Source organism: Pollicipes pollicipes, unplaced genomic scaffold (assembly GCF_011947565.3).
Source record: "Pollicipes pollicipes isolate AB1234 unplaced genomic scaffold, Ppol_2.1 Scaffold_4881;HRSCAF=5763_pilon_pilon_pilon, whole genome shotgun sequence".
NCBI lineage: Eukaryota > Metazoa > Arthropoda > Thecostraca > Pollicipedomorpha > Pollicipedidae > Pollicipes > Pollicipes pollicipes.
In genome coordinates, this window is record NW_023596576.1 from 36,712,005 (window position 1) to 36,854,128 (window position 142,124).

The 142,124-nt window shown below is 52.4% G+C and overlaps 7 protein-coding genes and 1 pseudogene across 7 annotated transcripts; 5 read left to right on the forward strand and 3 right to left on the reverse strand.

The window, feature by feature from the left end:
• Positions 1-12,471: 12,471 nt before the first annotated feature.
• Positions 12,472-20,553, reverse strand: LOC119100317 (protein argonaute-2-like; annotated as a pseudogene).
• Positions 20,554-35,716: 15,163 nt separating this feature from the next.
• On the forward strand, positions 35,717-68,248 carry Sobp (Sine oculis-binding protein). Its single transcript, XM_037223423.1, has 6 exons — positions 35,717-35,770; positions 62,467-62,674; positions 65,829-65,943; positions 66,353-66,457; positions 67,268-67,538; positions 67,848-68,248. Exons 1-6 carry the CDS (start codon positions 35,720-35,722, stop codon positions 68,136-68,138), a joined length of 1,041 nt encoding a protein of 346 aa, XP_037079318.1. The 5' UTR covers positions 35,717-35,719; the 3' UTR covers positions 68,139-68,248.
• A 1,052-nt stretch (positions 68,249-69,300) lies between these two features.
• On the reverse strand, positions 69,301-74,485 carry LOC119100320 (nucleolar and coiled-body phosphoprotein 1). Its single transcript, XM_037223424.1, has 7 exons — positions 74,159-74,485; positions 73,272-73,419; positions 73,003-73,148; positions 71,882-72,011; positions 70,575-71,809; positions 69,658-70,418; positions 69,301-69,368 (listed from the first exon to the last, which is right to left on the reverse strand). The coding sequence occupies exons 1-7, from the start codon at positions 74,332-74,334 to the stop codon at positions 69,301-69,303; spliced, it is 2,664 nt and encodes an 887-aa protein (XP_037079319.1). The 5' UTR covers positions 74,335-74,485.
• A 2,266-nt stretch (positions 74,486-76,751) lies between these two features.
• Positions 76,752-88,049, forward strand: LOC119100321 (valine--tRNA ligase). Its single transcript, XM_037223425.1, has 16 exons — positions 76,752-76,886; positions 77,698-77,890; positions 78,170-78,301; positions 78,689-78,803; positions 79,488-79,665; positions 80,201-80,392; positions 81,041-81,165; positions 81,922-82,067; positions 82,315-82,431; positions 82,824-82,948; positions 83,383-83,489; positions 84,408-84,530; positions 84,875-84,997; positions 86,281-86,425; positions 86,711-86,840; positions 87,848-88,049. Exons 1-16 carry the CDS (start codon positions 76,760-76,762, stop codon positions 88,047-88,049), a joined length of 2,280 nt encoding a protein of 759 aa, XP_037079320.1. The 5' UTR covers positions 76,752-76,759.
• Positions 88,050-88,234: 185 nt separating this feature from the next.
• On the forward strand, positions 88,235-91,803 carry LOC119100322 (valine--tRNA ligase). The gene is made up of 4 exons (XM_037223427.1): positions 88,235-88,249; positions 88,613-88,816; positions 88,938-89,052; positions 91,491-91,803. The coding sequence occupies exons 1-4, from the start codon at positions 88,235-88,237 to the stop codon at positions 91,703-91,705; spliced, it is 549 nt and encodes a 182-aa protein (XP_037079322.1). The 3' UTR covers positions 91,706-91,803.
• Positions 91,804-93,369: 1,566 nt separating this feature from the next.
• LOC119100323 (protein FAM166B-like) lies at positions 93,370-94,666 on the forward strand. The gene is made up of 3 exons (XM_037223428.1): positions 93,370-93,595; positions 93,937-94,078; positions 94,388-94,666. Exons 1-3 carry the CDS (start codon positions 93,528-93,530, stop codon positions 94,664-94,666), a joined length of 489 nt encoding a protein of 162 aa, XP_037079323.1. The 5' UTR covers positions 93,370-93,527.
• Positions 94,667-95,959: 1,293 nt separating this feature from the next.
• Positions 95,960-105,687, reverse strand: LOC119099979 (kynurenine--oxoglutarate transaminase 3). The gene is made up of 8 exons (XM_037223099.1): positions 105,640-105,687; positions 103,105-103,268; positions 102,109-102,259; positions 101,358-101,507; positions 97,983-98,480; positions 97,306-97,492; positions 96,871-97,040; positions 95,960-96,242 (listed from the first exon to the last, which is right to left on the reverse strand). The coding sequence occupies exons 2-8, from the start codon at positions 103,263-103,265 to the stop codon at positions 96,177-96,179; spliced, it is 1,383 nt and encodes a 460-aa protein (XP_037078994.1). The 5' UTR covers positions 103,266-103,268; positions 105,640-105,687; the 3' UTR covers positions 95,960-96,176.
• A 13,819-nt stretch (positions 105,688-119,506) lies between these two features.
• On the forward strand, positions 119,507-129,918 carry LOC119100324 (monocarboxylate transporter 14-like). The gene is made up of 3 exons (XM_037223429.1): positions 119,507-119,612; positions 126,605-126,871; positions 129,746-129,918. The coding sequence occupies exons 1-3, from the start codon at positions 119,507-119,509 to the stop codon at positions 129,916-129,918; spliced, it is 546 nt and encodes a 181-aa protein (XP_037079324.1).
• Positions 129,919-142,124: the final 12,206 nt, after the last annotated feature.

A 142,124-nucleotide genomic window follows, 5' to 3' on the forward strand; every position in this document is an offset into this window, starting at 1 on the left:
TACATTAGAGTCAAACAGATGCCCGGCACTAGGAAGACTGTTTCGAAAATCACCGGATGTAACGAATTAGCCGAATTAGCCGATAAAATAGACCGATAATCGTGGGAAACGCAAGAGTAACGATTTGACATACTATTTGTTTTAATAACAATCGCTTCTACATTCACTTTGAAGGCATGTTGTACATGTTCGCAACCGGACCAACATGCATGTACAAGTTAAAACTAGAATACGTTTCAAAGAGACATATACACGCTTACAGTATCTTGGCTGTTGAAACCCTAATGGACAATTATAAGCGCTCAACCAGCACGTAGAAAATTTAGACACTTCGACACATCTTTAACAATTTATATAACGAGGTAAACAATGGATTTTGAGGTTGTGCTTGGGAAAAGAGTGTTGAAATGCCAGCGATAGCTTAAGGCTGACGTGGACGTTATAACTAAGCCGTACTGGACGAAGAACGGTCCGCGTGCTACTGTTCCGATAGGTTCTTATGTTACAAGTCGCTACGTTGGCAAGCCAATCTGTTCCGACAGGTTCTGAGGTTACAGATCGCTTCTTTGGCAAGCCGTTCTGTTCCGATAGGCTCTGAGATTACAGATCGCTACTTTGGCAAGCCAATCTGTTCCGATAGGCTCTGGGGTTACAGATCGCTACTTTGGCAAGCCAATCTGTTCCGATAGGCCCTGGGGTTACAGATCGCTACTTTGGCGAGCCAATCTGTTCCGATAGGCCCTGGGGTTACAGATCGCTACTTTGGCAAGCCAGTCTGTTCCGATAGGGTCTGAGGTTTGCAGAGATCGCATCTTTGACAAGCTGTTCTGTTCCGATCGGCTCTGAGGTTTCAGAAATCGCTACTTTGGCAAGCCGTTCTGTTCTGATACTCTGGGGTTTAACAGCTAGCTACTTTGGCAAACCGTTTTGTTCCGATGGGCTTTGGGTTTTAACAGATCGCGTGTTTGGCAAGCCGTTCTGTTCCGATAGACTTTGGGGCCTAACAGATCGCTACTTTGGGAAGCCATTTTACCACCCAGTCGGACGTTATGTTGATTGCCATCACATGTGCATGGTGGATGTTTCGCTTTCCGCCAGCTTATCTGCCATTAGATCATATTTTTTCCCTGGCGACCACGCGAGCAGTAAACGTATCACTTAATCAAGTTACAATAACTGTGTTTATGTAGCATTTCCGCACACCTGGAAGGCATGCAGTACCATTAAAAGCAAGAACATGGGAATTTTCACGAACGAGTAGCTGTGTTGGTGATATATCTTTCAGGTGCATGATGTCCATGGTAATTCCGACACACTTTGCTACTGGCACTGCCATTTGACCACATTGTTGCTGTCGCTCTCCCGCCTCTCTCGCTCTACCGCCATGCTCGCATCCCTGGATGAAACCGGGGTTTGGAGCCTGAGTGTGGCAGCCGCCCTTGACCTGCTCTGCTTGTTTACCTCTTATAGCTCGTCACAAGCGCGCTTTACCGTCTACCAAGTGCACCTGCACCTGTACAAGATTTCCAGCTTTCAGGTGACAGTGACAGTTATGTGCTGTAAGACAGGTTTTGTGTGGAGCTGCCGTGACTTTGTTCCCCTTGTCTGTGACACGTTCGGTGCATGGGGTGTTCCAAGAGGCAGGTCAAGCCCCGCCATCCCACGTTCTACCTATCTGAGAAGAGGTATAGCAGTCATGAATGTACTGCCCATAACATCGGTCAACTCCACCTGCATCGGTGTACTATATTAGAGCCTGGGGGGGGGGGGGGGGGGCTGCGACCGCCGCGGTCCAGCCAGCTGGATGGCGGCAGGGACGGCTGCTAACCACCACGGGGAAGAAGGAACGGTGTCGGCGCTGGCCGTCGCGTCCAGATGCGCCGCTGCCGCTCCGCCTGCCCTGCTGGCCGTTAGCGTAGCCACAGTACCAGCGAGCTCTGCTGGTACCCGCCCGGTTGTCTCTACGTGCGCCTGGCTGCTGCCAGCAGAGCTGCAGTGCGGCGACCGGCCAAGGCAGCTGACACCCGGATAATGATCGGATATCTCGAAATGTCCGGTCGCTGGTGCCGTCTTTAGGTAAAGTTAACGTGTTTTTACATGGTCACGACGTCGATATGCTGTGCCTGAGTGAGGCCTGGCCGACTGCAGCCGTTGGCGACATCTGTCTGTCTTTCCCGGGCTGCTGTGCCGTCAAACGAGACCGTGGAGCTCACGGCGGTGGCGCGCGTGCCATCTAGAGAGACGCGCTACTAGCGGTAACACTTGATGCCCCGTCCTCAGGCTCCAGTCTGGAGTGTTGATGGCTCCGTTTTTCTCCGCGCAGACAGCTGACCGCCGGCGTGGTCTACAGGCCTCCAAATGGACCGATGTCATCTGCCCTGGATGACTTGCGCTATCACCTGCCTGTTACGGGGATTTCACCATCGGGCGCCAAAAGAGATTAACGGAGTGACAAGAAATTAAACAAACTGGATTTTTGATCCCCGTACGGTAATATTGGCACCGGCAAATTGCGCTTTTTTCGAAATGAAGGCAGCATTTTCTTACAAGCGATATGTATTGCTTTGGTGAGGCGCATATACAGAATTACCGTCATGCCAATTTATTTGAAATCGAAGCAGCATTATGGTCTGCAAGCTGCTTCGAAGAGAAAGATGGACATCTGCCGAAACTGGAAATTCCTCATACGGCGCAACGGCGCTGAAAAGTTAATTTAAAAGGTCATGAAAGTCTTGGCACCAAGCTTCGGTGCTGTGTGTGGCAACGTAATCCAACGTGTTTTGACAAAGGACAGATAATTCCTCTTGTAATGGGATTTGTTCCAATGCAATCGTTTTCAGATGTTCTCACGGCCCTTCGGTATCGTTTCTCAGATGTTTAACAGATAGGCAAAATAGCAAAGAGAATACATCGAGTTTTCCATGATCGGAGCGGGCGCACAGCCTGCTGGAAGTTTTCCAGGAGGCCCAACGTCTTCAACGATCCCGTCTCATGAGACTGAGCTCCCTGCAACCATCCTTATTTTACCATGTCTATTTCTGAATAGTTCCTGTAATCACCCGTATTCCACTGCTACCCATGCTCGTATTGATTCCGGAGGGCCCTCAAGTGATGTTCGTGCTCTAAACTTGAAGAGGTGGAAGAGGCGTACCCAATGAGGGGTGGGGGGAGGGGGAGGCGGAACCATGCCTCTCCTCTTCCCCCTCCTGGAGGTCGGAGGGCCCCTCCGCTAAATGTTGGCAATTTTAGACATCCACAGGGCTTCTAAAATATAAAACGGCCATGCGCCATCAAAACAGGATCGTGAGGCAAAAAGGCTCTCCCGAATGGACAAATTATGACCATATTTCTATAAGAGAGTGATTCCACTGGAGGTCGTCTAAGACTTCTGCACCTTAGGAGATAGTTGTTTGCATGTCAGGACTCTTGGAGAAAGACGCTTGCCAAAAAAAGAAAACAACAAAAAACAGAGCAACGAGGCGCTAAGGAGTTTCTTGACTGGAGGACCCCTCGTGACCCAATTCGGCCGCCTCCTGGGGCAAATCCTGGCTACGCCACTGAAGAGGCGTGAATGCCTCCGGGCGCGAGGGGGCCCTCATTCGAGGTCAAGACTATGCGAGGGACCCTGCTTTTAGGCCCAAAATTTCGCAAACAGGCCCTATTTGGACGTAAGAAGGGGTCATTTTGAAGATAAGAATTACAGGACAACCCCAGACCCCCCCCACTTTCTGCATAAAGCTGGAGGCGGGGGGGGGGGGGCTGAAGCTCCCTTGAAAAGTAAACTACACTCCCGCTCTTAAGCTAACATCACAGTAGCGAATGTGATGCATGAGCGGTTGAAACGGTGATTCACCCATACTTTTATGAAACTCTTGTTACAACAATCTAGAATCAACAAGCTACTAAAGCGATTAAAAAGTCCAAAACGAATCAATCTGAGAGAAAATCGGAGTGTGGAACACTCAAAGAGAACATATTTGAAAGGACATATGAGCCTGGAATGTCAAAAAAGATATGGAAGCAGCATTCGCAGTTTTTCCACATGTAATGCCAACCTTAGGTTTTCTGAATGCGCTGAAAGAGTACAAGGAACAGGATGGCGCCTAGAACAACATAATGACATCGTGACACGCATGGAATTAATCGCCGCAATAATGCTCATGTTGGAGTCACACGTTTCTGCAAATGAAAAAAACACCCATTTCTAACACACTTTTACAATCGAGAGATATCTGCATCGTATTAACATGCTCTTAGTACCCTTTTTTAATACTGAAGTTCCATGGATGTCTGTGCGCTGTTTAAGGTGCACCTATTTGCTCTAACAACATTCCTTCGGATGTTTCTCAAATACGGCGCCAAATGCAGCTCTCTGAAGGCGCTGCCAGTGGACAATCAGCAGAACTAAGCATGATGGCCCCTTAGCCTATCTCAATGGCGCCGTACGAGGAAGAGAAGAACGCGCAGTAATGGCTCCCAGACTGTACGAATGTCTTTCATACAATGGAAAATATCAACTGCTGGCCTTTTCTCATCACAAAGTGAACGTAACTGCCCCGGACTGATATGCTGTCAAGCTTCTCTCTCATTTATTGAAAGATTCGTCGTTGAACGTGCGCTCTTTGCTACCGAAACCTAAAACTTGGCGAACTTTGTAAGAACGAGTGAAAGTTGTATGATCTTCATGGATCTCCACGCAAAACTTGGAATTCCAAAATGGAAAATGTTGTGCTAAGGGAATGTGAGAGCATATGGATGCGTCGTAATAGCTTGGAATATCTAGAATAAGGGCGGCATAATTGTATATGTTTTATGCACGCTAATGCAAATTTAGTCTTTACCCGAAGCAAAAAACAAACTTTATTTTGAATGCTAGCACAAAGGTGTTCTGAACGCTTACGGCAACAAAGTCCAAGGCGAGCGCCAACCGATGTCTTTGTTATCTCATAAGTCAAACGAATGTCACAAAAACAAGAGGTAACACACCCCTTGTTTTTGTGTTGAACGTGTTGAACAAATACAAGTGGTGCTGTTGAGTATGACACTTGAACGACGGTTGCTGTCATTCAAAGGAGTGGTTTGTTGGGACACAACGCATATTTGTACGGTTCGATCCTCGCACGGCGCAAAAACCGGCGCCAAACCAGGGTGGACTTTCTCCCGAGCGCATTTTTCCTCACACAGAGCCAATCAGTCCAGCTGAGCGCCAAAAGTGTCCTACCGGCGCTGATGCCACTCCCTCACACAGTCGTCGGCAAGGGTCACCCGATGCATCTTCTGGGAGACCTCAGTCGGGATGTGTTACCGGCGCTGATGCCACTCCCTCACGCAGTCGTCGGCAAGGGTCACCCGGTGCATCTTCTGGGAGACCTCAGTCGGGATGTGTTGATGTTAAGCAGACGCGGCGCCCAGCAATGTCGCGACCTACTGAACGATCTGTCTCTGAGTCAGCTGGTCATGAGACCTTCCCGCAGTCAGAGAACTCGACCTCATCGTTTCTGGACCAATGGATCACAAGCCACCCTGATCTCTGCGACCTGACCCGCGTCACCGCACCCGACGCCGGCGACCACGACGTCGTCATCGCTCGAGTAGCAGGCGTCCGCGTTCGGGGCTCATCTCGCCAGATCATCGTGTGATTAACGAAAGATCTGAATACACAACATGTTTGTCTCGACCTACCGACAGCCGCCTGGTCGTCTGTCTCTGAAGCGCTCTTGTCTGCCGAGAGGTATAATAACCCCTGACGCTCTGTGTGGTACGGCTTGATCGACCAGCACACGCCATTCACCCAGATAAAGGTCCGAACTCGCCGTGTGCCTTGATAAGTCAAGATGAGGACTTCAGCCAGCTGCTAAAGGACAGAAACTATGCCGGAGCCGAAAAGGACTCAAATCCTGCAGAACCAGCTGGCAGGCATACCGTGGGCTTCGAAACGCTGTCAAGGGTCGCTTGGCCATCTCCAAGTCTTCTCACTTTCTGCAAACCTTCATCAACTGTAAGAACGCTCACTGTAACACCATACGCAAGAACATTGCATCTGCCAAAAATCCGGAGCCCGAAGCGGTTGTCATCAGTACCACCGATTCCGCATGGCGGAGCCCTGAACCGGTATTCTACATCCATGGGACCTAGTGCAGCTCAGGCGTCGAGTACAGTCACCGGAGAGGGGGAGATGGTGCCGCCTCGTCCCCCATGCGTGTGTGCAGTTTCTTTCCGCGGGACACTTCACACTCTCACTGAGCTGTGTGACGCTTTAAAGAAGCTAGGATATCGAAAGCTCCTGGTGTAGGCGGAATTACCGCACATTTAATCAGATCGACCTTCCCTGTAATTACGCCTCATGTTTTGCACGGTGTTAAAAGCTCGCTAGAGTCTTGGAAAGGGAGGAAATGTACCGTCTGTGTGGAAATTGACCCTGTCAGTGATCGGGAAACCTTGCTAGCGAAAAGTCGACAACCAGCTTGTATCACACCTTTCAAAACAACACGTTATACGTCTCGAGTAAATGTTTTTCGCCCAAGTCACTCCACAGAGTTGGCGATGCTCAGCACTGTCAACTTGCTAGGCAGTAACATGGACCGCGGCTCAATCACGACGCTGACGACAACCGACACGTCGAGAGCTTTTGACAGCGTTAAGCATTCCCGGCTCCTGGAGGAGCTTGAGTGACACGAGGTTGACGACCACTGGTTCCATGGTTGGCTTGAGGACCGTTCGCGGCATGTTTTAGGTGGTGACACGTCACTTCCCGCGCTCATGGCGTAGTTCAGCGAAGCATTTCACGGCCGATTTTGTTTGCACTGCCTACTAATGGTCTGCCTTCTTTTATTCACTATGGACAACTCACTATGTATGCTGAGGACGCTCAGTTCACTATGTATGCTGAGGACGCTCAGTTCACTACGCATGCTGAGGGCGCTCAGACGCTGTATACCCGCATCTAGGGGACTAATGCAAATGTTCCGGCCAATATTGGCGACCTCCGTGGGAGGGTGGATGCAACCCTTAGCATGGCACTCAATTAGTTGAAGTAAAATCGCCTCAAAATTAATCTTGTAAAACTGTTATTCCGACGACGACGATTATAGACGATTATATAGATGTTATAGACGATTGCATGCTTGTAAAATCATTTTCCTGCTGTCATTTCGCATTGTACGCTGACAATGATAATAGCCAGGCGAATGTCGCTGTCTTTACACCTGATGGTTACCTTAACACCTGATCCGAGGTCGGTAATGAGTCGCGTCCTAAATTCCATTGTCCTATTGTCTAAGGGACCATTTCAAAGCTGTATGATTTCAACCAACACCCCGTTGTTGTGACAGATTGAAGGATTCCCTAGGTATTGCCTTCGCTGACAGTCACAGTCTGACGTTGACCTGCCATAGATCAGGAACCTCACAATTTGTATCTAATCTTATACCTGAAAAAATCCGCATGTAATGGCGTACAGGTTCACAATGATTACCGCGGATATACTGCAACATTTGGAAGTTATTCTGTAAAAACTTTCTGGCGGTCAAACTGACCCACCCCCAGCCAAGCACGTATCAACCAACTGCGTCACCGGTGTGGTCGGAACGAATACAAATATCCACTTGTGGCTAGCATAAAGATGTACTTCTTTTAGCTCTATGACATGTGTTCCGGCATTTTGGAATTCTTAACAATGTCTGTAAATAGTGCTACGTACGTACTACGCGCCCTCCTAACAATGAAAACTCCAGATTACACTGTTCGTACAGTACAGCACACCTTTTCTTCATCCGTCGTAGGTTCTGGATGGGAAAATTGACTTGTTTATAAAGGAACCTATTGCGCTATTTCTGTCTCCAATCATGAAACAGACAGACTCGTAACACCACGTGCAATCTTCGTCGTCCGAGTCGCTGCAAACACCGAGACGAAGAAGCTATGGGTGCGACGTAATGAATAACGTCGATTGCATGGCTTCTTTGCTGTTCGGGCCCCTGCGAGCACAACCCTACAAGTGCACTACAAAGGGGCATTCGTAGTACACCAAGAATGTTCTTTTCTACGTGACATCACGTATAAGTTTTGCCGGACATGTTCGCAGCGCGACGCGTTTTGTTGACATCTTCGTTACCTACGTGACAATAATTGTTCATGCAAGACGCTGGTAAATTTTCTGGTTTTACGCATGCTCCTAACAATGGGAGTCACAAATCATGACGTTTGAAACGTATAATATACCTTTCACCATCCGAGGCAGGTCTTGGCCACGCAAATTGACCTGTTGATAACCTGATTTGTTGCTCAATTTGCCTCACTTCAGTCAAGTTCTTCGTGCCGTCACGTACGATCTTTGCCGACTGGGTCGCTGTGAAAGCCAAAAGGAGAAGCATCTATCAAGTATACAGGCATGAATCCTTTGCTGCAATGGGGCCGGCGCGCCTCCACACGCACAACATACGCAACGCTGGTGAAAATCGTTGACCCAGGACGGTATTTCGTTCCCCTCCATTGCTGTGATGGTGCTGATAAATTCAGCTTTCCATTTTCTTCCCAAGCGGTTGTTACTCTGCACGTCTGGTCTGTCGTATGCTGACACGTTCTTGCAATAAATGTGAGCCTGTGTCGTCTTCTTCGTTGTGCCGTTCTCCAACCTTTTGTGTTTTCACCGCACACTATCAGTAGGTTAACGTAACCTTTGCCGGACCAAATTGGTCAGATTTGACTTTCCCCTACGGAGTGCATGGCTCCAGGCCGAGCCAGGTATGGAAAGTAATTTGCATGCATTGGCCTGAAAGTGACGAATGCACCTTTATGCGACCAGACAATGCAGCTGTCGGATGGGGCTTGCCGCAATGCATTCTCCTGTGAGTCCTAAAATGACAAGGCCCTGACAAGGCGCAGGAGGACGGAACAATGCACAACCGCACTCCGGGGAGTATCCAGGGGGCAACCGGTTATGCCCCCCCCCCCCCCCACGCACACACTCAGGATAGATAACCTGAGACACATTTCCGCACCTCGAAAATCTAAGCAGTTTCGAATGAGGGGAGATTTCTGGACTTTGACGAAAATCTAAGCCATAAACCACAATCAAAGAGAATTTCTTTTGGAACACTCATTGGGGTAAAATAAACCAGAATCGTTTTATTTTTGCATCTCTTTGAGCTTCGACCTCCCAGGCTGATAATGCCCGCTGGCGGCGATCTGGGTCCGTGTTTTAACGCCCTTACTACGCTGTACCCGCTACGCTACGAGCGCGACACGTTTTTTCTGCCCCAATCACAGACCGGTCCGACGTCTGCTAATGAGGATGTACAGTTAAACGATGGCACAAAGAGACTCCCCTCGCTGCCCTCTGTCTTAATCTGCTATCAGGGACATTGGAAGCGCGCTGAGGGGTCCGCGTGGTGACCATCTAACCCAACAAGCGTATTCACTGCCGGAATACCAGGGGAAGAGCGGATCCAGCCATGCGTGCTTGAAATATTTTAGTCTGTTTTTTTTAGCGACGGGGGGGGGGGGGTTGAGAGGATGAGTCAAGACATTCTAACTTGCACGATTACGAGATCATGCCAAAAAGGCACCTGATAATCCACCCCAGAAATAAGGATGACCTGCCTTCCAATATTCCATAATGCTACCGCCCTGATTCTTTCTCGTCCCGTTGCCTCCGCCGCACAACAAAAGTTGCCGTATGAAACTCTGCGGCACCATCCGTTTTCGGAGGACCGTCATGCGCACTCGAGATCAGAGTTCTCAGTAGCCTGGCGACTCATCCCGGCTCGTCGGCACACCACGTGTTTCCGGGTTTCCCGGTCCAGGCGAGTCATCCTGGGTGCGGGCGCATGAATCATTAACTGGGAATGTTCCCGCGCTCCACCGGTAACAAAATACACAACGAGGGCCTCAAGGTTACAACATTAATGGCTTCCGGAAGAGCTCATGTATCCATTTATCTCGCAGTCTTAAGTAAGTGCACCTTTTAATCTACCTCACAGAGAAATCTACTTAAGCGCATATATTAGAGATATCGGTAGGCATCAGCAGATAATAGCCGCGCTCTCGCGGGACATCTAACTACAGCTCAGCTGCCGTTTATAGCCGCTTTTCGAAGCGGGAAGTCCAAGCTTGTCCCCAGGGCGCGCCCTACCGTTACGGCGGCAGGTTGGTCGGTCGGGGCCCGCCGCAAGCCCCCGCAGGCGGGGCGCCGGACCGGCGCTGGGCGGCAGGCCGCATTGTAGGCGAAAACTGCCACCCCTCCCGCTCCGCTCTCCCGCACCACCTGCTGTCCACTCTCTCCCCCTCTCTCTGGAGCAGTGAACAGAGCCACTCAACACATCCACCCGTTGGACTGCGGTGAACGTGCCCGGCGACCGCCTGCGTCGCCTTGCACCGTGTGTAGACCGCCGTCGACCTGTGCTGCGCGTCCAGGCCCGCAGTGAGCAGCTGTGGCCGCGTGAGTAACGCCCTCGTGCGTGCGACTCCACACCTCACCTCGTCGTCGGTGATGCTCAGCAGCGAACACGCGGGGCGACTCTCGTCCGTTTATTGAGCTCCTACAATGCCGTTATTGTAATCTATAGTGCGGCTCGCCCCGGCAGCGAGCGGCTACGGACGTGGGGGGGGGGGGGGGGGGACGGTGAGGACAGCGCGCGCGGGGACGGCCAGAATATGCGGGCTCTGGCCTGGTATGTTTGGGCGGCGGCGGAGGGCGAGATCGGAACATGGCGGGGACGGCAACCCCCGTCGGCGTATTGCTGTCCCCTTGTGCGACTCCGTCGGATATGTGAGAGCGGTGCAGGGCGGCTGATATGACCGCCGGACGGGAGGCGGCTGACGGGTCAGGCGGGACCGGGGCACGGCACGGCCGCCGCTGCCGGGGCGCACGGACAACACGCGCGCCTCACCACAACCACAGCTAGTCGGAATAACACGCACACGACACGCATACGGACGCTATCGTTCAGGCGGCGAGCTACCAAGTTAACAACTGCCAGCTGGTTACAAAACGTAATCAAGTGAGACTAGCCTCCTAGCGGCGGCGGCGGAGCGGGTAGCGGCGTGACGAGGTCGGACAGCAGCAGAGCAGTGCGGGAGCACCAGCGCGGGCAGGCCGCGGCCGCAGCCGCGATTTCGTATCACTACAACTGAACATGATTGGACGGGGCGGCAGCGGCCGCCACCCGGCCTCCCGCACGCGCGGTGCCCGTGGCCGGCGCTGCTGACGACGAAATGACACCTCGCGGCGGATGATGCGGCGCCACCGCGCCAACACCACGTGGCACCGGGCGGGCACGCACACAAACACAACAAAACACCCATCTGGCAGTTTGCGCGTCACACCACGCGCGCGTTCGTCTCCAGCGGCGGGTAAGCGGAGCAGGCCGGAGCCGGCCGGAGCCGGCCGGAGCCGGAGCCGGAGCCGGAGCCGGAGCAGGACCCAGCCCCGGCCCCACGGACGCTACCCTCCGCGACGGGCACGGCCCGGAGCTCCGGTTCCGGCGAGCGGAGGCCACCCCATCCCGCACGAGGTGGCTCTACGTGGATCATTTGCACCAGCTATTTGCATCGCACCCAAGACGACACATCTCAAATTCGGCTACGTAATTCGCCCCTAAACGCATAGCGCACACTCCGTATTAAAACACGTCATCGATCATATAGAATGTTGCGATGGCGCGATTGCCTGGCCACATCTTTCTAACGCGATTCCACCAAAACTACCGTATCAAAACGTTTCGAATATCCCGTCTTTGGTTTGCCATGGGACTCGGCAGGGAGGAAGATAGGCGGCGGTGCGATCACAAGCAATTGCATCACGCTTGCAGCACCTCTGTCGGGGTGGGACAAAACAGGACAGATAATTGTAAGAAAACAAAACACTCCGCGCAGGGCAGAACAGCGGGCAGTCGCTGGGCAGCCGGACGGGGCGGCGCAGCGGGCAGTCGCTGGGCGGCCGGGCGGGGCAGTACAACGGGCAGTCGCCGGGCACCCGGCGCGGCGGCGGCACCGCTCAGGCCCAGGATGAGATATCTGTCACGCATGGCAGGACGACACGCACTCGAGCAGCACTGTGCGGGTGGCCAGCCGGGCGGGCGGCTGGCCAGGCGGGGCGGCGAGGCCAGGCCGCCCGATCGGGACGGCCGCCGGACGCGGCCGGGAAGAGGGGAGTGACCTTAGAGCAGGACGACCACGCTGGATACCCGCGGCACGTGCCCGGACAGCGCTGCCGGCGGCGGGGCGGCCACGCGCGGACGGCCGCGTGCGGGACAGCCCCATGCAGGACGGCGCGGAATGGAAGATGGGCCGGCATCAACGCCGGCGCCAGCAAGCCGGCGCCGGCCGCACCGCCGCCGCGGCAGCGGCACGACCCGCGCCGGGTCGCATCGCCCATGTGCCTCAGGTGACTAGAACCGCCCGGCGCGCGCTGGCGGCAGCCGACCGTTGCCGCCACGCCGGTGAGTGGCGCGTCGAGGTCGGTCGCTGCCGGCGGACAGGCGGCGCCACCGTCGGCCCACGACGGCGCGGCGGTGCCGCTCCACTATGTACAAATTGTCCCCTAGTCGCGCTGGCAGGCGGCGCCGGCTCGGCGAGTCGCCAGCAGACGGCGGCGGCGGCGGCGGAGGCGGTGGCAGCGCTCAGGCGAAGTACATGACCTGGTTGGTGTCCTGGTGGACGGTGACGGCGCGTGCCATGGCCGAAGGCGTGCGGTCGTCCGAGTTGCCAGACAGGTGCGAACCCTCGCCCGAGCACGACGAATGGTAGGTCGGGTCGCTGGAATGGCATGCCATGGGTGAGTCATGCATCAGACGCCGGCAGTCCCGCTTCTCCACGTGTAATGCACTTGAATATTGCAAACAAGCCCGCGTCATGTCGTAAGGAGACTGAAGCATGCATAATTCCAAACGGTAAGTCGCGCTTAAGCCCACCCAACATTAGTTTTCGGAACTTCTACCTCCGCAGCCCAACTATTCCTTCCCAAGAAATGCCCTCTGCCTTACTGTGTCCATCCTCGCAACGACTTGCACTTCCAGCGTCGATCCCACCCCACCACACTACTCACCAAGTCTCACTACGAACTAGGACAAATGTTGGTATGCTTCAATCCTAGCACAGACGACACGCGGCGTCCTGCCCGCTGTCAGAGCCGGCCCGGCGTCCGGAAGAGCGGCGCTCACCTGTCGTGCTCCTTCTCCACCAGGTGATAGCGGGCGCGGAAGGCCACCAGGTGGGCGTAGTAGGCCGGCGCCGGGATGCTGACGGAGCGGGTGCAGCGCACGTACGTGTGGCACAGCTGGTAGGTCAGCTGCTGAAGCTCATCCGAGTCGAACCGGTTGTCGTCCCAGAGCACGTGGTAGTGGCTGGGACGGGACGTGCCCTGCCGACGACGGGCCGGGTCAGCTCGGCTCAGCTCAGCTCAGCTCAGGTCAGGTCAGGTCAGGTCAGGTCAGGTCAGGTCAGGTCAGGTCAGCTCAGATCAGGTTAGCTCAGCTCAAATCAGGTCAGGCAAGGTCAGGTCAGTCAGGTCAGCACAACTCACCAGTCTCCACTGCCGGGCCGCAGAGCCGCAGCCGACTCACAAGTTGCGCCCCGCCGCACCCCACTACACGGGAAGGCAGCGCTACGTCCTGGAACGCGACTGGCCGGCCGTTCCGACTGGGTGGGAGGGCTGCGACAGACACAACGCAAACCCGCGGTCCCCAGCCCAGACGACGCCGCGGACGCCCGAGGACAGCCACGCGGCGGCGGCACCGGGACGAGTGGCGGGGAGCCCACCTGGATGCCCTGGTGAGAGCAGAGGTAGAAGTCGAACTCGGTCGGGTGCGTGATCTGCGAGTCGACGGTGGTGCCGGCCGGAATGTTGCCGCTCTTGCCGCTCTGCTCCTTCTTGTCGGAGCAGAAGAGGCGCGTGTGGTGGCGCTTCTGCACCACGATGAACGTGATGCCCGGCATGTAGTCCACCTCCAGCTTGACGCAAGCCTCGCGGATGGCGGCCAGCTCGTGCTGCAGCACCGGCTGGAACTGGCCCTCGGACACGCCGTCCCGGTACATGATAATCCGGTTGGGCTTGAAGTGGGTCGACTTGTAGAACTGGATGAGCAGCTCGCGAACCATGTAGCTCAGCTCCTGGATGATCTCCTGCGGGCGGCGACGGACATCAGACACTGCGGTGGACTGCGGACTGCACCGCCGTCAGCGCGCGCCACAATACTACCCAAGGCCGCGTGGTCTGCACACAGGACACGCACGGTCTGACCAGCACACTATCGAGGACTGCCGGCACCAAAGTAACGCCTTCAATGGGGTATTGTTCCGTCAAAAGACTCGCTCCGATAAGAGCCAGCAAATAGCAACGCCTCCAGGCGACTGACTGGCACCTGAGTCTGGACCCTCTCCGCCTGCGGGATGAGCAGCAGGGCGTGACACCCCTCACCTGCCCGCCGTCCGCCGGGGCGGCGGGGCGCCGGACTGACCTGGCGGTGCTGCTGGACGCGCACGGTGGCCGCGTACCGGGACGGGTGGCCGTCCATCGAGCCGACCACGGCCGCGATCGACGGCTTCTTGTTGTCGCCGGCCGGCGGGTGCGTCACGTCCGCGCCCAGGAAGATCACCGGCTCGTTGAACACCTGCCGACGCGAATGCGGGACGTCACACGCGCCGGCGCGCCGCGCTAGCGCCACCGAGCTTACCAAAGCATACAGCCGATGAGCATACACTGCCGGCCGTGGGAGGAGACCAGCGCCGGGCCAAAACGGCCAGCCACGCCACCCAACGCATCCGCTCACGCAAAGGTATGCCAGACGGACATCAGCCGGCCCGGTAGCTGACCTTGGGCCGGATGCTGGGCACCAGGATGCTGTTGACGCCGCCCAGCTTGACGTTGATCTTGAGGCAGAGGTTGGAGAGCGTTTGCGGCGACGTCTTGTTCACGTTTTTGGCCTGCACGCACTGAGTGGCGATGCCAAGCACCGTGTCGCCGACGCGCTTCACTTCGGCTGCAACGGAGCGCGCTGTGAGCCGACGCCGATGCTCCGCAGGCACGACACACGCAGCCTAGCGACCCCAGCGGCACCGCGCCGCCAGGCCAACACAGACGACACCACCACACACCACACCACGACAGCTGGCGGCAGACGATGGCATACGTCCAACGGCAGACGATGAAAGATGTCTAACGGCAGGCAATGACATACATCTGACGGCAGACGATGACAGACGTCTAACGGCAGGCAATGACATACGTCCGACGGCAGACGATGACAGACGTCCGACGGCAGACGATGACAGACGTCCGACGGCAGACGATGACAGACGTCCGACGGCAGACGATGACAGACGTCCGACGGCAGACGATGCCAAACGTCATCCATGACGTCCGGCCAGCCGCTGGACGGGAAGGCACGACCGCCGAGCGGCGCAGCAGTGCGGCCACCACAATCGTCAGGCGGCCCGGACGCCCGGGCGTCGGCGCGTCGTCGCCTCGTCCGTCGCACCCCGCGGCGCCGCCTGAACGCCCAGCGGGCGCCAGCCACCGCGAGGCACGACACACGCCGCCAACTCAGGGGAGGTGGGGCCACCGCACTCACCATAGACGGGCGTCTTGCCGGGCAGCACCACCACCACCAGCTGCAGGCCCTGGAAGTTGCCCTTGAGGTAGCTAAACATGGGCTGCACCTGGTCGGGCCCGGTGGCGTACTTGCAGAAGCACGGCTGCAGACGAAACAGGCCGCCCAATGTCACCCACGAGCAGGACAGTCACATGGTCGAAAGAGGCGCGGATGCAGGGTGACAGCGAAGCGGATCACAAGTGCACATACTGCACCTTCACGAAAACAACACCAGCACCGACAGATCTAAGCGGTGCACGAGCCGAAGCGAAACGCCCGGTCACCGGATGATATCGCTCACCGCGTCCGCAGAGACTGCACAGACCGTCCCGCATCTTTCCTCAAGCCGCGCCTCACCAAGACGGGCCGGGCCCGAGTCCGGCCGTCTCCCGCTCCGACTCCACCCCCAGCCGCTGCCGAAGACCTCGGAGGTCGGATCTCACCTGTCCGATGATGGGCATGCCGGCGTCGGTGGAGATCTTCTGCAGCTGCTGCGTGAAGTTGCGCAGCGCGTCCTCGCGCACGGTGCGCTGAGGCGCGAAGCAGGCGATGGCCCAGACGCGGATCTCGACGCCGCTGTAGAACTGCTTGCCGCGCATGTCCCAGACGCCGGCGTTCGGCACCGCCTGCTGTTTCGTCTGCGGCCCGGGGAGAGCATGGTCAGAGGACACATCCGGGCACGGGCAGACACACGGGTCCGGAGGCATCCGCGGGTCCAGTGACACCACCGGAGTTGGCAAATACCGCTCTACCAAACGCCGCAGGCCACGGTCGTGAATCTTCACCCGTTCATCATGCAGGGCTCATGCTGCCGTCCAAAGGCAACATCCCATATGTTCCTTTCTAGCCCTTTTGCGTTCTTTATGTCATCTGACTCGCCTTCTCATGCTGCATTCAGATATTAAAACCAATAGTTGAAATTTTCAGACTTTTAGCTAAAAGAATGGGCTAGAAGTTCATGAAAACTTCAGCTGATTGCTTACATAAACGAAATCAGCACGAGTAGATGAATCAGGTGACATAAAAAGTGCAAAATGACCGAAAATTAACATATGGAGTTTTACCTGTGGACGGCAGCACAGCCCTCCCATCTGCCAACAGGTCTGAACAATGCAGTCGCAATACCATAACACAGCGTGCAACAGAGCTGGCCGCTCAGCTTCACGCGCCTCAAACTGCCGACCTCCGCTTCAGGCCAGCAGGACCAGGCCGGGCGGTGCGCAGCCGCCGGTCCAGCTGACAAAGCCAGACAGCGACACCCCGCCTCCGGCCACTCACCCGTCCGCCGTACTGGACGCAGTCACCGGTCCAGTTGACAAAGCCAGACAGCGACACCCGCCTCCCAGCCACTCACCCGTCCGCCGTACTGGAGCCGGGGGCGGCGGCAGCACGCGGCCGCGCACGTCCATCATCTTCTGCTCGATGTTGAGGCCGAACTCCTGCACGTACGGGTCCGTGTTGAAGTCGGCCCACACCTTGCGGATGAGCGTGTTGATCTCGCGCTCGCGATCCGGCGCCGAGCGCGCCGTCGCCTTGATCATGGTGGACGTTTGCATGTCGGTCAGCTTCTTGATGCAGCGCTGGCCGGCCACAATGGTGCACACCTACCGGAAAAAGAGAAAATGGAGGAAAACGTGAGGGAGGTGCGGGTCACACGGCGGTGGACGGCGCCGGCCTCAGCTCACGTGAAAAGACGAGTCTCGACAACCGCAGTGCAGTGAGGCATTCAAGGGCCCATCGTGGGATCGGGCAGCCACACATCACCCTGTAACCCAACAGAGGTCCGTCACAGCCGACCTCAGCTATGTGAACACGAATCACATTGTACCTGCACAGGGTCATGCCCAGAAGTGAGCCTGTTACAGACCGTTCCGACAGGGATGAGCTGGGGGCAGGGAGGTCGACCAGGGATCGGCTGGGGGCAGGGAGGTCGATAGGGATCAGCCAGGGGCGGGGAGGTCGACCAGAGATCGGCTGGGGGCGGGGAGGTCGACAGGATCAGCTGGGGGGCAGGGAGGTCGACAGGGATCGGCCAGGGGCGGGGAGGTCGACCAGAGATCAGCTGGGGGCGGGGAGGTCGACAGGGATCAGCTGGGGGCGGGGAGGTCGACCAGAGATCAGCTGGGGGGGCGGGGAGGTCGACAGGAATCAGCTGGGGGCGGGGAGATCGACAGTGATCAGCTGGGGATGGGGAGGTCGACAGGGAGCCTGACCTGCCATCCTTGTGTGACTGACCTCGAGTGGCAGGTAAGTGTGCTTGTGCTCCTGGCCGACTTGAAGACAGGGCAGGTGCGGGAAGCGCAGCTTCATCCTATATTTGTCCAGGAAGTACTTGGCCACTGTGCACCTCCACCGTCTGGCCGTTGTCCAGCTGCAGCGGGAAACTGAAGACGCGCAAACATTCGCCGTCACCAACGCCTTGTGTGGGCAACACCAATGCCATTCACCGCAAAAGAAACGGAAGTCAGGAGAGTAGAGTCGCACAAAACACGCCCGTTGCCCGGTTGAAATAGCCACACACATATGGCCGGTGTTTCAAAACAGCTGCACCATCATGGCTAAGCAGTCACTTATTGTCGGCTGCTTAAGACCCACGCCTGCGGCTAACAGTAGGCTCTCCGCGATCGGGCTGGACACCTTCACCTTCATGCCCGCACGCCTTCACAGCGTGGGGGCATCCACGGAGAAGGCCGTGATCAGCTCGACTCACGACTGCATCTGCGCCGGCCGGCGCGTGACGTTGCAGACGCGATACTTGCGCCGCATGGTGCCGCAGTGCGTGATCTCGATCTTCAGCCCCTTGATCTCCTTGGTGAACTTGACACGCTGCGAGTCGGTGAGCGGCTTGCGCTGTTCGCTGACCTCGCGGATGTCCAGCACCTCGCACATGAACTCGATCACCGCCTGAGACTTGTAGAAGGCCGTGGCCGACACTGCGGCCGGAGAGGGGACGGTCAGCGCCCGCGCGCCAGGCTTACGCAGACAGGGGCCGACTGGAGCGACGCAGACGGCTCACCATGGCCTGGCCATCACGGAACTTATAACCCAGCACACACAGATGCTTGGCTAGCTCCCGGCAATGTTGCACGCGCTTGGGGCGACTTCACACTTACACATTGTGCGCCGAAATTGTGGTGATGGATGCGAGTCACATGATCAAATGCAGTCGGCGTACCCCAAAACCAAAATCATCATCATTACTTTTGGTGATGAGACGAAGCGACAAGATTCATCATTACAGGGAACCTAGGATACGCAAATGCCTGGTGTAAAATATCTTTCTCTTGGAAATCACCGCCTGATAAATGCAGCACATAACTGCGTTCACTTCCGACCCCAACCAAACCAAAAATGCCCCCCTCCCCCGACACAGCAAGTATTGGTACTGTGCCCTAGTAAATCTTAGGCACACTTGTAACCAAAAGCAAGTCCAATTACATGCTCTGGCTGCGGTCCCGTCGACAGACTGGCTAATAATCCCAGACATTCGAGCGACTTTTTAAGGCATCACGCACCAAGATGCCTGGTCACCGTGGACGAGAGGAGTGTGTGTGTGTGTGTGTGGAGGGGGACGGGGGGGGGGGGGGCATGCACAACGGGAGGCCGCACAGCAATGGCCAGCCACCCACCATCAATGTTGAGCATCATCTTCCACTGGCTGGGCCGGACCGACTGGTGGAAGCCGAACCAGACCTCGCGGCCGCCGCCCAGCGGGTGGTAGTAGCCCTCGGGCGCCGAGAAGAACGAGCGGCCCACCGGCGTGTACTTCATGGACGGCAGGTGGCGCATGACCACGTCCAGCGCCTGCACGGCGTCGTAGGGGATGGCGCGCTGGCGGCCCTCCAGCGCCTCCTCCAGCTGATACAGCGACACCTGCGCTTTCCAGCGGATCGACACGTGGAAGACGCGGTCCTTGCCCTCGCCGGGCAGCGTCACCTCCAGGTCCACCTTCTCCTTGCCGATAGGCAGGGGGTCGCGCGTGTACATGTTGCTCCGGCCGTCGAACACCGGCTTCATCGTGCTGAAGATCTTGGCGTACGCCTTCACCATCGTCTCGATGATCTCTCTGCGCGCGGAAGCGACAGTACCAAGCGTTAGGACATGCTGGTACCTTTCTTCAGAAGTTGAGAGCAGTGCACAAATCACCAGAACGCATGACATTCTGGCAGACACAACTAGGACCAGAACACAGCTACAAAACGTGTCGCTAGAAATCTCGCCAATACCCAGTGAGACGAACGCGAGCAACTTTCCAGAAATGCGCATGTTGTCCTCAATGGGCCATTTCACCCACCTGTTGACCTTGCGGGGGCATTTGTCCGGCTGGATGCTGACGTCGTAGTGGTGCACGAAGCCGCGCGGCATGGTGATCTGGAAGTGGTTCGCTCGCAGCTGGATGCCGCGGCCCTCGCGGCCCAGGTTTGGCCGTCGCGGCGCCGTGAAAGCTGCCACAAACACCGGGCCGGTGTCAGGGTGACGGCACGCGGTCCGTCCAACCCGCCCGACCGTCCATGGGCATCGTCAGGTGTCACAAAAAAGGTGACGCTCCCAGGCATAACAGCAGCCAAAATCTGCTCTTTCTTGTATCCACATTCGAGATTGACAGGAATTGTTTAGCCTTCTTCTCAACGCAGTAGTATCAAAAGAAGTAATAGTAGCTTTGTCCCTTGAAACCTTCTTCCCGCGGTCCCAACATTCCATCCCTTACGTAAGGGTTTCCACGTAAATAACAATCTATCCAAACAATCAGCAGCGCATGGCCTTCCAATGCATACAACATTCCAATACACCGGCTCGCTCAGCGGACACTGGGCCGTGAAGCGTGCACCGATCGTCGCAAACATCGCCCGCCTGCGTCCTGGGCACGCGAGCGGGACGTCGGCGGGGGCGCCGCGCGGCGTGCCCACTCACTGGGCACATCGGAGGCGAGCGCCGGAACGGGGGCGGCGACGGCGGCCGGCGGACCGGCCGGCTGCAAGCAGCGCGACGGTGGGTGAGGCCGGCCGGCGGCGCCACCGCGCCCGGCACGGCCGGCGGCGCCGCGCCCGGCTGCCCGGCTGCAACGCCAGCAGACGACGTCAGGCACTGCGTGCGGCCGGAGACAGGAGCACCGCGCCACCGGCACACAACGCATGTGACGGTCAGAAATGATGACAGCTAGCGGGACGAACACGGCTGCTAGGTACTAAATATGGGGGCCAGATAATGTACACTGCGACTGGGTGTCCTCAAGAAACATCAACGTGTGCCTGCGCGCAGCATGCAGTTGACAGGACCAGCTGTTACATGTGCAGCTGTTGGGTGCTCTACACAGCTGTCGGACACCATTACAGCTGTCAAGCACCAGCCGAGCTGTCAGGCATGATTGACAGCCGTCAGATGTCACATAAACTGCCAACATGACTGTCAATGTCAGCATGGGATGGTATAATTAAAGGGACTATGCTTTCTACAGAAGTGCTCCATGCAGCTTTCCAAAGCGACATAGGGACTGCGACCCTTTGTTTTCCGTTTGGGCGCGTCAACGAGGTAATTTGCCACAAAAATGTGGTCCCTAGGTAAAAACCTGTGATCCCTAGGCGTATTTGGGTGCCTAATGGGTGCAAGACAACAGCAATATTGCTACTTTCCCATCACTGACCACATTATTACTGCCATGGCAAAAACCAATGTGACATTTTATAGGACACCCAGAGTGCTCATCTCCCATGAAGGGCAAACTCTTTGAAGCATTATTTCACTGCATTGAGTAAGCTCCTGTAAAAAGGACATCATGCCAATCAGGACCCTGGAGATGCTGCAACTTCAACACAAATGATCATTAAAGGGCGTGCTCCACATTTAAAGATATTGTGGCGAGTATCAGATATGACAGGGAAAGCCCGTTTGCAACTCTTACTATACTTTTAAGTGCAAAGACTGCTCTAGCTAACAAAAATTACTATTACGTAAACGTTACTACACGTCATCGTTGGACTACGTCACGGCACGCCCGCACAGCGCCAGAGTAGCTGCTTGACTGGCTGTGTCAGAACTGCCACTGTGGTGAACGGGCACCTGTAGTATTTCAACTTGCCGCAAGATGGTTTGTTAACTTTTACGCGCGTCATAAACACGACGATCGTTATGTACGCGTGTTTATAACCCTTTCTGGGATTGCTTTTGAATATTTGCCCGCGGTTTTTACAGTTTTTAACTTGCATTTGGGTTCTAATTACGGTGCTAGCCTTAAGCCTCGCCCTGATGGGGGGGCAATCGACCCCAAGGATTTTCTGAGGATATCTCTGTGGCATATTGCGCAATCATGCCCAAATTTTCAGCAGGCTATTTGATATCCATTGCGCGCATTTTGACACCAAAAAGTGTCCCTACCCCCTCACCCCCCCCCCCCCCCCCCCCCCCCAGCATTTACGGTTTCGGAGCAGCAGCGGGTTTTTAAGGAGCACTGCTCGGCCATCTACGGCCGGCGCGGACGGCGGACGGCAAACCGACGATTCCACGGATCGCGAGCTTTCTTTGAGATCAATCCACTGGCGTTTATCGCTTGGCTCTATCTTTGTTAGTTTTGTCAATGGCAGGGGAGTCGCATCACAGGTCGCAGAGAGTCGCATCGCAGGTCGCATCGCAAAACGAGGGTTGTTACGTCCTTGCCAGTCTCTCGCCCGCCAAAACTAACAGGACTGTCCAATTGCCTGCATTACGTATCACAAAATGCGGCTCGTGATTGAAACCTGCTGTCAACACACTATGCTGGTTGAAAGTCAACTCCTGTCTGCTGATGCAGTAACTCATGCTGAAGTACTCCATCCAGGAATCAGTCAATTGGTATATTTTGTCTTGAATGCCGAATGTCCAATGAGAACATGGAGTTTGTATGCCCTCTCTGACACATATGTCTTGGGGGGACTTCAAAACAGGCAACACCATAAGTCCACACAAGTTTGCGGTGTGTAGCTCAGGATAGAGGATTTAAAAAAGACAATTGAGAATTGAGAACTACAGGGAATTGCCTTGAAAATGACCATCTCAGATGAAAACTCCATACAAATGTGGAGCAATCTATTTACAGACAAACCAACCATTTTCAACTCTTCCAGCTATGGTGGGCCAGAATTATCTGGTCACTTTGCAGAACAGCAATATTATGTGCGGAAGGTGTGCCTCCACCCACTGGGTCTAGAATCCTGATCTCTGAAATACTGGTCTGAGGAGCATGCCAGCCAATGTCAGTCCCCTGTTGTACAAAACTAATGTATTTTTGTGAATAACATCAACTGAAATTATTCCTGTGGGGCTGTGCACAATAAAACATCTTATTCTAGCAAACAAAGCAGTCCATCATGCATGATTTAACCAATATAGATGACATTGACCACCATATGTACAATCACCTTACTGATGCAGGGGCTAACTAATCTTGTAAAACAGCTTTCAAGTAAATCTATTTTATTAAAGAGCATAGAACATAGAGCACCATCCAACTACTTCATTATGCTGTTTTACTGTGCATATTCAAGCCTACAAATAAAAGCATGCTGGTACATGACATACCAAGTGTTCAGCGGGATGACAATTGACTCTTGCAAAACAGATCAGACTCAACAATGCCTGCATGCTTCTAACATCAATGATGAAGTTGACATATACCACACACACAAAGCAGTCCATAATGTCTTATTTTTAAATCTTCCATTTGCAGTGACATTTCTGGCCATGTCCCCCTTCATGGTCACACACTTACCACAAAGAGAAACACTTTTTGACAATGTGTCCCCAAAAGAATGCAGCCAAATCAACCTGCTCAGAGCTAAGTAATCATCCTCCTGAGAATGTAAATGTTAACTGATTTTATAAGGACTGTTCAAACCATTTCAAAGCATGCAATATGTTATACCCTCCTAGTGGTGATAAGGTTAGAATTTCAGCTTCAGTACACTGTGTGAGATAATGTGAGTTTAGCACTCATCACCCAAAACAGATCTGATCCCTATCTAGCAAAACAAAATCCTATCTGGCAATGAATACCTCCTTAAGTTACATTTCCTCAACAATCAAATGAACTTTACAAATGAACAAATCATTTGTGACTGATGAACAATCACTTTACAATGAACAAATGAACAAATCAACAATCAAATGAACTTGAAGATACATTTCCCCAACAATCAAATTGAACTCAACAAACAAATGAAACCATGCATAACACCATGGCCATGTGCCTAGCAAGCACCTAAAGATCCTGGGTAACATCTGGATGAAAAGCTTATATCATAACCTGATCTATATGCAGACAGTTAGTTTCTGCCCTATACATCTCAAAGTTCCTGCAATTATTTTTGGACAAGACTTCTCAGCAAAGCCATTAAAAATCAATTGGGTCTTTTACTTCCACAGCATTGGCCTGAGCTTTCATGCACAAAGTGTGCAAAAACAATTGTCTTGCCCTTACCCCTAATGTTTGCAGGATTGCATGACAAAACACAATGCAAATGTCCTTTTTCAGACCAGTACCTCAACAAAACTCCTTTAGAATTAGGAATAATAAGTTGGTCAAGATGGCCCATACTTCTTAGATCAACTAAGCCTTAACAAACCATGAAAAAGCATTTGCTACAGCATATACTATGTCATCTAGGAATGCAATCATTCATTATTACAATGCTGCCAGTAAAAGGTGGCTGGCCAGTCAACCTGATATTTGGGGCAGGGCTGATCATTTTATCACAAGTGCAAATTATTTGGTAACTGGGGTGATGGACAGGTTAGGGTGGGCTGGGGATGGGTGGGGAGGAAGGGTGATCTCAATAATATTTGTTTTCTGCTGATCTCATTTGAACCTACTAACTGTTGTCCTCACTGCTAGGTTCAGGGTAGATATGGGTCACAATCACCCTACATTTTTCATTCAACACTTTGCATAAAATCTCACATTACCAATATCATACTATCAAATTAACACCAGCTAAAAATGCATCAACAACTTTTGAAAAGTAAATTATAAAATATTCTGGTCTTAAAACTACCCCACTGACACTAGGAGATGTGGCATGCAGTTGTTTATAGCTAATTAACACATGTAGCTCAAGGAGAGGAAGCTGGCATGAGCAAAATATTACTTGCTTGCCAAAATGCCTTTTATTTTGAGCATCAATTTAAGTGGTGAACCTCTGGCCATAACAGATTACATGAGCAGTGGCATAGAAGACCAAACAGAATAATGTGACAGTAGTAAAGACATCTGTGATACATTTTGGCCAAAGGTGCCATTTGGTCTTTAGGCTGTCCCTGACTTCAAAACTTGCTACTGCTTTGTTTTATTACACACCATTGTGTTTTCCAGATCTACCCCTGCCTAATAACCATCCCATAGAGTCACAATATTCCCACCCCAAATTGAGCTGTCCCAACTGAGGTGTGCCTGCCCCAATCTGATATTGTTGTCTACCATGTTTTGCAGAACAGATTAAAATGGTTTAACATGTGCTTCAACTTAATTACATTGAGAGCTACTGACACCATTGTTTCTTACTGTCATATTGATGGTCAATGAGAGTGCAAATATTGTTAGAAAGATACATGCAGTATTTTACATACATGCATATACAGAATATACAGCATGCGTCATAGGGAAAATATACAGTACAGATAGATAGATATCAGCACCTATACTCTGTGCTTCATGTGAACAAGTTACAAACATCCCATGACAATTTGTACACTTGGGACTGCATTTCACATGAGAAGCTTATTCTTACCAAGGCAACCAACAGTGGTACATTTATTACAAAAACTGGCATGCCTTGTGGCTGTGACCTACTTTGATCCAAGACTTGACATCTCAAAAACAAAAATATTGCATATTAATCAGACACCCTCATATTGTGCATGCAATTAGGTTGCTTTCCTGAAATCTTGAGCCAGAAAATGATTCGAAGCTAGGCGTGTACGTGCACTCGTTTAGCGATGTCCTACTTTTTTCGACGTAACGCAACGATTTTAAACAAAGAATTTCAAGGCTACTCACGTTGCCCAACGGGATACATGGCGACAATGCTGTTTGCTACACTCAGAAAAACATCTATACAAAATTGCAATGCCTAGATTGTAACGAATATACAACAAATTAAGCTGATATGGGGAGTGGTGCACCCATGTAACCCACTGCGGAAACCCAAGCACAGCCAGCAAAGCTGCCACAATTGGTCGTGCCCCATTAGTCTCTAAAACCTTGAAGTAATACCTCTACATAGATTTAAAAGCCCCTGAATCACTTAATAATTTTAATTTTTTGTAATCTAACGGAAATATTACCAACAAATGTGAGCTTTTTCAAGAAAATTTCATATTTTATATTTCGTTGCATTCATTGTAAGCTCGTATAGCCGGAAACGTCCATTTTTCTTTTATGATTACGGGATTCCTCCCCAACAGCTTGTGAGATTCACAGAAGTCTTCAGATTTGGATGCATCAAGATCTCCTCAATAAAACGCATATCTGCGCCATAAGCGAGTCAAGTTCATTCAACGGGTAAGCAAGGTTAGTGATGAAGGGAAGTGTATCAGTCTGTTTCGGTAGCATCGAGCGGATAACGGACGGCGACGTCATAGAATCTATTGCATCATGTGGAACGACCGCCGAAAGCTATGCGCAGATTCCATTCAGCGTACATTAGGGCGTCCCATTTCCCAGAATAACACTTTTTGAAAAAGTGTGGGTACTCTGCACCAGTCTGATTCTCCAGTTCAGGGCGAGTTTAGTGGTGTTTTGCCTAAATTCATGAATGTTAATGGGGTGCCCAGACATGATGTAAGACACACAATGTAATGTTCTACGTTTGAAGATATTGGAGCGAGCGCCGTAAATGATGGAATATGTTCACTGTTTACTACTGGTATGCATCCAACAGGAAAAGACCGTTCTAGATGACACAATTTGTCCATTTAGTTAAGATGCTCCCAATACGTCATTGCGTAGGCGTAGGAACGTTTCAAAAAGTGTGTGTGGGGGGGAGGGGCAAGCTCAGGGCTTGCTTCAGGAACCTTTTCTGTGAAAGCAAGCTCGATGACCGGGGGGGAGGGGGGGAGGGGCCGGGATTAGAGACGGAGGTTGTTATCGTTCTTTATTCAAATGCCATGGCTGTCCTGCTAGACACGCATATAAAGCTGTTTCCCACTGGGGCATAATCTTGCCTGTTCGACTCGTCAATGTCATTCGGCAAATAAGGCTGTCCAGCTTCCCAGAATTATTCGTTCATTTCAACATTGTCTCTACTGGGGAGGCGAAATTCCACGCACGGATAGGCATTTCGGGTTATTGAGGAGACATCCGCCTCCACAGGATAAATGCCAAAATACGGCCCAGACATAGGTGTTGGTGAGGATTTTGAAAGCGAATCGATGCCTCGCAGTGCGACAAATTTTGTATGCACCTTCATTTTTCAAATTTCAAAAATCAAATGTTGTATGCACCTGACTTTCAAGAGATGAGACTTGTCGCAGCATTTTACACGGAAGCAAATTCGAAAGCTTGGAACTGTCAAAAGCAGTGTGACAAAAGCCACACAACTGGAAATTCTTCTTTAAAAATCAAGCCACAGAGTGAAGACCACTCTGCCATATATTCCTTGCCTGGTCTCTGCTACCGTCTGCCGTCGGCGGCCACTGCCCTGGGCCGGCTGTCTCTCGCGAACTGATGATATGGGTGCTTTGTTGCATATTTCTGGATCAGCATTACTACTAATTGGTCTGTAAAACATACGTAAAACACCTGCAACATTATCTCTTTCCGAATTATCTCCCCTTACACCACTCCATCGCTAATCATACTTTACATCATACATTATGCAATCATACATTATACAATCATACATTACATCATGCAATCATGCATTACATCACCCCTCTAAAAAATCCCAGGATATGGCTACTTGTTAACAAGGGACACAATTTTCTTTGTTTCATTGGTATTTTTACTTTGAAACAAGAACAGAAAACAGAAGCTACCGTGAGATCAGTTCTGTTTGTATTTCGAAGCCAGTCAACTTCAAAAATCAGGTGTTAAACAACCGCGTGAAATAAATCCTTGGCACCTTTAATTTACAGTGGATTAGTGGACTCTTTCTAAAACGATAGAACTCAGAAGCTTTGCTTGAATTTTTATCTGGGTTCTATAGACATTAAGGACACCGCGAAGGTGCATTGTAGAGCGATATGTCCGATCGAAATTTGAATATGAAAATTTGATTGTAGATCAAGTGGTCAACATTGTGCATTAAGATGATCAAGCCATGTTAAGCTGGAAATCTTCGACATCCAGTCAGAATCGATTAGTGATCCAATCTATGTAACGCGGTTTTTTAACATGCGCGCTCGCAAATCTCAGCAACAAAAACCCCCACTCCAGGGGTTGCAGTCTCCGTAGTCCGCGGAGCATTACCCTAGTGGCTAACTTTAAGCTGTGGCCCATCGATGGACGGAAATGATAACACTTCTGAAATAATTACCTTTAGACACTTGCATCGATTAGTGATATTAGTTATGTGACATAATTTTGAGCACGCGCACGCGCAAATCTTAGCAACAAAAGCCTTGACGTCAGGCGTTGCAGCCTCCCAGGGCCGCTCAGCGTCGGCCCAACGGCAAAAACTAAGTTGTGGCCAACGGGTGTTCGAAAATGATGATGTTTTTGAAAGAAGTACCTAAGAACGCTTCAGGACATCGAATCCTACGTTTAGAAGGCAGTCTGGGCGCATATGTCACGTGCGCAATTTTTAGATTGATGATGGAATGGATTGACACTTAAAGCACCACGAAGCGGTGCTGGAATCTGGCGCTAAAAACCTGGCGTCAGTTTTCCTGCGCGCAGCAGAACTTCTTCTCGTTGATCGTGATGCCATGTTGGCGGCATTGTGTGAGAACAGCTCGTAGACGGTCTGCGTGGTCTTCGAATGTCTCATCCTAGACAAGTATGTTGTCGACTGCCTTGACGACGTAGTCCAGATCCATGAGAGTCTGATTTCCACGTCGGCGGTACTCGTCCCCTGTTGAGACCAGACCCATGGGCGCTCGGAGGAACTTGAAGCGCCCCCAGGGGGTGTTTCAAGCGTTAACCCCAGAGTGTCAGGCGTCAAGCGTTCAATCAAGCGTCAAGCGTTCAAAATTGCATGCCATTTTTCCACTGACATCCCATGGCATAGCAAACCCGGTCGCGAGTGCGTTTTTTTTTTCTTCAAAACGGCGGGCCAAGATCCTCTCCAGTATCGATGTTTTTTTTTTCCGCGGCGCCGATGTCGCCAGGCCTGAGCATATCTTGGGGCATTGAATATCTCAAGTCTTGCTTTGCTACCGGTGGCGGCGTGGACTCGGCAGTGATAAAACCGGAAAGCCTACGATGCTTGTGGCAGGAACGAAAGGCTATTCGAGAGATTAACAATGGTGGCACGTCTTGTAAATGCTGTTCCAAAATCTTGTGCAGTTGACAGCTGAGGTCCATCGTCCGCTTTGAGCACTAGGGTTTCATTGTCAACGCTGCATCAGTAAAACTGTGTGATTCTCCGCCCAAATGACGCTGTTCTCTGCCTGTGGAAGAGGGTAAGAGCTCTTCGAAGGGTATTATCTTAGTGCAGCTGTACAAGCTAATCATACACGCCTGATGCAAAGTCCAAATTTACTTAATCTGCCTTGATCTTTCCAGTTTTGACACTTTTGTGGTGGCCATGTATGTGAAGGTATGCAGCTGGCTGTGGGTGAGTTGTACACGACCTTTTCCATGGAGGAGGTGGTCGCATTAGCTGGGGTTTCGAAGCCCCAGACAGTGACCGACATTGCTGGAACAGCGTATCAAATACACGGCGTACCTAATGCAACCAGTGTGCACGTGTGCACAATGCATGTGTCTTCACGCTGACAGTCCATAATGCCTATATCTAGCACTGGCATTCCATAGTTTGACATGACATAAACATGAACTTAACCCTCGTCCTGACTCGTTCTTCATAACGCTAACTGTGGGGGAGGGGTCGATACGACCCCCTGGCGTTTCCAAACTAATAAGTATCTTATCGGGAAATAGCAGTGGATTGGTGTCAACTTGATCTCGAGATGAGTGCTAGTTTTTATTTATACCATGATGCCAGTAAGTTAACCCATTATGACAGGGCAAATGTCAAATTTTCGCGCTTTTTCAGCTTTACGCCTAACATACGAGTCGATATCCAGTGGCGACACAAAACTTAAAGAGGTGTATTTTTTGTTTAACTCTGAGTGCATTGATGTATACATTCATATGTTTTTAGCACATGTTCGTGACATTGGGCTCCGCTCGTTTAACAATGTCGGCTCGCCGCGCGTGTTCCGCGGCATCGTCGGTTGCTGCCTGCCGCCCGCGCGGGCCGTAAATCGCCGTGCAGTGTTCCTCAAAAACCGCCGTTGCTCCGAAACCAGAAAAGCTAGGACCACGTTTTTAGTGTCAAAACACGTGCAATGGATGCGCCATGGTCTACTGAAAAAATGGGACCCGATGACACAGTATGCCGAAGAGGTATCATCGAAAAACCTTCAGGGGGAGGGGGCCGTATAGACCTCCTCCATATCAGGGCGAGGGTCGACATGCTGTGCAGTATATAAAAACAAAGCATTATTGAAATATGTCGGGCATGATGCAGCAATTTGACAACAGAGAAACGTCTTGGTGAGAAGTGGCCAAGCAGTCGGAAGTCCAGTACCACATGGTCTGATACTTATACACTTTAAAGGGAGCGATTTACATTTGTATGTGGTTTTGAAATGGAATAAGGACTTTGGAGATCACTCGGTGCAGTTCACAGCATTACCCTTCTTAAGACCCAAAGTTGTCTAGTGTCTGAATTACGCGCCTGCGAAAATATGCAGGCTATTTGTGCAGACTATTTCCAGGCCATTCAAGCATGCATGACGCCAGGCAATGCTGACGCAATGATATGCAAGGTTGAATAAGCTGATTATGCGACAAAATTCAGTCCAGTCTGATTTTGGATGACGTCACAAGCCGGATATTTCAGCAAATCTTATTTATCCAGAGTTTCGCATGATTTTGACACCATTCTGAATCCGAGCATCAAGAAGCACAAACCCAGCTTGAGGATAACTGAATCGTGCGCAGATCTTCATCGGTGCAAGCCTTCGCATTGATATATCTTCGTCCATGCAATCATTCTTATTGCATTTCTTTGTTTGCGTATTTGATTGCCTGCTGTCTTGTACCCGCGATCCAGAATCCATATTTCTTCATGCCTGCATTTGTTTGCACCCATTCCCTCTGGACACCCATTCTCCGTATGCGCGATTGTTCGCATTGCTTTCATCGCTATCTAAATTCATCGTAAGTGCATTTTTCTTAGCATGTTGTTTCTCATACACAATTTCGTATCGGATTTTGTGTATACCTATTCATACTTCCGCGCAAGCATCTCTTATTTACGCATTCCCCCTCCCCCAGTTATACGCAATCCCTTTATCGCATCTCTCGATATGCCAATTTTTCGCTTCTTTTTCTTATCATGCTAGCAGACATATGTCTGGTTCCCTAAATTTCTTCCCGGGAACTGATCCTTAGCTTCTGGTTCCGGAACCAGGAGGAACCCAGGAACCAGTCTGGTAGTAGGCAGAGGGATCCAGCGGAAAGCAGGATCCAGCCTCATCTGAAGTCGAAAGATCCAGGAAGACCTAAGATCCAGCCTGACAATAAGCCGGAAGACCCCGCAAGAACCAAGATCCAGTCTAATATCAGATTGGAAGTGCCAGACTGGACTGGAGGAGCCAATATCCAGCCTGACATTATGTCAAAAGATCCAGCATAACGTTATGTCAGAGTTTCAGCTATACCCAAATCCAACCTGGAACATATAGAAATCCAGCAACAACCAAGACACAGCTCAGCATTAAATCAAGATCCAGCAAGAACCAATCTCCAGTCTAGAGTGATGTCAATGTAAGCAACAAGAACCAGAGTCTCACCTGAGACTCCTGACAACCTTGATTTTTGTTGTTCAGCGGGGTGTTACGTAGGAGCGTAATCGTTCAACATCGTTTGAGAGGCTGAGCAGGAAAAATGGCTAAACCTATTTCCGCTTTTTTGTCTCAGAGTTGGGAGGGCTGAGGTGACCCAACGGCATAAGACTTCACCCCTGGTGATACTTTAAGGGAGTGTTTCATATTTTTATGGGGTTGTGAACTGAACTAGTCGTTTGAAAATCGCTCGGTGCAGTCCACAGCCCTACCCGTCTTAAGGCCTAAATCCATCTAGCTTTTGAACAACACACTCTTGCAGATGTGCAGACTATTTCGCGACACTAGTTCAAGATTATCCAGGCATCCATGACGGACATAATAACGTCATTCCAATGCTGACAATCCGCTGGTCATGCGGCGTTCAGTCACATAAAAATTGTCGAAATTGTCGATATGTGACATTTGTGAGCACGACTACCAGATATAACGGCCGCCCGTTGACTGTCAAGCAGTGCTGTGCAAGCTTTGCAAGCCTCTTACACGAATGGCGTCTTGTGCAGCATTATACAAGAAGGTAAACATTCTTTCTAGTAAATACGGAAATAAGACGTAATCGAATAACTTGAGAATTGCGCCATAACCGAGTACGTGAATGCAAGCAAGCACCTTAAACGCACGGGTAAATATGCAAAAAACCGCTAGAAAGGGTCAAAACACGAGCACCTAACGGCGTTTGGTTCAGCATACATCCGACAGCCCGCTGGCCGTCTCTCGGGAGGCTATAAGGGCTGAAGGGCCATTCTGTCCCATCGCGGTATGCCTTCCGGCCGCCATTCTGGTGGCACGTGGCGGGATCCCCCGGCCGATCCGGAGACAATTAGAGGAATACATAATATCGCGTTAGTCCGCTTTCTGACGCAGGAGGCCCTGTAATCTGCGCAGTTGAACCTGAATCGACGCAGGAACCCCCCTTCACGCAACAATATCCTTAATCGCCGCAGGTGGTCAAACAATTGGCACATAGCCTCCAGTTGGGCTTCACGGGCCCATGCTGAAATTGAGCTGGAGGGTATTTTGCCACAGCTATTGCTCGGCACTGGGGGCCCTGACTAGCACAGGAGCCCTCCATTGCCTCAATGTGAGCACTTATCATAAGCCCTCATGTTGTCTTTCATTGTCAGAGGGCCTGGACCAACGCAAGAGGTCCGCTGTCATTTGGAGTCCTGTCCCCGTCCCTGTTGAGCAAATATTCCCCTAACTGACTGGAGGCCCTTGCTGACACAGAACACCGTGCTAGGCACTGGGCCCTTGACCGATACAGGAGCCCCGCATTGTTTCAGGGACCCCGACGATTGCAAATCGCGGGCCTGGCTTTGTCCCTGTTTGGGAAATAGGCCCCCAACAGATCAGGCCGACAGGGAGCCGACTGTTCTTTGTTGGCGATCTCTGGCCGAAATGAAGGAACGCTCTGCCTCAGGGGTCCCAGTTGGTGCAAAAGGTCCTCTAAGTGAGATTTGGGATCACGGCCCTTTGGGCGGGGGTCCTTCATCTACATCTACAGCCATACAGCCATACATACAGGATCTACAGCCAACCCATCCGACCTTTCAGCCTTCCAATCGGACCCTCGATCTTTGGCCTTGAGAGACCATTCGGTCCTTCTTCGGGCTCCCTCAAACGGCGTTCCGACTCGAGGCCACTTATCACCACAGGACCTCTGTTAGACACTGTGGCCTATAACCGAAACAGGAGCCCTATCGTGTCAGGGACCCCGAACAATGCAAATCGCGGATCCCGGCCTTGTTCCCGCTTGGGAAATGGATCTCAAGGGCTCAGACGGACATGGAGCCAACTGTTCGGTGTTTGTGGTCTTTGGCTGACTTAGGCACCTGCATGATCTTAGGGGTTCCTCAAACGGAGCAAGAAGACCTTTGACTAATGTTTCAGGTCACGACCCTTTAGACCGCGATTTCGCATGTGATCTACATCTAGTCCTTCGGCCCTTATGCGCTCCAACCGGGACTCTGATCTTTGGTTCCGCTAGGGCGCCCGGACCCTCTTTGGGCCTCATCAGTTACACACCTTGGTTGGCTCGGGGCCTCTTGCGAGCACAGGACCCTTTGTAAGGCGCTTTGGGCCCCTTGCAGATACAGGGGTCCCGACCAGTGTAATTCACTGACCCATTCTTTATAGCTGATTGGGAAGTGGGCCTTCAGGCCCATACCGACACGGAGCCGACTGTGCGGCACTGGGTGTGCGTGGCCGATATGTAGGCCCATATCGACTCAAGGGGCCCCTGATCGGAGCTAACGGGCTTTTGGCTGCAATTTGGGGGCCCGTCCCCACAGGCCGGGACGTCCAAATAAGACTCCGACCAGCCCCTCGTTTTGTTTATATGATAATACTTCGTACCGTAAGACTTGTTTGCAGTATAATCAGAATCCCACTAGCCCTTTGTTCCTGCCTGGGAAATGGGCCCACAGGCTCATGCCGCCATGGAGTCGACTGTGCGTTACTGGTGGTGTCTCACCAACATATAGGCCCTTATCGACTGAGGGGGCCCCTGATCAGCGCACAGAGCCCTCTGGCTGGCACTGGAGTGCACGGCCCTACGGGCCGGGCCGCTGAATGCGACCTCTGGCCGGCATTTCGGGCCTTTTGGGTCCTCAAACCGGGTCTCAAATTGGGCTCTCAAATATGGCCCTTAATCGTTGGTTCCAAGGTGTCCGAAGGACTCCTCGGGACGTAAGGGCGGTGTGCACGTGACCCCTGTGCCCCCTTGTCTGCGCCAATGCCTCATGACATAACTAAGCTCTAGCGTTTTTTTACATATTGACATCTTGAAGTGCTTGGTCGAACTCTTGGAGGGGATCCTGGATCATATGGGATCATGCGCCAACGATCCTCAGGATTCTGGTTCATGGCCTTTTTATTCAGGCGCATGTCTGCGACATTTGCCTGGATCCCAAGCGTGGATCATGAGCCCCATCGGATCTCAGATCTCAGAATCCGAATCTTGAGATCCATTTAAAAGCCCAGGATTCCAGGAATGGTTCCAGCACCTCAAAGGACCCCTCTATGTTGATAATAAATCGCATGATTCGGATCCTTGGATCCACCTTTTCGATCCAGTGGCCAGAACAGTAAAACTGCAGCTTGCCTAGTTTTGAGCCCAGACCCGTAATTTTCTCTGGGGCTGCCTCCGTTTAATGGTGCATCCGATTTGCTTTTTCTTATCCACTGAAGATGTGAATCACTCGTCTTCCTAGATCAATCCATCGCGCAGTTTAATCATTACGCCGCCTTCCGTTGCCTAGAGGTATTGCGGTGGGGTTGCCCGTGGTTCTGTGCGCTGTTAAGGTATGCGAGTGCGTGGAACTTACAGGATTTTCTGTGAATTACACAACTGAGGTGCTTCAAAATATTTCCTAGTAGTCTAAATACATGCTATTTAGATGTTCGTGAGGTGGAAGTACAGGGGCAAAATAGCCACGAAAGAATATATCGAAGTATCTTAAGTCGAAGACCATTAACCAGTAATATGTAGCCGTACAGCTCCGGTTCGTCTGTGATTGGGACACTATTTATCCCACATTCGGCGAAGTTGTTGAAACTGACGCGTCTTCTTTGCTGTTGTACATGTCTCCAAATAAATTCCATGTCATTTCCAAACACATGTTGAGTTTACACTGCATGACAAATGACTAACATACAATGTGTTATATGAACATCGCAAGCTCCCTTGATCCCCTGAAACCGCGACGATATAATAAAGTGGCCGGGCATAATCGCAACCCATCTGTGTCATATCACACTGCATGGAACGCTTCGCTCTCGCCGTTTGGACGCACCCATGGCCGCACCAGCTGGTGACGACGCCGACGTTCGTCTGGACAGGCCGCTGCAAATCGCGCCATGCCCCAGCCGGCTCTGCGCGGCCGGGGCAGGAGCGCGTCGCGTCGGACGCGATGCCGCGCGCCGGCCGTCGCGCCGTGCGTGCCAGCTCCGGTTTCAGCCGTCGCCGCCGTCGTCCCTGAATCATGCGCTATAAACGTCCGGGGCGCGCGCGTGCGCGGCACGGCGTCGGCGTCGGCGCGCGCCGGTCGGCGGCGCCGCCGCGCGCTGCCGCCACCGTCGCCGTCATGGCGGACGCCAGGTCGCTGAGCACGGAGCCGCCCGAGCAGGACATCCAGGCAAGTGCACGCGCGTGGCGATGTGGCTACTGCGGTGGCGCTGGCCACGGTGCCTACCGCCGCGCTGGTGAAGTCAGAGACAGGGCCAGGTCCCGGCCGGGGGCTGGGCCGAGCCCCGGACGGTGGGGGCGTCACGTGCCGCCCGCCCCGCCCCTTTGTTTGCTGGTCGGAGAGCGGCCAAGGCCAGACGACCCCACATTTCTCGACGCGCATTTATTCCATGTCTATCTTCATGTTTCGCATTTCATGGAGTAGATCACGGGGGACTCCCCGTGAACACCGTGCTCGGGAAAGCTCACGAGCTTTGATAAAAAAAACTCGAACAAAGACGGTGGATTTTTGTGGGCATTGGCATGACATCAAACCCCAGGTGATTAAGTGTGCGGGGGTTGGGAGAGGAGGAGTGCTCTACATTTGTATAAGGTTTTTAATTGGAATAGCCATCTTGGAGATTATTCGGTACTGTCCGCAGCTCTGCCCTTTTAAGGCCTAAACACCTCTTGTTCCTTAGCCACACGCTCTCAAAGGTGCGGAGGCTTTTTTGTGCAGACTATTTCAAGATCATCCATGACGGCATAATAATGCCGTTCGAATCCTGCTAATACATTGGCCATACGGTGACGAAGGTCAATACAAATATTATTAACGAGCGGTCCATATCCGGCGTTCGTGAGCCCGACTTCCAAATATAACGTCCGTCAATTGGCTCTCAATCAATGTTGTGTGAGGTACGATGACGTAATTAGTCAATGAAGTACTGAGGAGCACATTTCTTGAATAAAAATTGTGTTGTCTTGATCAGTCTTTTCCATTTAAAAGCATACCAATAGTTATAAGTGAGTTTCTGTCATGATATTTGATGTTTGATTCAATATCTTCAAATGTGGAGCATTACCTTTAAGCCATGCGTTAATCCATCATGCAGCTTACGTGCCATCCTTTTCTTGTGCTGTGAAATGGAATAAACAAGGCTGTAACGGACAGCATGTGCTCCGTAGGTTCATACATACATTGTACATCGTAGTTGGGATCACTGGTCCGCTCTACTCCTTAACCTCGTTTTGCTCCTATCTTGCATGCTCATAGATTTTGTGTGATAACTTCTTATTCTTCCAAGAACAGCTTAATGCATTTTGCATTGGGCTGCAGGTAATATTAGATGTTGTGGCTGGCTGGTATCAGGACGTCTGACAACTATATAAGGGGTATACGAGAGATCTTGGGGAGGGGAATGAGGTCAGATAAATCTCGTATCGTTTTTCTTTGCGGCGCTTCTGTTTGCTTTTCCCGTTCCGCCGTTGCTGGAGGCAGCTGGTGGATTGACTGCATTCGTTATGTCTTACTTACCATTTATCATATTTTTCATCTGCGTTGTTTGTACCAATATCATGCGTAACTTGCCCTATATTGAACTCGTTTCTCCATTGTAATGCCATTGAATTTGGCCTTCGTAGGAATTCTTGTTGGCATCGATGGAAGGCAGTATGAGCACCTAGGCAATCAGATAAGTTTTCCTTTTGAGGTCTAACAATAAAAAACGTGTTGTTTTTACTCCCCTAAGTGTCATGCGAAAAAGGGGCATATATGTGTCATCCATGCTCAGAAGGTTCCTTCAATCACCGATCGTCGCACTTTGATCATGGCATTACACTACTGATCTTGGCATTGTACTAATAGTTTCACAGGCCTCTTTCTAAGCCGTCCGGGACATTTTTTCTCCACTTCCATTCCGCCGTTGCCGTCCAAAAAGGTGCCCTTGTCCGTCATTCACCAAGACCGAGACACCCTGACGGGAGCCCCCGAGGAGCACGCGGCCGTTGGGAGGGCGTACGAATGGGACACACCCCGGGAGCAGTCAGCCGTGGCGTCATGTCAGCACGTCAGGACGCACCTCGGGGGCAGTCAGCTGTGGCGTCATGTCAGCACGTCAGGACGTGCCCTGACGGCAGCCAGCCGTGGCGTCATGTCAGCACGTCAGGACGTGCCCTGACGGCAGTCAGCCGTGGCGTCATGTCAGCACGCCAGGACGCACCTCGGGGGCAGTCAGCCGTGGCGTCATGTCAGCACGCCAGGACGCACCTCGGGGGCAGTCAGCCGTGGCGTCATGCGAGCACGTCAGGACGCGCCCTGATGGCACTCAGCCGTGGCGTGTTGTCAGCTTGTTAGACTGCCCTAAGGCGGACTAACTCCAGCCGAGCTGACGGAGCTCACCCAGACTGGCACGCCGCTCGGTGTGCCAGCGGGGTCGGCGGCATGTGTGCGCCTGCACCCGGTCTCTGGTATGCCGCAACCGAGAGCGAATTTTAGAGCAAAGACTGGGCTCAACTCGTGATAGGACTATTTTGGTCTTCAGAATGTGGGGTCAGGGGCACGCAGCGCCGTCAGCATACAGGATGTCGACCCAGCCTGTCCTCGGGACGTGCGGGCCACCGGTTACTGTGTTGTGTGGTATTAGCCAGCATGGTCGATACGGCCCACAGCCACGACCAACAGCTTGGCGGCAGACTCGGGGTCCGGGTCCATCACGGGCGCCACCCGGCCGTCTCCGTCGTTAGCGACGGTCGGCAGGAAGGCGGGACACGTCAGCTGACGAGACCAGGTTAAGCCGCTGGTAGGGAGCAGCAGGCTACGGCGACTGGTTGGCAAGAGTTGGAGCTCCAGGACAGGCTGACTGTAAGAAGTTTGGAGACCGGAGAAGACGCCTATCAGCATTCGCGAAGCGCAACCCGCGCAGAGTCCGCTCGGTGATGAAGACCGGGATGAGTCAGGCAAGAGGCCGATGCCAGAAGAACGCCTAGCCTCCCAGCTAAATGTTCTGTGTGTGGGGCGCGGGCGTGAGCACGGACACTCTTACCAAACGATCATGGCGAACGATGAGCGCCCTACCCGCCTCTTCGGGGCGCACGCGGAAGTTAATGACGCCAATCTTCTCTATAACAACGGCCCGCCGGCAAGGGTGCAGAAACCTGTAGCATTGGTGCTTTGGGACCATCGCTCGATGTGGAACTTGCTCACCTACGACAAAATTTAGCAAATTTGACTTTTAGTAATATGCATGCTTGTTTGCACCGTGACGGGTGTCTGACCGCCAGAGAGCAGCCGCATGAAAATGACGCAGCGGTTCACGCAGCCGGCCAAAATATTGAACAGTACTCTTTGACCGGACTTTGCTCGGGGGGGGGGGGGGGGGGTAATCTCTACCTCGGATTGGTTTCTTGGTTTAGATGAGTTTGTACGGTGAAAACCCGTAGCCTTGCTTGCTTGAGCGTTATATGCCAACATAAGCAGCGCAATGTGCTCATCGTAACAGGCGTGCGATCGTCACCGATAAATTAAGCAAACGTTAAAATGACCGTCGTAATGTTCCTTTCCACAATTTCATTACCACGGGATGAGCGCTGGAAACAGTCGGCTTTGCGATATCCAAGCGCTTACATGTGAGCTCTAACACCTCCCTCACAAGACACCCACCCGGGTAGGTGTGCACTCTCACTGGGCAGCCAAAGCGAGCTATGAACTGGTCAACAAAGACCTGTGCTACGCTGGCAGCTGACGCATTCTTTAAGGGAAAGACTTCAGCCTGCTCTGTGAAGAAATTTATCATAATTAACAAATACTTTTTCCCCGTAAGGATGACCGGTAGATTCGTGGAATTGTCTAGACTAGAGACGCCACTTTCTCCAAATCAGCTAGCGATCCAGCGCGCAAAAGCCCGCTGTGCTATGATGATGAGCCGCCATTAACCCGCAAGTTCTAAGTAAATGAAATAAACAAATAACTTCTGCCGTGGGCAATAACCTTTTCATCCTCTGGAGTCATCTGCAGCAAAACAGTACGAACACCTGGGCAGGGTGTATCACACTCGAGAATAAAGTGCCCCCCCTCCCCCCCCCGTCGTCAAATGAGGGCAGGGTGAGCACGGAAGCCTCTGCCAGGGCGGCTTCCTTTAGCCTGCCGAAAGCCAGCGGACGCCCGCCAAACCACTCGAACCGGACGTCCTGGCTGTAGAGGCGGAGCAAGGGCCACAAATGACAGCGTGTCCCTCGATAAATACTTTGAAATAGTTACTTACAGCCAGAAAACTGACCATTTGCTGAGCCGTCTTCAGAACTGGCCAGGCTATCACGATCTGCACCTGGACTGGATCTGGTGCCATGCCCTCACTGGACGTCACATGGCTTAAGAGGATGACCTTGGGAAAACAGAATAGGTATTTCGCCAGGTTCGATGTTAGACCAGCTTTGTACATGCGTGAAAGCACTGCGTCCAAATTCTCAATCATCTCATCGAAGTTGTTACCGCAGACTATGACGTCATCGAATTGACACATACATTTATCGGGAATAACGTCATCAAGACAATATTCAGTAGTTTGACAGATGTGAAACTAGCGCCGCTCAGACCGAAACCCATGTGAGTGAATGACTAGTCTTTTCACGAAGTCGCAGTCGTGGCCTCGTGCTGGTGCTCAGGGTTTATTTGGCCTGATATTTATTTGGCCTGGTAATGTGTCATGTCCATGTCTACAATGGTAATAAGAATGCATCCCTTCAGACCCCCTATGACTGCCGCTATTTTAGGAATGGAGTACGCAGAAAGGGCTGTCACAGCTTTGAGACGCCGCATATCACATGTCGCCCTCGCCTTCCCGGACCTCTTGCGGAGCACACAAATAGGCGACGCTCACGGGCCGTTCGCTTCCACGAGGACTCCTAAGCGGATGAGCTCGTCTAACAGCTTCTTCACTTTCTCCTGGAGAGGAGGAGGTATGCGGCGGTGAGGCTGCCGGAGGGGCTGCATTTCCCGTGCTAATGTCGTGCCTGACGAGGTCAGAAAGTCCTGTGGGGTCATCGGACATAATTTCGTGACGTTTCAGGACGGAAATTGATTTAGACCGTCGGAAGGCGGACAGCCTCGCGCCGCCTGTGTCAAGTATGTTATCAAAATCTGCTGGCGCTGGTGGAATCCGCGGGAGAGCCCAAAGGCTATTCAATAAAGTCCATCTCTATACCCCCGATAAGTGTGTGGTAAAGGAAGGTTCGGTCGTCGGTGTCTTATCCGCGTCGGTGTGATGTTGGTCGGTAGACAAGGAATTTGTGTACTGAGACGTATCTGCGCCTTCTTTCCCAGCGATAATAAGCGTCAGCGCGAAAATGACTGCACCGGCAAACTCACAGGAGTGTGCGTGGCCGAAAAGAACCTACTTGGTTCCAGGAGGCACGGAAGCATCGCATACTAGAACGACGCGTCCGACTGATCTATATTTTACAGCCGAGGAAACTGAGCGCACCGCCTTTGCCGGGACACAAACCAGGCGTCTGTTCACCAAGTCAGTAAAGCACGGGACCTGCTCCAGAAAGCCTAGGCCTATCAGAATGGAACGTTCCGTCCTCGACTTCTTGAAAACTGACTTCAAACTGACCACTTCATACTTGAAACGTGGTGTGACTGCCCAGGCTGAGCGAAGGTCTGCCCGTTAGCCATCCTTGCTGCGCCACGTGTTTCACCAACAGAAACGCCTTGGAGGCTGTCCGCAAGCGCTTCGTTAACGAAAACAATGCTAGATCCAGGCTCAACCACATACCTATATTTTACACCTGTTAGGAGAGCATCCAAGGTTAACTGATTTCTCAGATGGGGAAATTCGCCTTCTCTTGGAACCCTATGAGCCGGTAGTGCACCCCAACCTACCAGTGCTGTGCACAGCGTGCTGAGTATCGACCGGATCATTTTCTGCGAGCACGTGGGAGCTGTGCTTTCCTGGTCAATGGTCTTCGGACGTGTGAGGAGCCATGGGATGACCCGAGGCGACGGCGCCAGACACCTCAGACGTGACAGCCTGCTGTAAAGAGGTGGTGGAGTTGACAGTAGATTCTGCGGGAAGTGTGGCAGGAGCAGAAGAGGGCGGGGGGGGGGGGGGGGGGGGAGACGAGCGGACCGCCGTGTCCTTCATGGAAGTCGAGGGCACTGCTCCAATGCCTGAATTACTGCTAGCGTTGGAAGTGACTAAAACAGTCTGATGAGGCACTGAGAGAGATCCAGCCATTTTACCGACGGCGTATGTGACAACACCATCATCAGATGCAATATCGGTACCGCTGAGTACGGGTTGAGATGTTGGTGAGACGCGGAGAAAGCCGCGTCAGTAGCATCAGCGGCATCCGAAGTCGCACGAGGCAACCCGACCTCGAGAGCGTCGGCCGAACTGGCAGCAGCTAACATGCTCGAATAATCTAACAGCTCAACCTGTCCGCTCAACCGGAATAGATCCTGAACAAAATGCTAAAATATTGAAGCCAAAACGGGAGTATCACATGGAAATGTATGCTCTCGCATGGGGAAAGGTCAGTTTTACTCATGTCACGTTTAAGGTTCTCAGAAACCGGTTCAAAGTATGGGGTACAGCAAAATGACGTCTGATTTTTGGAAAAAGTTGAGGGACGTGAGCGAGGAAAGATGTCTTGAGTCAATGAACTGCCAAATTAAGAAATTAACAATTTTTAGCTGAAACTGTTGCCTCGGAATATCTCCTCATTTAAATTTTTTGAATTTAAGGTCAGGATGGAAAACCTGTAAGTAAAGCTGAGTTTGTGCCCCGGAAAAATGGCCGTCAATATACGCGAAAATGCGACAAATTTTGGAACGCTGCTGAAAAAACTCGTGCTAAGACCGGTAAAAGCAGGTTTTCGATGCACCTTAGTGTGTAGATAGCCGTCTTTCTTGCGCACGAGAACATTAAAAACAAATTGTTTGCTGACTTTTTTCATCGCAAGCCCTACGTTTTGATGCTTACTTTTTCAGAAATCGAGGAATAAATTGGCGCGAGACCGATCTGTGAACAGGAGGAAGCGATTGTCAACATACCCACGATAAAAGAAAGTAGCGGTTTAACGAGTGAGTATGTAACAACTAAATTGGGTTTATTAAAGACCTCTTACCCGTGAAGGCACCTGGGGTGGTGCGCCGACTGGGGGCCCGTGAGTACATGGGGCCTCTGGTCCGTCCATCACCAACAGTAGCGAACAGTCGGCTCTGTGCCGGTCTGAGCCTGAAGGCCCAATTCCCAAGCAGGGACAAGGCCGGGCCCCGACATAGATTGGTTGGGCCATACAACAACGGGGGGGGGGGGGGGGGGGGGCTGTGGCGGCCAGGGGCCGACAGTGCCTGGCAGGGGTCCTTTCTCGGCCAGGGCTCCCACATCGGCCAGTGGCACACCTGCTGAACAGGAACAGAGGTGGGATCTCGAATGTCAGAGGGTGTCTTGCGTGTGTCCCTCTAGCGATGAAAGGGGACAAGATGATTTATGATGAGAGCCCGCAATGAGGCAATGGAAGGGCCCTGTACAAGTCAGGGCTCTCAGTACCGAACGGAGGCCCCTCTACCCTATTTCAGCCAAGGGTCCATGAAGCCGAACAGGAGCTTCTGTGCCAAGGGATCTTGTTGCATCACTGAAGGCCCCTTTGCCGATCCGAGGCCAACTGCCCGGGTCAGAGAGCCCTTTGAGTCAGGGAGGGGACCAACGTATGAAATATCCCTTTAATGACCTCCGGATCAGCCAGGCGACCCCACGTCTGGAGACAGTAAGGGGTCTTACGCGAGTTCAACCCAGTCGATTTGAATGACGTGAACAACTCAAAACGTCGACCCATGCTTGTCTGAGAACGCCCATCCTTTTGCAGAATCATCTTGTGAAACGAATCAGATAAAATGTTTTGAACCTATGCGCTCGCAGCCTCAGGGGCAAGAATAGCCATGGCTGGGGTTGCAGCTTCCATAAAACCGAACGGCGTTGGCCGCTGCAGTTAACACCAGGCGGCGGGTGCCGGGCGCTCGAGAACGAAATAATGCTTCCGAATATCTTTCAAAATCTCTTCGTGCCAATTAAAGATTTAAGGGAGTGTTTCACATTTGTCTGGGGGTTTGAAGTGAAAGCGTTCTTGAAGATTTCGCACGAATTCATTTCCTAAAGCGTTCAAATGTAGGTGTTTTAGATACGTCATCATTTTCGTGCATCCGTTAGCCGCCACTTAGTGTTAGCTGGACAGCCGACGCCGCGGCGGCCCATTGGGACTTCAACGCCGGGCGTTGAGGTTGTGAGACTTGTAAGCGTGCATGTGCGAAACTGTCGTACCTGAATTTTCTCATTAATCGATTCGGATGAAAGTTTTCTAAATCTCAAAAAGTGGCAGCTCTGGTCCAGATTTCCCAAACGCTGATGATCGTACGTACGGCATCGGTGTTGATCAAATTTGGCTAGGGAAAATGACTGAAGATGGAGCATAAATGCTATAGATATAAAATGTTGATACTGTCAAAAGATGAAATATTTTATCGCCAATTGTTGTCATGATACAAAGGTGAAGAGTCCTTGTAACGACTCGAGGGTGATTATCTCACATAAATATTATCGTTCTCACAATGTTGCATGGTCGCCACATTTCCTGGAGGGCCCTCATGACACGCTTGTGAAGTGCCGTATGTTGACGGCGACGATGACATAACCAATGACGGATAAGGATAAACCTGCGCGTGATTCAGGCTACAGTGCAGAGCACGCTGCCCGGAGGACGGTCGCTGCCCTCCTCCCCATCCCCCTTCTCCCCCGCCGCACATGTCCCGCGAGGTTCCTGCCCCAGCCGCCTGGGATCGTGTTCGCCTCCTGGCTGATCAGTGAGTGGTGCGCTGTCGGGGGCGTCCGTCGGACGGAAGGGAACCTGCGGAACTGTAGCCGACAGGGCTTAGCGGAGCAAGCAGCTGGCGCCATCTGACGGGTGAGACATTTGCTCAGCAGAGCGGGCGCGCAGTCCCACATGCCACCGCCGCGGGGTCAGCCGGGCCGACGCGTGCAGTGTCGCTTTGACGGAAGACACGACAGCTCTCGTCGCGCCTCGGTCGTCACGAGATCTAACCGTGTATTGCATGCTTGTGGAAATGCACTGGGAGTTTTGAGCAACGTTAAGAGCGTTGCTAAATATAACGTTGGGCGATAATGATAACGATAGCGATAACGATAACGATATAAGGTGATAACGTTTAGAGGTTCTATGAACGCTCCCAAGCATTGCGGGATATTTGAGCAAGCGTAACACATGGGCAAGAGCTGAGCGCCATCAAAAACGGCTTTGAGTGCTCCCACCGACACCACCTTTTTGTATTACTCCTTGTGCTTACACACAGGTACACGATATCGGTGCCTAGGCTGTTACTCCAGAAGCTTGTCCTAGCGCAGTATCAGGGCACCGGGACGTTGTTGACAATGCTGGCGCGTCTCTGGTAGGTACCAGGAAATGTTTGTCCGCATATTGAATTCCTCGAGAACCAGTGTCAGCCAGACCTGCCCTTGGCCGATACTAATGCATCTGCCAGATGTCGCTGCCTGTATCAGTTGAAAATCAAGGATTGGATTTCACGAGTATGATTATAGGAAGATGAAACTTGGGCACGTGACGAACAACCACACGTACGCACCGGACGCACCCAACGTAAGGTCGCACCGCACGCACCGGACACACCGGACGTAAGGTCGTACCGGACGTTCCAGACACATGGTCCCACAGGATGCACTGGACGTAAAGTCAGACCGAACGCACCGGACGCATCAGACTTGAGGTCGCACCGGACGTAAGGTTGCACCGGACGCAACGGACGTAAGGTTGCACCGGACGCACCGGACGTAAGGTCGCACCGGACTTACTAGACACATGGTTGCACAGGATGCACCAGACATAAAATCACACCGGACACACCGGACGCACCGGACGCACCGGACGCGCCGGGCGCAAGGTTGCACCGAACGCACCGGACGTAAGGTCGCGCCGGACGTACTTGACACATGGTCGTACAGGATGCATTGGACATCAAGCTACACCGGACGCACCGGACGCACCGGACGTGAGGTTGCACCGGACGCACCGGACGTAAGGTCGCACCGGACTTACTAGACACATGGTCGTACAGGATGCGCTGGGCGTAAGATCGCGCCGGACGAACTGGACGTCGTGCTGGCATATGATCGTACCGGACGTACCAAACGTAAGGTTGCACCGGACGCACCGGACGCAAGGTCGTATCCACTTTACAGATCAGCAGCGACGCACGCCCTCGCATCGTTTGATAGCGCACAAAAGTGGACGGAAGGATTCTAAATTAAATGCACGCCGTGATCTGCTTTCCTCCTCGCAGAACAGTGCGCGTCGCTTGCTGCGCCGCTTTGGTCGTGCGCTGCGCTGTCAGCGTGTCTCGGTCCAGAAGGCGGGTCACGGCGCTGAGTCCGGTGATGCCATGACACCGCCCGTGATACGGGCCGGTGAGGTCAGCGGGCCACTCGCCGCCCAACGTCCACAAGGTGACCCCGACGGCCCATCTTCCCCAGTCCTGACCCGAACGGCCACGCTCCTGACCCCGACGGCCCACCTTCCCCAGTCCTGACCCGAACGGCCACGCTCCTGACCCCGACGGCCCACCGTCCCCAGTCCTGACCCGAACGGCCACGCTCCTGACCTGGACGGCCCTATTCCTGATCCCACGGTCCTGCCCCTGCTCAGGGTGGTCCTGCTTCTGACATGACGGCCCTGCTCCTGAAATGACGGCCCGCTCCTGACTTGGACGGCCCGGTTCCTGACCTGAACGGTCCTGCTCCTGACCCGGGCGGCCCCGCCCTCGACCCTGACGTTCTTGCCACCAGTTCGCGACGCCACCTGAGCCGGGCATCAGGAGCCGGTATCGCAGCACCGTCACGTATCGCCGGTATCGCAGCACCGTCACGTATCGGTAGTGCCGTGTTCTGCTGGCATGACAGGTCGTGACCGTTGTCCGGTGGTGAGACGCCGCGTCACAGCGCACCGGGGGGTGTTTCCGTCCGGCCTGGTGCGGCGAGGCCAGCCGCCCTGTGCGCTGATTTCGCCCTCCGTCCCTGGAGCCTGGCCTTGATCGGGAGGCAGAGGCGTGGCCAGGAATTCTCGACGGCTGGACCGTTATGTTCCCTCTTACCTCTCTGACCGAGAACGGGCTGAGATGTGATGCCTCCTCTCCCGTGCAATCCAGACCGTACTGTTCCATCTTCATCTCAGCTGCAGCCGGATGGGCTGTCCGAAGTCGCTCCTCCCCACACGCTTCCCGCTTAAATGACCGGAGCCACTCTCCTCTGATCGGCGTCGTCCCGGCTCTTCTATAATGCATCCCCGGACGAGGCCATACCAGACCAGGCCATTCCAGGCCAGGTCAGGCCAGGTCAGGTCAGATAAGGTCAGTTCAGGTAAGACTAGGTGAGGTCAGGTCTGACTAGACCAGACCAGGCCGGGCCGGGCCGGGCCGGGCCGGACCGGACCGGGCCGTGCCAGGTCGGCAGGCCGACCTCGGCGCCAGGCGGCGCGCTGGTGCCGCCCGGGCCGGCAGCCCGTCGCCGGCTGAAAAACAAGACGTAATCGGAGCCGGAGCGTATTTACCGGCCGGCTCTGGTGACCGTCCGTCTCCGAGCGGCTGTTGACACGGCGCGGCGGCGCGGCGGCCGGCGGGCGGGCGCAGTCAGCCGCCGCCCGCCGGCAGGGGCCCGTGCCGCCGCCCGCGCTCCGCCCCGTCCCTCCCGTGCGACGCATCCGGCCTGGCCGCCTGGAGCTCCAGCTGGCTGCAGGTCAGATCTCAGCTGCGGCCGAGACGTCCGTGGACGCGCCGCCACGGCGTCCCTGGGCCGCGGGATTGGTGTGACGCCGTACTGGCGCCCCTCGTGGGTGTTATGGCGTAGACGGCTGAAGCTCCAGCGTGCGTCCAGCGCCTGACTTCGCCGGCGACTTCTGCTCCCGCTGTTTGCGCTGTCTAGTGTGGATGTGTGTCTGGCCCGGCGTCCTGCTCATGCCAACCATTTCGTTATTGAGGTGATTTACAAAAGACCGAGGGCCATTTCAGCTTAGAAATCGTGATAAAGTGATACACTCGTGATATAAAAAGATAAAGAGAGAGAGAGAGAGAGAGAGAGAGAGAGAGAGAGAGAGAGAGAGAGAGAGAGAGAGAGAGAGAGAGAGAGAGAGAGAGAGAGGGAGAGAGAGAGAGAGAGAGAGAGAGAGGGGGGGGGAGGAAGGCGTTCGTGTGTACATCGATCTGTCTGTACTTGATGTCGTTGTCTATTTGTGGACACTTGTCTGTATTACCTCCACAGGAATAGTAGGATCCCTGCATCCCTTTGGGAGGTGTTTGCCCTCACTCATTATTTATTTTGGCCTCCTCAATCTTTCACCCAAATCACAAAAGCCACTCAAGACCGCTATAAACCTTCAAAACGCCTGCGGCTTACAGAAATATGGTTTTCTCCCGCTTCCCCATCATCAGTGAATCTCATTAGATTCTTCTTATGGGCACAGAGGAAAAGTGGGCAGACGAGAGTGGGTGTGTTGTCTGAATTCGGTACGATTGAAGAGAAGCGTTCTTCTGTGGCGCTCTGACCCCGACACTTTTTCCCCAAATGCGTAGGTCATTGGTTATGATCGATCAAAAAACATGCCGAAACATGGATGTGTGGCCCCAATATGAGTATACATAAAGATATGCAATACATGCTTACTGTTTAACTTGACAATTAACCCTTATTTAACCCAAGTAAGATGCAAAAATGCATATTAGTGGATCGCAAATCAGACACAAGGGGCTCACAAGTTCATTGAATGTCCTGAGCTGTTATTTTAGGCGGATGACTCATGCAACGTTATAAAATGTTTGACTGAAAGTGTTGTAGGAATGTTATTGACGAGGGCTAATGTGAAATGCGTTCGCTTTATATTATTATTGCTCGATTTGAGATCCACGTTTATCATCACCACTGTGCGGAAGAACCTATCTTTTTGTAAAAATGGCCTTAAGACAAACAAAAGCAGTAAGTCACGCAGATATTTAGTACGTGATAACCTCATGATCACTGAATAAGAAATCACGCCGAGAATCATGTCCTTTACATGCAGCGTTCCTCATTTACATCTAATCAGAAGCCAAGTCTAAGAGTACGACTGCATGAAGCTTTGGGAAAAACGAAGCAAGGGAAGCGTCGCGAAGCAATCGCAAGTACAGTTTCATCAGTGTCAGCAGTGGCAACATTTCCTCAGCAGCTCGTTCGTTAAAGGAGGTCACCAAAAGCCGAGTTTTCAAATTCGTTGCAACATTCAGATGGCGCTCTGGTCGAACCGCACTTTCGTTTATCTGATGCCGTAGGCAGGTCGGGAGACAATTTCCACGGCTATTTAGTGGACAGTATTGAAAGATCTTTACTGACTCATGAAATAAGAATCTCTTCTGACTTCAGCGGATTAAGTGCATATCCTTAACCGAAATCACAGTAAAAATGTATCTCATTGAGTCTTGGCGGATGCGTCTGTAACGCGTGTGTTATTTTTTTCGTGTTGACACGCAACTGCAATGTCAAGAGAAAATAACTCCGAAACGGTTTAAAATCAGCAAAAAAGCAATTACATTTTAGTGTTCACGCCATTCACATCTGGTAGACGACTTTGAAACGCGTGTGCAGCAGGGCTCAAAGGAAAATGTTGACGTCTGGTGTTCCATATACCAATGTCTGAGCAAGTGGGAAAAAGGTGTACGTAGGGAAGTCAAAGCGACCAATCAGGGCTTAATTAGATCGATAAGTCTTACGAGCATCTACGTGCTGTCAAAAGCAAAACCGCTGTAACCCCAAAGAGGATCATTTCTCCACAGCCCATGATGGTCACCGGGTCTCACGTGATGAAATACCTCTTTCAAATCGGATTTTGCAAAAAATAAAGGATCATCCTCACGGAAAAATATGGTATTCTTTGAACATTCGTGAACTGAAACTTTTACCTAACAAAGTGTTTCTTCATGGACGTATTTTGTAATCCGTAGGTTTTTCAGCGTTGTGACACCGCTCTTTTTTTGTAGTGGGCAAGTTCAAACTATGGGGCTCAGTGTAGAGTTGTGCACGTGTGGATGCTGTAGCGTTTGTGAAATTGTTTACTCTGGTGCGTCTTGGTGATGCCATTTTTGTTTAAGGTTTTGTGTGCGACCAAGGGCCGTGCTCGAAAATTTATTTGAAAAGCTGCCTGTTTCAAAGCTGGATGTTGTGAGGTCATCAGCACTTGTATCATGACTGACTAATTAATATGCCTTACCTTTGCGCTGTGCTAAACAGCCTTGAAATCCTAATGCTTACTGATCTGACTGAAGTCAGCATGTTCTAATTCAAGGACAATTGTAATGGCTTAGCCAACCATGGACTTGTGTGGGCTTCCAGTGACTACTTCCTTTAAGCATGAAAGCTTTTTGAAGACAACTCACACCAATGGCCCGCGACATTGTGACTACCTCTCCTGTCACACGTTGTTACATGTGTTACAACGTATTTAGATTCATCCGGGATCAGACCAAAACTAGGTCACAATCAGGCGATGGGAGGGAATGTCGGATTCCTGACCCTGTTTAATGTTCATGCATGCGTTTAGGGACTGTGGTTTGTTTATAAGTCCTGATATGTGCTATGAGCTCACGATGGTTAGAAAAACATTCCTGGCATCCTACGTCAAGTCACGACATCGCAACTTACATCTCTACACATTTTTTTTAAAAACTGTTTTCCGTGTGTCCGTGATATACCTGCGTACGACCTTGAGATTTTGGTATTAGCGTACGGCATTGGCCTGAATTATTACGCCGTTTGGGCTTTCTTGCATGGTCGACTTCAGTTTGTGTGACAAGCTCATGACATAGCAAATGCTTCCTCAGTCATCATAACGCACGTTAATGTGAACGCAAGCTTCGAACGCTGAAAGCTGCTTGTGCAAAGTGTATCTTTTGAAACGTTAAGTTGAAAAGGCTGTGATCTGTGACAAATGGAGTGTGTTGAAATATTCATGGTTTATCTATTTAGCAAAATATTTAATCATGGCAATATTTAATTGCCACGATGCCCCTGAACACAACGCACTTCTAATTCCAGAATGACCCACACCTGCTACGGCTGCTAGCGTCCTCTCGCGAGGTGTGTGTTGAAGCGCGGAGTGGGGGTGGGGGGTGGGGAGGGGGACAGGGACCTGTACTTTCCGATTCCCAGACCATGATGATTGTATGAAAAACACAAATATTGAAATGTAATGATTGAGTGAAAGACACTAACCTAAATGTCTGGCAATTTCCAACAATTCTCGCCATGTAGCGTGTGCTTGGACTATGTTCAGTGTCCGCACATGCGCTTAAAATATTTGACGTGACACCCGATAGATTTGACGCCTGTTTCGTGTGTGAAAACAATTCCTAATTTTCAGTATTTGGCGACTGAAGGTTAGGCCGTATTGATGAGCCACATCGCTCTCTAGGGATCATTAAATCCATTATTCTGGTCATTCCAGGTCACAACAGTTTGCCGCAAAATGCAGTGATAGCTCACTGCAGGATAAATCCGTGCATCCAACATAACTTCATAAACCGATTCCTACATTTGGCCCCAGTTTGCCGCATAATACATAGATGCCTCACTGCAGGATAAATTCGTACAGTCAACATAGGTTTATAAAGCAATCCCTAAATTTAGTCTGTAGAACACATGCCCCAATTCAGACGAAACCTGTATTCACGTTCTTAGCGTACTGCCCCCCCCCCCCCCGCTGAAAACATGTATAGCTGAACAAATGTTAAAAAGCACGGGTTTCCCCGAATTTCCCGCCACTTTATTCCCAAAGTGACGAGGGCAGGACGGACCGTTCCGCGCACTGCGGCGCGAAACACTTTCGCCTCTAAATTCTGCTCTTGCCTGGCATTGCGCAATCAGATGATAAGGGTCAGGACCCGCACAACAAGCACTGTTAAGTGTGAAGTCTGAGCCCAGAAATTCATCGATTCAAACGAGTCAGGATACATCTTTAAAAGATCGGGAACTGATCGATTTGTTGTCTTAAAGTATTCGTTATCGATGCCACTCGTGCCCACGTGGGAGGTGGTGCCAACAGTGCCGCTGGATCTATTACCCTTTAAGTGAGACGCGATCGCATTCGGCGTATACTATTACTTCGATATGCATATTACGGTCGCATTTAGCTATTCATTTACGACGATGGTGGTAATCTGGTATAATTAATATGCTGTAACACCCATGTCCTGATAACCATGCCATACTCTGCCATCATTTTCGCTTAACAAAGAATCGTGCCAGAAATATCGGCAGGCAAGGGTCTGCACTGACTTGATGAAAATTCATCACGAGATGACATGCATGGAATGCTTAGCCCATACTCTTTTGCACCTCGAAATAACCTCGTATTAATTAACTCTGCATTGTTACTGCAGCGATACCGTGTCGTTTTTGCTCCCAGCACTAGAAATTACGCGTGTGCACTGCTAACTTCCCGCCAAGGTAATAGATGCGACCACTGCAGTGTTCGTTTTTGTCCTTATGACGATGGGCACTGAAATATTCCGAAATGAATGGCATGCCATTGCTTTGCCACATTTCACTCTTCCGCCTTTTGAAACTTCCAGTCGTATGGTTCGTCTAAGTTCGTCTAAGTTCGTCTTCGTCCAGCTACGGGTTTATTCACTGACAGCCCATGAAAAGTACTCAAATCGGGATCCACGTGACTTTAATGTGCAGTTTTTTTTGGTATCGTCACACATTGACCCTCCCTATGGAATCGCGTCGTTATGGCATGGAGTTCGTAGACGGCGCAATCGCTTACCCATATAATTATATCAGTAACATTCCAGGAGTGGATCCCAGAAGGGGGGGGGGGGACGCAGGGGCTCTAAGACCATTCGGGGTCAAAAGAAAAATAATGGTTTCATAAGATATTCTTTTTCATTTCACTTCTTTCAATAATAGGAGGTGTTGAATATTTAAATAACCAACTCAATAACATATAATATGTATGTACATATATTCTTGGCATCAAGTGGAGTCTAAGTAGTTTTGTTGCTGATGTATAAGTAGTAAACGGAACATAGCAATATCCGCCGTCCAATAAGTCGTCAACCAAAGTGATGCCGCGATTTTTTTGCGACAAACGGTTTAGTATGTATTGTACACTTTTGGCCACCACATGCATATCTGATCAACGTATCCACGTTTGGACCCTTCTGGTAACAGATTGTTTAGACCGTTTGATGAAATAAGATCACTTGTGCTATTGGCGCTTATATGTGTCGCTTCAGTATCTTCAAATGTGAAAATTCCTCATAAGACTGACAGATTTTCACAAACTTCTGTAGTTTTCCGCATGTGGAGCCCATCAAATTTCATAGCAAAGAGACGTCTCGCGTTGATATCAGGTTTGTTTAAGTACGTGTTTAAACCGCTGGTCCCAACGGCTTAAGCACATCGGAAGCGCTCGACAAAATCGTTCACGACGCTCACGCAGCCAGTTATGGGTGTCGCGGGGATCTGTTATCTTTCCACTGCTTCGGCCTCAAAAATCGCCCGCGGCTACCTTCCACAAACGGGGTCCCTTAGGTACTCCGGCAGATAGGAGAAAGGTGACAAGTCAGGGATCAGCCGCCCGCTCCATCATAAACGGGGTCTCTTAGGTGCTCCGGCAGATAGGAGAAAGGCGACAAGTCAGGGAATAAGCCGCCCGCTCCACTCAAGTCGGTGGCTGATCACCAATGTCACCGACATAAGCCGGGACATGCACTTATGTTCGAAGGAACAATGGGGTGTCAAACTAGCAATCAGAATGGACTTTTCGGTTACAGTACCTATTGGGTCGATCATGAGGGCATGTGATGGCCGGATTCTTAGATTGCCGAATTTCCACGATTTCCACTGGGCTTGGGTTCGAATCCCGGTTGTGCTATGGCCCCTAAGCGCTAAAATGGCCACAGTCGATGGCGTTCCATGAAAGGGTCGTGACCACTTGCGTCGCTTTCTCGTAAAAAAATGAAAAGAAGACACAAATCGTGTTGCGTTTGATGTGCAGAGACTTGCGTAATACTTCGCTGATTCATCCCCTGTTTGTCTAGGGAATTTTTCTTTACACGGTTACCATTTTGCAAATTTTTGGCCTTCACATGCACGACATTAGAGGTGCACATACGGACGGAGTGCCTTGATTCTCGCATCGCTTTATTCAGGAGCGCCGCAGTCAAAGACAAAACGAGAATGGCCAATATTTCGATTGTTCCAGTTTTGTGGGGATTTAAATCTTTTGTAACGATGGTAGTTTTCTGCATGGCTAGATGAAAACTAAAATTAACATTTTTCAGACTCAACTTTTTACGGCAATCAAATTGCTAGCATATTTACGCCCTCTCCCATTCCCCCGCTCTGGTTTGATCATTTTGAGACCAAAACGCATCCTACCGTGATCGATTTCTTCCAAATTCAACCATGGCCTGGCTCCGCCGGGCACGAACAAGCGGATTTTTGCCGACTCCGGGATTGCAGCCCGCGCCCTTTTAGCGCCTGTTCTTTTGGTCCCTATTGGTTTGGCTTAGTGCGTGCCTGGCACCGACGCGTTCGGCCGCTCGCCGCTGAACAAGCACGATACAGGGGGGTATCTGTCTGACTGGCAGCCTATGGTGCTTGCCTGGCCGGCAGCCCATGGTGTCCGCCTAGCCGGCAGCCCATGGTGTCCGCCTAGCCGGCAGCCCATGGTATCTGCCTAGCCGACAGCTCATAGTGTCCGCCTAACCGGCAGCCCATGGTGTCCGCCTAACCGGCAGCCCATGGTGTCCGCCTAGCCGGCAGCCCATGGTGTCCGCCTAGCCGGCAGCTCATGGTGTGCGCCGAGAGGGAAGGGGCACACGTGCGTTTTAGAGCAAGCAGAAACGTTGGTTGTTGGAAATGCTTTGGATAGCTCAAAGGCAAGGGGCTTGCGATCTGAACATGAAGCATGACCTTTTAGTTGCTCCTCTCGCATTAAATTCTGTCGGTGCTTTTTCGATGAAATATGCGTGCATCTTATAATGTGTGTTCCCGTTTAGTTTTGTTAGCATCATCATCGTTCCGCACCAGTTATACAAACCTGCTCGTTATACTACATATAATTTAATGTCAACATCGTCCGCTGAATCCGTAGATGCACCCGCTGGTCAACAAAAGTCCCTAACCAGTTATACAAACCTGCTCGTTATACGACATATAATTTAATGTCAACATCGTCCGCTGAATCCGTAGATACACCCGCTGGTCAACGAAAGTCCCTAACTGTTACCACCCGTCAATGGCCCATCCCCAGTGACGTTTTTGCTCGACGATCGACGTCCGACGCCTTCTGGCAAAGTCCAAAGCTCCTCGTCCTTGAATGGGTTGAGGAGTTCGCAATCGCCTGCGAGTATTACACGAAGCAAGATCTCGCTCTCACTCGATGTGAACATACATGTTTCACATGTCAAACATACTAAACATACAAGTCACTGCCCACTTAAAGGAAGACGACCATCGCGTCACCTGTTAGGTCATGGCAGATGGTAAGACATTTGCTAGGCCGTGGACAGCAACTGAGGGCCTTGTGGTCCTGAAAGCCTGCATAGAGGTAGTTAACAACAATATTAACACAGCAACAGTCAAGCATATACAACACAGAAATGCATTTGAAAACAAGCCAATGGGCATGACGCTGATTCAAGGCCAAACTCTTCATTTTTTTCGTTTTTTTAAATTGTATGATATCGTTGCCTCTGAAACAGTTATGCTATAACTTATGTCATTTTGGTGAATCAAATAGCGCACATCCCCTTTCATGTCGCACGCCTGTGGAGAGTATTGAATGTCGAACCTTGGCAGGCAAATCAGCTTCCGGCGAAGGTGCCAATGATTTCGTTAGGTTCTACAGTTTTAAAACACGCTCGGGCAGCCTGATTTTTGCCTTCCCTGAAGGATGTTCCAAAGTAAATTCAACGGCGGTTTGTAGACACACTGAGCTTTGTATAGCTGTAGGCAGTGCAATAGCCGATCTTTTGGTTAATCAATTCATTGTACCTTGTAAGGTCGCTGATATACGGCAGGTCAAAGCCAGACCGTGTTTGTCAGCGCAGGCGATTCCCATGGGAATTCCTATAACATGACGCGGCAACGGGTGTTAGACGAAGCCATACATTTCCGAGGCGATTTCTCAGACAATGTACCACACAAGCATAGGATTGCGACTAATTTCAGGAATCCTGGGTAAGGTATGAAGTTCAGACTAAGACAGCAAACTTCTTGCTTTTTTACCGGATATTTTGTATTATCGGATAGTTTGTTGCCCTCGTTTCAAATTTTTTGATTTAGGGACACCGACAAATATATTGTGTAGAATTCATTAAGGTCAGAGGTGGTCACTGCCTAAAATGACCCTGGTCAGCATTTTGGTCGCAGAAACATGACACCTAGCGTAATACTTGAAGAAATCAAAATCCAATGATTAAAACAATATTGAAGGTTTTTTGATCGCCGTGAACTGCTGAATTCAAGCAAGGTCACTTAACTGAGTTGGACACAAGTGACCTTTCGCTTTGTAGAGATATCTATGTCAAAACGAGTCGCGTGACCTGGTCTGAGAGCACTTTGAATGCTGATCTGGCATTGGACTTAGTTTGACCTTACCTGACCACAAAGTCATGGCTGTGACTTCAGAATTTGATACAAATGAGCTCACATGCACCTGCCCATCACGTGAATTGGATGCCCCCAGCTCCCTTAGTTCTGAGATCTCAGGAGAGGGTGTCAAATTGATTCCCCACTCGAGCGCGTCGCATTCAGCTGATTACCATGACATATGGTAGCAAGCGTGTCAGCAAGTGTGATAGCATTTCAAGAAAGCTAATAATGTGCTTGTAATTATAAAAACGTTAACTGTTTGTGGGATGATCGCTGTATTAGTAAGATCACTGTCAATCAGCACCACAAAGTACTTTGGTGCAGTACGTCATCCCACGTATGTGGTATACCGAAAAAGCCAGAAGACCAGTACCTGGTTCCACGCTTGAAAATCCCAATTCTAGGCAGCGACCTGGTCTGAAATTAGGCGTAATCACAGCGCTACGGGATGGCAATTTGTAACCAATATATCTTAGCCTGGATGGGCTTTTGGAAGGCCTTTGCTTAACCGGTCAGCAGGCGGCCGTGTAAGACAGCATGACTCGTTTACCGGTTATACGGTGTTAGCCGCCGAGGGGTGTTCCGAGCTTTGACACAGCTTTGGCTTGGAGTAGCAAGCGTGTCAGATTAATCTGGTTTGTCAAGTCACTGAATTGTATTTTAAAGCTAAGTCTCTTGATTGAATTGTAAAGCTACAGGATTTCTCCCGGACAGATATGTGATGGAAGCGTCTGCTTTCGGAGTGCTGTCCTCGTCACACGCGATGTCATGATGTACAAACCTATAGGTACCATGTGGCTTATACCAGCCATGACGTATATACAAAACCAAACGAGGCCTACACGCTGGCTCTTTTGTACGCGATTTATTTCAACATTAGTGGGATCCGTTTGCCACCATTCCATTCAATGACGCAAGTTTCATGGTGTGGTGCTATGGTGTGTTCACAACTGGAACCGGCTGCACCGCTCGACCTCCCGGCGAACGCCGCCCGTGCCCTCCGCGAGGTCACGTGGCGATCCCCCCCCCCCCCCGACCTGAGGTGGCCTGGCCGCGCCTGTGCTGTCCGAGGCAGAACGCCTCTGCGAGTATTTGCACTGACCGTGCATCTGTCGGCCAACGACTGTGTACCCTGGGAATAGGTGCTACAGGCTGCGGTCTCAGATGAACCAGCGAACGGTGTTGGTCGGCGGGCATGTAAACATTCAGGCCTTATTGTATATACCATATACCGCAGCGACAGGCAGCCAGGCGCGGCGTGATCTCATGAAGCATTAGCCTCGGCGAAGAACGCATCACATTGGCATCAGCAGCCTTATTATGAGATGGTCCCCCCGCTTGTATGTTTCCTCAGCATCATTAGTAGCAATGGTACAAGCCAATTTAGAGTCTGGGCGGTGAAAAGCGACAACTTCTTTCTAACTCTGAGGTCAGTTTGTACCCAGTTTTTGTCTAACAGTTATTGTTTTGGCATGATGGCTGCATTTTATATTTCTCTGTTGCAGTATAAAAGGGATGAGATGGTGAAGGACTGGTCGGATTATTGATATCGCGGGTTTATGAAAATCAGCTTACTTTGTTCCTGGTTTCTTTTCGTTCACGTATTGCACCTATCTTCCATCTTAATGCAAGGAATGAATGAAGATGGGCCTCGATACATGGTTTTCTTTGTTTATCTTGACCTGTGATCGCCGATATCTCAAATATCTTTGTTACTACAGGCGATCTCAGAAGGTGCACGGGTGTGTGTCTCAGTTTGTGCGCTTGCGCTATTTTGCGACGTAGTTTCGTAAGAAGATTTGAAAAAATATGAAGGAAAGTTAACCGCTGTCAACTGAACACCACCCAAACACTTTTGTGTGTGCTTGTGGGCCTCATCCGATCAACTCAATTTGCCAAATATCGTATGATCCCATTTTATTTGTTACATGCAAGACGATAACAAATACAACACTTTCAACGTCTGTTATTGGGGAAGCCCGGTTTATACGTAGTCCTGGCACAATCTCGTTCGTATCGCATAATGTTAATGCATCCGGTTTGCATCGGATAATGTTAATGTGGTGTCCCAAAAAGAAACAAGGCCTGGATTCGCGATTTGCATTGGTCAGGGTACCTCAAACAAGGGGCGGCCCCTTTGCCGGTCACAGCTCACAGTGCCTAACAGTGGGTCCTGTGTCGGCAAGCGACCCTGAGGAGGCCAGGGCCCGAGTCCAAGGGTGGGGGCTGAAGAGACGCTGGAAAAAACCGAATGTCCCCCGGACTAAGGACCAAGGGCCTGACTGAAATACTGGAGGGCCAGAGGGGACCGAGGGGCAGTCTATAGGTCACGGACTCCGCCTGCAAGGCCATGACTTCAAATGTTAGTCAGCGAGCCTCTTTCTCAGATCAGAGATCCCTGGAACACTGCGAGCTCTGTTTCGGCCAACACCGCACAGTCAGCTCTGGGTCGGTCGGGGAGCCCTGAGGGCCAATTTACCAGATTTCCCAGACAGGGAGAAGGCCAGGGTCCACGATTTGCATTGGTCGGAGCCCATGCAACAATGAGAGTCCCTGTGTCGACCAGGCGCCCATATTGTCTAACAAGAGACCTTGTGTCGGTAAGAGGTCCCGAGTCGGTCAAGGAATGTGGCAGAACAGGGGCAGGGACGAAACCCCAAAAGCCGAAGGGCCTCTGGGGCTGGTCGGGGCCCAATGGCATTGGGAGATGTGAGAATTTGCGGTCATCGACAATGTGACAGCGGAGGGCTCTGCGTCGGTCAGGGCTCTCAGTACCGAACAGAGTGTCCTGCCCCCCATTTCAGCCAAGGCCCCACTAAGCCGAACCGTATTCTGTTCCAATCATTGGACCACCCGCGGCGATAAGGAACCTTGTTGCATCAATGATGGTTCCTGCGTCCATACGGGGCAAGCTGTCCCAGTCAAGAGTGCCTCCCGCGTCAGGGAGGGGACAATGTATCATGTGTTCCGCTAAGGGTCTCCGGATCGAGCAGGGAACCCGCCCCATGTCGCCAGAATGGCAGAAGGTAGACACCCCACGCTAGGACAAAATGACCCTTATGCCCTTGACCCGGAAGCATAATCTACCTCCTAGTGTTCTATTCACGGCACCTCTTGCCAGGAAAAAGTAAGGGGTCCTTTATGTGATCATTAGAGCAGATCAGAATGAGGTCAAAAATAAAAAAGGCTAACCCATGTTCTCTTGGAAACTTCATCCTTTTGACATCTTTTTGAAGAATAACCAGTGAAACAAATTACATAAAGAGCTGATGAAGCTGCGCGCTCGCAATCTTGGGAAGAAGAACGCTATGGCCGGGCTTACATTTACTGTGAAACCGCACGGCGTTAACCACTGCAGATAACACCAAGCGGCGAGTGCAGGGCACGCGAGAGCAATCGTCTAATAATGATGCCGAAAGTCTCTCCAAATCAATTCATAGATATGGATCATATATATATATATATATATATATATATATATATATATATATATATATATATATATATATATATATATATGTATGGGATATATTTTGCATTTCATTTTTGAGGTTGTCCTTTGAACAGAGAAACAGTCACAGCAACTTTCAAAATGGAAATTTTACCTTAGCTCTTTCAGTTCCAGCAACAGATCCCATGATCAGTTCGTGGCGCTCTAAACGCCAATCTGTTTCTATATCAATATACAAATCGTGTAGGTGCAATACATACCAGGACTTCTTTCTAAACGTACAAAATGTCGGCCTAAAGCGTGGGAAGGATTTTCTCCGTGCCATTTTCGTCCCTGCTTGAGCTGCTTCGGGGTGTCATCCGCAGGGCTGACGCTGCGAGGATTCGTCGGGGTTCTTCTCTTCCAGATTTGCGATCGGGCATGTTCGGAACGGATGCTGATCTGATGCTGGTGATGATGATGAGAGAGAACGGATGCTGATGATGAGATGCTGATGCAAGATCAGTATGCTGCATAGTTGTTTTATGGTATCAGCCTATATGATGTGATTTATCTTGATAATGTTATGCTGGCTGTTACTTTATTTTTATCAGTAATCGATTCGAACTGAAGGGTGAATGAACACTTCCAGGTGAACCTGGGTTGGCCATTGTCATAAAAAATGGCCTATATTGATTTACACTCTACGTTCATGGAGCTTCCAATATCTCTGTGGAATCAAACAAAGATCTGGCAAGATCTTTGAGTTCCATGTAGTTTTTTGGTTGGAGGAAGAGTCCATAGAACCAACGGAAATGAATAGCGCCGTTGGTTAATTCCATGTAGTCATTTTATACCCGCTTCTTTCAGTTTATTGTTTTCGAAATGGAAATATATTGCGCCTTTGCGTAACTACTGGCTCCTGTTCCAGTCAAAGGTAACAGAAGAAAACGAAAACATTCGTACCCCCAGGAAATCAAGCGGGCCATATCCGGTGATTGGGGGGGAGGGGGGCAGGGGTGGGGACCTCTCATTATCGGAGAGCCTTTTGTCAGTCCTTAACCTCCTCCCCCTCCCCCCTGCTTGTCAAGGCTCTGGCTGCGTTCCCGACTGGCGTTCCTGTGCTGCTGCGACCCGGTGCCGGTCAACAACACCATGACCTCGGCCGCGCAGCCGCGGAGCCATGAGCGCCAGGACGCCGGAACAAGCGCCGCCCTGCGTCCCGGTATGCGGGCTCATTTCCGAGCGGCCGCCTGGTACGCCGGCGAACCGGACCCGCCGTGAGCCGGGGCATCGCCGAGCCCGACACGTCCAGAGCCGAACCGGAGCCGCCGGCCTCGGGTGGAGCGCGCCGCGACAGAGGTGCACCCACGGACCCGGCGACACCGCCGTCTGGCGGCGGCGCCGCGAACCACCACCACCCGGGATGCGACGCGCCGCGCCCGATGGGCCGTCTGTAACCGAACCCGCCCGCCTCTTGGTATCCGGTGACGACGGAATGGCGCAACCGTACACCGCCAGCTGTTTAACTTCGGTCCCGTATAAATAGACGACTGCTACGGTTACGTTGTTTTGTAACCCACACCGCGGATCTCGTGAAAGGCAAGACCGACGAAACACGGATCGACTCGCCGGTAATATGTTACATTCGGTCGTGGCAGCTGGCGGTCAGGGGAGATGCCATGGCGCTCGCCGGCAGCATCGGCTATCACAAAGCATGTGGTTGGACTTGGTGATGCATTCTCAGTGGTTGCTGCTGGCTCCTCGGTTGGCAGGAGATGTGCTCCTCGGTCGCCAGGAGGTGCGCTCCTCGGTCGGCAGGAGATGCGCTCCTCGGTCGGCAGGAAGTGCGTTCCTCGATCGGCAGGAGGTGTGCTCCCCGGTCGGCAGAAGGTGCGCTCCTCAGTCTGCAGGATAAGCGCTCCTCAGTCGGTAGGAGGTGCGCTCCTCGGTCTGCAGGAAGTGCATTCCTCGGTCGGCAGGGGGTGTGCTCCCCGGTCAGCAAGAGGTGCGCTTTTTGGTCGGCAGGAAAAGCGCTCCTCGATCGATAGAAGGTACGCTTCTCGGTCTGCAGGAAGTGCGTTCCTCGGTCGGCAAAAGATGCGCTCCTCGGTCGGAAAGAGATGTGCCCCCCCCCCCCCTCCCCCCGTTCGGCAGGAGGTGCGCCCGTCGGTCGGCAGAAGATGCGCTCCTCGGTCGGCAGGAGATGCGCTCTTCAGTCAGCAGGAGATGCGCGGGCGAGTGATTGCTCTTTGGAAGTGGCAAGTAAACCTATCTCAGCGCCGGTTTATGATTGAGATTTCGTGGCCAGTCTGAAAAGTGATGCGCGCTTGACATCTCGACTGGCAGAGACGCGCTGTTCCAGTTCCAACAGCAGACTCAGGACAACAGACCGCTGCCTTCCCCGCCCACCATCAGCCGGGCCACCACTGACCGCCGCCTCCCCTGCCCACCATCAGCCGGGCCACCACTGACCGCCGCCTCCCCTGCCCACCATCAGCCGGGCTACCATTGACCGCTGCCTCCCCTGCCCACCATCAGCCGGTCCACCACTGACCGCTGCCTCCCCTGCCCACCATCGGCCGGGCCACCACTGACCGCCGCCTCCCCTGCCCACCATTAGCCGGGCCACCACTGACCGTTGCCTCCCCTGTCCACCATCAGCCGGGCCACCACTGACCGCCGCCTCCCCTGCCCACCACCAGCCGGGCCGCTACTGACCGCTGTCCTTGCCTATTCCAGGAGTTCGCCGAGACGGCGATGAAGGAGATGCTCAGCTGGTACGGGTACGAGCGGCGCGACTCGCCACCGCCGGGGCGGTACGAGCGGCGCGGCTCGCCGCCGCCGGGGGCCGGGGGCGCCGGCCGCCTCAGCCGGCCTTCCTCGCCCGTCACGGACGGCTCCATGTCACCGCGCGCCGTCTCGCCCGTCACGGCCGCCCTCGCCAACGGTGAGGGAGAGCAGGGGCCGGGCGGTGCCGAGAGTGGCCGGCGCCACCGGCGGCCCTCGTGTCGCCGGCTGGTAGGAGTGTCAATGCATGGTCCCGGTGCGGTGAAGTGAGTTGTATTAAAAGGGCACTGTTACGCACGAGGGGTCGAAATTTAACCGCGCAAGTTCATTGTTAGATGGGCGTGCCTGAATAGAAATGTAACGCATGTTTCCTGACACCTGGCCTTTAAAGTTTAACAATCGTATCTGGAAGAGCGACTGTCCGGGCTCTTCAAAATGCTTATGAAATGCACCCACGATCATCAGTATTTAAAATACATATTTATTTCACATCAATTTCAGCAACAACGCTTCAGCAGAATAACCATCTGTAGCCAACTTCGTTTCGAAATATCGCTGTACTGGGATGACGTTGGTAGTCATTATGCTGATTCAGATCGAAGGAAGCGCCAGTCCCACACTCTGGTACGTCGGTGTTTGACGCCTTATGAAGGTGCACCGCCGGAGACACAATGCTTCAGTGTGGTGAACTTGTAGATTTGCGGCGGCGAATGCCGCTGGGCCAACATGGGCGTCATGACCATAGGCGGATCCGGGGGGGGGGGGGGGGGGGAAGGGAGGGGACACGGGGCCATGGCCCCAACAAACTCTGGGAGTATGTTTTGGTCCCGAAAACATTTCCAGAACTTCATAAAAGTTTTGTCTGCTTACCGCTGTTTTGACTTTGATGGTGCGGTATCAAACATTTCTTTCCGTTCCGTATCATTTCGGTGCTTGAATGGTGTCCCTACTAGGTACTCGCGAGAGGCACCATGCACTGGACCTCGGATCCCACACCAGCCAGCTGGCGACGAACGGTTGCCCCCCCCCCCCCCCCTAAGAAAAAAACAACTCCAGGCTGGATCCGCCCCTGGTCGTGGCAGTGCCTTTTGGCAGAGGGTATGCGACAATAATTGCGCACAGCTTATGAAAAATGCCCTGAACTTAATTTGGTAGATGGAAATGCCTGGTGTAGCGTTATAAATACAGCGGTCCTGTTAAAAAAGACCACTGTCGCCCAGTTGTGTTGGTGGTGCCTGCAGCTATTCATCCAACTGGGCGCGCGAGGGAGGATGGCCGGTCGGTGCACGGGAGGTGGGCGGGGCCTGATGGCGATGACTGAGCGGCCTGATGATTTGAATTAGGTGTGTGGGGTCGAACGGAAATGCGCATTGTTTGCTGATTCTTTGCTGTGTACCATGCCAGTGCACATTTGGATGGAGTTGCATCTAAATTGGGGTGACTTCTGCGATCGGAATCTGTTATTCAAAACTAGCATATCGATTGTTAACGATCGTTTTTAAGGCTTTTGTGGTGCGTTACTGAAACTCTTGTAAATTGGGTAGACATTTAAAATGCTGATGGTCATGAGTCTAATCTGGAAACATGAAAAACGCTAGGACAACCACTATTTAAAATTGTATGCCTAGTTTAAGATTGCTGATCCGAATCATTCATTTCAGTTCTTTGGGGGGGGGGGGGGGGGGCTTGCAGGTCCCAGGGGCGTTCTACAGTACCATTGGTAGTATTATCATCAAACACTGCGCCATGTATGGCGTGGGTGCTTCCATTACAAGGCATAGTTTTTCGTTGCAGCTTTTCAGTTGTTATGCTCATCTGACTTGGCAAGGCATTGCAATGCGAACAGATTTTGCACATGTTGTCTGTCGCACATTGACGTCGTTTCCGACTTCGAGCTAAGAAAGCAACACGTTTGTAAATAATATTGGTCGGTGAGATATTTTAAATATAGCAGGTGCGTTGCAGACGCATTTTGTTCGCCGTGCCGCACCAGAGGGCCTTGAGTCAAGCGTACCTTTAGCGGCGGCAGGATTTTAAGCATAGCACTGTAAAATGTCAGCAATGGCGCAAGCACAATACCGATGAAGGATGTCCTTATGTGGATCCGCACCGACACCCTTCGCCAGACACGTGGCCGCGACACCGAGTCCCGTGTGGGCCCGCATGGGCATCCCCTGCCGGCTGCTACCCACATGACCAGGGGATGCTTGTGCGGTGCAGCATTGAGAGCAGACCCAGGCTGCTCCCTCCTTCTGCTGGCTCTCGGGTTTCACCAAATGGGTGGGAGCACGCCTCGCATCACGCACAGGAGTACCGGGTCGGCGCCTTCTCCGAAGCGCGGCCTCGGGGCGGCGCGTCCGGGACGCCGGGGGCGGCCCCGCCCACCTCCCGTGCACCGGCCGGCTATCGTCTTTCGCGCGCCCATTTGGAGCTCAGTGGGCGCGCGCCACCGGAGCCGGCCAGGTAGCGTCGCGCGCCGTCTGGCCGGCTCCCGTTACCCTCATTTGGCGCGGCGCGGCTCCCAGCGGACGTCCGAGCCGGCCGCGCGCCGTCACCCCTGCCACCGGTCGATGCGGCTGATTATTCCCGGCGGCCGCGCCTCGACCGCCACTGATCCCCGCCTGGGGACCGGCGCCGCCGGTTCGGAGCTCCCCCACGATCCCGAAACCGCCACGCCCTCACCGGCACACTGGACGCCGGCCTGAGCCCCCCCCCCCCCCGAGACACCCACACCCACACGGGCACCCGGACGCCGGTCCCGGGATTCCCCACACTCTCGGGATCTCCACACGCACATTCGCGCTCTGGCCGCCCCTGAGCTCCCCTACATTCCCGAGACACCCGCGCTCTGGCCACCGACCACGGGCTCCCACACACTACCGAGACACCCGCGCCCTCACCGGCACTCTGGATACTGGCTCCGACCTCCCTCGCACTCCCGAGACACCTGCATCCTGGTCACCGACCACGGGCTCCCACACACTCCCGAGACACCCACACCCTTCTCCCCCGACCACGGACTCCTACGCACTCCTGAGACACACGCACCCTAGTCGCCGGTCCCTGAGCCCCCACTCCCGAGACAGCCACACTTTGGCACCCTGGCAGCCGCGGCTTGTTTATGCCCTGCGCTGTGTTCGATTTTGGTGCATCGACTGGCTGGCGCCCTGACACGCCCGATCCCGAGGTTGACCGACGGACCCTGCCATACCGGCCGCTCCCTCGTCCCGGCGTCCGCAAGCCGGTCATACTCCGCGCGTCCCCGGCAGCGCCACCTGGCTTGTGTCCGTCACCGCATCTGTCCATTTCCACAGACGCCGGCTGCAAGAGGACGCCGGTGGTGTGCTCCTGGTGCAACAAACTCGGCGCCCAGCTCTACACTATGGGCTCGAAGGCGTTTTGTTCGGAGCCCTGCTTCAGCCAGTCCAGGTGGGTGGGAAATCCTACTCTGCAGCCCTCCGCGATGAGAGTGGGGTAGAAATGGTGTCGCAGCCACCTTCCAGTGGTGAGTGAGCATTCAATCGTGTTCTAAAGGGCGGAGTCTTCTTTTCCACGTGGACAGGGCAGTGATCGGAGGTCCTCTGTGAAAGAAAGGTGTACGTCAGGCCTTAATGTCATGCCACAATTGTACGCTGTCGTTAAGAAGCCCCCAGCTGGAAGAAAAGAACTCTGAGAGGAAGACTCAAAGCCATTAAGAGCAAATAGTGCTTCTGCCTGTAATACCCACAAAACGAAAATGTTCTTCGCGGCGGGTTACTCGGGCGAGACACTTACTAGGTATAGTGTGCAAGTACAATGTAATCACGGCTCCCCATCTCACCGATTGCTCCCTTTGCAGAGCGGCAAACTTTCGTAAGACGAAACTGTGCGACTGGTGCAAGAACATAAGAGATTCACTTAACATTGAGTACATAAATGGGGATCAACAGCTTCAATTCTGTAGGTGAGTTGGCAGTCCGCCCGCGTTCTGCTTGTGCATATAAACATGTCTGTGTGAGTTATTTCAGTGTTGTTTTGTAGTGTGCTGCCACATAAAAGTCCAAAGTGTCAAACCCAGTTTTGCTCGGAACATACAATGTGGGGAGAGGATGGGGTCTCTACTGCTGATAGAGCCATGAGGGTTGCATGGTCTTCGTTATTTTGCTCGAGGTGTACATAAATACGCGCGTTGAGGTACGTTAGCGCCAGCAGAACCGTAGAACTGGGAGAACGTACGCAGAGCTGGTGACTCCGGCAGTGACTGATAATAATCGACAGTGACTCCGCCGGGAAAGGCCTTCTCCGATCACGTGTTCGCAGAGGTTTACACTGGTTTTGCGATTCCGTGGACCGGTAGAGGTTTACACTACTTTTGTGATTCCGTAAACCGGTAGACCGGACGATAGGTCCACCCGGGCCACCAGCCACCAAACTTCGGCAATTGGCGTGCTTGCCCCCAATAACTGTCTTGTGGCTATGTCAATGACTGGGATCAGATGGGAATGAAGCCAGCCTGCTAACCGGTACGTGTCAAGAAACACGTCACGTCCAACTGATGCAGCGCCTTGTTCATTCACGCGTAGCGACCGTAGATGGGAGAAGATGGGATGGGACTACCGTCACGTTTGCTTTGACATTCATTGGAGAACGAAATTCGCATCCTATGAATCCAAGTATCGGTTTACATAGCACACAATTTCCACTTTCGCAACATGCCCTCAGGCATCGTCACGTGGCAGTACATTCTTTTCTAGCACACTGCCTGTGGTTTCAGTGAAAGCTGCCTGAACGCGTACAAGATGAACATCTTCTGCAAGGAGACGGAGGCGCACATCCAGATGCTGCCGCAGCTGCGGGAGCTGGTGTCACGCTCCTCCAAGGACTCTCTCATCACCCCCGACATGTGGCTGCGGGACCGGCCGCTGGCAGGCGGCGTCACCACCGCCGGCGAGGTGGCGCCACTGTCGGCCGCCGAGAGCGGCGGCGCCGCGCCGGTCGACCGGCGCCGGCTGCGGCGGTCGCGGCCCGACACGCAGCGGGCGCCCGTGCGTGGCGTACGCGCCCGCAGCCACACGATGCCGGTGCTGGAGCTGCGCGAGCGGGCCCGCCGGCGGCCGTCAGCGCCGGCCCGTCCGCCACCGCCGCCGCCGGGTGCCGGTGCCGGTGCTGCGGCCGCCGCCGTAGGCCCGGCCGGTCCGAAGCCGGCGACGGCGGCGGCGGCGGCGGGGCTGCCCCACGCGCCGCCGCCGCCGCCGCCGCCGCCCGCCTGGCAGCGCTACCACTTGCTGCGACCGCAGGGGGGCGCGCCGCCGCCACCGCCTCCGCCACCGCCGCCGCCGGCGCTGCCGTTCGGTCTGCCGCCGGTGACGGTGCTGCTGCCGGTGCCGGTGGCCGTGCCGGTGCCGCTGCCGCTGCCTGTCCCCGTACCGGAGGACGTGTGCCGGGAGCTGCTGGCGCGCTTTCAGCGTCGCGAGCCGCCGCCACCGCCGCCGGCTACCGCGCCCGCCGACTGTCCGATCCTGAAGCGGGAGCTGGAGAAGGACTCGGCCTCCAGCTCGGACGCCGAAGGCCTCGATCTGACCGTGCGGAAACGAAAAACGGACCACCCAAGGAAAATCAAAATGGAGGAGGATGACTTTGACTGATCTAGTGAGGGGAAATTCTTGTAGAATATGAAGATTTTAAGTACATGTTCTGAAGATGTGTTGTGGTGCTATTAACGTTTTGTCAATATATCTTATCAGCCCAGATGTCATGATTGGTTCTCATTCACTCGCAGCAGAAAATCGTTTGCCCAACGAAAGAGGTGGCTCAAGCAAGTGACATGCTGTCCCTTAAAGAGTAAAGGACAACAACAAACGGGCGAACAACCAGGTCTAAAATATTTGCGAATCCTTGCAGTTCATGTCGCTCCATGCCAGCTGAGGAGCATGCACACTGCGGACTTCCGAGCCACGCACAATCCGTGTAACAAGATATCACGGAACATGAGTGGGAATGCGCGTGATTGGCATTTCGGCGTTGCTTATTAGAAGACTTACCATCACGTATTATCTGGTTTCCGTCTTGGAGATAATGCGCGCATAACGCCGCGTAATAGTCGTCGGATCGCAGGAGGCTAGAATGCGCTAGCACAAAAAAGGATGTGCGGCTGGTGAAAGCCCAATCGGTTACACGTGTTGCCTACCCGAGTACGCCAGACCCCCCCCCCCCCCCTCCCCCCCATGCAGTCGTTATACGCTACGCCGCAGTTCGATAACGACCGTATGACGCTCCATCAGGTCATCGATGCGAGTTCTGTCCTGCGTTTTCAACGCATATTCGAGCTCCAAGGTTGTTATGTTGGTGCTAGACAAAATGAAGTTGTGGATAGTTTGCGGGAAGGCATTGCTCCATCACGCGCAGTTCTGTGCCCACTAGGGCATAAACATCGGTGTTCGGTGACATCCTGATCCTACGCCCTCTGCTCTTTTGGCAGGACACTGATGGTTATCTACGCACAGTACTGCGGCACTCGTGCTGAATCTGTTGTAATCTTAAATGTTCTTAAGTTTTAACGATCGTTGCTCGCAAAGGACCAGCGCCCCTTGAATAACTGCGTTTCACGTGCTGAAACATTCAATAGACAGTAAGGTTCCATGTTCGTTGCTAAAACATGTGCTGATTCACTTGATTTATTTTGTCGAAGATAAGCCATATTCACACAATGTTATGAGAAGGCAGCGGGAAGATCATGCAGACAAGCGCGCCCTCTGCGGCTCGGAAGGCGCTTCACACAACGTTAATCAACAGAATGCGGTGAAGACGTTAGTCACTGGCAGTTTTCCATGGCCCGAAGGGCGCGGCGCGGCCGGCCGACCACCTCTGCCTTCTGGCTGCGGCGAGGGCCGCGTCGCGCAGCCGGCGACGGCTCGCCGCGCCGGCCGGTGTCCGGCGGCGTGCCGCCCTCCGAGTCGCTGTCCAGCAGGACGCGCAAGCGGCGCCGCCGCGGCGGCTGCGCGCTGGCTGGCTCGCCAGGCGCCGGCGCCGCGACAGCAGCGGCGGGCGCGGCGGCTGACCGCGTGCTCCGTCCGTCGCCGGTGGGCTCCTTCATCTCCGCGGGCTGGACGTCGGCCGGCTGGCGGGCGGTCGCGGCCCTGCCGGCGCGGCCGCGGCCGCTGCGGCCCGTCTCCGCCGGCCGCTGTGCACGGTCGCCCTCAGCCAGCTCGACCGCGGCGTCCAGCTCTGGCTGGCCGTCGTCGACGGCCAGGCGCGTCCGCCGCCGGGTGGCGCGCACCTGAAGCGGCGCGGCGGCCAGCTCGGAGGGGCCACCGGCCGCCGCCACTGCCGATATCTCGTCGGTCGTCGGGGCATCCGGCGCTACCTGGCGTCCTTTGCGGGTCACGCGAGGTGCATTCTTGGACTTGGGGACCTGTTCGCCAGAACTTTCCAATCTTCCGGTTTCCCCGGAGACGGCAATATCCTTTGCCTCGGCCTGCTCCTCACAACTGGTGATCGGGGTAGTCTCGGATTCAGCCTCCACGTCAGCTTCGATGCCAGGCTTTGCGCGGCGCCTCCTCCCGGCAAGCCCTGGGCCATCGCCGGGCAATGCCTGCGGCGGCTGACAGCGGGCGGAGTCCGGATGCTTCGGCGGACACACACCTTCCACAGAACTGTCCCCAGCCACCTCGTCAGCGGCCGGCTTAGCCTTCCTGCTCCGGCCGCGACGCTTCTTTGGGGCTTCCTGCGCGGGAGGCGGCGTCGCCCGCTCGGACGACGCGCTCTCCTCGTCACCGTGTCCCGGTGGCACCATGCCTGCGACCGGCTTGGCCTTGGATCGGCCACGCCTTTTTCCCGGTATCTCGTTCTCAGCAGGCAGTTCCGGCGCTGGCAGCTCGATCAGTGCGACGCCAGCGTCCTCCTCGGCGACTGGCGTGGCTCTAGTGGTTCGGCGGCGTCGTTTCTCTGGCAGCTCGGTCGGTGGGACGCCAGCGCCCTCCTCGGCGACTGGCTTGGCTCTAGTGGTTCGGCGGCGTCGTTTCTCTGGCAGCTCGGTCAGTGGGACGCCAGCGTCCTCCTCGGCGACTGGCTTGGCTCTAGTGGTTCGGCCGCGTCGTTTCTCTGGCAGCTCTTTCTCAACAAGCACCTCTGGCTCGGACCCTGACCTCAGCCTTGTCTGACTGGCGGCATCCTCCTCAGCCTCAGGCTTGGACTTCTCCGCTCTGCCAGGCCGCTTCTCCGTCTCCTCCTCGATTGGCAGTGCCGGTGTCGGCATCTCGGGCGAGGTAATGTTAGCATCATCGTCAGCGATCGGTTTGGGCTTCTTGGCTCGGTTACGTCGCTTCAATGGCACGTCCGGCTCAGGAGGCACTGACAGTGCTGGCTGTCCCGACGAAGGAGCTTCATTTTCAACCGGTTTGTTCTTCTTGGGTTGGCCCCGCCGCTTCTTTGGTACCTGCTCCTCCGGAATCTCCGCCGGCTCTGGCATCTCAGACGAGGGACAGGCAGCGTTCTCTTCGTTGGCCTGCTTGGCCCGACTACGCCGCTTCTGCAGCACCTCCTTCTCTGGAGGCACCGCCAGTGCCGCATGCACGTCCGCAGCATCCGTCTTGAGGTCTGCCGCGGACGTGGCCGGCTCCGACAGACCCTCAGCCGGAGTGCAGACCTCAGTGTTATCAGCCGGCGCGAGGACTTCGAGCTGCCCCTCCCGCATAACCTGGGTCTCAGACGGCGTGGCCGCCGCGATCCCGGCCACCGAGTCCCGCTTCGCGCCGCTCTGAGCCGGCGTGACCTCAAACGTGCCTCTGCGTGCGTCTCGGTTAGTTTCCACGTTTCCATCCACGCTTTTCACCTCTGATGCGGCGCGCATCTCGGCCAGCTCAAACGGCTCGACGTTCTCCTTGTGCGCCGACTCCTCCTCGAATGCGTCGGCCGGCTCTCCGGCGGCGGACGTCTGCGCGGCCGGGGACGGGGCCGCCGGCCGCTCGGCGCTGAACGTCAGGTCCAGTCGGCCGGCCGCCGCGACCGCCGGCGCCGCCGCCTGGCGCTCCGGCGCCGCGTCGTCCGCCGGGAAGCGCACGTTCAGTCGGTCCTCGATGTACTGGCCGAGCGCCTGCTCAACCGTCACGGCGGCGGGGATGAGCGAGCGGCGGCGCGGCGTGCCGCCGTTGGAGCCGGCTGTCGGCTCCGGCGACTCGTCCACGCTGCGGCGCACTGGCGCCACCTCGCTTAGCACGTAGCTCAGATTACCGCTACCCGACAGTCGCTTGTTGGCCACCACCAGCTGTGAGAGCAGCCGATGGACGGGCTTGTCGGCCGGTGAGCCGGCGTGGGCCGGCTCGGCGGCCGGCGCGGGCGGCGCGGCCGGCGCGGCCGGCGAGCGGCCTTTCCTGCAGCTGGGGGTGCGCGCCAGCTGCCGCCCGGTCGGGATGACGTTGGGCCGCTGCGGCACCGGGATCCGACTGCGGCCGGCCCGCGTCGGCGACGCGGAGCTGAACACGCCGTGCGCTGCCGGGGCGCGAGGCAGCGGCTTGGCAAATCTGCCGAGGGAACGGACGGGCGTCAGGGGCCGACTCACGGCCCCTGTTACACGACTTCAGAGGCGGCAACGTGGCCAAACACGCCCCTGGACACCGAGAACAATCCTTCAACACGCATCATGAACTGTACACGGCACACATGGCAACTGAAACATGCAATGCTAACGAACTTAACAATGCTCTCATCAGTCGATGAAACCTTGAAGTGAACATGTAGGATGCAGCCTACGTGGGCGGCGGGAGACAACTGACGATGTCGCGGACCGCGCGGGGCCGGCCGGCACTGTCACATTAGCAGTCATATATCAAACATAGGCCCAAGACGCACCAAAATATACACCACGGTACTCCAATAAACACAAGAACACGCCTGTTTCGATTTCGTGTTTACGCTACAAATTAATGTGACATATGCGTGTCAGGTACTTCTTGCTTAGTGTGGGCCATGGTTGTGCGGCTTGTACGCGGAAAGCTTCGTGGATTCATTCCTTTTAGCATGAAAACCGGAGCACAAATCTTATCAGGGTTGAATTCCCTGACTCAGTGTTTAAGTTTCAACGCTGGCTGTCACCTCAGCTGTCATTGGTAGGTCTTTAATCACAAAAGATGCAAATCAAAACACTGTAAACTGCCTGCCAGCTTGCAAAGGCTCACTGTCCATGGAGAATGGCCATTAACCAAACCAAACAACTGACATTATTATTTTGACATATTTTTTGTTATTTATTATTATTATATATATATATATATATATATATATATATATATATATATATATATATATTATTTTTGTTGTCGTCATTATTTTTACATAAGGTATCGTTGCGAGCCACGCACATCATTTTCCAAGTCCGCACAGCCGGGCGTGCGACGAGCAATCCCGATCCTCTGGCGCCGCACGCGCAGCCACGCGGGCGGCCCCCGATTCAGCAGACGCCCGGTGCCGGTCCGTGGCAGGCTCAGGTCTGGACCGCGCAGGCGGCCACCTTACCCGACGGCCTCCTGGGAGGCGTGCGACAGGGTCGAGCAGACGGAGGCGTCGGCGAGGTCCGCGCCGTGCGCCGCCTCGCCGCCCCGCTGCCAGCGGTCTCGCTCCGCGTCACGCCTCGCCGCCAGGATCTGCTGCTGCTTCAGCACCTGCCGCCGCACACGCACCGCCGTCACCGCCGAGAGTCACGGCCGCGGCGCGTCACGCCACCCGTCACACGTCACAGGGCCGACAGACGACCGCGACAGCTGCCGCCGGGTCGGACGGCTCACCTTGCGCAGGCGCTGGTACAGGCCGTGGCTGCCGTGCCTCTGCTCCAGCTGGCCGACGAAGGCGGACCAGATCCGCGGCAGCCGGCGCCGGTCCGTCACGTCGGCCGCGGTCGGACACAGGTGACCGATACCGACCAGGTTCAGACGCCTGCCGGCAAACACATCAAACACATTGTCAAACACATCACACCTGTCATATTTGAAGCTTGCACCCTTTTACTTGCTAGTTGCCAATTAGGTGCCCTTTCTGCTTTTTACTGAATGCATGGAAATGGAGCAATAGTGTATAAACAGCAGGCACTTGCACAATATTTGACAAAAACCCAAGCAGTTGAAATCCCCCAAATCAGTTAACTGTGGAAGACACTGTGTCTGTCACAACACACCTATATGGGACAATTTTTGACAACACTTCAGCTGTTGAGACCATTTCACACCGGGGAGAAGTGTGAACAATGCAAATGCACCCATGCAATTACTGATCACATAACTGCCACAGGACAAAACTTTGGATGCAGTGAAGTACTAAACACATGGTGCCTTGGTTGACATGCCTAGTCTCGCTACCATCAGGCTTGTTATCAAATTCCATATTTGGTTTGATCAAATCTAGGTGTTGCAGGAAATATGCACCCAGAATAATGCCTATCATCCATAACATTTTAAGCTCAACACAGGAAACTTCATTATTTCCTTGATGCTTCTATAGTAAAAACACAATGCGCCCCAATTCAAACTTTTCAGACCGAGTCAAGCTCCATCTGCAAATTTAAAGCATTATGGAAATACTCAACTACCTACCAACCAACCCGAAGTCCACAATACTCTGGACAACCCAAACAAATCAAGCACATCGACGCTAATCTTATTCTGATAGATAAACAAACCTTTGGATTTGCTTGCATGAAATACCCGTTGCTTCAAAATCCCATGCTTCATCATACAGAAGGCACAGACGTGAGTATACTTTCATAACAAGATCTTCGTCATTCGATAGAGGAAAGCCGACTTTGATACCAACGATATCTGTCAACTTTGAGCCCAACTCTTCGAGCACCGCCATCTTCACACAAAGACGACAGTTTACTGCAGCGCAGCACAATGTTTAAAATACCACGACAACGTGCAACACCCTATACCTCGGAACACCTGAACCAGAGGACACAGCCCGATCGCCACCGCCGGCCCGCCTGGCGTTCACGTTTAAAACAACTCTGCGAGTTCAAACCTCGCGGTCAACGAATGCGGCGCATTCAAGGCCCAAAAATATTGATGGTAATTTATTATATACTAAAAAAGTCTTTTTGGTACTAAATTACTTGTGCTTTCGTATTATATATGTGCTTCCTTATACTGCTTTTACGCAATCTGAAATTACGTCCATTTCACCTTCAGTTCTGGCTATTTAATAGCTTTTTTGTGTCAAGATGCTGAATTGTAGTAGTCACAGTGTGGAAAGGAATGTAGAAAGGAAGCCCACTGTGGAAAGGAGGCTACTTAGTGAAGTCTCTGAGCGGCTTTGTTCCGCGCTTTGCTCTGGGTTGTATGCCTCCAGTTTGTTCTCTGTTACATGATTCTGCGTTTGCTGTGTGGCATTGAAGCGTGTTGTCTGCAAACAAGAATATGGCATTAAATGCATTTCTAGGACAGGCTAAAAACATTTATACAAATCTTCAAGGAATTTTGGCCCCAGATTTGTTATACAGACAGAATGCTACAGGTTCAAGGTTTTCTTGGTGTAGCTCATTTGGTTCTAAAACCATTGACCTATACAAGTCTGTTGCAGGTCAATGTGTAAAACATGTGGTCCACCCAACTGCATTCAAAGATTATGCGTGCTCCAGCTTGTGCCCCGTCAAAGTGTTATGCAAACAATGCACAGGTCGAACTGCAAGTGAGAAAATGGTTGCGCAGCGCGGCGTGCCGTGCTCCTGGGAGCCGGAAGAAGCCACAGGGGCAAGCAGAGCGCTGATGCGGCGTCACCCCACTTTCTTCTCCGTGGATGTGCAAGATAGCCTTTTGTACGTGGTGGAGGCATATGTATGTATGGCTTAAGTGTTGGAATACAAAATATGGCTAATTTGCTATCTTTGGAGCAATGTTAGCGTGTTCGAGTCGCCAACCTTGAAAGCGACATTGTGAGACCACCCTGAACACCTCTTCTGTCTCAGAGACATTGGTTGAAATTGTAGCGTGGAAACAGGTTTGCTGTAATGGAGGACGAGGAACATCGGCTGGACAGCGGGCGAACATCGACTGGAAAGTAAGGCGCGTCAGCTGGAGGGCTAATGAACGTCGGCTGAAAAGCGGGCGAACGTTGGCTGGAGAGCGGGGTTACGTCGGCTGGAGAACTGGTGAACTTAAGCTGGAGAGCGAGTGAGCTTCAGCTGGAGAGCGAGTGAATTTCAGTTGGAGAGCGAGTGAACTTCGGCTGGAGAGCGGGGTACGTCGAATGGAGAGCGAGGGTACGTCGGCTGGAGAGCTGATGCCCTTCAGCTAGAAAGCGAGTGAACGTCGGCTAGACAGCGGGCGAACGTCGGGTTGGCAGTGGGCCAACGTCAGCTTGACCTGCAATGTCGGCTGGACGTCGTCTGGATGTCAGATTCGTGAACATCGGCCAGGCCAGGGTCGACATGTTTGTTGGGTATCCTGCAGCCATGCCTCATATGGCGCCAGCAAGGGAATTTGCATCACATACATGAAGGATCCTTAGGTACTGAGGATGATGAACATCTTCGTATCCATGTGAAGTTTAGTTCAAATTTATTCCGATTTCAATACTATCTCTCTTTGTTTTTTTAAAATCTGTTCAATGATTTTGATCCCCATGTTCCTTCTTTGCCAAGGCCCTTCCCCAAGGCTTTGGATGAGCGACTGCTCCGATGATGGAAAATTATACACCCTTGCTCTATATAGTGAGTGAAATAGTACAATGTAAGCACAAATACGAAGTGGGAACCCGGGTGTGCCGCCCATTGTCACTTGTATAAAACATACTAGGCTCGACTTCGATAAATGCTTAACAATCTCATGCCAACCCCATTGAATGATAGAAGCATAACTTAAATTTCAATAAATCACTGATGAATCGTTAGAATACAGAATAACAAGGTTTTATGATGTCGTCCAGAAGTCTAAAAATACTACTTGACAGCGCACTTTATACAATTCTGATAGTCCGGAGACAAAATAAACCCGGCCCTGTACTGTCACGTTCAACACACAATGATCCGTACAATGTTCCGGTCAGCGGGACTGTGCAGATTGTAGGAGATTGAAATGATTATTAGTAAACATTTCACCAGTTGGTTGAACTTTTAACTATGGCGCTGGGTCCTGTTCCAATCGCTGAGCAAGTTCTGCCATTTGCATGCATACTCACATGCTATGATTGTAGGCAAACATTTTTGTGTTATAGTTGCATTACATTTGTACTTATCCCTGAATACAAATTTAAGGTGTGTGTCATTTCACTGTTTGCAGACATCATGAAGATGCATTCAAGAGCTTTCTGCCTGATGCGTTTGCCACAGACAAGTACTATATTGAGTCACCTTCATCAGGGTTCCTTTGCCAGGTCATCTGCTCATTACCTGAGTACATCAAATGACCAAGGTACTACACCATGCTTATGTATGACTATTTCTTGCATAGTGTCCCCTGTTTTGGTTGGCCAGGATTCTTTTTGGCTGTTCTCAGCTTGGTGACATTTTTCACCACAGAGTGTGGAAAATTTGTATCTGCCCCCTGGGCCTGCCAGCACAGGTGTGGCAGGGTAAACAAGCAGCCTTTTGCAGACATAAATATGCTCAACTGAAAAACACCACACCATCACACTAAGTGATGTGCTAATACATGCTCTGCATATTAGCTTTATTTTTGGGGTCAGGCTGGTATACTGTGTTAGCTGGGAATCAAACATCCATTATGCTTTGTTACAATATGTTGAAGCATTTTTCAGAGCTCAGCTTATTAGGCCTGAAATTGGTGCTTGCTGGCCAAATTGGTAGAAACCACACAATATCTGATTTTGTCTTGTTTGGAATAGTTTATTTCAGGGCTTATGCTCCACTAAAGGTGCAGTGGATAGTAGAACAACCTAGTTAAGCTTGAATTATTCTCAGATTTGCTATCTACTCAGATGGTTGTAGTTAACTCCTTTTTTGTCATTGCATGTCTGACTGTATCATATTTACAATTTGTTATTTTTAAAGGCAACCTTTAAATGCATCATCAGCAACAAGTTTAACTTCATCAAATGTTACACAGGAAGTGTTTTGTGATGCTCTCACTCACTGGCTATAATGAGCATGGCAGCTTGGGCTTCTCTGTTACATTGTGCTAATGGCCTGCTTGTATTTATTGGCTCTGTTTGTCCATGTCTCCTGAAAACACACATGCTCTTCACACATGCACCATTTCCCAGATGTTGGTAGGGCATACAACCCATCATATGTGGAGAGCAAGTGGCAGGACCGGTGGGATACACACAGCCCTGGTAACAGTCCATCAGGGAAGTCCGGGCGCTTTTCAATGGTACTGCCGCCACCCAACATCACCGGTCAGCTCCACCTGGGCCATGCACTGACGCTGGCAGTGCAGGATGCCCTCTGCCGCTGGTGAGCTGGTGGGGCAGCCATGGACTGGTGTGTGGGATTTGTCCAGACCACAGGATGAATTTGCTCATGTACCCATGTGCTGCTTTCATTTTTTAAATTATTGTAGAGCTTGGACGTCACACGTTGGGCTTTCCCCGCCAGCTGTAGCCGAGGTGGCACTTACGTCTAGCCAATTGTCTGTAAGCTTTGGTTAACCCTGGAAATGGTTATGTTGTTCATCCATCCGGGCGTGCAATCTGTGTGCCACCAGTCCGCTTGACGCTGACGACGCTTCGGCAGGCGGCGTATGCGCGGAGACGAGGTGGTCTGGGTGCCCGGCACCGACCACGCCGGCATCGCCACTCAGGTGATCGTGGAGAAGGCGCTGTGGGCCGAGCAGCGCAGAACGCGCCTCCACCTTGGACGCCGCGAGTGAGCTGGGTAGCTGCCGGCCAGATGCAGCCTGCTGTGCCTGAGCGATGGTGGTGTGCGCCGGTGCTCTGCACATATAGTCTGGCTTTGTTTACACACTAATTGAGGATGTACAAGCATTAAAGTCTGTACATGTGATTTGTGCATAGTTAATTTCTTTACAACTTGTGCTCCTCAAAAGCTTCCATCAAATAAACATTGCTTCCCAGCTTGGGATCTTAACCTCAACCTAATCTAACCTTTATATTTTATGATGTATTCTTTGCTATTAGTGTGAGGGCTTTGGAGGTCCCTCCTTTAAACCATGTAAATATTTGCTCGCCTCACATTCTTTGACCAGCTCTGCATATAAGTAATTATTGTTGCCACATGGGGCATGTTTGACAGGTTTCTAAAGCGAATCTGGAAATGGAGATCAGACCGATCAGACCAGATCTACCGCCAGATGAAGGCCTTGGGCGTCACCCTGGACTGGGACAAGGCTGTCTTCACTATGGATCCAGTGAGTGCAAACAGCAAAGTGCAAATGGGGACACCCTTGATTGGCTTCATATACAGGGTGTTTCAGTTGACATGTTAAGTTTAGAAGTATTGTGCTATGTACAAAACAAATTAATGAAAGTATATTTTTATATTACAGATGCTTGCGCCTTTTAATGTTTTGGTTTGTATGGTCATTGTTCATCTGCTTCGCGAAATGTCTTCATCACAATCTCCTGAATATCAATACTTCTCAAAATTCCAGAGTGACCTGCTCCTGCCAGCATCTTGCATATGGCGTGTTCAGCCGCTGAGTGTTGGGACAGAGGCCTGCATCTCTGGTTTACAGAGGACAATGATTGTGTGGTAGACACCAAACCAAATGCCTGGGAATTTTTCAAAATGCCAGATAGTGCTTGGTTAGCCTGCCAGTGTTGCACTATCTGGTGTCATTGGTGTGGTGTACAAATTCATCCGAGCTCGCTTTTCTTGTACACAAGTGCAGACAGTAATATCCTGTAACCAGTAATGAACTGGCCTGTGCCAGCCACCAGTACCTTTCATGGACTCATTGTTGAATTTTCTCTCGGCAGCAGCATCCTCTAAAGTGTGCAGTTTGATCTGCAATTTGCACTTTGGCGAATGCATTATTACTGTGAGACATTATAATCCACCTGTTCAGTGATTGCATGCCTTATCATTTCAGGACATGTCCGAGGCCGTGACTGAGGCATTCATACGCTTATTTGATGCGGGTCTGGTGTACAGAGCTCAGACGCTGGTCAACTGGTCCTGCTACCTACAGTCAGCCGTGTCAGATATCGAGGTCGAACACCAGCCGGTAGATGGCACAATGGTCGACTTCGCGTATTGCTGGGATGAAGGTGAGTGATGTAACGGTTTTGAGGGTTTGCTGTCTGTCATTTTTAGTGCATAAATGAGATGCCATGTGTTCAGCGCATGGTCATCTGATGAAACAATGAGTAAATTGCTAAGTAGACAAGTACCTGCATGCATGAAGAGCAAGGTTTGCATTAGTGTCAGCTCATTCTGTGACATTATGCACCTTTTGAGCCAAGTGGTGGCTGTCACCCACGTGCAGATTACTGTCGTTGTGCTTTTATTCCCTCGTGCCTGGACGTTGGTCCCAGACCTCATTTCCTTTAGTGCACAAAACCCCCTAATGCACCAAGGCATATGCTGTCTTTTGGAACAATGGGGCACATGACTAGATTAGTATGGATGACAGTGGTACTGCGCATGCAGTCTTCAGTTGCAGCATGCCACACCTTATCCTCCCGCACTCTCCCTCGCCTTTTGCCGTCCTGCTGTCGTGCGCTGTCTCCGAGCGCTCTTCCCTCATGCGGTGCACCGCGCCGGCGGTCGCTCAGCCCCCCTCCCCCCTTCCTGCGCCCGCAGATCCGTCCGAGGAGATCGTGGTATCGACGACGCGGCCGGAGACGATGCTGGGCGACGCGGCGGTGGCAGTGAGCCCCTGTGACGACCGCTGGCGGCACTGGGTGGGCCGCCGCGTGACGCATCCCCTGCGGCCCGGCCGGCCGGCCCTACCCGTGGTGGCCGACGGCGTGGTCGATCCGCACTTCGGCACTGGTGAGAGCTGCCCCGCCTACCGCCCCCCCCCCCCCCTACCAGGAGTGGTGATGGGTCTATCGAGTGGCTCTGGGTGCTGAAGGCCGCTCGGGGGAGGGGGCGGGGGGGGGGGGGGGTGGGAGAGGGGTCAGCGACTCACGGTACACGGAAGGGCTGCGGGGCTTTTCACTACTCGCGTTTGATGCAAAACACCACGGTGATTAGATATATGATAGATTAGTGATAAGTAGTGATAATGGTAGCTGCCTTGTGTCAAGGAAAATGGCCTATTATGGGTGGCTGTTTTCCTGGGCTCGGTGGAACTGTCATGATTTTGCAGGCCTACGGGCGTCAATACGGGCCGCAATTTGGTATTGTATTTGGGAACACCTGGCTCGTGTCTAGAATCAGTCTCTGAACAGCAACTTAGTATTGGCTCCGATCTCAACGCTGCTGATATATACGCTGGACGAACCTATTTTTTCAAGAAGGCAGCATGTAAAGGAGCACATTCGGCTTGTCGGAAAGGTGTTCAATAGTAAAAAGATAGTACTGCAGGAGCTCGCTGCCGCGGCATGCTGCCAATATGACGCCGGCGCGCTACATCTGGCCTGCCGTGACGAAGTAAACGTTTGGTGTACTCTACATGGAAATAACTTTCCTGCCCAGGAGCTGTGAAAATAACGCCGGCTCATGACTTCAATGATTTTGACGTGGGGAAGCGGCACAACTTGGAAATGTTGACAATTCTGTCCGAGGATGGAAGGATCAACGAAAACGGAGGTCAATTTCAGGTACAAGTTTTCGTTATGGTTTATTCAACTAGAAATAATCCCTCTGAATATTGGCAGTCTTGTAATGCTTGTTGCGGTGCAGTGTAGAGTAGTCGCTGAATGATGGGGCCCATTTATGGATGGTTTTGTTTTACTTGGTTCCCCATACCTTCATACGAAGGAAGGGGTATTAGTAGTAGTGTGTGTGTGTGTGTGTGTGTGTGTGTGTGTGTGTGTGTGTGTGTGTGTGTGTGTGTGTGTGTGTGTGTGTGTGTGTGTGTGTGTGTGTGTGTGTTTGTGTGTGTGTGTGTGGTGTGTGTGTGTGTGTGTGTGTGTGTGTTGTGCGTGCGTGCGTGCGTGCCGTGCGTGCGTGCGTGCGTGCGTGTGGGTGTGGGCGCGCGCGCGCGCGCGCGTGCGTGCGTGCGTGCGTGCGTGCGTGCGTGCGTGCGTGCGCGTGCGTGCCTGCGTGCGTGCGTGCGTGCGTGCGTGCGTCTCATTGGGTGCAATACTTGAACGTTTCAAGTACCTTTCAGACATATTTGAAATGTTCCGGCCGTGTGCCTCACGCCTCAAATACCTTTCAGACATATTTGAAATGCTCCGGCTACATGCCTCACGTGTTCTTGCGCGAAGACACGCGCTGTTTGAAACGAGTGCCAGCACCGTCTTTCATGTATCTTTCGTACACCAGTCATGCGGCATCCATCGTGCTATGTGTTTCGTCGCGTGCTGGAGCCAGCAGCGGTGTCTGACGTCACGCTCCGGGCCCTCCCGCAGGGCCTTAGCCGTGTCGAGGCCCGGCTGGCCGTGGTCGAGGCCCTCAAGGAGCTCGGCCTATTCCGCGGCGAGCGGCCGCATCAGGTGGCCGTGCCCGTCTGCTCCCGCACCGGTGACGTCATCGAGCCCATGGTGAAACACCAGTGGTGAGCACCGGCGGGGAAAATAACGGAACCTTGAAAATTGTCATGATAGAATTGTTTCTGAACCAGGTAAACTGGAACAGCAGGATTTGTTCCTGAACCGGGTGAAATGACAGCAGAATACACAGGGTAGCCACGCATTGCAGGAAAATGTGGCATGCAGCCCACGCGACATTTACTAAGCCGGTGATCGCGAGATGTCAAACGCCCGACACAGTCCGCTCTCACCGTCACTTCACCTGGGCTGCAGGTTCGTCCGCTGCGACCAGATGGCAGCAGCGGCGCTGGAGGCTGTGGAGGCCGGGGAGCTGGTGATCGATCCTCCGGCGCTGGCGGCCACCTGGCGAAAGTGGCTGGGCGGCTGCAGGTGCGCCAGCGCCGCCTGACGCCGACACGCTCAGGGCGGGGGGAGGGGGAGGGGTCGGTGTCCGTGTGTGACGATGCGTTGGGTGGGGAGCTCGCCAGGTTCGGCGTATGAAGTGAAGATGGCGTACAATTACACTGAGGCATGTGTTAATGCCTGGGATGCGTCAAGGGGATAACATGGCACGACAGCTGATCACATTAAGGGAAAAATACAGTAACATCGCGTAGGATTTGGGCCGAAGATGGCATTGGTTGACGTTTCGAGCTGTATGCCATGATATCTACGATTAATGACCATTCGTGTTTCAATCGTTTGCGCGGTCGTCGTTGGGAATGTCTTCGGGAGGTTTTCGGCGTGCGAAGCCCCAGCGAGGCCGTGTGGACATGCCGCAGGGACTGGTGCGTGTCGCGCCAGCTGTGGTGGGGCCACCAGATCCCGGCGTACTGCGTCAGGTGCCTGGACGGCACGGAGCGCTGGGTGGCGGCCGCCTCCGACCAGGACGCCCTCAGCAAGCTGGGTACGCTCCCCGGACACCGGACGAGGGCCAGACTCAGCTGGTCGGCCCCGGTGTGCGCCGCTTTGTTGGAGTGCGATCAGTATGTTACTACGCAGTTGGTTGGGATGTGCAGCTGCTTATGAATGGAGCAGGACTTACAGCGTTTCAGGTTGCGAACGGTGAGCAAACGTCCAGAGCGCAGGTAGTACGTCTGCTCCGTCCAGGTAGAAGTGCTCAACAGAGTTCTTTGCGAAATGTCGATGCCGTGCAATCTTTAGACCGAGGCTTCGCTTGCTCCTATCTATGGGGCAACTCATCAGTGCTGACCGGGAGCTGACCGCAGCTGGCGTGACGCGGCCAGCGCTTGCTGCCGACGTTCGGCGTGTGTCACGTGCCGATGGTGAGGCTGATCCACCGCTGTGAATGTGTGCAGAACAGCCTGCTTTCTCTCCTAGGCCTGACGCCCGCTGATGTGACGGCCGTCCGGCGAGACCAAGACGTCATGGACACATGGTTTTCGTCCGCCCTCTTCCCGTTTACGGTGTTTGGCTGGCCTAAACAGGTACGCGCTTTTGTACGCAAGACAGCCATGGTCCCTCATCATATATTTTACCCTGAGTTGCGATATATGCCATTTGGCAGCTTAGCTCGGTTACATGCGATGCCAGCGATATCTGACTGAATGACATTGCAGCTGCCCTTGACACATAAGTGAGAGAGTGCTGTGTAGCGTCGGCATTGCGGGTACCCTGCTCGTTCTGTGTGCTCCGCAATGTACTTAGTGCGAGGTATACGACTTGATGACTATGTCAACCTCAACGCTATAACGTATTGCTGACGCCGATCAGATGACTTCCCTTTCACGTAGTAACCAATGCGACGCGTGCCACGCTATAAAGCCTTTTGTGTTTTGTGCTTGTATGACGACTGCACAGCGACCTCTATGCGGGGTATGTACTCGGCGCTTAGAGAGGGGGGGGGGGGTGATCACCATAGAGGGCTTCGGCCCACTTTTGACTGGCGCTCGTAGTTTGCCCCGGAGAGGAGGATGCGTCGTGAGGATTCAGGATAACGCGAGCAAGAAGAGGGCGGATGGGGTCCGTTTTTGTCACAGTCCCGCCAGGGTAAACCTACGCTGCCATCTCGAGCCACAAATGGTGACGTGGTCAGGGCAGGAAGCGTGCCGTGTATGGATTGCCGGTACAGCCCGCGCCAGTGGCTGTTGCGGTAGTGAATGGCCCAAGGACCGCTGTACATGGGGTGACAGGATCTCTCCGCGCCGTCTGCAGACGGCCTGGCTGGCCCGCTGAAGGGCGTCCCAGGGCTGAGCCGGTATACAGCAAGCAGGGGGAGGGGCAGGATCTCTCCACGCCGTCTGCAGACGGCCTGGCTGACCTGCTGAGGCACCGTGACCTGCTCAGCCCTAGGGCTGAACCGGTCTGGTCCAGAACAGGGTCACCTTGGGCTCCGCTGCCCGCAGACTCCTGAGCTGGCCCAGCAGTACCCGTTGTCGCTGATGGAGACCGGCCACGACATCCTCTTCTTCTGGGTGGCCAGGATGGTTATGCTCGGCCAGGCACTTACTGGACAGCTGCCGTTCAAGGTAGCATTCTGCGGACTCGCCTGTCGTTACTACCTGCCTCTGACGTTGATGCCAAATGTTTTGGAGCTGGCTATTGTGGTTTCCAGGGACATGACAGCTATCATGTCTCATGCGTGGCCGACTAGCTCGCCTGGTATTCAATCCATCGTATCATCCAGCCAAATGACGTCACTGGGACGACGGCTATTGGATCGGTAATCATGTGCAGTGTCTTGCACCTTGCCTTCCGCAGCGGCTTCGAGCTTTTTTGCCATGTCAGCCTTTGTACTGTTTGTGTCACCAGTCCGTCATAAGTTGTGTTTAGAACTGTCTAGTGTGACGGGTGCCTACCTCACCTTCGGCAGAAAGTACTGCTGCACGGTCTCATATGCGACGCCCACGGTCGGAAGATGTCCAAGTCGCTTGGAAACGTGATCGACCCGGACACCATTATAGAGGGCGCCACGCTCGACCAGCTGCACCAGCAGGTATGTCGTTAGGACTCAGTCATTATAACAATAGCCAGGTTCTGGCGCTCGGGCCAAACCCGCACGTGGGACTATACCAGCAGGTATGTCGTTAGCACTCGTTAGGAATAGGACATTATAACAATAGCCAGGTTCTGGCGCTCGGGCCAAACCCGCCCGTAAGACGTACTGTCGATGCAAAACATAACAACGGAACGGAGGTAAGTGGTTTGGATTACAATTTCTCACAGAGACCATTCAGCGATGGGACGTTCCCACTGTGCAGGACGGCGACACTGGCTCCTCGGCAAAGCATCAGCGGACGCGCGTCGACGGTCGCCCGGGCGGCGGGTGAAATGCGACGCGCTCAGGCGCGGGATCAACCCCTTCTGATCGATCGGTTGCCGGATCACCTCCCCCCTAAAAATTAATAGAACCAGAGGCATCCAAGTCGCACGGTAGGTAGACCTGTATGGAAATGCACTTGTGTCAAATTTTGAGGTCCCTAGGTCATGGCCTTCAAGTGGGGGTCAGACTAGGTGAAACTTCAGTTCGGGGCCCGAAGTGCCCTGAGACCTCCTCAAGCAACCATCTTCAACTTGAATGCATGTTATAAGCAAAAGTTCAGTGGTGTCCATTGTATGTCAGTGGGTTTATTGACCTTCAGAAGTCACAGAACCCAACAACTTATAAGGTTGTTTTGATTTTTTAATTTAAATTATCGTTAAGTACGACGCCAGGCGCTGTATTCCTAAACTCAAAACGTTGATCAGGGTAATTTTAGGTCAGTCCCCTTCTCTGACCTTCATGAAGCCCAAATCACATATCTGTGGACGTCTCTGTGATCAAAAACCTGAAAGGAGCGTAAAAAACTACACTGTAAATCAAGTTAACCAGCAAAAAACAGTTTCATTTTGACGTCGGTATGACCTTCATACCTGACCCAAGGCTAATAGAAGTAGGCATAATCCTAAAATCATTTGTCTGATTGTCTTAGAAATTTTCAGGGATGGGTGGCTTTGTCTAACACTACTTTTCGCAAATCATCGAACGACTCACGAGGAATCGCATTCACTGACAGCCGTTGCCTGACTGGCTTGCCATAGGTCAGCGGCCTTACAAGGTGCATCGAATTTGGCGTACCAGAAGATTGGTAAAACATACGAAGGGGTCAAATTGACTTCCCCCACCCGGGCACGTGGTACCCCTATTCACTGACAGGTACGTGCCTCAACTGTAACATACGCTCATACATCCTGTCTACTTCCATGCAACCTGTTAACAGCCTGTGAACCTGTGGTCAGGTGGATGCCTCGGCAGCCCAGGGCTACATCTCCCAGGAGGAGGCCGAAAAGGCCAAGCAGAGCCAGAGGTCACTGTACCCCGAGGGCATACCGGCCTGCGGCGCCGACGCCCTCCGCTTCTCCCTCTGCACGACCGATCTCCGTAGTAAGTGGTGTGCATGAAAGAGTAGCGTCGTACGCTGGCAGGCTGGTCAGCCACGATTCAAACCGTGAGACGTACGCGGCCGTGCTCTAGATCGAGCGGCCCTGGTCCGACTCTTGCTGCAGCAGAGTGCCGCCGGCCGCCGGCCCCCATCAGGGTGTGACGATGACGGCGATATTCGCGGCTGCTTCTGTCGATAAGTAGCCGAGAGTGAGCACACGGTGACCTCACGTCAGTCGTCAGCCATCACCGCGCCTGGTCCCACGGCTCTCACGCCTACCGCCGCAGACACGTTCCTCAACTTGGACGTGCGCGAGGCGCGCCAGGCGCGGCTGTTCGGCAACAAGCTGTGGCAGGCGACCCGCTTCGCGCTGCGACACCTGGCCGACACTGGCTACCGCTGCGACGAGCAGGCCAGGTGAGAGGAGGGGCGCCCAGCTGGCCGACACCGGCTACCGCTGCGACGAGCAGACCAGGTGAGAGGAGGGGCGCCCAGGTAAGAGGAGGGGCGCCCAGCTGGCCGACGCCGGCTACCGCTGCGACGAGCAGACCAGGTGAGAGCGGCCGCCCGTTCCAGGCACGGCGCGAGCCGAGGGACGCCCGACTCGCCGGCGCGGGCGGGCGGCGCACGCGGCCAGCCGGGAGAGACTCGGCGCGAGGTCGGCCCGCGCCGCCGCTAGAGGGCAGCACAGTATCGTCTCCGATTGCCAGCTCCGCCGCCATGTTAATCCCGGTGGCCAGCTCCTCCGCTGTACTGGTGGTCCCCTGCACTGAGACGCAGCATCCTGTGAACACTGCTTATGTACCGACGTCATGCTGGGCAGGTGGTCCCTGTTGTGAGGGAACTCTGAGTGATGCGCGCCCTTCATCTGCAGGTGGTCTCTGCTGTGTGGGGACTCTGTGATGCCTGCCCTTCATCTGCAGGTGGTCCTGTTGTGAGGGACTCTGGTGATGCCTGCCCTTCATCTTCAGGTGGTCCCTGTTGTAGACTCTGTGTGATGCCTGTCCTTCATCTGCAGGTGGCCCCTGTTGTGTAGGGACTCTGTGTGATGCCTGCCCTTCATCTGCAGGTGGTCTCTGTTGTGTGGGGACTTTGTGTGATGCCTGCCCTTCATCTTCAGGTGGTCTCTGTTGTGTGGGGACTCTGTGTGATGCCTGCCCTTCATCTGCAGGTGGTCTCTGTTGTGTAGGGACTCTGTGTGATGCCTGTCCTTCATCTGCAGGTGATCCCTGTTGTGTAGAGACTCTGTGTGGTGCCTGCCCTTCATCTGCAGGTGGTCTCTGTTGTGTAGGGACTGAGTGATGCCTGCCCTCCATCTGCAGGTGGCCCCTGTTGTGTGGGGACTCTGTGTTATGCCTGCCCTCCATCTACAGGTGGTCTCTGTTGTGTAGGGACTCTGTGTTATGCCTGCCCTCCATCTACAGGTGGTCCCGGCTGCGGGACGCGCAGGCGCCGCTGAACCGCTGGATGCTCAGCTGTCTCAGCGCCTGCGTGGAGACGTGCAGCACCAGTATGGAGCAACACTGCCTGCACACGGCCACCAACGTCATGCACTACACCCTTTACAGACAGTTCTGCGACGTCTACCTGGTGGGAAGACACCGAACTTTTAGCTTGGATTGGTAGAAAGTGACCATCGATATGGGTGTGCCACAATCCCAGTTATGATTCTGTCGTTCATTTCTGCTCGACGAAGTGCTGCCCCTGGTAACCTTCCTTTCTAAGCTCCTGTATGCGAAAATTATATGGTTCCTTTTGTATTTCGCTGTGCGAGCCAAATGCTATAATACCTTGCAGTTTGTATCTATGCAATGCCTTCTCATCAAGTATCGGTTGCTTATAGAGTGGAGATGCATATTCCTTCAGTGATTAGCCCGCTTTGCCAAGTTATCTCGTGTCCGTGCATCACATTATTACCAATCGTGACCAACTAGTAGATCATTTTGCTGTTTTATTTTACCTGTTTGGAGCTTTCCTTGAGAGGACGTGAACTTCACGTCATCTAAATTAGCGCTGTCCTTGGGCCTTACACTGTCACCGTTTAGGCCTTTGATGGTCCAAAAGTAGACACATCCGGTAAGTCTCAGCCTCCAGCGCCGCGTGGCCATTGCCCACCGGTGCCCAGCTCCACGTTGGCGCGTGCCTTCGGTGCCCAGTAGGACTGAACGCTGTCTTGGGCCTGCCGCCAGGAGGCCGCGAAGCCGGTGCTGCTCGCCGCCGAGCCGGCCGCCAGCCGCGCCGTCTGTGACGTCATGCTGGCCGTGCTGGGCACCGGACTGCGGCTGCTGCACCCGTTCATGCCGCACCTGACCGAGGAGCTGAACCAGACGCTGGCGCCGCTCACCGATGAGCGGCGCTCCCTGCTACATCAGAGTTTCCCGGAGCCGGGCGAGGTGCGGGCCTCACTGGGATGGGACGGTGTTCTCGCGCGGTTTGGTCAAGCCGTGCCATGCGTGCAGAAATGTGTCACGGAGGGCCACAGATGCTCCGGTATTAAGTGGGACTTCTTTTCAGTGGGTGCAATGGAGGGATGAGAGCCTGGAAGCGTCTTTCGTGACCTGTTTGGATGCTGTCCGGGGTCTCAGAGCTGTCAAGAAGAAGTACCGGGTCACCAAAAGCTCACCGGAAGGTAAGCGTTGCGACACATCGACTGCGTCGCGGCCAGCAGCCGTCGGCTGGTGGATCGGAGAACTGCCGACGTCCTGGTGACGCGCCGACATCAGCCGTATTGTGAGCCGCGGCCAGCAGCCGTCGGCTGGTGGATCGGGGTCCCGCCGATGTTCTGGTGACGCGCCGACATCAGCCGTATTGTGAGCTGCGGCCCCCAGCAGCCGTCGGCTGGTGGATCGGGGTCCCGCCGATGTCCTGGTGACGCCGCGACATTAGCCGTATTGTGAGCTGCGGCTCCCAGCGGCTGTCGCTGACCTCTGCCTGCGCACGCGGCGCCGCCCCAGCGCGTCTTCGTGCTTGGCAGCTGTGTTTTTACAACTGGTGGCACGACGATATTGTAAAATGCTCTCTGTGTCAGCAGGCGTTGCGATAACTGCCTCATTATTCCCTTTTTCGGCGATGGGCTACTTCGTGGAGTTGGCGCAGCGGCCCTTTCTACCCTCGTGTCATGGATGAGGGCTTGAAACTTGAATTGTCATTGCTACGCCAGAAAACTCAGTTCGTAGGGTCTCAGGGCCCGCATGGTCAGGGTCAGGGGCCCAGTCCGGGGGTCCTCATGCGTAGGTGTTCGCAGCAGTAGGTCTTCCGGGCATAGGCCATCCGAGCGTAGATATTCCAAAAAAGGGTCTTCCGGTCGCAGGTGTTCCGGTAGTAGGTTTTCCGGTCGCAGGTGTTCCGGTAGTAGGTTTTCCGGTCGCAGGTGTTCCGGTAGTAGGTTTTCCGATCGTAGGAATTTGGGGGGTAGATCTCCTTGTCGTAGATATCCTGGGAGTAGTTCTCCCGAGCGTAGGCGTTCCCAGCAGCAGGCCCTGCTGTTGGGTGCCCGTACTGGTTTGCTCCGAGATGACCCGGCCCGGGTGTGGACCTGATCGCTACTGCTTGTCGCCGGCTGTGGACGGTGCCGTTCGAAGGGCCGCTAACAGGTGCCAGACGTCGGCCGAATGTACGCATAACAGCAACGGAAGGAGCTTACATCCGGCAATGGTACAGAGATGATCGGTCGTCAGGTGCGATGATGCGTGGTGTGGAGCCGGCCGGCGCTCTGTACTCTGTCGCCGGCATTGATGTGCTCCCGATGTCCGATAGATGGCAGAACAGACTGCAGTGCCGCCTCACTTCGCACAGCACAAGACCGGCATTGCTAGGTTTTATCTACCAGCTCCCTGCGGGTTCTGTTGAATACTTTAGATAGTCCTTTCTTATTCTTCATTGTAACTAGCGCGTTAAAACTGGACTGCCTCTTGGCCGTGAGACACTCACGAATGTTGCTGATGTTAATTTGGGCTTTTGGGCGCGCCGACTGCATAGTTCATATTGCGCCCATAACGTTGCACTCACGAATGGGGAGCCTGGAAGTACGAAGTCGCGTTTTGTTCCTGAACGGAACGCCTTTGTGGAAGTCTACCTCAGCGGTTATAAAATTGGACTCGTTTGATCATATCTTCAAATCGCTTATACTTGGATGACATCCAGGCGGAAGTACACGACCTGTTCCAGCGATCCACCCAGCAGCCGCGCTGCGCTCTCACTGTTGGTGGTCTGATTACATCCCTCGCATCGGTCGCGAGGAGTGGACAGCCTGAGATTATTAGCCAGACTCGCAACTGGTGCTGGTGCATATCGTCTTGCTCATCTCCTACCAAACTGATCAGCTGAAAAAACAGCGGAAATTTTGCTCTTTGGTTGACCAACGGGATTTGTCAGCACGACCGCCCCTGCGAGACACTTCGCCTATCTCTCCATGTGCAGTTGAAGCGAGACTGAATAAATCGTGTAATGCGGCCACGCTTCACTCGTTCAACCGTTTGGTTTTGTTAGTTTTTCTGACGGATTTTGCCTTTGGGCTTGTCTAAGATTCGCAAATCGTGTGGCGGTTTCTGTGATGCGACCCTTTCTGTTCACCGGCTTTACATATTTAATCATGTGATTTTCAGCGGTTCATTTCTTTTACCAGGTCTTTCATGTTTTTCATCTTTTTCAGTTGTCTTTGCGTCTTATTATTCTCCTTCATGTCCTCTCCTATCCCTTCAGGAGATAGATCGTCACTTTCCACGGCGCTTTCCTCAATGGATGTCTCCGGTGTTGCTGTGTACCGTTGTGGTCTCCATCCGGACTAGCCCACCACGGCCTTGCCAGGAGCTTGAAATGTCCGCCTTATTGCAAGATAAACATTTCCCCGCGACAGCCACGTTGGTGACGCAGGCTGCCCAGCGAAACTGTCAAAAGCACCGGCGAAAAAAAAAACGCAGCAAATAGTCCAGTTGGTGAGACCTTCCAGCAACGATCCCGCACTTTTGTAGAGCCATTTAGCACGCACCGCAAACATCCGCGTCGACCCGCCGCAGCCTCCGCCCAGTGAGAGACCGGGCGCTGACCTGGCCGTGGCTGCGCCGGCAGTGCACCTGAGCATGCGGCCCGAGCTGTCGGCCGAGCTGGCGACCGTGGTCTCCACGCTGTCCCGCTGCCGGGTCCGGCCGGCACCGGCCGCTGAGCACCGCGGCCTCCTGGTGCAGGGCCACAACTGGAGAGCGCACGTGGACTTGCAGGTGAAGTTGGCGCCGGCGCACGCCAGCCCACCAGCACAGGACGCTCGTGGTGCGCCTGCGTTCTAGTTTGTGCTACTGTGGTGAGAAGCGGGTGTAGCCCTTCGCCAGTCACCACACGGACTGCAGAAAGGTGGTCAACTGAACATTCTTACGGCCAGGGGATGCATTTATATCCTGCGAAAGTGATTTTGGATTGGATAATTTTCCCGACGTAGGTTTTATTGCATGGGGCCTCTAGGCCATCAACCTCTCTCTCTCTCTCTCTACTCCTCTCGCACTCTCTCTCTCTCTCTCTCTCTCTCCTCTCTCTCTCCTCTCCTCTCTCGTTCTCTCCACTTCCCTCTCCCTCCCTCCTCTCCTCCTCTCCTATCCTCTACTCTCTCTCCTTCCTCTAATCCCTCTCCTCTCCTCTCCTTCTCTCCCCCTCTCCTCTCTCTTCTCTTTCCTCTCCTTCCTCCTTCACGCTCTCCTCTCCTACCCCTCCCTCCTCTCCTCTCCTCCTATCTCTCCCTCCCTCCCCCTCTTTCCTCTCCTCTCCTCTTCCCTCTTCCTCCCTCTCTCCCTCTCCCCCTCTTCCTCTCCTCTCCTTCTCTCCTTTTTCTTTCCTATTCTCCCTCACCTCAGTCCTCCATCTTCTCTCTCCCTCCTCTCTCTCTCTCCTCTCCTCTCCTCCCTCTCCTCTCTTCTCCTCTCTCTGCCTCTCTCTCTCTCCTACGTCAAGGTCATGCATTCACGTGACATGTGGCATCGCTCTCTCGTTTCAGAGGTCACGTGGATGTAGCCGCCGAACTGGACCAGCTGAGGTCCAAGAGGGAGAAAACTGAGGCGAAACTTGCTGCTCTAGACGCCCTTATGCAAACGAACAAGTTCGGAAGGCGATCGACGAAAATGAAGGATCAGGGAAGAGCTCGGGTGAGTAACATGCATACGGCCAAATGTAATATACAACATCCTTCCGCGGCGGCTCAATGTGGCTTTCGACGATGAAGGCAGGATGCTACATTTACATTTATGTGCTCCGCGTATTATGGTTAGGGTCTCCCCGCACGGTCGCATTGCCGTATGGTAGACTTATACTATGTATACTATGTGCTATGTACCTGTGTTTCGATGTATATACTAAGTTATGTATGTACTATGCCCTATATACTATGTACTTATACTATATATGTTTTACTGGCTGACTGACATATGACTGACTGACATGCATGACTGATTGAGATACGTGACTGATTATAAATGACACACATGGCTGACTATGAACGACATATTTCGCTGATTGACTGACATTTGACTTAGCTGTACTATATAACTATGCTATATCATGACTGACTGATGAGTATAAGAGTATGGTAATGACCAGCCGTGCATTTCCAGAGAGTACTGCTTGCAGAAGAAGTGGAGAGATTGAAAGAATGTGAAGATGACATAAGTCGGCTGAGTTGACGGCCACCATCAAGTATTCGCTTTCGTCGAAACGCTTTTGGTTCGGTCCTGTAGCCGAAATGTGTGCAGTAGGTGCGATGTGAAACTGACGCATGTTTGAAATATAGGGACCTCAGTGGACACCAAAATGCTTTATACGAGAGCCATCGTAACCGCCAGGGCCATGGGCCTGAGGTGCCCCGACTGTTGTAAGTGAGCTACACGAGTGAGAAACGGAAGCAGCACACCAGAAGTACTCGGTATTTTGATGTCCCGAGTTTCGACGCGCGCGAGCCCAGGCACAATAGGCAGAATTCGAGAAAGTATAAATTCGTGGGAAGGAATTCAGCCAAATCCAGTTTCGTTTAAACATTCAAAATTATACGTTAAATCAGTAAGCTGTCCCTCCAAGTGTTTGGCTAACGGTACAAATTACACATAACTGCTCAATTTGGGTTCAGATATGCCGCCACGTAAGGAAGACGGTAAACTGAGCCCGCTGATCACTCCTGATCCCCACTACATTCCCGGGTAAGCCACATTTGTGGGGGAAAAAGCGTGATCGGTTCTTTTGTTACGTTACTTAAAAATGCATGGGCTCTTTGAAGTATTCACGAACGCACATCATATACCAATGATATCCAGCGGTCCATGGTAGTGTTTTGTGGGTCGTCAATGGTCCGATAATCTCCGCCATAGGTTAAACGATAGTTTCGTACATCGGAGCCTATGCCGCTGGGAAGTGCTCAGTCATATGTGGCTGGGTGGATAAGTGCGTCCATTTACAAAACTGCCGTTGCCATTGGAGCTGCGTTTGAACAAATGTCTAAACGAGAATGTGGCCTCTTCTGATGTCTGTTGTTCTTTTGCAGCTACCAGGGCCATGTCCCCGGTTTTTTGTTCGATTTTGGGGCCACATTCGGTCATATGTCCAACAAATTGCTCACCGATCCCTGCATACCGGGCTCAGGAAATCTGGTTAGGCCGCTGAACTTCAACGTGGGGCGGTCCGACGTGAGTATTCACATCGGCGAATAAGTGAAGCATGCTCACTCGGGCCGTTTCGGTAGCTTACGACGTACCCCTCCTCGTGCTCTTGGTAAATGTTTCCGCAGTGCCCTAAACCGCGTCGTGCACTTATGGGCCACAAGTTGACTTGTACACACAAATAAAAAAGTGTACACAAAGACGACATTTCGAAGTGTCATTTTGAGGCGTCCCAAAATCAAAGCATTACAATCTTGACGTTACCGATAGTGGCATACGGCATGACTCCGTCGGGCTGAGCTCCGTTGACGCTTGTCATCTGCGGATGTTCCACAGCCGTCGCTCGGCCCCCTGGTGCGCTCGTCAGGGTGCAACTTCCCGCGGCTGACCACCAACATGGTGCCCGGCTTCTCCGGCCGGATCCCCGCCTACGACAACGTGTTCGGTCTGAGCTATGCACGCGGCACGGAGAAGGCTATACGGGACTTCGAGTGTAACCAGGTGAAGGCCCGTCAGCAGCGGCAGCATGTCAACGCACTGGCTGCCATGAATACTTGCAATACTGGCCGGTCCGGCTACAACGCAAATTGCCCGGTGCCGTTGTGGAGCCCGTAACAACCAGGGCTTCCGAGCTGCTGGTGGCGGCACGTACGAAGGCCCGTACGACCGACAGGCGCCCTTCCAGTTTGTCGAGTCGCCCTACTTCATGGGCAACGATGACCCGCGCAAGTTCTTCATGTCAGGGCTACACGGGTTTCGTGCCCAACACCCAGCCGGTCATCGGCAACGTCTTCCCAATCACCACCAACAAGGGCTGCGCAAGTTTACGGATGAGCAGTGCCGGATCCGTCAGAACTTCTGCAAGCCGGTGGTGGTGAGCACAAAGAGCCGCCAGTACGACCCGCCTGACGAGCAGGTGTACGACTGCGGCCGACAGCTCCCGAGAACGATGAACATTCCCGACATAGGCGGCCAGTTTGACCCGTCTCTGATGGTGGGCTGCGGGCCGCACGCCCTCAACCAGCACAACCCCAACGAGGACTTCCTCCTGAACCGGGCCAAAGTGTCGCCGGCCATCATGAACCAGGTGCCGGCGCTGGGCCAGGACCGGCTGCGCCGCAAGATGCAGATGTTCAAGCGGAAGGACCCGCACCCGATCTACCGCGTCCAGGAAGGGCTGCTGCCCACCTACGGCGGACACGTGCCCAACCAGCAGTTCCGCTTCGGCGGCACGTTCGGAAAGGAAACGGTCAACGCCAGGAGCATTCATGCCGTTGTTGTTCGTACCATGATAGCCACGACCGAATTCATCCGCGAACCTTTCATTTCTACTTCGCGTCAAAATGCGTAGAGCATCGACTTCCAAACGAGGTGTTTAAAACAGGCGCCGTTTTCGCCATCGACTACAACCTGCATCGGAGCAAAGCAGTGTCACTTACCGCCAGTCACAACGCGCGTTAACTGACACTCCTTTCAGAAAACTACGCTGCATGTTTCCCGTCTCATTTGTCACCAATATATTAGTCTTGCGAGTACATGACGTGGAACAGACTAGAGACGTATTAATCACATCGTCGATGACGTGCGATAACCCAACCTGCCCGTTTTCTTCTAAACGAGAAATCAGTGTCCACACGTGTTAGGGTGGGATAAGCAGGGCGGCAATGGCAGTACTAAACTAAATGTCCACTGAACTTCGGGCACGCCAGAACCACTACACTTTCCACATATCGGCTGAAAATATAACGCAAAGACATCCAAAACACAAAAGCGGCCTCTGGGTAGACGGACTACTGGACGTTAGCATCACTAGACCGACCCAGTCCGGCGCTTTCACGCTTGTCCAAACAGGGCACCCCCCCCCCCCCCCCCCCCCCCTACTTCCGCAAATTCCAGCAACACCCATCACGTAACACTTTGGGAAAACCGGTTAAAACTTGGTTTGACCCACTTCCCTGCCAACTCCCGAGGGGTTTCATCACCACTGTGGTGCGGTGTCAACCAGCCAATGACCCTGATCGACCACGGCGTGGCGCCAGCTGAGCGGCCAGTTCAGACACACCACCCAGCGCGGGACATATAGGCTCAGCTGGCGGCCGGCAGTCTCTCAGTCATCACGTCCGGTCTAGTCGCTCATTGACTCTTTCAGTTGCTTCAGAATGCCCTCCGCCTTTTCTAGATTCTTGTCGTCCTGCGAAAACCAATGACGACGCGTGAAGGCCATCAAAGCAAAACAGGAAATGCCAGTCAAGGGAGAACATGTTAACAGCTCAAAACAATTCCTTTTATATGGACATACGCACATCCCCGAGGCAACGAACACCCCGAATGCAAGCGATACTCCTTTTCAGCAAGGATAAAATTCGCCCTGGCCGTTGTCTCGCTACGCTGTCTCAAAACACCACCCCGTGCATCACTCTGCAGATGCGGTCGGTGAGCGTACCCCACTAACACGTCCCGCACAGCGTCGGCGAGACCCGCCGTCGCACCGAGTGAGGTCCAGAGGAGCAGAGCATTAGCCCCGCTCAAGCACACAACCGCTGACATAGAAACACTGCCCAATTGTCGTCAGCGTAGGCAGATTATCAGTGAAGCTTGCGTCCGTGTAGAAGCCATAACCGACGAAACGCAACACGCGTGCCTATGCCCGAGCCACGTGTCGCCAAGTGTACACGCGTCAAATGTCGCGGTCATATAGCGACACAGCCGCGGCGTGCCACGGACAGTTACGCCTAAACGACGCCAATCAACACACCGCACCTCGGAGTGAATGGCTGCGACAAAAGACCGTCATCGGACTTGGTGCGAGCTCCACCAACCTTTATAAAGCAGAATCGAATGTAGTTCTCGCCGAGGCTCTTGTGCTCGTCCGAGTAGAACGACGACGGTGGGATGCCCTGCAGCTTGTGGTGGTGCACCAGCCAGTACACGAACCGGTGGTCGTCCGGCTTACCGGGCGCGTACGGCGACAGGTCGATCTTCTTCTTGTCTGAAAACGGCCGCCCCGTCATGGCTGTTGCCGCTTGCCACTCTGATGCATGGACGCAAAGAACCCTTTTATGCGGACGTCCCGCTGCTACGGACGTCCCGGAGGCAAGCGGTACTACTTTTCATTACGAGTAGAATTGGCTCTTGCTGTTGTCTCACTACGCTGTTCCAAAATACCATCTCGCACATCAGTCCGTATGTGGGACCAGTACGTGTACACCACTAACACGACCGGCGCTTTGGTCGGCCAGCGGTCGCCGTCTCACCGAGCGATGTCCAGTCCGCGATCATGAAGTAGCCGCCCTCGGGCACGATGGGCGTCATGCCGCAGTCGGTCAGGAAGCGAGCCATGAAGTCACGCTTGGCCAGCAGCTCCTCCGCCAGCGAGGTGAAGTAGCACTCCGGCTGGCCCATCAGCGACAGCTCGTGCTCGAACGAGCGCGCCAGCGCCTCCTGCGGCCGGCGGAAGCACCAAAGGCTGGTCACGGCGGCGGCGCGGAAACCAAGCCCGTCAGCACCCGGTGGCATCAGCCCAGCCCAGCCCAGCCCATGCTTTCGTGCACTGTTATCGATGGCAGACACAGAACAGAGCTATTTGAAACGGAGGGCAATGTAGAACGTGTTCAACAGCACCTTTGCGAGCACAAGTGTTTAATAAGGGACTATCAATACGTTATGTTCCCACTGCCCTCTCCAACTGATCCCTGTGCTTGGTGATTGGTCTGCCATGTCATGCCTGCCACGTCATACACGGCTTCCACAGCCAGTAACACGCCCGAATCGAAATGCAATGCCAGTCCCAAATTGCCACATAGGTGGCACGGCAAGGCACCTGCTATTCCCGTTCGAACAGCCCTTTCCCTACCCGAACCCGACCTCGGCGCGCAAAGCCGTTTGACAAGAGCAGCGGCCGCCGCCGCCGGTCGGCGCGGACCCCACTGACCTGAAGCGGCGTGTTGCACGCGTACAGCGTGTTCTGGTGCACCACCTGCATGTTGCGCACCAGCGAGGCCGGCCCGTACGCCCAGCCGAGCTTCCAGCCGGTGACGCTGAACGTCTTGCCGGCCGAGCCGACCGTGATGGTGCGCTCCCACATGCCGGGCAGGCCGGCGATGCGCACGTGCTCGGCCGGGGCGAACACCATCCACTCGTACACTTCGTCGGAGACGCACAGCACGTCGTGGCGGTGGCACAGCTCGGCGATGGCCTCCAGCTCGGCGCGCGTGAACACCTTGCCCAGCGGATTGTTGGGCGTGTTGAGCACGATCATCTTGGTGCGCGGCCCGAAGGCGGCCTCCAGCTCGGCCGGGTCGAGCGCCCAGTCGGCGGAGGAGCCGGTGGCGGCGCCGGGCCGCCGCCGCAGCGGCACGAACACCGGCCGGCCGCCGGCGATGCGCACCATCGGCTCGTAGCAGTCGAAGAACGGCTCGATGATGATCACCTGCCGGGCCGAGGCGGCTCAGACGAGCGCGACGGAACGGAGGCGAGACGCCGCCCGCCGGCGACGGACGCGCGGCGACGGACGGACGGCTCGACCGGCGTGAGCAGCGTGACGCCGCGGCAGCCGGCTAACGCCACCAGACAGTGTCGCGGCGCAGCAACGCGATCAGTCAGTGCGCTGTACGGTATATGTAAGACGGGTGTCCGGGTGATATTCTACTGAATTCTTAACATTTCTACTGCAGCGCACGACGCACTCAAACGATTCTGACCCTTGACTTTCAACAGCACGGCATAATGAATTATGACGTAACAACAAAACGAAACAACATTTTGAGTTCAGGTTTTGGCTCAAGACTCTGCACTGGAACTGATTCACAAGTTCGCTCAAATAAGTCCAGTTCATGCAAGCAAGACACGCTCCTGGTTTTTCGGCATTATGAGTTTTAAGTTCATATGCTGATAAAAATCTACCTTCAAACAGTGGCGAAACTAGGGTTTCGTCAAGAGGGGGGGGGGGGGGGGGGGGGAGGACGACAACATTGTGTGCCCGCTTGACTTAGTATACGCGTACAGGGAGCTTGGTCATTTTCTTCAGATCATGGCGGGCCCCCGCCATTTTCGGGCCAAGTATTTAGGAAAAATATGGCAGAATGAACTAAATATAGCTACCAAATGACGTCAAAACCGAAACACGAACTTTTGTTCCGATTGATAAATTTGAGTACACCCTGGGTTTCTTGCAAACTCGCAGATGTGAATAAAATAATTGCGCTGCCCAAAATCTATGAGCATGCTAAGCAAATCGCAGCATTCCTACGGCACATCGCTTGTCCATGGTCACACAAGGCGTCTTACTCCCTCCAATTACTGCTACTCCAAACGCTATAATGATAAGTTCCCTTCTTCGGACTGGTCGACACATTGATTGATCGATGGGTTGGCTGAGACCATCGCAACGGTCAGAGGAATTGGTTCATTTTGGATCCCGCACGGACGGCAAAACCGCGCTCCAGCTTGACAGATACTGCTCTAGTCGAGCCCATATGTTTGAACAAAAGTGACAAGTCATGCCACGCCATGGCTAGTCATGCTGAAGGGCACACACGCAGGTAGCGCAGGATTACCAAATCTCCACACTTGAACACGCTGCCGATGGTTGGAGCAAGCGGCAAGGTATTTCCACTGATAGGGCGTCTAAACACAAAACTACCATCCGAGAGCGCAGCCACCCGCCACGGCGCACTACGCGGCAGTGTGGTGGTTAGCTACACAGCTCAAGGACGACCAGCCGAAGCCTCATTTATACAGGTTTCAATTTAAAACTATTAAGTTATATATGGGCGAAAATGACCATCGCAGTCGGAGCACCCTAAAACTCCAATCATCAATATCATCACAATAAAATTATACAACGCTTTTGAATTTTGAAATTTTGGATTTTGCATGAATTTCAGGGGCACGTCTTGTCATATCATGAGCAGGTAACCACACCACTGGTCATAAAATTCGATAACGCCGAGGTCCACATCTATACGTTGAAACTGAGATTAGAAACACACCTAACAGGCCATTACGACAGTCTGGAAAATGATGCCCCACATTTGCAAGCTCGTAAACCACTTGACTAATGTCACTGCAGCCGCATATGAATGTCCATGAGGGATGAAGGCATCCCTCACATGTTACCGACGCCCCTCAGCTATCTTAAAGGATATCAGGCGTCCGAGTCGTCCGCACGTGTCATTCACATATCGAACACACGTTAGTTGCGACTACTGCTTAATGCTAGTTAGTGCTATATAAATATTGTAGAACACGCATTCGCAGCTCTGATTCCCTTTTTTCAAAAACTGGCGCTGTGACGGCATTCCCAAACAAGCTCACCTGCACCCCGAGGCACCATTACGCTCAGTGGCACTAGCTTTAATCACCCGCCGGTTACTTCAAAGGCCTGACCTAACCAATGTCACTTTACCGTTTGTTCAACCTAGACCATCGCCTTTTCGCTTGTTCAACTTAAACACATCAGTCGGAGACGCTGTGGCTCGGGAGGAACGTGGAATGAGCGCGAGCACTGAATGACTTGGCTATTCTGTCGTAAAGGGACCAAAACGTACTCACAAACGGGGCGCTCATCCTCTGCCACTCACCAATACGCTCGATCTCCTCTACTCTCTTACGCACTCCCAGTTCACTCTTTCCGTCTCTGGCTCATCACCACACTATCTCTGTCTCTCCGTAACATTGCAGCGCACAGGCGCTGTAGCGCCGCTAGGCTCTAGCCGGCCGGCATCGGAGTCGGGTCCCCAGGGCGCCGGTCAACGCCCCCCCCCCCTCCCCCCGGCGCCGGTAAGCGAACTCGCCAGGGCGCCGGTCAGCGGGACCGCCAGGTCTCGTCTCGTGTGGCATCGCGTGATGCTTGAATACAGCCGCCGTTAGATCACGGCGCGGCCTGAAGACTCCGCTCCGACGCTGCCATTACTGGCTTGACGCACGCCACGCTCTTTCACCCCTCCCCCCCCCCCCCTGGACCCTGAACCCATCTCTATCAACTGACTCAGACTCAACCCAGTTCTCTCGACTGGCTCATAGACTCTAAACCCACCTCTCTCAACTGAGTCTCTTTCCTCGCCTCCTATACGGAATTCCTTAACTACAGGGACAGTGGCCTTAAACAAAACTGATGATGGCCATACAAATACGGTCCGCAGCTTAGTGCGTCACGCAAACTGTCTTCTCCAGCGTCGAATCACCAGCGCTTCTGAGCCACCCGTACCATTAACTTCCCATCGGTACAATCACGTGGTACACGGGTTCTCAACACAGACGCCGCGTCGCGTCTGTCGGCGTCGCGCCACACTCGGGCCGTCCTCACCTCATCGCCAGGGTTGACGTGGCCCAGAATGGCGTTGTAGAGGCTGCCGTAGGCGCCCTGCGACACCAGCACCTCGGAGAACGGGTCGATCGTGCGGCCCAGCAGGCCGCCGTACAGCTTGGCCAGTACGTTGACGAGACGCGGGTGGCCCTGCCGGCGACAGCGGAGCGTCGGTCGGGCGCCTGGCGGCGGGCGGGGCTCCGACTCACTGTGAGGACCCGGTCCTTGCGGGCGGGGCCGGTCCGGAGCGCGGAGCGGCGGCTGCGACGACCCGGTCCTCGCGGGTGGGGCCGGTCCGGAGCGCGGAGCGGCGGCCGAGACGTCGCAGACCGTCATCAATGCGTACCGTAGTCGGAGAGCGGTGCGCGGATCCAACGGCATGATTTCAGCTCTGAAAGGCTTTCTAAAGCTCCGTTTCAACTTGATATAGAAATACGTGGCTGGCCATGATCATCAATTTGTTGCTGCAATGCCGCACCACACCTGCCTGTATGGAAAGGACTACTGCGCACCAAAAATGGTATCACCACAGCGATGCATGCTGATACCAGGTGACGACGATCACAAAAACATGGGCACGGATGGACGCAAGACCGCCACCTGTTCTACAACGCAAGCCACCTGATCTGCTGGCTAAAGAATCGTCCCTATAACCGCTGCGTCGGTGACGCCCCGCGGCGCGCTGTCCCAGCGGCGGCCGTCTGGGCGGCCGCCAGGCATCGCTGCAGCACGCTCCGCCCCCGCGACTCACGTATCCGCGGGTGTACTGGTTCAGCAGCAGGTTGGGGTCGGCCATGACGTCGGCCACCCCCTGAGTCACGTGCTTCGGGCAGCCATAGTCGGGGAACCCCTGGCCCAGGTTCAGAGGCTTGTTCTCCAGTGCCAGCTGAATGAATTCAACCCTGCCAGAGGTGGACAAGTGGGCGTTGTGATCCGGGCATCCCCAGAAGGAGGTTACGAAGCTGTTTTGCATTAGGGACGGCGATACCACACACACGATTTTGACATTCCTCTGGCCCCGCATTGCAGGAAGCTGGCAAATGTAAAAACCGTTCACACGGCCGCTTTCTTTACGAGTGTCGGACGAACACAGCCCGGGCTATACGCCCCGAATATTCTACCAGCGTTATACTTGCCCTGAATGCGTCATACGAGTCGACAGCTATCGCCGCCGCAAGCATAATATGCTTTCTTCCCCCGCTCCCGCCTGGTCCCGCTGGACATCCTTAAAGGGGAGAGGAGCCCACGGAATTTTGTTTGAACGTTTGAATGCTTAATGCACAATTTTTCTTAATTCTAATTTTAGACGATTGCCGACGGCCTTTTACTGCAGGTTACTTGCATTCCCAAACATTGCAGATGAATTAAGCAGACATTTGTAGTTCAGGTATGACGTGAACGGCGAGGGGCAGGTCATCTTGGATCCCAACTAGAGCAAATTCGGACATGCATCACACGTGACACTTCCCGATAGTCACCTGCTTTTGACGCTCGCTCGACGGGCCTTAAATAACCACCAGCATGAGCAGACAAGCGGCCCACCAGCCTAACCTTACCCCTGTAAAACGTCCCTATTCGTTAGTTATTGAGTTTTAAGGGTTTGCGCCTCTTTAAAATGTCCTCTTCTACCTCCCTTGGCCTCTCTTCATCCATCGTAACGACGGACACGTTAACAAGCAAAATAATATGGACATAGCACCTGGTGCAGCAACACAAACCACGAATGTACGGAAACATAACTACATACCAAATGTTGGTCTCGGTGCCTTTGTAGCGTTGCGGGAGAGAAAATTTGTCACTTGACATTACTGTAGTGGATAGGGGACGAAGGGTTGCTGATGTCGGAGCTGTAACGAAACAGGTGGATTGCGTCAGGTTGCGCAGCTGGGGCAGCAGCCGACGTAGCATGACCTGCGGACAGAAGAGTACATACAGTCAGCTGACCAGGCAGGCTGGCTGGACATCAGTAACACCCAATAAGGAGGCAAAACGAGCCAGCTGTCACACTCCATCCAATGTTCATACACCATGCTTGGGACATCTGAAACCTCCGCTGGACTGGGGTCACTAACTGCAGTGTTGGTAAGACCACAAACTTGGAGGAAACAGGGCAGAAATTTGTCTTCACCTGGACCTCACACTTGTGAAAAGATTCTCAATAATGAGCATGCATGTACAATATATCTATATATATATATATATATATATATATATATATATATATATAATACTGGTTTCATAGCCCTGATGAAATACATTTCCAATTCATTTCACACCAAGTTCATTTCCAATTCTCACACACTTTCCTCCCTGTTCCAAACACTCTTATTGCTATGCTGTTGTCAGGGATGCAGACTCAAAGAGAGCACAGGGGCCCATGTCTAGCTGCCTGGGTCACTCAGAAGCTGAAGGACCCCTGGAGACTGAATATGAAGGATCTGAAGGGCTGGCTGAAGGCAATATTCTGGAGTGTCTCTCAAATGCTGGTCAGGGTCAGAGGACCTCTTAGGCCAATCTGCACACCATGGGACAATGAGGACTTCTTTATTGGTCAGAGACTGTTAACATCACACAGCCTTTCCCATGACAGACTATTGACAGACAGACAATGACAGACAGACAGTAACATCCCGACACAGACAGCCATTTGACAGACCATTGACAGGCTGACCCCCTTTGCCATTGACAGACCACTTTGCATCAGTGAAGGCCACCATGATGTTGCTTACTGGTAGCTGGTGAATACAGAAGGCTGGAGTGGAAAGGCCATTTGGACCCTGACCTGGAAAGGTCATTATCTCCTTGCAAGGTATGGAAAGGAAGTCAGATTGAAGGCATGAAGAAGAAGTGAAAATGAAGTCAATGTCAGCTTGCAAAATCAGTTGGAAAAATCAGTTGGATTGAACAAGACAAAATGAGTTGGAAAGAACAAGGCAAAACCCTGAGCCAAATCTTGTGGAAACCATTGTTTTTTTTTACCAAAACCATTTCCACATAGATGCAGGAAGCAGATCTACTTAAACTGCATGGCATCAACAAATATCAGAGTTTTGCTGAGTGATTGAGACGTGGTGTCAGCATTACAGATGAAGAACTCAAACTTCCATCCATGATGCTTGTTAAAGCAGCCAATCAAAATGGCAAAAAGCTAGTGTTGAAGCAAGCAATAAAAAGAGGAAAACTAAAGTCACATGCAGCCAAAGCAATTGCTGGCTTCATACCTAGGTCTGACCCCTTTTTTACCCATGGGCACCCCACTGTCTGGGAAAGATCAGAGGGCCTCCTAAGTCATAGGTGCTTAATTCACTTGGCCCTTGCGTGATCATGCTCAATGGCATAACAGGATCAAGACAAAGCAAATTTGTGGCTCTTTTGGATAGTTAGCCCCATGGAGCTTTTCTGGGAGAGAGGAAACTGGGGCTTTCTCCAAGGGCCTTTCATTCAGCTAAGTGCTATGCCTTTTCCCTTTTCTGTTCATGCACTCACCAAGACTGGCAGTGTCTCCAGCTGTTGTACATAGGGAGGGTGATAGTTGATGGCATTATGCAGTGACCTTCTCTGAGTACACATCAATTGCCTCAAAGTTAAAAATAAATATTTGACAAATAGAACAACAAATATCATAAGACACCAAACAAAATCTCAAAGCTACAAGTTGTTGGCTTTATCTATTGGAAAGTAGCCCACCCAAATTAATTTAAGAAATACATTTACATATCAAGGCCAATCACAGGGCAAACCGATGGTTCTTTTTTTAGCCCACATGCTTAATGTGGCATGAGGCATAACTGGGATGGAGGAGATTTTTGACCAAAGTGACAGGCACCTTGCCTGCAAAAACCATCCACTGTGCTGGATACTATGCATTCATTATCCTCTGAATATGGCTCCAAACTTGTATGCACTAATATACATGTAAATAGTTGAGCGCCAGAAGTTTTCAGTCCAAATGAAAGGGGGGGGGGGGAGCCAGGTGACCGTAGGTATGTACTATGGTTTGGTACCAGTATAGAATAACTTTTGCAAGTCCTACAACTGCCCGTATCACATGAATGAATAAGGCAAACCATACAATATTGGTCACAATGGCCATGAGCAATATTTCGGCATCACCGGTGTGGGCCTCGCGCTCCCTGAAACGGTCTTAACCAACTAAATCTAGAATAAAACGCACACAATGTGATGCTAGCTAATACGAACAAGATTCTGAAATACTTCTGGCACCTCCATTTAGGTCTACAAACCCCACGAACATACATAGCGTTACACCCCCCATCCTCACCCGACCAGTCCGCGTCCAATGGTGCGTGCCCCGGAGCCGCGGTGCGGCGGATAGCCGATTTTGCGAAGATAAAGCTCACCAACTATTGTCAACTGATCGTGACGTCACCAGACCGCAAATCTCTGCTAGCTTGGTAATGCTTCCGCGTGGGAACGAGTGGTAGGGATGGAACCAGACGGGATCAGACGGGACTGAACAGAGCCGAGAGGAACCGGGCGCCATCGGACGGGACCGGATGGCATCGATGGCACGTAATGGGACCATTCGGAACCGGATGGCTTCGGACGGACCGGACAGGGCCGAGGGCACTTGGGAAATGATCGAGCCAAAGCATAGGAGATCAGACGATATCGAACACCACCGGACGTGGTGATTGGAAACAGGACGTCACCAAACCTGACCGGACGGCGCCGGATGGGGTGTAATGAGTTCTGACAAGACTGAGCAAGATAGGAAGCAACCGATTCGAACCGGACGAGGCGGCCTGGGACTGGACGGTTCCGCGCAGGACCTGGCGCGACGGAACGAGACCCGACGGAATTGGATGGGACTGTACGGGACTAGACGTAGCTAAAAAAAAAAAAAAATGGTGGACAGGTTTCAACGGAACCGAATGAGACCAAACCAAAGCCGACTGGATTTGGTGGGACCAAGTATTCGGTACCATCCAGCCTCGTCTAGTCCCATCTGGGCCCACCTGGCCAGGGAACAGGAAGTGACATCCCGTCTTTGTTACGCGTAAACCGCACAACTTTGTGTAGCTTCTCGTTATACCTGCGCAGGGTCACTTCGTTGCAGTTGAAGCACCAAACCGTCCAGCCCTCGGCGCGCACGGCGAGCGCGTGCGAGGCGGAGTGGGGCGTGATGCGCGTTGGGGCCGGCGCATCTACAGCGGCCGCACTGCAGGCATATCCTGTACAAATCAACGGAGCCCTGTTGTCACAGACCTGTCATGATCTGTCGACCTGCCATCATCTGGCGCCTGACGTTCTCCACGCTGACGCCCTTACCTGCGTGGGCACACTGCCTTACTCTGTGGTGTCAGGAGGTGCACAGGTGCTTCTCCTCTGGAGAAGCACCTAGTGTGAACGTTACTGAAGCTGTATCCCCCCCCCCCCCCCCCGACTATGACAATTGCAAAACGCTGTCAGAGCCAAGTACTCCTCGGTCCATCGCCCGACAAGAAAGCAGGCATGTGCCCGACACCGACACAGGCACCGCCCGACATGCAATCAGCACAAAACAGCCTAGCCCAAGACTTTCGACAAACCTTTTTTGTCGGTGGCGCAGAGGCTTCGCCGACAGGGACTGATTAAAACTGAAACTGCTGAGTGAGGCTTGCGTGTTTTCTGTTTTCTTTTCTGCATTCGGTTGCTTTAATTGCAGCACCGGCGTTTGTTGGGGATGGGGTAAGGTCGAAGGCGGCAAACGTACTGATGCATGTGACATTTCATACCAGGCTCTCACCGTACGCGAACGGGAATGTGATCACCCCCCTCGGGTCTTTTAACTCCCTCCCCCCCCCCCCCCGGTTGATACCAGTGGATTCCAGGATAAGTGGGATTTCGGTAGTCTGCAATGCTTGCTTGATTACGTCATTGAATCCTATATGTCTGGGCAGTCGTCCAGCATTCAGACGAACAGTCAGTGCTCGACATCCCTTAAATGTCTATTTCTGTCCCACCTGTAGTCCCGCCAGCTGATCATGTTGGTAATGTTAACTTAAGACACGTTTTTGTGAAAGAATAGCATGAATTGTGTTAAGGAAAAACATAGATTGATAAAGTAGTAACGAAAATATTTCTCGCTAGGTGAATACTGGGACATTCAAATGACCGTTCAATGGCAAAACATGTATACAAACTTTTTCGAAGCGCTACGCCGCTACCGCTCTGATATTCTTCTGGACGTCCCAGGGGCGACTTAACGTATCGATCGGGACTAGGCGTGGCTCCAGAAGGACAGGGTGACACCGCACATGGTACGGTCTTCTCTGGATTGGCTGGAGGAACATCTCCCTGGAGTGCACACTAAAAACTGCTGTTGGGTGGGTTCGCATGTGGCGCTCAACATGTCGCCACTGGACTTAATGCTGTGGGAAGCTTTAAGAACATGTCCGCATGAACAAGCCAACAAACCTTCAAGAGCTCAACCTTACCTTCAAGCTTGAAATGGGACGGATCACTGTCGACAAGATCGACAAGATGACAACCATCCGCAGCAGGTTCAGCTGTTACGCATCCTGAACGACCAGGAGTTCATGTGGACCGTCTTTTGCGGTCACTATTTAGCAGATATGAGATCTGTGAAACATGAGAAAACTAACAATGTCGCTGCTTGTGCTTTGCCATGAGGTTTGCAATCAAATGCAACCACAGCCACTTCTGTACGACAAATGCACTTGCCATTGTTAAGAAAAACGTAAGTTATCTTTCGTTTGGGCCACCCTGTACTTTAAAAACCTGCCGCATACTGCAGTCTTTTTTTGTCCAGATCCACCTGTGTTGTATCATGAAAACCTGCCAACCTTTACATATTGGCCAAAATTACGGGAGAGTTCGCATTATGAAATCTTGACGTGCCTACAGCATGCTATTTGGTAAGAAATGAGCACGGTTTTAAGAGTGATATGTTTAGACACCTAATGTACCAGCGGTTCAGACAAATTCGCTGGATATCATTGCCCAGTATTTCATTTCGTGTTCATATGAATAGAGGGAGTAGGGAATGCTCAGAAGAGCATTGACAGGGCTCAAGTCAACATCAATGGGAAGGAGGGGGGGGGGGGGGGGGGGGCTCAGGCCGCCCCGGAAGCATGCAGAGGGACGCCCCCGTGTCTGAGATTTCCGGACTCGTCTTTTCTTTGTTAGAGATCTACTTCTTGCATTCTTTGCAGACGAAAGGAAAACGTTAATCTTTGCCGAAAGATGTGAAAATGGGTAAATTTTACAAATATTCAGGTAGAAAAGCGAGCAGCTAAGTCGATGGAAACACTCCCTGGCTGCTTAGATATGCATCGTTACTGAGCTTGCCCCTGAACAAAATCCTTAACTTTTCAAACGATGTCTAGTGTTCCGGGTAAGATGCACTGTACCAAGGTACTCGCCGCGGGGTCATCAAACTCCAGCTCGGCCCAGCTCAGACTAATGGACATATGGTCGAGGCCCGGCCCAGGCCAGTGAATATTTTGTCCCAACTCTGGGCTCAGGCCAGACCAGTGGACGTTTATTGCGGGTTCAGCCCAGATTAATCGAGCTTTAGTCCGGGCCCAGCCCAGACCAGTGGACATTTGGTCCGGACCCCGTGCCCAGCCCAGGCTAGTAGACACTTAGTGGACAGCGGACACTCTCCCTGGCCGGTCGACATCTATTCTGGGCCCAGCGTAGGTTAGTGGTCACTTAGTGGACATTGAACACTCTCCCTGGGCGGTTGACATCTAGTCTGGGCTCAGCCCAGGTCAGTGGGCACTTAGTCCGGACCCAGCGCGGGCCCGTAAGCTAATATAGCGTGGTGACTACAAAAGTGGAAACAGAATAAACGTTCTGGCGTGTTTGGTTTACACAGAACTCCCACGAATCTAACATCATTGAGCGCATCATTTCGCGAGGCGGTGGTCGCTCTCCAGACAGAAGATCCGCCGCCTCTCCTTGGGCGTGCGAGGTGGCGCCGGTCCATTTCCAAACAGAGGGTCCGCCGCCTCTCCCTGGGCGTGCGAGATGGTGGTGGTCCCTCTCCAGACACCGGATCCATCGTCTCTCCTTGGGCGTGCGGTGTGGCGGTGGTCCCTCTCCAGACGCAGTGTGGGTCTATCTTCTCTCCTTGGGCGTGCGGTGTGGCGGTGGTCCCTCTCCAGAAACAGGGTCCATCGTCTCTCCCTGGGCGTGCTGGTGTGGCAGTGGTCCCTCTCCAGAAACAGGGTCCATCGTCTCTCCTTGGGCGTGCGGTGTGGCGGTGGTCCCTCTCCAGACGCAGGGGGGGGGGGGGGGGTCCATCGTCTCTCCTTGGGCGTGCGGTGTGGCGGTGGTCCCTCTCCAGAAACAGGGTCCATCGTCTCTCCTTGGGCGTGCGGTGTGGCGGTGGTCCATCTCCGGACGCAGCATCTGCCGTCTCTCGGACGTATGATGTGTCGGCGGTCCCTGTCAAGGCCTAGGATCTGCCGCCTCTTCTCTGATATGAAGCGTGTCGGCGACGCCTGTCCAGACGACCCATAAAACGCCGATGAAATTGGATTTATTCAACTTTATGAACGTCACATTTTTACAACTCGAAAAAGAATACCCTGCCGCACTGCATGACATTTGCCAATTCTGAGAGAGCGTCCGAGCCCGCGAACTCAGAGACCCTTCTATTTGTGTCTAGCTTTATTGTTGAAATGGCCGTTTGGTTCCATGTTTGCGTTTTACAACAGCAGTTGGCCGTGACAGATGGAGTACTGGTGTGGCTATACGTGCGCCTCAGCTGTGGAGAACGGCCAAATTTCCAATGTGTTGTGCATTTTGTCACAAGATGGGAGTTTAGAGCCTTGGGGGGTGTGGCGTAAAGATTTGTTTAACGACATTAAGGACCACAAAGGACGTCCTGCCTCATATTGAAGGTAGTGTTCCACATTTGCAGATATTGAAGCAATCATCAGACATGGCATGGCAAGCAATCATCAACACATAGGCTCTTTTATAATTATTGGTATACCTTTAAGGTGACAAGATGGCTCTGGACAACACAATTTCTCTGTTTAGTAAATATGCTCCTTTTCACGTTATGGTTTGATTGCGTCATCGTACCTTGCACAACACTGATGAAGGGCTAATTGACGGTCGCTGTATCTGGAAATCGTGCTCACGAACGCCAGGTATGACCGACTCGACAATTATATTTGTATTGACTTTGATGACCGCATGGCTAGCGAAATAGCAAGATTTGCGTGGCGTTATTAGGGCGTCATGGATACCTGAGTGACCTTGAAATAATCCCCCGAAATAGTCCGCACATCTTCGCGGCGAGTAGCTCAAAAACTAGAAGCCCTCAGGTCGCTAGAAGGGCAGGGCTGTGAACTGCGCCGAATGATATTCAATGCGGCTATTTCAGTTCAAAACCCCATTCAAATGTAGCACACTACATTTAAGTGCGCGTTGAGAGCCCGCTAGCTGCAAGAAAGTTTTGCTGAAAAAGCACCGTTTCACTGTGAAGCTTTTCAAAAGTTCTGCCGAGTCTTGGCTAAAATGTTACGACGGAGCTTTAGTTTTTCTCCCTCGCGGGCCGACGAGGTCCGTCTTGGGCTGCTCCCATCAGACTTCTAGCCCGCTGAGTGAAGAGATGCGGTGGAGAGGGCGTGATGGGATCCGCCCTCACTACTGCTTCGTCAATATTACCGGAGCGGATTGGCAGATCTATATACTTCAAATCTGCCTGCAAATGAAACCCTAGCGCGTCGCTTAAAGCAAAGAAGAAAATCGCCTGGAAGACTATCAGGTTACAGGTTGACCATGTCAACAACGTAGCCAGCGTCCGAAGGCGAGAATAGGTGCTGATGCGCTTCTGGCATACATCTGCAGCAATGTAATGTTCCTGACAACACTGGCGACTTCTTTAATGCATACCGCTACATGATGTAATGTGAAGCTCATGTCGGAGTTCAATGGGGTCATCTAGGTCAGTATCATGACAGCCTGCGGTCATGCAGTCCGTGGGTGCAAACGGATGGTGTAGTGAACACCGATGCGTACCATGCGAAAGTGCTGACTAGCATCATCAACCGTTCCACAGTTACCGCGCACATGAACGGAAGTCGTGTATCATCATTTTATGAGCTGAAATTCCCAGCGGACCACTCGATTAAAATACGACCTTCCTTTATTTGACGATTTTCATGCAATTTTCTTCCCATCGTGCTCGGCGTTTTCATCTTTATTTTAAGCGCGCCGCTCACATGAATGCGACATAATAGCAGAAAATGATCTCAAACCAAGCACAAAATGCTGCCTTTTGCCCGTCTGACCTGCTGGCGCCGTCTGGGTCGGACGAGACCAGGCTGCCGGCCTGGCCGTGGGCCGCCGGCCTGCGGGGTTGGAGTGTGGGGGAGGGGCGTGCGCTGGTCACGGTGTATCGGGCGGGTGGTTCCATCTCAGGACGCCGAACTCAGCCGATGCCCAATGAGGCATAGACTTGGGTTTACGACCTCAGTATAGCCTGCGGGAACGTCAGTCCACTCTGGGCGGTCCCGACCCGGCCGCCACAGATGGCGCTGCAGTCGCCTGCCGCAGCGGAACATCGCCTACCATTGGCAGGCTGGAGACGCGGCAGTGGCAGTGCGCCGAGCGGCCACCGGGATCGGAGCAATTGCAGCGTGTGTGGGTCCACCGGAGCCGGAGCAGTCGCAGCGCGCGTGGGTCCACCGGAGCCGGAGCAGTCGCAGCGTGCGTGGGTCCACCGGAGCCGGAGCAGTCGCAGCGCGCGTGGGTCCAGCGGAGCCGGAGCAGTTGCAGCGTGCGTGGGTCCACCGGAGCCGGAGCAGTCGCAGCGTGCGTGGGTTCATTGGAGCCGGAGCAGTCGCAGCGCGCGTGGGTCCACCGGAGCCGGAGCAGTCGCAACGTGCGTGGGTCCACCGGAGCCGGAGCAGTCGCAGCGTGCGTGGGTCCACCGGAGCCGGAGCAGTCGCAGCGTGCGTGGGTCCACCGGAGCCGGAGCAGTCGCAGCGTGCGTGGGTCCACCGGAGCCGGAGCAGTTGCAGCGTAAGTGCGTCTGAGTTTGGTAAGCCGACAGTGATCACTGAATATGTGGATAGCCTAACCGGCTGGACCATGGTGAATTAGCTCTCCGATGTCTTCACGGAGGGGATTTCCTTTGGCCAATTCACACGTTGTCTATGGGACCGTGTCCATTCCACCCTCCTAATCCATTTGTTATCAGCTGTGCCCACCCTTTAACCTCTGGTTCGCACTCCTTAACACAAAGTAGTGTGCTTGTGGCTGGCTGTGATCGTGATTGGAAGTAACGCATACGTACGTAACATTCCGTAGCATTCTTTTAAGCATCTACCCCAAATTTCGTAAACGTTTTGTCTACACCCGTACCCGTGACTTTCTCAAAAGCTGTGTCCAGCCCGGCCCGTTCTCCATTCCATATGAGTATCCATGGACTTACCCAATCCATAAAGATCTCCACTAGCTGTGAACAGCATCCACTGTGGAAAGGGAGGGTGGGGGGTGGGGGGAGGGGAGGGAGCCAGTTGTGAACATAGTGCTCATAGAAGGCCGGCTATGATCGGCGTCCATTCAAGACCGATTGCCGTCAAATTTGAGTGGCGTGATTGGACCAGACTTAGCCAGTGTCTCCTGTGGAGCAGCTGTGGCGAGGGTCCGCTACGGACCAATCGTAGCCAGGGAGCTCACCGGTTATTACGTGCGATGGGGGTGACCGCGGCAGGCCACCTGTGGCCATACAGTGCCACGGTACCGGCTGGCTCGGAACAGAGCAGGAGGGCTATTGTACCATTGGCGAACGGGCAAAAGCTGGCGTAAGATGGTTGACTTGAAAGCATTTCTTACAGCATGGATCCAAATTTACTCCAGCCGTGGTAATGTGATCGATTATATTTATGTTGAAAGCCTGGTCGACCCTTGCAAGTGTGAATAACAGAGTAACTCAGATAACTGGAAATCCCAACAACGAATACCTGTAAGCAAGCGATTTTTCCCGACATATAATACTGTGTGTTTGACGAGCATATCAACACTCCATGCCCTGAAACACGACACTTTAGACGCATTTAATTCGGTCGTCATTTTAAATGTGTGCTTTAATTCACCGGGAACTATTAAAGTGCTTCGTTTACCAGTGGCTGAATCTGTCTCTAGGCTTTGGAAGTATTGAAATCCTCCCTCACTCTGGTGTAATTCATGACACATCTTACCCTGCTGAGATCATTCATAACATGCAAAGGAACGTAATTCCTTCGGGCTCAGTTTTTATTCATTCGTGCACATCCATCTGTCTGTTTTTATGTTTATGCGGCCACAAATGATTGGAGGCTGTCTGCGGCCTATACAAGCTGTATAGATTGCTGAGCTTGCTGTCACGCTGTGCCTGGATAACAAACAGGAGGCGCATGCCAGCGAATAGCACGAGGCGCGCCACTGCATGTCAATTCGTCGCTGTCAGCTGTTAAGGTCACATGAACGCTGTTGTTTAGGATCTTTAACATACTACCTGCACCTTTCCAAGTCACTGACTACGCACATATAAAACAAATGTCCCCGCCCCCTTGACCAGCATCGGCGCGTTTGAGCCTGCATCGCCGAGTGCCCCGCGTCGAGACTGCACAGCGGCCACCCGTCGCGGACTCGCTCTGACTGTCAGATCCGCTCGAGGGCGCCGCGTGCCCCGCGTCGGGGCTGCACAGCGGCCACCCGCCGCGGAGTCCCTCTGACTGTCAGTCCCGCTCGAGTGCGCCGCGTGCCCCGCGTCGAGACAGTCCCGCTCGAGGGCGCCGCGTGCCCCGCGTCGAGACTGCACAGCGGCCATCCGCCGCGGCGTCCCCCTGATGTCAGATACTTTCGAGGGCGCCGCGTGCCCAACGTCGAGACTGCACAGCGGCCACCCGCCGCAAACTCGCTCTGGCTGTCAGATCCGCTCGAGGGCCTGCAATGCAGCCTCCCGTAGGGCGGCGGCCCTGGCGGCCAGCCACCGCCTCTGGGCTAACGGGCTGCGGTGCTATACCACTTCTTGCTTGGCCCACTAGTTCTACATCTCCGAACCAGTCAAAGAAATGAACACGAATGGATCAAACCAAACCATAATTAGACAGAATAAAAACAAAAGTGTGGCCAGCCTGGTTCGACTAGATTATGCCCAGAGTCAAACCGTACTGTGAACTATGTACAACGTTACAGTTTCATCATTATTAACGCCTGATGAACAAGCCTTGCTCGCCCGTGACCTACTGCGGATGTCGACAACACTCTACGTATGAGTTTAGAGCAATGAATGCCGCAATGTCTTAACAACTATGATGCCTTTTCCTACTTTTTCGGACTAAAAATTATACTCGGTAGATGGCCTTCCTCGTTCTTAGAAGATGAGGCTGGCTGCGCGACCGTTATCCCGCACGATCGGTCACACGTTGACTTTTGCCTTTATCGCGACCTTTACTCTGCACGGTCGTTATCCCGCACAATATGTTTACATTATCATCCTCATCCAATAGGGACTTTTCACGCACAATCTTGCCATCCAAGGTGTCCATTCAATCTTCATACACTGCGATGTTTTGCAATGCTGATATTTATCCGGTGTGGTCTTTTGATACATTACCTTTGTTTACAACCTTTTGCCATGTAATCTCCAGCCATATAATCTTGCATCGTGTTGCCATGGACCGACAATGATAACATTTTAGGGGCATTTAAGCATGCACAAAAGCGCTGCCAGGGAAGTCGGATGGCCGAATAAATTAGCATGCAGTAATGTGTTTTGCATATGTCAGATATGCGTTTTGCACATATCTGACAACAGATAAGAGTTCTAGAGTCCGGTAGATGAGAAGTGGCGTCGTGCTTCCTTTGATAACTGAGTGGTGCACGCTGGCGCAAAATGTGTTGACGGAGGACTTTCTGCGATGAATAAACTAGCCTCCGTATTTTACATTTATGCATCTAACAGCAAGGACAAACAACGCACTGATGCGTTCTCACCACCTCCTGCGTAACATACCAGACTAGCAATGGTCGCGCTTTTGGGATTGAGTCACTGAGACCTAATAAGCCGTCGGTATAACCTCGACTATGAGCGTATTCAAGCTGCTTTTTCAACCCGGATTTTCTGTAAAATTATTAGTTAGCACTGCCTTGAGGGTTTTTGCTTGTTGCAAACAAGTATCACGAGTAAATTGCCAAGCCTTAACTGACGATAAAATTTACCCGCTGAACTGGTCATTGCCACATCCGTCCCTGACACACAAGCGGCTCACATACTCTAGACGGGTGCCGAAATACATTAAGGTGATGTGTCGATTGTCTGACATTTGTCATTGTCACAGGTGCTCTCCCGTCCTTTTTCTCTATTGAGTGTGCCATTAGCTCCACGCTTTCAAAGTCAATGTGTCAAAACGCTGCCGTTATTATTTTGAGCCCCGAGAAGACTAAACTGACTCCAGTAGCTCCAGATTATGGCTGCGAAGTTGACCCGTTGGATATGATTTGTGTAAAAATTACTGCGCGCAGAAGGAGTTAAGGGAGCTGCCTCTATATGGAACTAGGTAGAGGAGATTTTGATGAATGGCTTGAAATACCGATATCACCGAAGGCAGCATATGTCCAGCTCTTTTTATAGGAATTGAGCAAGTTTAAAGTTTATGAATGTCAGCTCATAGTCTATTCGTTTATCATTATAAGTTTACGCTTTCATTATGTTGTAATTCTGGAGCCAGATTTTACACTAAAAACATCTTCAGGTAACATAGAAAGTTAACAGCGCATCATGGCACCACATATTGACATTTCTGTATTGGCTAGATGCTCAAATTTGCGTGCAAGCGTAAAAAGCTTCAGGTATAACAGTTTTGTTTCATCTGAGAACCACACAGCTTGTTAGCTGTTCCGGGCTGACCCAGTCTATCTGCGGTCGTATCAGCGGTCGTTGCACATTGCATCCCATCCTGCCAGTCATGGTGCCGGGGATGGGAGCTGCTCTGACGGCCGGAGCCGGATCGCAGCCAGCCGTGAGCATCGCCTCGTTGCGAACCGGTGATCACGGCCGCTAACGAGGCGGCCGCCGCTGTCCGGACAGACGGCACCTCTGCAGCCCAGGAACGCGGACCAAACCACCCGCCGCTGTCCGAACAGATGGCATCGCTGCAGCCCAGGAGTGTGAGCCAAACTGTCCGCCGCTGTCCGAACAGACGGCATCGCTGCAGCCCAGGAGTGGGAGCCAAACTGCCCACCGCTGTCCGAACAGACGGCATCGCTGCAGTCCAGGAGGGCGGACCAAACCGCCCTCCGCTGATGGAACAGACGGTACCGCTGTAGCCCAGCGGTGCTGGTCTAACTGCCCGTCTGCCCGGCTGCCGCCGACTGGCGTCAACGGCGGCGGGCGTGGCACGCGCCGTGGGTAGCGGAATACCAGCAAGTACCGATGGCAGAAATATTGACGATATTCATACTAATCAGTGGGGAAGGATATACACAACTCGCTGTGTCCCGGGCGGCTTCGTTCTTAGCCTGCTTCGGGCGCCACTGAATCTTGTTCCATCCAGTTAATTAGTATTCAGTCTGGTTAAAGTCATCAAACGCGGATGCTTCTTCGCGGAACCTTCCATTGCGCCTTATGCTCCAAGCAAGTGGTCACTAATAAGCAAATGCCTCAAGTGAAAGACCCTATTAATTAAAAAGATGCATGTTTTAATCTGAAAGACGAATACACACGGGTGTGCGAGTCAGCTTTAGAACAACATCGCCATTGTCTTGCAGTATAGCGTGCCGGCTGCTTGCTTATCACCGGCGGAACGTTTCATCAGTCCGTGACCGCTCAAGCTAAAATGGTCACATTGAAAGACGAGAGAAACGACGGTTAGTCACCTGCATTTACGAAGGTAGTATGGAGATGTCAGGCAACTGTGACCCTACAACACTCAGGAAGATATGTTGAGGGTATATGGCTAATCTGACACCTTTTGGCAAACGTCTCCCAGTTAATCAACTCCCAACGAGCGTGCACAAACTGATCAGCAAATGTTGCAGTGGCAGACCGCGGCACTTTTGAACAGTTTATCGAGAACATATCTGTGGACGCTCCCGCAAAGCGTGTATGTCTGTCGGTGAAGCTAGAAGGAAGCGGACGATCGTTGCAGCTACTGTAAAGCTATGCCTAATATATAAAATAACAGCCTTATTTGATAAAAAGTGTGCTAGTGGAAGACACACAAAACCCTCCACGGCATAAGATATCTGCTGACTTGGTTTTGGCTCAGAAAATACTAACAACAGTGTGATGCGGCCTCTTTTGGCACCTTCTTGGCAGCGCAACGAACCACTTAACCCCATTAAAGCTGGGCGCTTGTCGACTGAAAGGGTGCCCGTGACTCTAAGAGTCACTGAACGTCGCTAATTTCGGGCATTGTTTACGGTCCGGAGCATAATCAGGTGGTCAGGAAAATCCAATCTTGGAATTGGAGTCGAGATCAGGGAGTCGGGTTTGCCCTGGGAGTCGAGATCAGCGATCATGAGTCTATAGCGCAGCAGAAGGCTGTCAAAATGGTGGGGTTACCTATGATGGCTGTGATTTTGAATTTTGCCATTTGTATATAGGAGGCTAAGTACTTGAAAACATGGATAAACCCCAGGATGAAGGATAAAAGATCATTAAGCAGGGACTTTCTGCGGTTGGGGAAACGAGCTCCTCTCTCTCCGAACATCTTGAATGACTTCCGGGTAGTTCCTGGTTATTGAATCAAGCTGGCAGCGCCTGTCAGCTGGTAAATTTAAAATATTTCAGCAAAAATGAATTAATGATACATGAAGCTACGTAGTTATGACGCCAAAAAACATTCCCCTGGATGTTTGTTTTCACAGGTAATTCCCAGTTCCTTTCCCGTTCAGGTTCGTTCCTTGTCATGCACCATCTGGTTTGACTGCAGGTCAGTTAGGTCATCCACACTAACCAAAAGCACACTACGCTACCGGCAAAGCTCATGCGAAGTCAATTTATAAGAATCAAACCGATTTTTCCACAATTTTTGTTGCACCATGTTAACGCATTTTCCATCCACTGTTTAAAGACGCAGTCACCAAAGGTCACCGCAGATCATGTTGCCCGGAAGGAAAGAAAAGCCGCACCCAGTTAGCCGGTCTATCCGGACCTGACTTGACGTGTTCTTAACACGCGCTTGGTTGAGGGAGGAGGGAGGGGGTCATTTGAACCTCCGCCCCCGAAGGTTTTTTCCGGAATAACTCCTAAATGGCGCCGTGTAGCCGCGTCAATACCTGGTATGGCTGCAAGCAATTGCATGAACTCTTGACGCTCATTTAAAATTGCATTATTCCAAATACGTCAACAGACAACTTTCGTGGACTTCATGAAGGTCAGATGAGGTCATTGATCTACGACAACCCCGATCATCCTTTCAGCCCCGCAGGTCTTTGGTCATCGTCACCCCATGAAGGTCAAATAGGGTCACTGACCTGAATTGAGCGCCAGTGACCTTTTGCTCAGAAGAGGCGTTTATGTTAGAGGGAGCTGTATGAGGTCCGATGAGATCACTTCGGACATCGATCTGGAGTTTGACCTTGCTGGGTCTGATTCGACACGAGAGGCATAGCCTAGGGCTCTCAGGATTTGATGCAAGTGAGTTCACATACATGCCTACTTGCCCGGTAAATTTGTCGTCTCTAGCTCTCTTACAAGCATCAGAAGAAAAGGCGGCTCAGCGGTTTCCAAAAAACTTGATGGTTGCCTTCTTGACTTATGTCTATTTTTGGTCTCTTCCAAAGCTTTCAAATGCGTTTGAATCTCGTCTGTCCCGTAATTTTGAGTCCCACAGGTGCTCGAATACGCAAGGTGAAAACGGCCAGCAGAACTATGTGAAGTGAGGGCTCTATTTTGATAACGGCTGGCTATAACATTAAAAACGCTCCTAGATGGCTTGCGTTGAAGACTCTCAAACGACTAGTGCTGATGTCTCAGACTCAACGTAAACACATCTGTGTGGGATTGGATTCATGATCACAGCAGCAAAATCTCCCTTCATCTAAAACCAGCATCTGCATACCCTTGAAGGCCGCTACAGTCGCATACCCTTAAGCTCACTTGAGCGTTCAATCATGGCTGTAGGAGCCCAAGATCGGCGGGTCCGGTCGTCACGTTCGCTCGAGCGCCGATGATATCGGCTGTGGCGGAGCTGGACGCGGCGCGGCGCGCGCTGCGCACGGCGGAGATCGGAGCTGCTCGCGGAAGCTCTCCGGCCGCCCGCGGCGTGCTCACCAGTGCGCCGTCTGCAACTCATGTGGGGCCGATCGGTCATTCGGTGAATGACTCTGCACTGCCGGGTCACTCGGCACATTCGCTGCCATTGACTCCAGGACAACAGAGGGCTGGGCTGACCGACTCGAGCAGAACGCACACTCAGGCGGAGCTGGCTTGAGGAAGCACTATAGCACAGACCTCAATAGAGATGAGCAAGCATGAAGCGAGTTGAGTCTAAGGTATGAGAGGCTACAGTTTGTAGATGTATGGTCTTGGTTGAACTGTGGGCAGGAATAGCTAAGGGCAGTGAACTCGATGACGCTAAATATATCATCATTCTGAATGTCTACAAGAGTGCGGGTAGGACCTTGCCTATGTTGCCCATTTTGTTTTGTTAACTCAATTGCAGAGGCTCATTTTAAAAGACAATGACGACAGAGCTCCCTCGCCACAAATGCGCGTAACTCATGGGTGCTGTACATGAGCGCATGCAGGACACCACAGATACGTGAGCGAGGACAGGATGGTGACACCACAGATTGCGCAGACGGCCACTGGTGACGCAGTGCTTTTGACGCGCAGGGCGTGAGCCTGCGCAGATGGCCACTGGTGACGCGGTGCTTTTGACGCGCAGGGTGTGAGCCTGCGCAGATGGCCACTGGTGACGCGGTGCTTTTGACGCGCAGGGTGTGAGCCTGCGCAGATGGCCACTGGTGACGCAGTGCTTTTGACGCGCAGGGTGTGAGCCTACGCAGATGGCCACTGGTGACGCAGTGCTTTTGACGCGCAGGGTGTGAGCCTGCGCAGATGGCCACTGGTGACGCAGTGCTTTTGACGCGCAGGGTGTGAGCCAAGGATTTTTCCACAACTTTGCCGTAATCTTCACGGCAGGTCTTAGAACCATTTGAAGCATTCTGTCACGGCATCCTGATCCGGGTTTCCTGTTACCTCTTTTTGGTATCCAGGCTCCTATAGAGTCATACAGATGCGTTGTGTCATAAACTTGGGTGGGGAGTGAAAAGTAAAAAATGACACAACCTGCCCCGAAAATATGTTAGCAAATAAGATTTTCCAGGACTCGGTACTATTTCTTCTAAAGTCCGGGGATCTAGAGTCCAAATAAGGGGGAGGGGGACTAGAGCTCCCTAACTGAATAGGAAGCTACACCTTTTGAGTCATATAGCGGGTAAATGCCGGTGTGCCTCTGGGTGGTAACGGTCCATTTTATCAAACGCACAATAAAATGTAACAAACGCATCAATCCAGTCAGTTAGTGAAACGACATAAAACCCTACCTGGCTCACCGGTCAACTGCAAATGTCCTGTTTGGGGCTACATGAAAGCCGCCAATCAACGGAGACCAAGAGCACGGCGTAGACGCATAATCCATAAGTCCATAGATAGAGGAGTCACGTTTTTCCGGAAGTGGTATGTTTTGTCTTCAGGCCCAGTTATCAGTTCGCACGATCGTACCGCCTGTTGTTCGTCGAAGCCTAGCTGCACTGCCTACCCACCACGTTTTGTTACGGAGTCTCGCATTCGCGTTACCGACGCCCCAGTTTTCACTTAGCTCGTATCCAGGCTGGAGATGGCCACCAAAGCGCAGCCGCTCCCTTCTCACACTCGTACTCCGCTCAGCCACGCACATTACGCCGGAAATCAAGGCTGTTTATATGCAGAACGGGCAGGGAGACGGCGAGTGTCTACGTAAAGTTTAATGTTGGAGGCGGGGCGCATAAAGTTCCCGACGCAAAATCAAGGAAGCTTTGGTAAGGCTTCCAGGACACCCGCGAGGGTTGGCGTTGGAGCTCGGTCGCGCTTGTACTGTAAATATTATGCTGCACGTGGTCCAGTGACGCAGGCGGGGGAGGGGAAACAGGAGTACGTGCCCTCTGCCTCCCCTTCGGTCTCGACGGGACCTTCAGGCCCTTCGGGGCCGACAATTAAAGACCAGATTCGAAGCCCCAAAGGGCTCGAAGGGCTGGCCAGAGGTCGTATTAAGGGACCCCGGCCCGCGAGGCCGGGCCCTCCAAAACCATTCCGAGGGCCCGTGGCGCCACTGGTGCCCCCTTTGCCCCCTGAGCGCAGTGCCGGTCTCTACGGCGGTTAGGCGCTATCAGCACCTAACAGTCGGCTCCGTGTCGGTCTGGGCCTGATGACCCATTTCCTATGCAAAGACAGGGCCCAGGCCCGCGACTTACATTGGTCAGGGTCACTGAGTCAATGAGGGGCCCCAATTCGGCCAGGGAAAGCATTCAAAGGGGTCGGAATAAGCACCCGAAGGTCCTCCTTCTGCGGGCCCGGATCCACGAAGCCTGTCCCTCATATGTTAGTTAGAAAGTCTCTTACATCTATTAAGTTCCCCCGGGGACAATGCGCGCTTTTACTTTCATGAGAAGCCACTAACACCGGACAGTTGGCCCCGTACCCGTCTGAGCCCTGAGGGTCTGTTTTCTAAATAGGGACAAGGCCAGGGGCCGCGATTTGCAATGGTCAGGGTCACTGCAACAACGAGGGCCCTTGTTTCCGTCAGGGGTCCATGATGTCTCGCAGGATGTCCTATGCCGACAAGGGATTCCGAATCAACTAGGGAAGCATTAGTAGAACAGGGTCAGGGGCGGGACCCCAATGCTGGGGGCCTCCGGCGTTGGTCGAGACCATCTGACAGTAGAATGTGGGAGTTTATGGGAGTCCACAATGAGACAATGGAAGGGCACTGTGACAGTCTGTCCCCAGAACAGAAAAGAAGAGGGGGAGAAGCGGCTGAAACACGTCAGCCAGGGGCTCGATTTGTGCCAATTGTTGGACCTACAGCGATAAGGGACCTTTTTGGGTCAATGCAGGTTCCTGTGTTGATCCGGAGCTAGCGTCCGAGGGTCTCTCGTGTGAGGGTGGGAACCAATGTATTATATACCCCTCCAGGGACATCCAGACCGACCAGGGGACCCCGCCTTCATGTCGCCGGAATGGCAGCCGGTAGGCATCCCGCACTTGGACGGAATGACACTTCAGCCCCTGATCGGGAGCGATAGCGTGCCCATAGTGGTCTATCCGCCGGACTCTTATCCGGAAAAGGTCAAGATCCTCGTCAGTGTTCAATAAGATGGATCGACATGAGGTCAAAAATAAAAAGGTCAACCCATGTTTGCCTGCGGGCGTCCGTCCTGTTGCGGAGCCGACTTGTGAAACAGATGCAGTAAAAATCTGAGCCTGCTCGCTCGCGGTCTGAGGAGCGAGAACGCCGATGGCCAGCGTTATCAGCACCGTAAAACCGAGCGGTTTTGACCGTTGCAGATTACACCGGGCGGCGAACACTAGGCGCGCGAGAATGACCGTCATGAGGTAATGCTCCGAATGTCTTTCAAAATTAAGCTGTATCATGCAAAGATTAGATCGGGGCACATGTTTCGCCTGCATAATTTTGATGCCATCCTCTGAGCGGATTAAAAGTCGGAGCAGCGTGCAAAATAGCGAGTCTACATTTACTGTTCCAGTTTCGCCAGCAGATTTCATTACCAGTTTGCGGCGTTGTAAACTCTAATCCATTCATATCATCAATCTAAACATAACACAGGTGAAATACACTCCGGGAATATGTTCTAAGCGTACGAATTGATTTCCTAAAACATTTAAAGGAACTCTTCCAGCAAGTCATTATTTCAATCTGGCTGTTGGTAGCTCCTGGTGTCAACAGCGCGACCAACATCTCGCGGCCTACGAACCTACGACGTCGGACGCTGGGATATTTGGTTCCAAGACTCGCGAGTGCGCATGCTTCGAAACCATGTCACGTAATTTTTCCAGCAATCCGTTCTGAAAGAACGTTGAGCATTCTCAGACAAACATGGATTAGCTTTCTCAATACAAATTGTTGAACTCAGTTTGATTTACAATCTACGTTCACGGTATCCTGAATACTTTTGTAGAACCGATGCAATTCTGGAAAACCTCTGAGTGCTGTCAGTTCAGGGAAGGTTCACGGAACCATTGGGAAATGAATGGCGAAAACAGTGTATTTTCCTGCAGCCACTTACCGCTTGCTTTCTTCAGTCAATCGACTTAAAATACAAACAGAATTCCCTCTTGTGATAGTTCATGGCTGCTGTTCCAGTTGAAGACAAGGAAACATAATAATAAAACGATAACAACTGCACATCGAAATTAAGTGGGCGATATCAGATGATTTCTTTTTGATGTTTGTGTGTGTGGGGGAGGGGGGAGGGGGCTCAAATCATCAAGTGCAAGCCCTGTGCCCCTTACGAAGACTTCGGCTGGGCCTCTGACGGGCCCATATCTGTAAGGCATGCAAGCGTAGTGCTCCCCATGCTCATTAGGGTGTGTCATCGAGGGGGTGAATCTCTTGAAACCGGCTGAGACAAAATTTTTCCTTGGCACACGGATTAATGATAAACTTTCAGGTCGGTCGCACCGCACCAACGTTGGTATTCGTGAGGCGGGAGCAGTTTTTCTTTGGTAGGCCAGGAAAGCCGTCTTCAATGCTAGCGCCACCTATTTTCCGCACTGGGATCTTCCTCCAACAAATCTCAAAGCCGCCACTTTCCACACCACTAGTACTTGGTGGATTAAGCATGAACTAAATATCATGGAGAGCACCAGCAAAACATTGATAAACAGCTTTAATGGTGGCTTTTTAGTAAAGAACATTAATTTTTGGCGAAACCCAAAGCTGTGCAGTTATGAGAATGCTCCAGCAGACCGGCTTAGGTTCAAGTTTGTTATTGCTAACGCATCACTGTGATGTTGATTTGCAAGTTGTGTGCTTTTTACGTGGGACATATGGGCTTATTAGTGTAGTTTTGCCGGTACTGAAACATTTCTTTCGAACAATTACTGGCAAAAATATGCCAAAGGCTACACGGTCGCGCACAGAACATTTTGTGATAGGCCACCCAGCTCTACTGTCCCACCACCAACTGCCGACTACGGAAAAGCCTTGAGCTACATCAGGTGGCTGAGCGAATCGAAGAGGACTCTCACTAACATCATTTTCAAGACCGCGACGGTAGAAATCAGGGCACGGTGGACCAACGAAGCGATTTTCGTTCATGATCTAAAATACGCGACAAAATTGATCGAGAGGGATTAATATCCTCCCAACAGAGCTATAAGCAAGAAATCAAAGAAAGAGAGTGGCAGCCATGCCGCCACGGCGAAATTCAACAAACTTCTTGATGTCGCGAAATGCAAGTGCAATCCTCAGTGCAGCTTTCCATGACCAGTTGCCTGCACTGTGCATCAGGGGGAAGTTGCCATGAAGGACCAGTGCAGGCACCGGAAGCTCACCCTGGGGTCATATGACCGGGATATGACTGTGACTAGGAAGGCTCGCGAGGTGCGGAGGATGGCCAAACAACTCCAGGGGCGTCGTGGCTCGGCCGCCAGTGAGACGGTGCCTGCTGCTGAACCTGAATCGCCTTTCCCGCCGACTGCTGAGCCCGCGCCACCTGCTGAGCCAGCGCTGGCTGCTAGTACTGACCCTGAGCCTGCTCCAGGACCAAGTGGTTTCAGCGCTGGCGAGTCAACCGGCCGCTGCTGCTATCACCAACGCCTTTCGACAAGACAGCAGAGTCGGACTGACTTCTTGAAATCAAACATTGTGGATCCTAAGAAGATTTGCTGCGCAAGAGACAGAGCGAGAAGCGAGACGGCTCGTTAAAAATTTTTAAGCAATCCACGAGGCAGGTTTGGCCATCCTCCATTCCGACGGGCGGGAAGATAGGAGCTACTTGAGCCACACGGAGTCAGATGAATGCCGTCGAGAAACATGTGATTGTCATCACTGAGCCAGGCAGCCGCTGCGTGACTCATTTTGCGTCCGAATTCGGCTGCGCCCTGCACTTGATCAACGAGCTACACTCCGTGAGCCCGCAGTGCGGCGGTCACGTAAATGTGCTCGGCTGCGATGGCACGGCCGTCAACACTGAAATGATAGGCGACGTGTTCCGGCTGTTTGAGCTGGCCACCGAGTCACCCGTACACTGGTTCACCTGCCAGCTGCACGGCAACGAGCTGAACCTCCTCCATCTGCTGCTGACCTTGGACAGCACGACCCGGGATCGAAATGTTTCTATGTTCGTTTTGGGTTTCCAGGCTGTGAGCAGTTGCTGTTTGGGCCGGTGCTTCGAATACACAGGCTCGGCAAGGAGCATGATGTGCATGGGTTCACCCTACCGCCCCCCCTTCCTTCTCTACGTCCGTGGTACAGGCTGCAGAGCTTGCTGTATGTATTAAGTTGTACACCAGACAATATATTCTGAGTCATATGCTATACATAGTTTTGTTTGCATCACTATGGTTGTCTTCGAGGAGTGAAAGTCTAAAGCAATGCCAACCAGCACATTCGTACGAGTTCATACCCAAAAGCTTATAAAGTCTCCGCCAAATGGCAATCAATCGGGCAATGTCTGATCCGCATATTAGACCTCAGATCGGGGCATGCATTACGACCGCTTAAGGCGCGCTCGGCAGCATCGTTTCTATAGGCCAAGGTATTTTGTGTCGCTTGCCGCCCACGGCTTGGCGTTACCTGTGGCGGCGAACTCCGCTCAGCATGGGGTGACCGCAACGCGGGGTGTCGGTTTACGGTGATTTTTCAATCGACTCGCGCCTCACGAATTTGAGTTTTTGGGAAGAACTTTTGCTATAGCGTGTATTTTGAGACTCCTGCGCCGAAGAATTTCTTTGTCTCACTTGGTTTTGCTACTGATGACACACCCTGCAATGAACATTGAGCACACACAGCTATGAACATTGTTCATAGCTAAAAGTAACAACTGTAGTACAATTTTTTCAAGCATTTTATTGCCACACTAGTGTATTCGCATGCCGGTCCTTTCTGACTTCTCCATATACAGATGCTACATGAAAGACAAAGCTTTCTTTCTGTTCAGTTGTGTCTGTCCGACGTCAATCGTAAACGAAAGGTGGACAGGACAACATTGTCAAGTCAGCCCAGCCTCGTAAAGCATATGCCCATGTTTCCTGTTTTCAGCTCTGCTGTCGTCCATTGACTCGGCCTCGGCGTACCTGGAGGCCTTCGCTATGAACAGCCTGCAGCAGCGGGTGCCGGGCCTGCGGCGCCACGACGCCCGCACGTCCACCATCCGGCAGCACTACTACCCGGAGGGTGGCTGGGGCTGGGTGGTCTGCGGCTGCGCCTTCCTCGTCCACCTGCTGCTCACCGGCCTCCAGCTCAGCTACGGCGTTCTTCTGCTGCTCGTGCTCACCGTCTGGGGCCGCGAAAGCTACCTGCAAGCGGGTCAGTGCTGAGGGCCAGATGCCTATACCCTCAGGCGGGCCAATGATGGGCCTTAGCGAACTGGCACGGTCTCCGCAAACGTAGAAGCCAGTCAGCGCTGTGAGACTGTACCTATATACCTACACACCTATACCGTGAGGCCGGTCAGTGCCAAGGTCCAGAAAGTCATGCACTCGGGTTGGTCAGGTTGAGGCTAGATACATGCATGTTCAGGTTAGTAGCGTCGGGTTCAGACGTACAGGCACAGCTCCCTCCAGCCCGCAGGCTGGTCACTGCCGAAGTTCAGGTGGGAATGAAGTGTAGATACCATTCCACAGCTGCATCACATCGCAGCGTAGTACTGGCAGTGGACCAGCTGCACCTCATTGCAGCGCAGTACTGGCAGTGGACCAGCTGCATCACATCGCAGCACAGCACCGACACTATCTCAGCCAGCTACAACAAAGGCGTTTCTCATTGATCTGCCATGCTAGCCCGGTTTCAGCCCAAATTTCACCATTTTCTATCGGAACGGCTCGGTAGATATGTTTGGAAGCTCGGAATATACTGGCTGTCTTTTCCAGTTTTGGTGAAATATTTGAGACACTGTAAGCTATTTGCGTAGTTAGCTGACGATTTGCATATGCCATTCACGTTGGTTTTAGCTTCCAAAGCCTTTGAGCGTGTCTCGCTTCATACCAGGGAGGGGGGGGGGGGGGGGGCGGTGGACCAGCCATGTCAGAGAGTTCCGTGTGGGCCAAACCAGCCATGTCATGGAGCTCCGTGTAGGACGGACCAACCCTGTCAGACCCTGTCAGAGAGCTCCATGTGGGGCGGACCAGCGATGTCAGAGAGCTCCATGCGCGGCGGATTAGCAATGTCAGAGAGCTCCATGTCGGGTGGACCAGCCACATCAGAGAGCTCTGTGTGCGGGCGGACTGGCCGCCATCCGCGGCCCGTCCTGCCGGTCGCTGTATAATGTTCCGCCTGTGTGAAACTCTCAGCCGCGTGCCAGCCACGGCTCGTATCTGACGCCATTCATTTCCCCTCGGCGACTAATTCCGTCGGTTCGTCGTCTGCTATGAGCAGTTAAGCAGCGGGCGTCTTTCGAAACCCATCGTAACTCGCCGTCTCACGCGCTGCGCCCGTCTTGATAGCGCGCCGGTGACGGCAGCGCCACAACGCGGCAGCGGCCGTTGCGCGCAGCTGTCCGAGCCTAGCGCGGAGCGCGCTGGCCGTCCACGGCGCCGGGCCCATCAGCAGCCCTTCCGCGCGCCGTGCCACCATTTATCGGACAGCCGTCGGACGCGCGTCGGCGGTCGGAAGCGGACGGAGCGGCCGGCCGGGACGCGCTGGCCGCCAGGCCGATCAGCCGATGACGGCGTAATGGGCGCTCTGATCACCGGCGGCCGGCCGCGCTCCGGGGCACATGCGTGCCGCACAGTCCGGCCGAGGAGGGCTCACCCAGCAAGATGACACATGTCACGCCGGCTGCGGAGGGCTCACCCAGCAAGATGACACATATCACGCCGGCCGAGGAGGGCTCACACGGCAAGAGGACACATGTTACGCCTGCTGAGGAGGGCTCACACGGAAAACTCGCACATGTCAAGCCGGCAGAGATAGCTCGTTGCCACATGGAAGTTCGCTGCCAGCGCCGGTACTTGTCTTGTGGTAGTGACTTACCACCGTCAGACCGGGAAAAAATCAAATTGACATGATTCGAACTTATCTGTGACTGAACACGAACTTCTCTTAACTTGTCCGTAATTACGGAAACGGCCCGACGTTACGCAACCTGGAGTTCCATATCTAAGCATAGACTAGGGGGATGTATCCCGCTGGCGATGCATATACATATTCAAAATGCAAATATACCACCAAATGTACCAACACACGTCACTGGAGTGTTGGTTGTCCTCACAAGACGGAGAGAAAACGGCGCTGACGATAAGGACGCATCTGCAAGATATAACTTTTCTGCATTGCGCTCTACTGAGGTCAGTAATTATTGATAGAATGTCAGGGGTTGTGTTAAAATTCCACCCTTGCATCCCAGCAGATGCTCATTTCATGCAAACCATTTCCGCCTTGGACGGCCCGCAACAGCGACATGCGCGCTTCGCCGCACGCTGTAACAAATCCCATTGACCGCCGCAGCGCTGTCCATTTGTACAACATGCTATTACGGCCGCGAATCGTAGCGTGTCGGGGGAGGGGAGGGGGGGGGGGGGCGACTGTCCGAGGGCCAGTAATGGCGGCGTCATGTACCCCGTCCGATCGGAGCCTCTCTCCGCTGACAAATGGGATCGTTTGCGGATGACCAGCAGGATCCGAGAGCCAGCACTGAGCGTGGGCAGCCACTCAAGACCGGCTTTGTGGACGGAGTGCTGATGCATTGCACCCCGATAGTTATCGCCGGCTCTAGTTAGCCGGCTTTATATTTTTGTGAGTGATGGAGGGGTGGATCTGTGCCCACGGGATTGAGCCAGCGAAGATGAAATCCAGATGTGAGCCGCACCCGGGTTTGATACGAGCCACGGTTCTCTCTCTCTCTCTCTCTCTCTCTCTCTCTCTCTCTCTCTCTCTCTCTCTCTCTCTCTCTCTCTCTCTCTCTCTCTCTCTCTCTCTCTCTCTCTCTCTCTCTCTCTCTCTCTCTCTACCTCTTTCTCTTTCTCTCTCCCGCTCTTCCTCTCTTCCCCTCTCTCTCTCTCCCTCCCTCTCTTTTTCTCTCCCCCCGCTTCCCTTATGGCCGGACAGACTTTGAGGTGCCCCGAGCTCCCTTCTGGCTGTGAAAAATCTGATACTGTTTTCCACTGTCCTGCAATCTGTCTGACCAAATGAACTATGTGAGGCTGTGCTGCGATCTGACCGAACAGTCCGACTCTGCTGCAGTCTGGCTGGGCAGTCTGAACCTGTGCGTCAGTCTGCTAGTCTCCCCGGCCGTGGTTGGTCTGTGCCGTCGCAAGTCCACTCGTCTGACAGCCGTGCTCGGTGGTCTGGTGGTCGCCCTGGCCTGCCTCTTCACATCGTTTGCCACAGAGCTGCACCAGTTGTTCCTCAGGTAAGTACCGCCGGGATCGTCGGTGACATTACAAGAACCGCTTTTTTTCGCTGCACTTGACACAAGCTCTACTAATCACCGCTGGGCAGTGATTCACTGGATAAGGAGCCAGCCGGTATCTCCGCGCGTAGCAAAGATACCCATTAGCCCTCGTCCAGCCGCGTGCACGCAATAATGCCGCTGAGGCCCGTGCGGCTCCCGTTTCAGTTATGGCCTGGTGCTGGGCGTCGGCGTGGGCCTGACTCGCGAGACGTCCGACCTGATGACTGGCCAGTACTTCAAGCGGCGCCGCGAGCTGGTGGACGCCCTGGTGCAGTCCGGCTCGGGCCTCGGGCTGGCCGCGCTCTCGGCCCTCCTTCAGACCGGCGTCCGGTCGGTAGCCGACGCCGCGTCCGCCCGCGCCCCGCGCTGCCAGATTATTTCCATATGAATGCACTCTTGCTGATACAAGGCGGTGCCCTAATCAGACCCATCAGCTGCCGTATATTGGCCGGGGCTGGGAGGGCGTGGTGACTCGGCTGAGGTATCTGGAGCTGCACGTCAGCACGTGTGTGTAACGCACCGGTCGGGCTCGTACCCGGTCTGATTTTGACCCCTCCCTGCTCGTCTGTAGCCCATCGGGCGCTTGGCGACTCGCCACTACAGTATGCAGATTGATGCGGCTGCAGTGGATGATCCCACAGTCTTGATAAACTTCACCTGTCTGAATTGGGAATTGAGTATAAGGTTCTCATGCTAACAGGTATCGCCCTTGAGCATACCAGGAGGTGGTAGTTATCGATGTAGCGACGTTACCACGTAAACCTTGATTCTGTCGCTAATGCTCCACTTTTCAAGTTGTATTTTCGATCACAAATGAACAGGTCTATACAAAATCTTAATCAAAAACGAATATACGTGATCTACTAATAGATGAGTACATATGTCCATATATCGTTAACAATATATGCATATGATACACAAATGAACAAGTTTTAGCAAAATTTAAATTACAAATGAACATACGTCATCTAGAAATAGATGTGTGCGTATGTCCGATATCATTAACAATATATATATATATATATATATATATATATATATATATATATATATCATTAACAATATATATATATATATATATATATATATATATATATCGTTTATCGTTTCCAGATATATCGTTTTGTTTTTCCGGAAGTGCCAGTTCTTTTCCTCAAATGCTGAGGCTTGGCAGTAAAAATAACAACTGCTATTTTCCTACCCTTCTCCTCTGTATTTCGTCCCAGTACCTCAGCTGTTTGAAATGCCTGCATTCTGATCCATCTTCCGGTGACGGGGACGGCTCGAGTCGCATTATGCGCTTTTTATTCGGCCCTGGCTGGCGCGGGCTGCGACCGGTAGCAGCGTGTGCGGGAAGGTCAGATGACGTCAGATGTTGCTGCCCCCAGAGTAAGACATGCTGTGCCAAGCGCTGCGGCACGCTTAGTTTTCGCCGTAAGGATTTTACCGCTGGCCCCAGACATGGGCGCTGATCCGAGGATTTTGTCCAGTTATTTAAAACCGTAAATTGCACGAATCGTAAGCCATGACGACTTGATGACATAGCATAATGTGAATGTTGACATATTCGTGGTGGAGGCAGAAAGCAGCGAAGGCAGTGTAATTCGTAGATTTTTGACATTCTTCCCTGCATTTAAGAAAAGGGCTCTCTGGAGTACATGGAATGTTTTGTGTCGGGAACATAGAAATAGCCCAATCGTGCCCTGCATGTGTTGAGTATCTGAAGAAGTAATGTTTCTTACGTGACAGCGGTAATATACTTATTCCTCGTCGAAAAACCAGAAGAATGGAAGTAAAGATGCGTTGATATTTCGGCGGCATGCCTTTATCAAAAAGAATACCAGAAGTAAAATAAGAAGAGGCAGAAGTAAGAAGCTTGCCTTTCAATAAGGCCATGGTACCGAAATATCAACGCATGCATGTGTTTTTTGTCCTGGTTTTTGTACGAGGAATAAGGCTATTACTGCTGTCTTATTGCTCTTTATTATCACTAGTTTTGTATTAGTTTTCATGTTTATCATAACTACCTTTTGCGTATCTTGGAGAAGTATCCCATCATCGAAAATTGCTAGAATTCGAAACGAGAAATGTGACTCCAGCGATGCATCAGTAACATGGGTTCCACATATTCAACAACCAAAGGTTATTAGATAAACTGTGCCGCAGGCATGTGACATTTCACTCGAGCGTCTTTCACCCGAACTAAAACCTTAATCGGAACATGTCACAGCTGTTATGTGCGACGCAACCTCCGTATTTGTTTGGTCATGCCAGTACTCAGCCAGATGTGTCAGGAGCACGCGCAGTTTTGAGTTGGTAAAGACGCATTGTTATTGTAACTATCCTCAAGGGCCTTTATCACGCACAATGTTTCGCGTGTCCCAAAAGGGTGACGTAAATGACATGTCACCAACTGGGTATACTTGCGGTATAGTTCAGATTTTTATTCGCTCACTATTGCATTGTAAAACATGATTATTGGACCGATTAACAGCAACTTCTTTCGTAATATCGGAGCGGGATAGTTTAGTTGCAAATCATGTGTTTGTATGAAGTAACTGAATATGCATATGTTCGGTTGCATGCATGCGTGTCAGCAGCAAATTTACTTGGCTGACACTTCAACATTGCCCTTATCGTTTGCATTTGTACGATTACGGACATATTCAACCGCTAATGCTGTTGCCATACGCATGTATCTGGTCAATGGCGATGGATCTTAGTGTACGTATTGTCAAATGTAAAGTGTGATTCATTCTGAACTTTATTTTAACAGCCGTCTACCGTGCTGAAGCAAAAAAAAAAACATCTAAGTGGAGACGGTCACTCTCCATTGTCATTAGCATTGGCTGCGTTGACCTAGCACCGATCTCCGAGATTTCGTCAAGGGGATGCACAGACACTGTGACCAGCTGCGCAGCTAGAGACACGGTGAAATAGGGACACCACGGTTAACAAAGACCCCCTATTGGTTGAAAGACAACGGGGAATTCAATCTTCCACTTCGCCGGGAGATAACTCGCTGGATTTAGTCCACTTTATTTCGAGGAACGAATTCAATTATTAATTCGCTATGTTGAACTTAGGAGGCTTTCAGAGGGGTACATCTTACACCGGTCCCATCCCTGACGCGGCAGGCCCTCTTACCGGGGCGTATGGCACCGGGTCAGCGCAGAGGCCCTCACTGACGGGACCCTTATCGGCACAGGAAGTCCAACGATTGACACCGAGACGCCAACACCCCTTATCGGCCAGCCCCTCCTTCGATTCCGGGGCCTTTGAGTGGCACAGGGCCTTCCCGCTATTTTATTGTGTATTTTAAACCCTGGTATCGTCATTTCTCAATCTGCTGTCATTGTGAAGAGGACCCGACCAACGGAAAACGCCCTTTTGAGTTCCCGTACTTGTCCTTGGTCAGCAAATGTGTCCCTGTCTGACTAGGCGCCCACTGCCGTCGCAGGATAATTGCGAGAGGTTCCTCGAATAAAGAGAAGCCTTCTCATTCACATCTAGAAGCCCTGGCCTTGCCCCTGCTTTAGAAAGGGGCTTCCAGGGCCGAGTGCGGTACGATTCAACATTGGCGGTCGCAGTCAGCTGACTGACAGAGACCCTCACTGCCCCGAGGGGCCTCCAGCCGGTGCGAGAAAGGCCAAACCGGTGAAAGAGGCCCTCTGACTGACATTAGAGGGCCCACCCTGTGGCCTGGGGTCCTGTCATATCATCTCCGGCCTGGCCCTTGGATCCTCCAATCGGGCTCCCGATCGTCGGCACAAAAAGTCTCTTGGGACCCTCAAAACCTGGGATACTAAGGGAAGTCCCCTGCCCTTGTGCCATCCATCCCCCCATCCACCCCACGTGCGCCCTGATGGTGGCACCTTTGGAATTATGATGCCCCGGAATAAAGGTTTTACTATCCCTTTGCCGAATAGCCGATGCAGAATCTAGCCAGGATGGAGATCACAGAAGTTGTGGTGCCCCTAGATTTTGGTTACTCTTGAAAATGAAGGTTATGGGGTCCTTTAAATGGCCACTTTCGATTGGTTCCTCTTAGAAATAAAGGTCATTGTGGACAAAAATAAAAGTTTTGATGGTCCCTTACCAAATGTGTCGATCCAAGATTTCGTCGATTGGGAGGCACGGAAATTGAAGTTCCCTATGTTTTACTTACGCAAATTGTTTACCTCTTTGTTTGTTTACTTACGCAAATTAATGTTTTGCGGCTCTTTATTATGCTTCCTGGAATAGTGCACCCATTGGCAATAAAGGTTATGATTTCTGGAAATTAAGATTGCTGGTGCCTCTCGTGGAATGGGCCGATTTGGAATTTCGAGAGCGTGAAAGGCACAGTCACGTAACTCGCGTTAACTCTGGATATTGTTCCCCTCAAAGCCGAAGGCCTTGTGGCCGTTATATCGCTCGTTGGGATTTGATGCCTTACGGAAATAAAGATAAGGTGCCCCGAAATAAGGGTTTTGGTGCCCTCTCGTCCAAAACACAGATCCAGCGTTTCGCCAGGGTGGGAGGCAAAAGATGATTGTGTCCCAGGAATTTGATATTTCTTGAGGTAAGCGATGATGTCCCCTAATTAAAGTTTTGATGCAACTTTAAAGAATGGGCTGATCTATAATTTTGTCAAGCGATACGGCGGTCCCCATTCTACCTATCTGGGTCCGCTCCTGACCTGAATATCTAGGTGGTGTTCTGGACACCTGCGCTGATGTGCATTGGTGGCGTCATAGTGCGTGGAGTCCCCTCGTCGCGCAGGGAAGTAGTCTTGCTTTTCCGGTGTATTGTGCGGTGGCTGTCTCACAGATGGAGAGGGATGCAAAGGGAAAAAGCAAACTATGCTATTTAAAAAAAGATGAAGTTTAATCACTGCTTGAATTATCGCGCATGTACAAATTGACAATGTAATCAATGTTTGCTTGATAACGTCGTTTAATCTCTTGGTATTGGAAGTCGGTAACGGCCAACACAATAATTCTGGACTCGTAATGCCCGAAAACAGGAGTTCGAGGCCTGTCCTGCCTATCGCAAGCCAAAGACAATTTGAACCAATGTTCCAGTTAACCTGTGTCTGATAGGGACTTTACGACGCAGCCGGCTGCTAAGGTTATATGGCGTTGCCTGCCTCTCACTCTGGCTGGAAGGGCGAGCACTCCGTGCGTCAGGTTTCCCAGGAGCGCAGCTTACCACTATGCTACCGGTACGCTTGGGGGTAACATTTGTGTGGATTTGGCTGCAAGGAGGTTTACCTTTGGCCTATACACACACACACACACACACACACACACACACACACACACACACACACACACACACACACACACACACACACACACACATATATATATATATATATATATATATATATATATATATATATATATATATATATGTGTGTAAAACGCCATATTTATCATCATTTCAGCATACGCTGATGTAATATTTTTATCTTATCCTTTCATTAGATATTAAAAGGTAGTATACGCGTAATTTATAATTAATTTCTTGAATAATATGAATTAAGATTGAGGTTTTAGCTTTTAACCCCTTTTATTTCTTGTGTTCGGAATATATGGCGTGCGACCGACATCACGGCATGTGTTCCGTGTGTTTGCTATCCGGCAGGCAGCTGGGCTGGCGACTGGGTCTGCAGCTGATCACCGGCATGGTCACCACCACCTTCTTCATCGGCATCTTCTATCGCTCGGCCTCGCTGTACCACCCGCAGCGCCGGGCTATACTTCATCTAAAAAACCAGAAGCGCAAGGTCAAGGAGAAAAAGGAGTTCAAGGTAGGAGGGTTTGTCCAATACAGCGTCAGCTGTATGCACGAGCTCACCCTGCGTAAGCCATACATTCGGTGCCAGTCACATCGATATGTTCACGCGCGAACAGGTGTGCATGTGCAGTAATTGGGCTTTTGGTTTGAATGATTACAGCTTGCAAAATATTTTTCCGCCAATCACAGCGTGTCGGCATTACTCTCTGCCAACTGTTGTCCATGGACGACTGCATTTGTATGATAACGCTGGACATGTTCATTTGTTGGTTTTGTAAGTAAATGCATGCTAGATACACATTGCTTTCTTTTTTGTGACGATCACTCAGTTTGTTTTTATAAACAATATTTTTCCACGCTAAACTCATTAGACAGGGTCCTGAGGTGGCATCAAACTGCAATTTACAGAAGCCAGGGGGAACAGGTCCAAACAAGCAGAAAAACTGTGTGGTGTCCACAACTCAAGCGACAATTTGAATTCAGTGGACTATGTTGATGATTCAGTGCACTACGTAAGTTTAGTGCACTACGTTGGTGATAGATTGTTTTCACACTAAGCAGCAAGCCTTCGGAGCAGTCCATGTCGCTGTACGTTTGTCTGCAGATGAAGAACCCGAAGCCGGAGGAGAAGCCTCCCTACCTTGACTGGAGCGTGCTGAGGGCGAGGACGGTACAGGCGCTGGTCGCCTCGGCGGCGCTCAGTGGCCTTGGTCTCTACACGCCGCTCCTGCTGCTGGTGCGTAACACGAGGACGGTGCAGGCGCTGGTCGCCTCGGCGGCGCTCAGTGGCCTTGGTCTCTACACGCCGCTCCTGCTGCTGGTGCGTAACACGAGGACGGTGCTGGCGCTAGTCGTCCCGGCGGCGCTCAGTGGCCTTGGTCTCTACACGCCGCTCCTGCTGCTGGTGCGTACCACGAGGACGGTACAGGCGCTGGTCGTCTCGGCGGCGCTCAATGACCTCAGTCTCTACACGCCACTTCTGCTGCTGGTGCGTAACACGAGGACGGTGCAGGCGCTGGTCGTCTCGGTGGTGCTCAGTGACCTTGGCCTCTTCACGCTGCTCACTGTTACACTGGTGCGTAACACTGCCCCCTTCTGCAGCCTGCACTTCGCTCCCTCTATCAGCATGTGCCACTGTCCCTGTTTCAACCTCCAGGGCGCCCCTGCTGCCACCCCGCGGTTTGCGGGTGTCCTTTTGAGTACAAATAGATGCCCTCCACATGCAGCTAACACTAGTAGGCAATAGTGCACACGCAACATTACAACAATAGTGCACACGCACACGTATTAAAGCACCCCTTTATGCCACATTTAGGTAATAGTATGCCCACATTATATATATATATATATATATATATATATATATATATATATATATATATATATAGTATCACCCTGCCCACAAAAAGAACACTATGTTTCACGTTATAGATATGGCTGGTGGAAACGAATAATTGATTCAGTCATGATAACAGTAAGTGAATATGGTCTGCGTCGTAGGCAATATGCCGCGGACTGGATCTGCTGCAGTTATGACCCTTTCCTTAAAGAACAGCGGAGAGGCACATTTGCTTCATTATGGGGTCATTACCCCGCTTACAGATTGTCCCATTCAGTTGATATATACCCGGCCGGAATGTTCGCAGTCACTGAGGCGATGGGAACATCGGCATAATCCGACACTCAAAATGCACATAACATAACATGCATTTTAATGAGTCCGCCGTCAGCGCATTATTACTTTTGCGCAAGGTCTCTGCATTCTTGTGGGCCTCACAAAGCCGGGATTTAACTGTCATTAGCGTCTGGCGAAACTGAGCACTGAGCCCGCCCAGCGCCCAGCGTCTGCTCCACTGCCACACATCAACGACACGGCCGGGCGGCAAGAAGGGCAACACGCTGGCACCATGTCGCCATACGCTGCAAAGCTCTTTTCCCGGCGTTTTATCATGCTGCTTATTTTCACGGTTCCAAGATGACCTGTCTAGCCGAATGAGCTCTAACCGAGTGCAGCTTAATTAATGAGGTCATTGTGCGACGAAAGCCAAGTTTTATTCTCTTGTCGACAATCCGCTGGGAACAATACTTCCATGGAGGCATAAATATGGCAGTCAGGTCTGCCTTTGTAGTCTCTCAACAAGACCGGGAGGTGCAAGCAAAAAAAAAAACAAAAAAAAAACAGTGGCCTGCTTATTACGCAAGACCGTACATCCCAGAAGTTAGCAAGTGTTCAGCAAGAATTAAGCAGTCCTTACAATGCGAAGAAATTTGGTACAGTGGAAGAGCAAGTGATGCTGAGTTGGAAACAGTAATATTTCTATACGGTATCTCATATCATGTCTTACAACGTAAACAAATCTTTACCCCCGGACCATCATCAACGCTCGCAAAGCGACCGGTCCAAACCTGCACATCAAATACAAAGCTCTTGATGCGTAAAATTCATGGATGACATTATCAGACACACTTTCTCAATAATGTAACACCCGGGGTCATTTACCAGCCATTCCGTTCGAAAGTAACAAACCAGTGAAACGCCGGCCGCAAAACAGTCATACAGAGTCATCGGCACGCGATATTACATGGCCAGTCATTCATTACGTCATAAAGCACGTCACCTTGAAGCGCTCCCAAGCTCGAACGCAGTGGTGAATCCAACCTGACTGTGATAATCAAGCTTGTGATCCTTGGATACAAATATTTTTGGGGAAAACGCGGTTTCTCAAATAATCTCGAGGCATCCGATCACCCAAATAGAACGTACGGTGCAAGAAATCGTTAATGATCAGCCTGGTGTGATAACTCCCGTCTGTCTTGTGCAGTCCTTCAGGGCATCTCAGCTGATAGAGCACTATGCTCGCAATTATGAACACCTTGGTTTGAGCCCCCACAATCCCCAGGAAAAATTCGGGCTGTGACGCATACATGGCTGCTGACCAGGAATCATTCTGTCGCTCCCAGGACTCCAAAACGCATGACGGGGGCCGGAGAGTGAACTGGCCGAAACATTGTGCACAAACATTACGCCGGGCGGGGGCGATGGTCGGAGCAACGATTCCATCTGTGACCTGATAAGGCCACGCAGTGATAGTCAAACGGGATAATAAGGTCGGGATCTCGAGAACTTGTCAAACATAAGGTTTCGATAACCGAGACACATTGGTACTTTCAAATGAGGTGTGACCCGAATAGTCTAGTCGCCATCCTGATGCTTCCTGTACTATATGAGACCCTGCAATGTGGTCTACCGCGAACTTGATTCACTGAAAGATGTTCTATGTAGTGGGGAGATCGAAACTAGCTCATTTGTTACTTGAACAGCTTTCATTATTTCGAAAAATTCAAGATGGCGGCGGCTACCATCTTAAATGTTGGTCCAGTTTCAAAGTGTTTTGTTTTCTTATCGATTTCTCGAGATGTCGTGTACCACCGTTTATTGATGGGTTTTCTGTGGCAGGAGCCGATTTCTCGGTGGTGAAATATCGTCACAATTCACAAAAATCACATCTATTGATCGATATATATATATATATATATATATATATATATATATATATATATATCGTTCCTTGTCATCTCGTACACATTCTGAGGGTACCACTCACAGAATCTGCATACGTCATGTACCACAATCACATAAGCACGTGCTGCGTACATGACGCGTACGTTATAGACGCCGCTTTCAATTGGTTGGGTACGTGTAGTCGAACTGCCATCCTTACGCTTGCTTCCTTTATGAAACCCTGCAATATCGACTACCACAAACTTTTTCGTAGGGATAGGTTCTATATGATGAAGAAAACCAAACAAGCTTAGTAACTACTTGTGTAAGGCTGAGCACTTCTCAGGATCTAGCACGGCGGCTACCGCCATCTTCAGTGTGGGTCTAGTTTCAACTAAGCTCTATCTTGACGACTTGGAGGCGCAGATGGTGCCGCTCCCTGGGAATTTTGATGACGGGGAGCCTATTGCTGCGCTCGGTTTTAGTGTCTGGGGTCAAATTAAAGATTGAATCGAAAATCAAAGGTCGAACTTGATCACCAATAAAAAATCCCTCTATCGAAACAGGCTGTTTGATGTCTTCTCGTTCTCACTATAAAGGTACATATTGCGGCAGATGCATGCGTTATAAGCCATAATGATATGACCAAGTGTTATATCCACGATGTATGCATCATAGGGTAATATAATGCACACAGACATGAACCGTTGGATGTACTTTGGCGTCCGTTCAGAATTCGTCGCTGCACAGCGGTACGCTATGAGTGACACACGAATCTGCCGTGACATGATATCTTAGCCCACATATCATAATACTATAGCTTTATCTCGAGATGTAAAAAAATGAAATGACAAAATCTTCGAGGGCCCGTATCGTGATTCCCCAAAAGTTTCTGAAGTCTCATTTTATTGGCTCTGATTAAAAGCGAAACTGTCTGCTGTCTGGGCAACACTAAAGCCGAGAGAGAGCTGGCCCCAAGAGCTGGATACAGGTCATACGATGTAAACCCATGAATATGCTTGGTGAAATCACGTTCAAGAAACAGTTGGAGAACCTCTGGGGCTACACTGATGGCGCGTATGCTCAGTGGGGTTATTGATCTGCAACCTGCCGACGCTCAATACCATTGCTGCAATCGTTTCTGTGGTGTTCCCGTACACCATCCCCCCCACCAAGGAGCCTGCCCACATCCTCCCGGTCGAATACTCTCGTACTGACTCCAGCAAGTCGCTCAGCTCCTGATGTGCCTTGCTGCCATTAAGAAGAAGGCATGCAGCGACACAGTAATAATGAGGCAGTGCGTCCTCAGGGCGCTGTTGTAGACCTTCCCTTTTATCCTGCTGGTGATGCTGCCACCAAACGCTGCGCTGATAGTTACGCCCGCGGCAGATCCCCTCACCAGCGCTGTTGCATAGCCCGAGTAACCATGGGATGGGATGGAATGCACTGGCATACTTCACGAAGGGCGTGTGAAGTATGCCAGTGGATCCTGAGTATGCAACATATCTGTCTGAGTTAAGTATGCGGTTGGTCCGGCGCTGAGGGTCGTTGCATTAGGCTAGGCATGCAGTCTGATACAAGTGGAGGTCGGCTGTGAGATCGGTGTGCTGCATTCCGAAAGAATTGGGAGTCCTTTCGAGACGCACAGTAGCAGACAGAAGGGTGTCTGACTGTCAGGTGGCGATTCAAACATCAGCCCGAATACCGCCAGTGTCTCAGACATCAGGCCAGAGCCCGCTACCAGCCGGTCTTGCCGATAATTGAAACCCGTCCACCCGGTCAGCTTTTCAGTCCTGAGGACTCCTGACAGTCATGCCATGTTTCACTGCTCTGCTCACCACCAGCTGCCACTGGGAGTGAACCGAGGCCGTGTTACTTCAGCGGACAGAGCCTCCGTTGGGAGCTGAGGTGTGCTGAGATTGGGAGGCCCTTGAAGCGCTGCAGCGGCAGAGCCTGGTGGGGGTGAGTCGCGAAAAGGATACTTCGCTATCGTCGTTCTGCTGCGGTGGTTGTGCTCGAAAGGCGCGAAGACATGCCAGGAGCTGAGGCACTACCTAGAGACAGCCACAGAGCACCTGATCAGAACAATAGCAGTGAGAAGCCTCTTTAAGCCTAGTCTATTGCATACGCGTAGGAACGTTTCAAAAAGTGGAGGGCCAAGCTCAGGGCGTACCTAAGGAACTTTTTCTGGAAAACAAGCCCGACGGCCGGGGGAGGGGGGGGGGGAGGGGCTAGCGGTGGGGGTTATCGCTCTTTATTGTAATGATTGCTATTTTAGATATGCATCTAGATCTGTTTCTCACTGGTGCACACTCTTGCCTATCCGACTCATCTATGTCATTTGAGAAATAAGGCTTTCAAGCTTCCCAAGGTAATTCGTCCATTTCAATGTTGTCTGTCCTGGGGAGCCGAAATTCCAAGGACGGGTAGGCATTTTGGGTCATTGAGGAGGAGTTTGTCTCCACGGGGCAGATGTCAAAATATGGCCTGAGCATAGGCTGGTGAAAATTTTGAAAGTGATTCGATGACACACAGCACAGCAGGTTTTGCATGTGCTGACTGCTTTTCAAGAGATAAGACTAGTCGTGGCATTTTAGGCGGAAACAAATTCGGAAGCTTGAAACTGCCAAAAACCATGTGACAAAAGCCATATGACTGGAGATTCTTCTTTGAAAACCAAGCACAGAATGAAGACCATTCTGTCATATGTTCCTTGTCTAAGCTCTGCTCCCGTCTGCCGTCGGAGGCCACTGTCCCGGCCCAGCTGTCTCCGAATGACTGACCGCGAACTGATGGTATGGCTGCTTTGTTGCACATTTCTGGATAAGCATTGCCACAAATTGGGATGTAAAACATGTGTTGGACACCTGCAACAGTACCTT

Coding starts and splice junctions, on each gene's coding strand:
- Sobp (XM_037223423.1), top strand. CDS start 35,720: ATGGCGGACGCCAGGTCGCTGAGCACGGAGCCGCCCGAGCAGGACATC. Junction 62,675..65,828: donor CACGGCCGCCCTCGCCAACG/GTGAGGGAGAGC, acceptor CCATTTCCACAG/ACGCCGGCTGCAAGAGGACG. Junction 66,458..67,267: donor CAACAGCTTCAATTCTGTAG/GTGAGTTGGCAG, acceptor CTGTGGTTTCAG/TGAAAGCTGCCTGAACGCGT.
- LOC119100320 (XM_037223424.1), bottom strand. CDS start 74,334: ATGGCGGTGCTCGAAGAGTTGGGCTCAAAGTTGACAGATATCGTTGGT. Junction 72,012..73,002: donor GCCTCCCAGGAGGCCGTCGG/GTAAGGTGGCCG, acceptor TTCCCTCGGCAG/ATTTGCCAAGCCGCTGCCTC. Junction 69,369..69,657: donor ACAGCGGCCGGCGGAGACGG/GCCGCAGCGGCC, acceptor CCCTCGCCGCAG/CCAGAAGGCAGAGGTGGTCG.
- LOC119100321 (XM_037223425.1), top strand. CDS start 76,760: ATGAAGATGCATTCAAGAGCTTTCTGCCTGATGCGTTTGCCACAGACA. Junction 77,891..78,169: donor CAGGATGCCCTCTGCCGCTG/GTGAGCTGGTGG, acceptor ACGCTTCGGCAG/GCGGCGTATGCGCGGAGACG. Junction 78,804..79,487: donor CTGTCTTCACTATGGATCCA/GTGAGTGCAAAC, acceptor TTATCATTTCAG/GACATGTCCGAGGCCGTGAC.
- LOC119100322 (XM_037223427.1), top strand. Junction 88,817..88,937: donor GTTTCCCGGAGCCGGGCGAG/GTGCGGGCCTCA, acceptor ACTTCTTTTCAG/TGGGTGCAATGGAGGGATGA. Junction 89,053..91,490: donor CACCAAAAGCTCACCGGAAG/GTAAGCGTTGCG, acceptor CTGCGCCGGCAG/TGCACCTGAGCATGCGGCCC.
- LOC119100323 (XM_037223428.1), top strand. CDS start 93,528: ATGCCGCCACGTAAGGAAGACGGTAAACTGAGCCCGCTGATCACTCCT. Junction 93,596..93,936: donor GATCCCCACTACATTCCCGG/GTAAGCCACATT, acceptor GTTCTTTTGCAG/CTACCAGGGCCATGTCCCCG. Junction 94,079..94,387: donor TCAACGTGGGGCGGTCCGAC/GTGAGTATTCAC, acceptor GATGTTCCACAG/CCGTCGCTCGGCCCCCTGGT.
- LOC119099979 (XM_037223099.1), bottom strand. CDS start 103,265: ATGCTACGTCGGCTGCTGCCCCAGCTGCGCAACCTGACGCAATCCACC. Junction 101,508..102,108: donor ACCAGTACACCCGCGGATAC/GTGAGTCGCGGG, acceptor TGTCGCCGGCAG/GGCCACCCGCGTCTCGTCAA. Junction 97,493..97,982: donor CGTGCAACACGCCGCTTCAG/GTCAGTGGGGTC, acceptor CGCCGGCCGCAG/GAGGCGCTGGCGCGCTCGTT.
- LOC119100324 (XM_037223429.1), top strand. CDS start 119,507: ATGATATCGGCTGTGGCGGAGCTGGACGCGGCGCGGCGCGCGCTGCGC. Junction 119,613..126,604: donor CGCCCGCGGCGTGCTCACCA/GTGCGCCGTCTG, acceptor TCCTGTTTTCAG/CTCTGCTGTCGTCCATTGAC. Junction 126,872..129,745: donor CGAAAGCTACCTGCAAGCGG/GTCAGTGCTGAG, acceptor ACTCTGCTGCAG/TCTGGCTGGGCAGTCTGAAC.